This window comes from Rhipicephalus microplus, chromosome X (assembly GCF_043290135.1).
Source record: "Rhipicephalus microplus isolate Deutch F79 chromosome X, USDA_Rmic, whole genome shotgun sequence".
Classification (NCBI taxonomy): domain Eukaryota; kingdom Metazoa; phylum Arthropoda; class Arachnida; order Ixodida; family Ixodidae; genus Rhipicephalus; species Rhipicephalus microplus.
Window position 1 is genome coordinate 310,701,327 of NC_134710.1, and position 144,179 is coordinate 310,845,505.

Genomic DNA, 144,179 nt, shown 5'->3' on the forward strand with positions numbered 1-144,179 from the left:
GTTATACATTCGGTGGCTATATTAGTGATCAGAAAGCTCTCAGTAAAGCGAAAGTAAACAAAGCAACAAACCATCTATTGCGCTTCCTGTAATCACTCACGTAGTTCGTTAGTCACCCCGGCGAAAGTAGGCTCTCAAACGACACACACGCAAACACTACCGTAAATATAAACTGCAATTAATAGACACATACAAGACAAAATAAACTAAGCAGGTAGACACGTTCAGCAGCAGACGAAATGCCATCAGCTGTTCGTTCAGCTGCCTGGGTTTGACTGTTGCCAGACTTGAAGGAGGGTTTCGCTAACTCTATCAGCACAAGGCTTAGGGAAACAACACTACCACTCTAAATGCACGTATTTTGCTGTAATGTCAATTTATAAAAAAAGAATAACTAGAAAAGGCGTTCTCTTAATGTACATAGATAGGCAATTCTTAACCACAATTGCGAATACTCTCGTTATCAGGCGCTTTTCTCGGCGCATGCAGTTCACTCAAGTGAAGGGAGCATTTCCAAGGCCTCCCTCGGCGAAGGAAGTGTGGAGGAGCGTTCATGAAACGCAGCGGCCCCTTGAGTGGAGGAGCACGCTCCACCTTGACTTCGTCAAGTCGAGGGGAGCCCTTGAGTGAAGGAGCGTTTGTGAATACGGGCCTTAGAGCGTCGAGGCTTGTTTTCAAGGTTCGCGGGTAGGCTCGATCGCACGCCGGTTGACTTGTCCTCACCTCTTAAAGGCGACCTTGATCTCGAATGCTTGCGCCTATAGGTCGGGGCGTCGCCGGCAGTTTGCATCTCGATGGAGGTGCACTGGTCCGTGCTCAAGTGGTCAGCATCCGGCAGGACGGCAGGATCATCATCATCACCATCTTCCTTCCATGGATGCATGAAAAGGACCGTGAAGGCGCACTCGGCCGCGAAAGGCGGCAACACCAACGAGATGATTCTCAAGAGCTTGGGAAGCAGCGGCAAAACGGCAACGCCGACAACAAGCTGCTACTCCGGAGATCAGGGGGCGGAAGGCGGCGGCTCAACGACAAAGACACATTGTACGTAATGTACACACACGACGTCACTCATTTACATGCGCAAGTGGGCAGTGGCACGGGTAATCTGCGGTATGAACGATCCCTAGTGCTTCGCCCACTCGTCATGATTCATTTCGTGGAGATGCGTAGATATTTTTAGTGTCAAGAGAAGAGAAAGCGATTTTAGCTGACTTTGAGAAATTGTCATCAATTACCAGCCGCGTGCTGTGGGTGTTCTCTAGAGCCTGACTACCATGGGCAGCGTTTCCTGACCTTGATGAATAAGTTTTGCAGGGCTCCTTTGAAAAACTAACTTTGTTACATGGCTTGTATTACATTGTTCTCGATGACTTAATTAGCTTTTTAGTGTTTTCATTTTCTGTCCGTTTTTCTGGCCGCAACTTACGATGGGCACCTCCTCAAGGTTGGGGGGGGGGAGATCCGTCGGGGATGGAAGTGGCGGGAAACTAATCTCGTCAAAATGAGAGAATGCAGGCTCGTCATTCTCGGGACTGGGCGCCTGTGTTGCACTTCTTGTTCCTCGCTTGCAGGTTGCGACAAATCCCAGGAGTCGCGGGTGGATTCCGGAGAGCCGGATTCATGGCCGCTCGACTCGTCCAGGTCGCCATCCGAACTAGTATTGCTCGTGTCGTCCCCCGCTTCGGAGCCTGCGTTCAAGGGAGCGGGGGTCGCTGATACGGTGCGGGCGTCTTCCGTCCCTCGGGGTTCTTCGAACTGCCGGTGGTCAGGGACATTCGTTGTCGTGTGGGGCCGAGTCCTGGGTCTTAAGACCTGAAGCCCTGATGTCCGTTCAGTCCCGGTAGGCGGGCGAGAGGTGCTGGGGTGGTTGTTACCAGCAACTGGCCGCGTCTCGGGTGGAAGGCCGCGCGCTGCCGCGAGGTACGAGCGTTTGCGGAAACACTCGCGTGTGCCGTGCCGCCCGCCGCGTCTCTTACACTCCTCAACACACCCTTCGGTGTCATGCCCAAATACACCACATCTCTTGCAATAAGCGGCTGCGCACGCCGTGGCCATGTGCCCCGGTTCGTGCCACCTTGCGCACACTCTCCGCATACCGCGGTATTCACACATGACACGGTGCCCCGCGATGGTTGTGAAGTTTGGGACTGGCCTACTCATTTCCATGTGCACTACTCTAACCCCATTAAGCTTGTTCTGTCAGTTAGGAACTGATGCAAAGGAAACACTTCTTATCTTGCCGTACTGTGAAAGAGTGTTAATCAAGACCTCGTCTGGTATATATGCCGGGAAGCGGTATACGTTAACAAACGTAACTGGGGGTCCTACCGCTTCTACTGTAACGTGCTCCCGGTTAACCTTGAAGCCCTCTGCGGCCATAAGCTTTGTGGCCTGACTCGCGTTTTGGGTACACACCAGGAACTTCGCGCCCCCCATGTGTTGCAAGACCAAAACACTATCAGGTCCGGCTGTCTCTTCAACTGCATCCATAAGGTCGTCAATAGACACGTCCCCATCGGGGGCGGTGAACAGAAAACAATTCTGCCTCACCGGGAGGGTGCTTGGGCTTGCCATGTCTGAAGGGGGCGTGTCCGCTGGTCTCGCGGGCGCTCAGCCGGCGGAACTAGGGAGGGCGACTTGTTGGTGTGGTAGTGTGCAGATTTCTCTGCACTCTCGTGCACAGGGTGGCTCAGAGACCGCTCAGCGTCAGGTGGCACCAGGGCAGAAGGCTTCCGTGGCAGCAGACGGCGTCCGGGGACCTTGCGATGTCTGGCATGCGGGTGGAAGGAGGGCTCCGGGCGGGAGGCCCGAGTCCAGGGGGTGGCAGCCGCTCGCGGTAGGGCGCGACGACTCTGCCACAGATTGCTTCCTTTTCCTTGAAGAAGACCGGTGGGGCAACGTCAGCGTGATGTGGCCCCGGGTCCGGCTGTGCGACTCGCGCGGCGAAACTGCTTGCATGGACTTTGATTTTAGCGGCACCCGTTCGTCCCTCGTAGTCGTAGTAGTAGTCGCAGTGTGCAACCAGTCTTACATTTTGACCTCCAAGGTGGTGCCGGTGAGGGATTGCTTCTGTGCGTTGTTAAACAATAAAAAATTCGCAGCGCGCGCGTTAACTGAAAGCCGAATTCCCCTGTCTCTTATTCCCTCTTAGCAGCCATTGGCATGTACATTGAGCCCTATCTAACAAGAAAGGATTGCTACGTTATACTCGCTGGCCATAACCTCCTTGGTTTTAGAAAGGGTTAGCGAGCGTTGGGGCGCAGTGCCATGAATACAGTGAACTAGTATATACCATGAACTTGAGGTGGTTAAAGGTGGGAAGTAAACACGAAGTGCAAGCCGTAAGAAAGTGTGCGTGTGCCACCTCTCGTTTAGTCTTTGGAATGTCCGCTGGATGGCGGTGCATATGCGGAATATATGATGAAAAGATGCGAGATGGTGGTACTACAGAACACCTATACACTACCATTGGTGGTACTTGGAGTGTTGAATAGATGGACGAACGGACACACAGACAGATGCATGGACGGACTCACGGATGGCTGCACTGACGGATGGATGCATGGACGGATGCAGGGGCGGATGCATGGACGAAAGCAGGGACGGACCCACAGATGGACTTGCGGACGCACGAACACACGTACGCACGGACGGTCACACAGACGGACGTATGGATGGATGGAAGCAAGAACGAATGGACGGACGGATGCTTCGCCCCACTCTCCATCATTCACTCCATGGATATGCTGCCATTTTTTTCGGCCATGGCACAGAGAGCGAAAAATGACCATTTCAAGGGAGCGCCCTCTCCGAAATCAAAGAGGTGCCATCGCCCCCCCGAAAACAATTAAACAATTTCTGGCTGTGCCCCTGCCGAAAGCTGACCCCCGTATTCTAGAACGTCCCTTCACTCAACGCTCGACCTTCACTTGAGAAAGCCGATGGGAGCGCTGTCTCTGGTCACGACAAGTCACTGCATATCAGCGATAATCTGCTGCGATTCTTCAGTAGCGCAGCGCTATTTTCAGTCGAGTGGCGGCGCAGTGCTCAACTCTGTCAAGTGAAGGGGGAAAGTCGAGTCGAGGAGCGTTTGTGAATTCGAGGGTGAGTAATGATAGTTTCATCATAGCGGTACTCGAGCGGTTATATGATTTAATGTATGGGCCCTACCAGGAGCTTTTTCTCATGAGTCAGTAAAGACGTGACCCGCCACGATGATGACGCTGATGACGACGAGGAAGAAGCCCGTTCCAGACCACACATTTTATTTATATAACGTGCCCCACCGCGGTGGTCTAGTGGCTAAGGTACTCGGTTGCTGACCCGCAGGTCGCGGGGTCAAATCCCGGCTGCGGCGGCTGCATTTCTGATGGAGGCGGAAGTGTTGTATGCCCGTGTGCTCAGATTTGGGTGCACGTTAAAGAACCCCAGGTGGCCGAAATTTCCGGAGCCCTCCACTACGGCGTCTCTCATAATCATATGGAGGTTTTGGGACGTTAAACCTCACATATCAATCAAATCATCAGTGGCTAAGGTACTCGGCTGCTGACCCGCAGATCGCGGGATCAAATCCTGACTGTGGTGGCTGCATTTCCAATGGAGGCGGAAATGTTGCAGGCCCGTGTGCTCAGATTTGGGTGCATGTTAAAGGACCCCAGGTGGTCGAAATTTTCGGAACCCTCCACTACGGCGTCTCTCATAATCATATCGTGGTTTAGGGACGTTGAATCCCACAAATCAAATTATTCATATAACGTAATCTTTAATTTATCTAGTTACCTTAACTATACCAATCAATTAGTTCATATGTTTAACTTTACTTAAAGTAGCATTGCAATAAAGTACACCAAAGTTATCACAAAAATTTACTTATGTATGGATGGTCTTCTTCGCATATCCTTCCCACCTCTTTGTTCCCTATGTCTTCCTTTTTTATTTATATATTTTTAGTTTCACAAGTTATATTGCCGCACGCCTCAAGGCTGATACCCTGTGGTGGGTTGAGCCATTCTTCCGAGGATCATCATCATCACCATCTTCCTTCCATGGATGCATGAAAAGGACCGTGAAGGCGCACTCGGCCGCGAAAGGCGGCAACACCAACGAGATGATTCTCAAGAGCTTGGGAAGCAGCGGCAAAACGGCAACGCCGACAACAAGCTGCTACTCCGGAGATCAGGGGGCGGAAGGCGGCGGCTCAACGACAAAGACACATTGTACGTAATGTACACACACGACGTCACTCATTTACATGCGCAAGTGGGCAGTGGCACGGGTAATCTGCGGTATGAACGATCCGTGCTTCGCCCACTCGTCATGATTCATTTCGTGGAGATGCGTAGATATTTTTAGTGTCAAGAGAAGAGAAAGCGATTTTAGCTGACTTTGAGAAATTGTCATCAATTACCAGCCGCGTGCTGTGGGTGTTCTCTGGAGCCTGACTACCATGGGCAGCGTTTCCTGACCTTGATGAAAAAGTTTTGCAGGGCTCCTTTGAAAAACTAACTTCGTTACATGGCTTGTATTACATTGTTCTCGATGACTTAATTAGCTTTTTAGTGTTTTCATTTTCTGTCCGTTTTTCATTTGCAGCCTTGCGGTGCCCCTCGCGCACGCTCGTGCTCAGCTGGCACAAAGATACGTTGACGAACTCCATGGAGTTGCATACATAGTCGAATGATCGGATTCCTGCCTGCGTGCATACTAGCCCCACCTGCTTCCACGTCATCAGCATATCTTATGACCGGTGGAATTGGAGGCCACTCTAAGTGATCATTCACCTTCCTACGCGGGCTCATTCCAGTTTTGCGGCTGATTCATTATGGCGTCTTGTGGCCCTTCGATATGCATCGTGTTGGACAAAAAACGCAGTACACTGCACAAAAAAGAGTTATGTTGCGTGAACTTATAAAGAGCCAACTGGAGGGGAGCCAGACAGCATCGCACTTTTTTCGTAAGTTTAGCAGCACGTCGAACAAGTGGTGTCGCAGTTCTTCGGGGTTTGGCCATGGATGAGGAACCATCCAGCTGCGTTGGTCAAGGCGGAGCGCCGCGGACTCAATGGAACGCACAATCTGCAGCTGAAACGACAACGTAAGCATGCGTCAACTTATCCTGATTCGTTAACTTATTCCTATTCTCTCGTTCAGGTAAACGCTGAATGAGAGAACGCGGAAGTGAACATATCGCGAATGCGCAAATGAAATTCGCACAGAGGGGACGCCGTCACAACGTTACGAGACGCGTTCAAGCTACGTGTCGATGGGCAATTAACAACCTGAACCGTCAGCGAAGTTTTGTTCTTCAACGGCTGCCTTCTGGGCTGCCTACCGTTCAAACGATTCTGCTTGGCAACATAGCAAAAATATTAAAAAGAAACGTTTCAAAAGTGGAATATTTCACCTGAGCTGCCGTCCACGTTTCGCGCCTAACCATTGTTCGTGGAAATACCACGAAAGAACTTCGCATATTCTATTTGCATGCACGAGAAAGGGCTATCGCGGAGTGCTCTTCTTTTTTTCCAGCACTTGACTAGGCGTGTAGTCGCGCTAACGGGGAATCCAGCTGGCTGCCGCGCTTGCCGGTGGTGAAAGCGAAAGCCGGTCACGAAGCGACAGCTGTGCGGATCTGACGTCAAGAGAGATCCGCTGATCTGGTCGTTGGCCACAATGAGCACGTTTTTTTTTTTTTTTTTCGCTTCCCTCGCTCGCTGGGCTTCTGCTGCTGTCCGTTCGTTTCTCGCGTGCGTCCCCATTCAATGGTTCACCTCCGAAAATTTAGTTGATTGCGTGACAGTGAATTCGCTGAGCTTAGCGACATCGACAGCTGGCTTCGAAATGGCAACGAGCGTCCGTAGAAGTAAGACTGAACGGTGAGCGGTGTGCTTCTGCGACGTAGATTCCTGTCTTTTTCGGTGTGCTAATGTGTGCTGCCTGTTTCATTATCAGCATTCAGCCCCTAGCTTCACGACGCAGCATCGCCTATGAAAGGATTGGGCTTCCAAGTGATGATGAGACCGTGTAAGTTGCCGCCCCGCGTACATTGAATACGCCTTTTGACATTTGTATAAATTTCGGCGTAGTCATGTTTGTTTCGTGGTGTGGTGGATTGGGGTCGGAATATGTCGCTTTATGATCACAAGTATCACTCGAAAGAGTGAAATTTGCCCATGCAGCCACGATCACTGTTTTACATTTCGAGGCTTATTCGACAGCCACGCAATTGAAGGTGCTTTACTGAAGGCTAACGCTCCTCGAGCAGCCGTATGGAAACGCTCATTACCTTTGGCTTCTTTTTTATTTATTTTAGACTTCTCTTTAGCTTTTCAAAACGGCAGTCTTACTCAAATACTGTCTCTGCTACATTCCATATGTTCTAATTAGTAGCAGTCCTCTTGCATAAAATGTGAGGCCGTCACGTGGCAGATTACCACTCAAGTCCCCACTACTTACGAAGGGTTTGGTGACGTAACAGTCGGGTCAGTAACCGATATCGTTTGTCTTGACCCCTTGCAAATAATAGCATTTCAATCACCGAGTAGTTTACTTGTCCACTGCTTGACTTTCGTATTGTAAGCTCACCTTGCCATACTTATTTTTTCGTTTGCTAGGAATGTCGGATAGTATGGTATCTCCATCATTTTGATTCTATGGCATATGGTTATTCGCTTTACGGGGTACTGGTAGTGTGTTATCGGTTTGTATTCGCTATTTGTATCAACAAGGCACTCGTGGCAGATTGCTTCGCCATATGGTTTAGGTTGTTGAAACTCACCTGAATGAAGAGCTATTTCTTGCAATCGTATTTTATGTCAGTGTGTATGAGCAGTAAAACTAATGAAAATATGGGACAGGTGGTCTTAATACGACCTGTAACGTAGGACATTGACAACTGCAGTATTGTTATATTGTGGCCTGTTATCCAGTTTCAGTTGTGGATGCTGATTACCTGTACTTATAAGAAACTCGGAGGTCATGGCTTGTAAGCAGTGACAGGTTGTTGCACTACCATTCAACTTGAGTCGTTGTTTTATTGCTGCCGTATTCATTTTCACTCCATTTTTTGTTCTGGCACTAGGTACATTTATAATTGGTTAAGTCAACAGTTTCTGTCAACTTTGCTGTTCGGCATTTTTAACAGTGGACCATACTGGGAAACTTTTCTGAATTGTGGAGTGCATTCAAATGTAATGCGATTTCAAACATGCATTAAACACACTGCAGTCATTGAAAGGATGGTGAAAGAGTTTATTGAAATTTTGTCAGCATTTAGGCTTCAGCATCATAAAATAATTCACATTATAAATTAAAGGATGCACCTTTTATTACAACAGCCATGAGCAATTATATGTTACCCTCTTTCTAAGTGCTACCTTTCTGCATAACGGTCTGCTTATTACTGTAAGGTAGTGGATACAACTCGCAGTTAGCCACGGCAACTCTATTATGTTGTTCGGAGAACGTAGAAAAATTTGAACCCCACATGGTTAAATTTTATTCAGAGGCCTCTACTACTGTATATTGCAAGGCCCAGTGTTGACACATAGAAACCCATCAGTATATTTTGCACCTGTTTTAAGTATAATGAGATTGCCTTAGTAATCTTAGATAACCACACAGGAGGCAATTAGCACCAGCTGCTCAGAAAGTGAATCAGGTATATGTGGCAAAGGCACTAAAAAAAATATGTGATTATTCCTAACAGAGGAGTTCTTTGCCACAAATGATGTACAGCAACCAAGAGAGAAAGCTAGCTTTATAAAGGGATGTTCTATGGTGGTTTACAGGCATGTGATCAGTCAGGTAATTGAGAAGTCTGCCACGTACAACTAACCCCTTTATGTGGCTTTCATAGACAATGAAAAAAAGGGGGAGGGATTAGAATGAGTAGATACCTGCACCCTTCGAAGCATTGCTTTGCCAAGACTTAGTTTATCATATTTGAATACCTTAGCCAATGCCTCACAGCTATATTGCTTCTCCACAAGGGTGGCAAAAGACTTTCTATTGAGAAAGGGGTCAGTAAAGGAGATGTAAAAAGTTGGTAGTTCATGGTAGCATCACTTGCAGCCTTAGCGATTAGATTGCTTGTTGAAATGTTGGTATCAGCGACAACCCGTTTTCACAAATTTTTTAACTTTCTATTCTTGTTTAGAATAAGTATTCACATAACTAGCTTTGAAAGAATGGGAACAAAGATTAACGGAGAAAATGTTTCGATGACCTCTGATTAACACATGACATTGTGCCGTTCAGCAATAATGTTGACTAACTGTAACTTATCATTGAAGACTTCAACTGAGAAAATGTCAGAATGGAGTTGAAAATAATTTGCAAAATATAAAGAAGATGCTTGATATCTTGTAGTGAGAATTAAACTTCACCGTAGCCAGGCAGACCTTAGAATCTGTGTAATATTAGGGATATCTGGGTAATTTACTAACAGGGAAGCCTATTAATAAAACAAAATTCACCAAATATTAAGGATGATCTGGGGCACATGCAATGACTGACAACATACCACTGTCTCTGAAAGAGAAAAAGTGTACAGTTATTTCATCCTGGCAGTACTAACATACAGGGTAGAAATTTGGGAACTTACAAAGTAACTACACATGAAACACATGGTCAGTATGTGATAAAATAAAAACTGTGAAGTGTTCATCAGTCAGAGAACAAAGGTGATCAGCTGATATGAGTTGACATTCCCGATGACTATTGCCGTCTGGAACTCCTCACCAATAAGTGCTTTGCAATTCAAAGATATTGAAAAACAACTTGAAGCTTTTTTTGTATAGTTTAGTTATGAATATGGCATGTTGGCAGTGCCCGAGTGAATTATTTGTAGACTTTTACTGTGTATGTTCATTATTTATCTTCCATAACACTGTTGGCTAAGAGCTCTATAAGTTGTCTGATTATGTCCTGTGTCAGTATTCGACTTTCTATTTTTTGTTGCTGTTGCCCCTCCTGCTAGGACCTAAGTATAGGCTTGCGGAATCTTTAAGTAATTAAATAAATAAATAAATAAACATTGGAACAAAAGAAGACTTAGTTTACTCTCGTTGTGCATAGCACAGATAACTGATGGTTGGTAAGAGTCATTGAATGGCTAGTAAGAGATGGTAAATGCAGCAAAGGATGGAAGAGGGTTTGGCGGTGTGATTCCGTTAATAAATTTGTATACATTGCATGGAATCAGCTTGAGCAGTACAGGGCGAATCGGTGATCACTGTGAAAAGCCTTTGTTCTGCAGCGGGTGTAAAATGTGCTGTGTCGATAACGAGCATTGTTATGCATTAATGACTATATCTATTGATAGCTATCTATATATATCGATTAAAAATAACGATGATTGTCGATTCGCCAAACTTTGCCTCTTTGCCTGCAAAGTTCTTTCCCCTTTCCTGCCTTTTGTCAGGCGGCCCCGCTATGTCTGCTTCATGCAGCTCGGCCCTCCATCTGAAAAGGTTACCGACCCCTGGTGTAGATAATAAACTAAAGGAATAAAATGAAAAGCAGGGGATATTGAAGATTTGAGAAAATTTTGCTAAGACTTAGGTCTGTGTACCAAAGAAAACTTCGCACATCTACTGCAAACATATACTAACAAAGAAATTAAGGTTTGGATATTGAAAGAGAAGTAGCCTGGTGCTGCTGCTATGTGAAATAATGTGCGAGCAGAATATTTAAAATTTACAAGCCAGTGTGAACCTGTTCATGTTAGGTGCTGTTAAGTCTCTATGATACATTTTGCCCCGCCACGGTGGTCTAGTGGCTAAGGTACTCGGCTGCTGACCCGCAGGTCGCGGGATCAAGTCCCGGCTGTGGCGGCTGCATTTCCGATGGAGGCGGAAATGTTGTAGGCCCGTGTACTCAGATTTGGGTGCACATTAAAGAACCCCAGGTGGTCAAAATTTCCGGAGCCCTCCACTACGGCGTCTCTCATAATCATATGGTGGTTTTGGGACGTTAAACCCCACAAATCAATCAATCAATCTATGATACATTTTACGAGTCTTGGTTTTTTTCATGACCTGTTGTAGTAGCTTAGCAGGTAAGGTATTGTGCTGATAAACTTGACGGCATGGCCTTGATGTTAAGCCAGAGTAACCACATTTTCGGGAGGGCGAAATGCAAAAAAACACCTGTGTGCATAAATTTATGCACACATTGAGGAATCCCCTGAAGCATGCCTCATAATTATTTGTTTTGGCATGTAAAACCTCATAATTATATGAGTTGTATAATGCTAGAATGTTCTTTCTGCAAGTTGAATGCTTACACCACTCAAGGTCTGCATGGTAGGCCCTATAATTTCATCTCTCATTGCCAAAGTTTTGAGGTCAGAGAGAGAGTTGCTTTACTGAAATGTTTAGCGGGGATATTGATTTTGAAGTGGCTGATTGTCTACTTACTAAATTGTGTGTGTGTAAATAAATAAACTAACTAATAAATGGAGGAAAGGGGGAGTCTGGCTGCCTCTAGGAGGTATAATGGTATTGTCTATAAGCCTCTTGCATTATCTTAGCTTGGATATTTCATGAAGCAAAAAGACATGAATGTTTTACCTTAAAACGCGGCACTTTCAGTCCCACCCAAGCCATACGTCCACTTTTAGATGCAGGCTCTTCAGCTGGTGATACCAACAAATAATCCAATTTCATCCGGTGTGTCGTGACAAAAGGAGGTGGATCTACACCAGTTGTTGGCTGAATGACATGGAACCTTATTGACTTTGTTATTCTCTCTTTGATCAGAGTGTACTGCATGGACTGCTCAAGTGGGGCAGCTTTCAGCCCTTGGTCTGAGCGTACAGGGCCTACTGCGACTTCCTCATGGGATGAGGTACGTAAAGCTTTGCATCTAGAAATTTCTTGCTATTATAGTTTTTGTTTTTTATTTGGAACATATCATGTGTGATTTAACCCCTTGACCCAGGTGAGGCAAGCGCACTTACAAGTTCGTGTCTGTGTGGGGTGGTATAATAAACTGAAAAAACAAAACAAAAAAACTTGCTGCTAAGATTATTTATATAATATAAAGTAGCTTGTTATGTATCAACAGCAAGTTTTCACTGCATGACTGAATGCTTTCTGATATCTCTTAATGCATTAAAAAAATTGGCAACTACATAGGTGAAGTTGTGAAGGCTGGTAAGTACCGTAAAATTCAAGTTATTCAGTTATGTTACTTTTAGTTATTAGGAACATTTTAGTGGTGTTAGGGATATTAAATGTAGCTTTGATATATGCTTTGGTGCATATAATCAACAATTTTGATTTATAACGGTGTAGCAGTGATGTCTCTTTGGGGTGTTTTTGTTATGTAAACACAGCCATCAGATAAAGCAACAATGTGACATTTTGTATAACAAAACAACCTTGTCAATAATTGGGCTATTCTGCTGTCAGCTGTCTTAGACATGCCTTGTGTAGGCATATAGTCTTTTTGAAAAATGGGATAGAGGCAACTATGCAGTTTCTTTTGAATGCCTAGTGGCCTAGAATGAGTAAAGCTTCTTTATCAATGCTTGAATGGAGAATGAGAGTCCTGGCTCCGTAATGAACGAGAGCCTGTCTGTCCTAGTGTCGGAAGTTGATGCCAGGTTGTAGGCATAAATACCGTAGCATACTGGTGTTTTAATATATTGGGGAAAAGAACAGAACTTTCTTTCTTGGAATAAACTGGAATGAGCACTAAATAAAATTAGTGTTTTCGTCATTGTACAACAAGCCTTATGTGTTTATCACAGCTTAATGTAATTATTAATTGTGTGAATAAAAATGGAAACAAAACAATTTGATTAACAGTGCAACAATTCTATCCTTTTGCTGCCACTGTGGGTTGCCAAAATTGTGTAGTCTGAAAGCTGTTTGTAAAGAACTGTCATGTTTGAGGGGACTCAGAGCTGTTTGTGATGATGCAGTTATGTCGAAAAAGTATTAAAGAAAAGCTTAGAATTCTGTATGTGATATGATGCATAATAGATCATGTACTTTCTTAGAGCCCGTGCTTTCTTAGCAAGTGTTTACTTTGTAAGCAGGACATTCTAGATGCCTTCCAAGTTGTGCAAACTTTTATAGCTTGGTTCAGGTCTTGAGATTTCTGCTTTAAATTCTATATTTTGTGGTCTAGACATTTTATAGTAATCTTCTTTTTGGAGCTGTCCACAAAATTTCTCTGGATTGTTTTTCATTACAAATGTGTGTTATTAGCAGATAACATTTATTTTTCCTAAATTAGGTTTAGCTAATCAAAGCATTGTATATCTCTAGTTTTGTTATTGCTCTGTCAGAAGTGATGCTCTAATGACGGAAATGTAGTTTCAAAATTTCAGTGTGGTTGGTTCAGTATATGGTGTTGGGTACTGTTGCCTAAATGTATTCAGACTTTTATTTTTTTACCAGAAATATTAGGTGGAGTTAACAGTGATGTGCAATCCTAGGAATCTGTTCCAAAAGATGTTTGCACTTCTCCAGAACTCGGTTTTTGATGTTCTGACACTGCTGCAAAACTACTCTATTTTATCGCTTCAATGCTGCTGCAAAACAGCATTATTTCTTGTTTCTTGAGTATTTATTTGGGTATCTTTAGATGAGTGCTCTATCGTTATTTTGGCACACTTCTGGGCTGTTGTCACTTTCACCAAACCATCGCATGTTAAAGCTCTTATGCAACGAAATTTCTTAATACCACAGTATACGTGAGTGCTGCCATCACTTCAATAACAACGTGGTCCTGGTTCTGTGCATGTTGCGAGCACTGTAGAACAGTAACTGATGCAAGTGTCAGCTGCTTTTGAGCGTATTTTTTTTAGAAGAGTTGTATTAGCAAACATTTCATTGAGTGTGTGTATTATTAAGTGGGCATTCAGACTTGGCACTTTAAGCTATTATTATAGGGGCACTAAAGTGCAGCAGTGAACCACTTTAGACTGATAAGTTATTTTTTTGGCATACCGTTATTAATAATTATCAGACCACATATTTATTATTAAAAGAGAAAATGAAGGTGAAAGATTTTCATAATTTTGAGCTGAACTCTCTTCACGTGGATGTCAATAATACATCATAAACTTCAAAGTGGTGTTTTAGTGTAAGCCACGTTGGCTTAAAAAACTTTTCTAAAACTCTATCAGAAGACAATGTACCCCAAATTTACAAATTATTAACTGTGGGGGCTTTAGCAGTAGCCCTTAATATTCTGACATCACAGCGAGTTCATGCAGGAACTACTTCATGATGGTGTCATCGTCTACATTTTCTTTTTGTATGTTTTCTTGCTTACCAAGTGTGTGGTTGTGGCAAAGTCTCTGCTATCTGCTTAAAGCACATTTCGGCTGCTAAACAAGCCTACATGTCCGCTAGATGTAGTGAGAAGTAAAGACAAGCATCACTTGTGTACTGGCCATGAGCTCAATGTAGTGGCTGTTAACACATCCCACATGGTATTTATGGGAAATTGTTGCTTCTGATAATGTTGTTGCGCTATCTGTAAATGCTCACTGTGCGCACTTTAAATGTTTGTTGCTATGAAAACTCTTGGCTTTTTTTTTAGTGGTGAAGTAATACTCAGTGCACTTTTTATTCATTTGCATCTAGGACTTCTATACTAGCGCTGCAGCCCAAGTTCAACAAACCCTTGAAGCCATTGATGGTTACTTGTATGAAGAAAGTGATAATGAGCCCAGAAGTTCCGTCTTGAATGGTGAACTCAAGCTTGAGTGTGAACGATGGAAGCAACAGTTTCCGCACTTACGGTGAACACTTTTGCTCTATCTCTGCCAGTACTTTTGTTGGAAGTTTCATACTAGACTCTATATGTTCAGTGCTTGCTGCGGCAAACACAGTGTACACTAGCGCTTCACTAGTGCTTTAGTTGCACCATGTCACTGAAAAGTTCCCAGGGACGCTGGCTGTTGGATGTGAACAACATAAATAGTCTCGAGGCGATTGCATCACTACATTGAACATTTGACACCTGTGGAATGGGAATCAGTAAGTTCCTGTTTGTTAGATGAGTGTTACTTTGCTATAGCTATATTATTAGGTTCCCACTGGTTAAACTAATGATAGCTGCAAGTCTAAAAAAACTTAGATGTATTGTAGCACTTTTAAGGCATTATAAACTAGAACACCTAATTTTATAACTGTTGTGTAGAATGCCATTAATGAGTGACAGGTTTGATGTCATTGTGCTTGTAATGTCGATTGTTGTTCTCAGAGTTGCTTTTATTTTTTGCAAATGCTTATCGTTGTTACATAAAATTCAGTTTGATTCAGTCCAATGAAATCTCACTAAAAAGACCTCATTTTAGTGATTTTTCTTGGGCTTTATATTTTCACAGCAGTGCTCTGAAAAACTGTTTGAATGTTATATAGTATAGCCAGTGGGTTATCACAATGCTATACTTTCTTTAGGTATACTAAACTACCTTTTTTCAACAGTGTGACAGGCAGGAGGCTTGCCTCTCCAACAGCAGCTGTTACAAAGAGTATCATATTGAATGGTGGCTCTACCTCAACAGAAAGGTACTGTAGACCTGTCTTGATGTATTTTTGGAACAATGTGCTACTTGCATAAAAATACTAAACCAGCAAAAACGTGGAAAAACTGACATGTGACAGCATTTAGTGAGCCATGGAAGTGTTAAATATGAGCTTCATAAATTTTGTCAACCCAGTTGCCCTGTGCATTGTGGAATAAGACATGGTGGCATTTCAGTGTAATATCTGCACAATGCTATATGTAACTGCTAATCTTGTAGTTACATTTGGCTTGTTATTGTAATCAGTTCATTTGAAGACTTGAGTAAAAAAGATAACCCTTTTCTCTCAGTATCGCAGCAGCGGAGCACTTGATATATATATTTGTTTGGTGGTTATGGCACATTACTGTTCCAAATGAACTAGGTCATGTGTCCTGTTTATTTCATTCAGCAAGTGCAACTCTGAGACAAGCTGGTCGGCAGAGGACGAGATGCTAAAGAAAAAAGTTATTGATCATCTCTGTGCCATTTTTTGGCCTGAGGTACTGTATGTGTCAGCCTGTGTTATACACTGATGATTTGCACCATTATGCTTGGTTTGACCTTGCTGCCTTTTGGTTTCATCCACCTCGGCTATGCTGTATGGCATTTTTTGCACCGCTTTGCTAGTGCTTGCTCTAAAGAGGTACATTGTCACAAGGTGTTGTGCAAGATACACAAGTTCACAGTTATAATTGATGCTGTGACTGCACAATTTTTTATGCTTTCTGTGCACTCGCATTCGTGTGTAGTCATACTTGTGAGCATTCACATTCTTACTTCTGGCTAAGTGTACCTATAAGCCCATCTTGAATTCTTACTAACTTTTATTCACACTGACTGGAACACACTTGTGCTCATACTTGCATGTGCTCTCACTCATTTGTGTCAGTGGCAGATACAGGAGGTTAGGGCTGGGGGGGGGGGGGGGATGCAAATTTCTTCCTCGTCACTTTGCTTTCTTAGTGAGCAGTAGGGGAAAAGGGATCAGGCGGCAGGGGTGCTTTATACCCCCCTCTTATACTTGTTGGTTTGCATACCTTAGGCAGCCACTATTTGCGACCAAGTTTTTTACATAAGAACAAGTTTTGCGTAATTTGTCTAAACTATAATTGTGTCGAGTATATAAGCTGTCGGTGTGGTACAGTGCTTAAGGCGCTCAGCTGCTGATTAGAAAGCTGTAAGTTTGATCCTGGCAGTGGCAGTCCCATTTTCTATAGAGATGACAACGCTGGAGGTCTGTGTACAATGAATATTGTTCTAATGAAATTAACCTTGGGTAAATAAACATCTAGTTTGGATCAGAACAAGGTCGTCTTTTATGCGTGCATGACACTTTTTCAATGAATAATTACGCTTCCACACAAACCTCTTCGATGCCCTACTCCCTCAGAAAAATTGGCAAGCGAGGATGTTTCCATGTTTCACTGAAAGGTGACCACCATCTAAATTGTCATTAAATGTTATTGTTGTTCATGTTGTCGGCTTCCTGGGACCTAAAACAATGATTTTCTTGTTTCAGTATTGCAAAGGATAATTTATTTTTATAATTATTTTATTTATGGAATACTTCGGACAAAAGTCCAATGAGGGTGAGCAGTATACACACTAAATAACAAAGAAAACAAGGTTGCAAAGTGTTTTTTACAGAATTTTCAGGGTTGTAAGACAAAAGGTTACAACTTAAAAAAAGAAGAGAGCAGTTGAAGAACTTGGCCATAAATACGATTCTAAGGAAGTCATAAAAGAACAACAGTATTTGCACAAATGGTCATGGACGTTGGGGAAATACTTTTGTTAGTTCATTGCAATCTGCTGTTGTTTCTGGAAGTTATACTTGCATTAGCAGAGCTATAGCATTGTCTTGCTCAATGAGAAGTTCGAAAGCACATCATTCTTGTGTTGTATGTTTTTCGGCTCATGTGAGTGGCACAAGTTTAAAAATCTCGTGCGTCAGAGAAGCTACTAATTCTCTGACACTGCAACAGTCTAAACGTGGTATTGGTCACTTTTTATACATATGATTTTCTCCGGCTTGCATATCTTTCTGTAAACTAGTAAAAAACTTCTTCCCAAAATGTTGCCTTTTTGCCACAGTGTCATCTGTGAGAACTACTGTACTTCATTATCCACATCATTTGTTCTGTTGACGAAAGTAAAAACTAAAGGTGTAAGTGCTTGTGGCAGCTTTTAATTGTACTGTAGTTTAGGTACAGTCTCAAAGCTTTTGGGTGTATAATAAACAAAGCCATGTGGTTCAAATTTATAGAGCCCTCCACTATGGCATCTCCAATTATCACATCGTGGTTTCGGGACATTCAACCCAATCGATTATTAACATTAAAAGTTTACACTTGAGGAAAAAAAAGCTTGTACACATTGTGCTACATATGCATGGCATTTAAGATTGTTTATTATGCATTAGTACATTGTAAATTCAGTTAACTGTTTAATTTGTTACAATGTACTACCTTTTCAAACAGTTTAAATTTACTTGTTGGGCATGTGACAACATCTCAATGGTAAGACTGTTTGATTAGTGAAAATTTTTGCACAGGCATGCAGAAATTGCACACATCTGCATGAAAATTTACAAGCACTCTTTCTTACTTGCTATGATTTTGTTTCTATGCACCATGTATAGAATGGCGCACTTCTTCAAGCTGGACTGTTTTTATTGTAGACAGTGTTGTTTGTGGCAAACTTGTTTCTTTTTGTGCACAAGAACTTCTTTCCGTAAAAATAAATATTTATTATTGTCACATTTAAAACCTTTATCGAGGCAACTTCAGACTAATAGAGCTTGTGCTTTTCCTAGGTTCACCTTTGGTTAGAGATGTCATACCAGCATCCGGCCCATGAACACCTAAGTAAGACTCCTTTTTTACTTTGTAATTACCTTTACTTTTCTAGCTTCTATTTTTAAAGCACTACTAATTTATGTAAAGGTGTTTTATGAGGTTGATAACATAAATGTTGTGGGGTGTCGATGTGGAGAAGTGTGTCATGCTTTTGGAGTAAACGGACGCAGTTGACACGGTCGGAATGAAAACAACACACATTTGTTTATTCACTTTTAGAATGATGATATCGCCAGCTGAATTATTGTACACCAATTGTGATCAACATGCTAAACAGCCTTACACAAAATTATGCAACACTCAACAACATGACAAACACAAGGACACACACAAGGTGGCTTCGTCAATGCTTGACTTACCACGAAGGCCCACTGCAGGCCACCCGCGGTGCCATCCACCGAGGACCGCCGCAAGGGCCAACTGTTCGCGCCAACGGCCACCCGCCAAAGAGCACCACTTATCTCTTATGCGCCGCCACCCAGGCTTGCCACCAGGCATCACCGCCGGCGCTACGCACTAACCATGATGATGATGGTGGTGATAAATCTCGCAAGCACAACGCCACCTACCGCTCAATTGTTTTGACCCCTAAATGTGGCTTCTGCGCGAGACACGTGCGCTACAGGCACGAAAAACTTTACACGGAGTGTCAGCACCCCCACAATGTTTATTGTACACTCCATAGGCGAAGAGTACGGGAGAGGGGGGGGGGGGCAGGGGGCTTGGGCTCTTTCCTGGTTGCATCATGATGGGCAGGGCCTTTTCTGGTGCGGTCCCAAGATATTTTTTTAAAGCTTCATTTAGGCCCTCATTCACTGGGAACGGACTGTAGGTTGTCCTGTCTTTAATCTATTTCACAGTGGTCTGTTTACGCCCATTCTTTTTTCCTTTCATGCCTTTAAAATTCAAATTATGGGAAGAGTAGGCAGCTTGGCACCATGGCCACATAAGAAATAAAGTCACAGGATGACGAAAATTGCAGCGTTTGCACGGCTTTTGTGCAAAATAAGTATGAGAAGTACACCTACGCATTAAGAAAATGTGTACAAGTTTTTTATGCAACAACATTTGTTTAGCTTAATGCTTTTGATAAGTCTCTCTCTATGTATGTATATGTGACTATTTTAGTATCAATACAGTGAATTATACGACATATTCACTGTATTTATGCCTACGAACAACCATAGCATTTGCCCGATTGTGCTGTCTCGATAGGGCCATAACTATGGTGGTGGCTTTGCAATGAACACGTTTTGCTATTGACCACAAAAGCGATAACCGCTGTGACTGCTTATCACTGCCGTGAACCGGTGTGAGGGTGGCGTATCGTTTGTAGGCGGGACTTTGAAAAGCACCATAATCGCGGTGCGTGTGGGTGCGCCAGTGGGTTTGTGACGTGGTATTTTTTGTATTTTGTGGTCATTTGTAGTTAGCAGAAAAGCACTAATAATTAACAGATATAAAGCTCAAAACTGTCTAATCGGACATTTTGCGAACCGGTCTACAACTTTCTCGTTGAAAATTTTATCCGTCTTCTTTCCTTCAAAAGTTAAACAGATCTAATTAAACAGTATTTTAGAACACAAAAATTAGTCTAATTCCAGGCAACGGTCAGCAACATGCATTTAGTCGCGTCGTAATTGCATGTGTATATATATAAGATTATGTAAACTTTTCACCTATGATACATGCTTGCTTGTAAGCTTAATGTTAAAATCTGCCTTTAAATGTGCTCTGAAAAGTTTTTAAACCTGGTAATCACAACAGATAGAACTGGCTCGGCCAAACTAGTTTTCAGCCTCCCCCTCCCCACTTCCATTAGATGCAGTATTATTTTATTACATGCAGCACCGGCAAGTGATCTGGTTGATTAGAAATGTCTCACCTATGTCGCTGACCATTTTCCCACTAAATGTGAAGAAAACATGTTTTTGTAATCATTGAAACAGTTTATCATTTGTGCTGTTTAAGAAAAGCAGTAACCAAAAAGAGAATGCACTATCACAATTTACTACCAGACTTCGGGACCTCCACTAGACAGCGAGTGCCATCTGTCTGTGTTACAATGCGCTCAATATAGACATGAGATGCATGACGACGTTTATCTTGAGGTTTCTTTTCTCGGACACCACGCATTTCCCTAACTGTGTCATGGGCAGTAATTCAAGTGATTGATGTCATAGCTGTGATACTATGCAAGGAAGCTGATGAGGGAATTTACTTCAGCTATGGCATTTTAGTTACTTGAAGAATGTACTAGAATTGGTGCAGTGAGTGTTAGGCTTGTACTACTATCCAATCAATGCCAGGATCCATGTGTCTGTTGCCACAATTTTTTCCTGACGACACCACCATATTTCCCACGTTTATGCGTAACGGTGATTGTTCTCAGGTGCTTTTGTGTACTTGGCATTTGCTGATTATTGGCATACTTAAGAATAAAATATGAATGGCTGGTATCATTGCTGCGTCTTGTGAAGCAAATCTCAGTGATGTGGTTTTTCTATGAGGCCTCCAGGATCCGCATTGTAAATGCGTCAGCTTGCTGCCGGAGTTGTTTGCAAAATCTATGCAGAGCGATGCATAGCTCAATACATTGAGTGCACTACGGTTGAGAAGGAAAGTAACGTAGATTGCTCGTAGCTCCATCGATACCAGGTGCATTGCTTAATTTACAGTGCAAATTATTTGATGATGCTTTAGCCTAAACACCGAAAAATAAAATTCAGAGTCTTAAGGGGCCTGAATTCACCCTGCGGGCTTGGTGAAAAAACACATTCTATGAACAGCAAACATTGCTATCAACAGATGAGTAAAATTTGGTAGTCTTGTACAACAGCACATATACAAGCAGAGTACGAAGTTGCTGCTTTCTGAAGTGCCTTGTCATCATACAGAGGCCCCGTTCTCACTCACTTCGGCAAGCAGGTGGCCAGTGATATTTGAAAGAGCAGTTGGCTGCTTTTGGTTGATAGCCGACATTAGTCTGAAGTGATGTTTGGATCAGATGCACATCTTGCCACTGGTTTTTGCCACAGGCCAGCACCGAACTTTATAGTGAGCTTAAGTTACAGAAGGCAAGAAAGCGATTGCATATTATGATGTGCACTAAAGATTGTAACAGGTGCTTACATAGTTTCTTTTTCCTCATGTCATCCCTACATGTGTAGCTTCCAGCACACTCTTCGGCATGAGACAAGACAGGAAGTGGTTAAAGCATGTGACAAATACCTACCTGTAACTCTACTCTCTTTTGAAGAATTTGAGAAGCTTTTGCAGCAACCGATTCGGGATGCACTAAACTTCGATACTGAGATCCTTTAAGCTTTTTTTAAGGAAATGATTCAGGACCCCTTAAAAGACTTGTTTAGAGAATTTGCTTTTCTCAAAAAAGACTAATCTCTTGCCCAGATGTTGAATTAGTCTGTTTTTGTACATGTGTCTGCTTAGGTGTGTGTGTGAGCACACCGTATGTGCATTCTCGTCTCATGCATGTTTATTTTTTGCAGCATCTTGTATAATCGCTAAATGTGCTTCAGCTCATTAGTAGATCGTGACTGCCTCTCATATCGTGTTGAACTGCAGTAGGGTGCAAAGGCCTTATTCTCCACTACTTTTTTATATATTACAAATGCAAGAGACCGAGTTGCACAGGATGGGAGGTGAAATTTTTACAAGGGAGTATGTTGATTTATGAACGAAAAAATTGAACAGGACCCGTGATCAATGCTGCAGATAACTGTCCAGTGTGAAATTGAAGCTTTTGTATCCATTGGTGTAATACTTTCCGTGAAACTAGAAGCTGTTCTTCATTTTTCCACACCGTGCCCTTATACTTTATTTCTGGAAATGTATTGTAGCAAGAAAGGGAGAAAAAAAATGAAAGGCAAGTAATATATTGTAAAGGTCATGTGGGCCCTTGCTTTTATGGGTTAAGGGGTACTGACATCATTTTTAGAAGGCGAGTTTAGTCTGCATTACTCTGGGCAAGTGTGAAGCTCAGCAAATGTTAACGTAAAGAGATGTTGTATGGGAAGTGCACGAAGGGATAGCATTGATTTGCTTGCGGCTTGCCAGTATTTGCGAAGTGAAGTGTTGCTAACTTTTTTTGTTCAGAATTTCGCTTGAAGTTATTGCAACAGTTGGGCCACATCTAATATGACTGTTTCATTCATTGTCTTTTTGCTGGCATTCGATGACTCAGGTCCAAGGCACTTACACTGGGACTTTGACAAGGAGGTACACGATTGCCAGCGGAGCTTGGAAGGAGTGTTGACAGTGACGCCAAAGCTCCTAAGGGATCGCTTCTCCGAAAGAGCCTGGTGAGTGTGTTGTTTTCATTTTCATTGTGTTGCTAATATTGCTGATGCACATATCTTGGATTAATAGTATCCTGGATAAATCTTTTGTGCTGAGTAATGCCTTCCTTTGTGAACAGAAATTCTGGTCTGAGAAATGGGCCATTATAGTTCACACATTTGTCGCTTGCACAACATCGCAAACAATTTTTCTGACATTTAGGGCTCTCACCCAGGCCCTTACTTTTGGTGGCAAACTGATTTTTTTGCTTTGCAAATGTTGCACAGCCACAGTGAAAGAGCGTAGTCGACTTTGCAACAAATCAACATTGGTCGCTCACTCCTAACAAACCAGTACAAGTCTTAGTTGCCAAGAATCATAGTTTGGAAGCTTTCGTGTGGTAATCTCGTCCTTAGATTGTCTGTATTAGACGACTATATGTGTACTATGATTCCACTGAATTAATTGATGCCTCTGTACATGTAAATGAGTTGAGTTTGGAGGTGGTGAGGCAGACAATAGCTTTGTGTATTACACAACTAAGAGAGTGCTTACTGTATGAAACTGCATGGCATTCAGGCAGAACCATGTTGACCTAGCGAAATTTTGTCTAAACTAATGTTGTTGTGATGTAAGGCTGCAGGGGCAGCAGCATATGCATTTCGCGATAATACATATTGCACATAAAGTTGCTGTCTGCTTGATGGTATTGTGCTGCTAAATTTGTATTCTGGTATATATGCTTATCTGTGTGTGTGTTTGTATGCATTTGCATGTGAGCTGTAAGTGTGGATAGTTGTCTAATAAACCTGACAACTCTATTAGCCCAAGATGTTACTACAATATTCCCAAGCCAAAGCATCATACGTATATCTTTGATGTACAAAAATTGAATATAATAGTGTGCCTATTGCAGCGTCTATATAAGCTGAAGTGAGCTTCCTTATGGGAACAGTTCGTCGAACTGATTATAAATAAATTTATTATATATTATGAAGTTCTAACCAAAATAATTTTATATTGTTAATCTATGCTGAACGAATACTCTTATCAAAGCTACTTGGTTCCTTCTGAAATCGCTAATGCACTGCACGAAACAATCACTGTTAGGAGGAACTGTGCCCTGTCCTATCGTGGCTACTTTTTCTGCAAGTAACTGCGAATGTTTTATGCAGTACATTAGCAATTCCACTATCAAAACTAGCAATTAATACATTTGAATCACTGCTCCCATCAATAGTTCCTTATTCCTCATCATTTTCGATTTTAGACTGGTTTGCCCTGAAAGTGAGGAGCCCCTTATCGCAAATACTCCATTCATGGCTGGTATATTTGAGTGTCTGGTTTATCACTATTATTTTATTATTATAAGAAGTGCTTGGTTGTTGACCTCAGCTGTGGCATAGAGGCAATATTGAGCTGCGAGCATGTCATGAAATGGCCCTGTATTTGTTTCTATGCCCTCTTGGTTCAGCAGTGGCAAATAGTAACTACTACTTTGCTACACTCTTCAGGCTGTGATCTGTCACCAGATGTGGCATTTTTTTTCCATAGAGAGCCAAATGCAGTAACTGAAACTGGGTTAAGTATCACGGGAGCTTAAAGTGCACCTTAGTAGCTTCAATTTCTAATGTAGTCGGGATAAAAATGGTGCAATTCCCGATTGTGATGTGCACTCCAAAACGTAGTTTGTAATAAAAATTAAGCAAAATAGGTACTTTAATTTTAATCAAACTGAGCGACATTCATTAAACTAGCCCTGTGTCAAAAAATCGTGACTGAAATGACCAACGTGGTCCGATCCATTCTGTTTTATTTGTGTCCTATTTGCTTTGCTATTGTGTGTACATTCCGCAATTACTTAGTTTTTCTAAGGTGAGTTGGTACTTACCGAAGGACATAATGCTCTAGAATAAAACGAATATACAGAGTAAGAGGCCGACTTTGCCACTTCTTTGTGCCTTCTAGTCTTCATTTACAATTTTAGCACTACAGTATCGTGTCCTCCTTTCACTCCAACACGGAAAAGTTGAAATAAAAGACATGAAATAAAGATATTGGGCACTGATCTATTCCTTTGCGAAGAACAAGTGATCAAAATTAGCATGGCATTAAGCGAGCTCATAAAAAGGGGACGAGCAGTGGCCTTCAAAAGATGTCAAGAACAAGGAAACATGGCTGACAGTACTGTTTCCCAATAAGGACCACTCGCTTTTTAAGTTTAGTAACCGTCATTACACCCGTGCGACAAGGCACGGCGCCTATGCAAGCACAAGAACGATGTTAATTTTATCGCAAAATGTTGCTATACTCTACATTGAAAATGTTTTAGATTTATTTTATGGGCGAATTCAAGCCTAAATGAAATGTTCCAATCTATGAGCCAAATACAAGCTTTACTCCTGAATACTGCTGATATTGAGCTATGTAAATTTTAGCCACAATATAGATTTGAAGTATTTGAAGGTGGGGAACATACTGGCGAAAATTGAGCAGGCCTGACCATATGGTCAGTGCAGAAATGTGTGTTTTTCTCAGTTCCAGTTAATCTATTTCGCTCATTTATAAAAGAAATGCCACATATATATTCACATGCATATCACTTACTGTATCTACGCTGGTAATTTTATTTATTCTTTCAAAAGGGTCCAGTGAATGGCATTACCGAATGTGTGTGCGTGTGGAGGGGGTGACATCATCAAGGTATAGAGAAATAGTAAAAACATATGTACATCTTGTGGGGGATGACCATAAAAGGGATGCTGTGTTCGAGAAATAATGGAGGATATAACTATGTCTGGATGCTGGTGGCCGGGACGGAGCTGGATTTCGATAGATGCAGCTGCCCTGGACTCATGGCTGTAGCTGGGTCTCTGAAGATGTGGCCATCTCCCAGAATGCTAATGTAAAAATGTGTATTAACTGTTTAATGCCTGAATTATAAAACTGCCAAACTAAATAAAAATTTTTATTTTCCAGATTTATATGACAACCACTAATTGATTCAGCAGTTGAATTATCTAAATGTAACATTAATGCATTATGTCACAGATTCTCCCTATGCTACAGAAGCGAGGACGTTGCAACAACAACAAAAAAAGTCCTTCAGAACTGTGTATATGTCATGTGCCACCTCTTTGGTGCGTGCACACCAAATAAACAAAAAAATTGCAGATAGAACTTCGTCACTCAGGCAAGAAAGAACGAAGACGTGAGAGCTGTAGCATGCTGTGACAGGTTCGTGTGGGCACAGGTGCTCAAACGACAAGAGATGCGACGTAAACAACGGCAGCATGTTTATCCGACATAGACACACATATATAAGAAGGGTTTACAATAACATAAATGATCTTAAAATCTTTTGCAGCGCTATCGTCCTGACAGTTCCTCAGTACGTGGTTCCCGCAATTCAGACACCGCGCAGCTATTTAGCACCACACTGCATGTGAGCCACTCTCACGTACGTCACTGTCGATGAGATGGTCGGACGTGTTGTTGTTTCACCTTAAGGTCGTGGTGCTGTTATCACGACAATCGCTAGGACGGCCGCTTCGCTGTAGCGTCACTGACCAGACGCGTGCTTGCAACCACGCCTGGAACACCGGTAGGCCAGTACCGCAGCTACGCCTCAGCTGGCCTGGCTTGGTTGCCCCTGGAGTCAACAACTCGTTCGCGGGTCTCGATGGGGATGCTCTTTTCGTTGTCGCCCAGCGTCGCTCGTCGTCCAGGTTCGCCTTAGGTCCACTCGTGAAAGGTTCAGCGCGGCAACGGACCGGTAGCCGTGGCAACCCTCAATCTCTTCTACTGTCCGACTGCCTCAACACCCCTGGCTTCTCGAGCGTTCTCGTCGTCTCCTTCTTCTTCCTCTTCCCGCTCCCTCATGAGCAATGCTGCCACTCATCACACATATTTTCATCCTCTTTTCATGTCTGAATCCTCGTTGTACTAAAGAAATGTACTCCACTCGTCACACTCCCCTTGCTTTCAGAACGTTGTCCGTGGATACGATTCCCGTAGACGCGACACAGCGGCACACAAAGAATATTTACATACATGACCACCGCGCACATGCACAGCACTTCCCGTATGTCTGGCACAGCACAATTAGGGTCCGTGGGCTCACGGTCCAGCGCACCATGGCAGCTCGCCTGGAGGCACGCACACCCTGCCGGCTCTGACGCGAGAACACATGCACACACGCAGAATGCACAACACTCGATGCATGCGGTGGCTTTCTCCTGGTCTTCCCTGAGTTGTGACAAGCACCAGCTTATCAACATCAGTAGAAGTCTGTTTCGTCGCTTGAACACTTTGGCCCGGTAACATTGTCGGCGACCATGCGAACGTGATGGTTGAAGTGCCGGAGACCGATACGTTAGTATGCTGGGTTTGTCCAAGTCATGGAAGCGATGCGACGGGGACTCCTGCCTGTAGCAAACACAGCTGACCACGTTATGTGGACCCCTGTTGTAGTGCTGCCACCTTCGCCGATGCGGCGGTACCTTCAGCGACGTGTACGGAGGTGCTGTCGCCTCATCTCCTCTTGGTGTCGAGGTCCAGCCAGATAGCGGCGATTCCTGTCGCGCTTCAAGCCATGGCGTGGGTGATAGCCGTCGAGTTTCACATGGGGAGGACTTTCGGTTCCTTTTCGCACACTTCGTCCGCTTATCACCATTTACCGCAGCTGTACTCCTCTCCCTCGATTCGGGTTCATATGCAGTGATCGGTTCATTACGGGTACCTTGTGTTGTCTACCACGACGTGTTGCAGACATCGTGGGTGTCACTCACTCAACCTCGGTTTCAGCGCTCGCGTGAGACGCATGTCACGTCGGCTCCGTCGGAAATCGACGAATGTTGTGGACTTTTGGCAAATATCCACCAGAAACCGGGTTCAGCATTTCGGCGAAGCCATCAGGAACCTCTGGATACCTATTTAATCCAGGTAGGCCCATTTTCCGCCAATCTACGACTGGTTCAACACCACGCGACACCCGAGGCCGGCTAAGCCAAATGCCGACGAGGCTTACGCCCGGGCTCCCCAGCCATGGCAGCGTCCACGAAGACAGGCTACGACCCCAGCACGATGCAGTGGGTTGACATCGAGGTGGCAGAAACACGGGAAGACCCCATACCAGGTGAAGACGAATATCTTCAGATCATGGTTCGCCAAATGCAAGAGAAGCTCGCTAAAATGAAGCCCCGAGGCTCGACGGCCGCCGCCCAGCCACAGGCTCGCAAAACAGGATCAACACCCGCAGCTTGTGTTGAGTCCCCGCGACAGCTGGCGATGTGGAAGCCAACACACACGCCTCGAATCCGGTCGGACGAGTTGGTTATTGTGCTTAAACCAAAAATAACCATGGATCTGCACGCTGCGTTCGGCCCAGGCGGGATTGGCACAGCTGTGCAACGCTTCACCGGCAGCACCACGAACGCTGGTATCTCCGTGTGGCCGGTGTGGGACCAAAACATCGTTGTTGTAGGTGTGAAAACGGAAAACCTGGCCTAGAAGCTCATCGGGGACATCATGCTGACGATCGGGGACCGCCAGGTACCATTTCAAGGACATTTGAAATCAGCCGGAGAAACCTGCAAGGGTGTCGTCACCGTCGCAGACAATGAAACTTCGGAATCCCTTTGACGCAAGCTCGAGTGGATCGATGGCGAAATTTGTATGTGCAAAAACTCTGAACATCCAACGTTGCAGTGGTGACCTTCAAAAAACGCTGCGTTCCAAGATTCATTCACTACTGCTCTGAAAACGTGCCAGTGCGCTACTACAAGAAAACTGTTCCAGCATGTTACCGGTGTGGAACGGTGGGCCACAGACCGGATGCGTGCCCCAATCCGGACAATCAGCGGCGCATTCACTGTGGTGCGAAGGTGTAACTCACTCCGGAGGGCCCAGCGAAGCACGACTGTCAACCCGAGTGCCTTATATGCGGTGAAAACCATTTCACCGGCTCAGCGCAGTGCGTCGGAAAATTCCGGAAGGCATGGAAGCCCGCTCTAACACAGCGGCAACATGGACTAAAAAACAAGCAAGAAGAGCCCTCAGCCTCTCTCAGGACTGACGAAAAAGCGAAGCCCATGCATAACAAGCCCAAGCCGATCAAAGCCCCAGCCGGACGGAAGTCGAGGCCGCCTACCTTCGGCGCCGAGGATTTCCCGTCACTGGCAAACCCGCCCAAACAGGTGAGCAATTGGGTAGGGGTCTCCTCTCAGTCTCTCACCACCACCACTGCCTCCCTCTCCAATTCTGAAATTTTAAAACAATTGGAAGCCATGAAAAAACGCATTGAAACTCTGGAACGCGAAAATCGAGCGCTGAAGGCGTCGCAGGCTGCTACTCCTCCACCACCGTCGGAACCGGTGGCTATGCACACCTCCGACTGCTCGGACGATGAGCAGGACACTCAGTCAGACGTATCGGGTAACACTAGTGTGTCTAAAACTGTAGTAGGTGCTTCGAACGACATAGAAGGTCGACTAAGCAAACTAGAGGCTAAGCTTGAGGAGCAGAGCAAAATGATCCTTGAACAAACCAAGCTTACAGTACAAGACATTATTCCGCAGCAGCTGAACCTATCAGTTCAAGCCGCTATGCAAGACCTCAAGCAAAGCATTTTGCCAATTCTCACAGCCAGTGTACTACAAACCGTTCAAAATTGGCTCACACCCCAATTGGACCAACTCAAAACTAGCATTAAGACAACAAAACAACCCCGACGCAAAATTGTTCATCGTAACCTGGCAAATTCTGAATCCGAGAACAACATAGCCCAGTCGTTAACCAACCAAACTGAGTCCCCCACGCCTCTCCAGGCTCCCACGCTGGATGCAGTGACGAAAATGACACCTCCTCAATAATAAATTCATGATGGCAGGCAATTTTAAACATAATAATAAAAGCTCCAAACAACAGCAACTCGATATTTTCCAGTGGAACTGCAGGGGGTTTAAAGATAGGAAAAACAGGGCCACTCTTAACCTTTTCCTGCAGAATCAACATTTTACCCCTGAAGTTTTGGCGCTACAAGAAACCGGCTTACGGGTGAAATTGCCTGGTTAGAACTCATTTCAGGGAAGTGCGTCCACCTGTGTTCTCGTACACAAGGAGTATACCGCTTGTCAGATAGACCTTGATCTGTCAGAGGCGCATGAATACACAATGGTCAAAGTCCTTCCCAATAAAAGACGAGATCCTAGCTTGTACATTCTAATTGTATACAGTTCTCCGAAATCTAGGCAGTGTGTCTTCAACGAAATGTTTTATAAAGCGATTAAGGAAGCAGATAAGAACCCACTAGTGATTTTGGGCGACTTTAACGCCCCCAGCTATCATTGGGGTTACACCCGCGAAGTCCCCAAAGGACGGAAATTGGCAGAACTCATATCCACTCTTCGTCTATCGCTTCTCACAGATCCAATGAAACCCACTAGAATCGGGAATTCTGTAACCTGAGATACTTGCCCGGATCTATCACTGACTAAGAACATTTCCTACGCAACATGGGAAAACTTAAAAGAAACGCTCGGCAGTGATCACGGTCTCCTCAGAATCACACTCTCCGGCAACGTAGGCCGTAGAAAATGGAGCCAAGCTAAGCTGACAGATTGGACAGCCTTCCGCTCACAGGTGATCCCCTCTGTTCCAGGGGCGGGAGGATATACGGGATGGGCAAAACAGCTCCTTGCAGCCAATTCCAAGTGTCTTAAAACTATAAAGACAACGGAAGACACCCCCGCCGTCGATAAGTACCTGCTCCACCTTTGGGACGCCCGCAGAAGCTTAACTAAACGTTGGCGGAAAAACAAATTCAACCGCAAGCTTAAACTTAGAATAGCCAAGTTGAGTAAGCAAGCGGATGAATATGCTGCACAACTGAACGAATCCAACTGGATAGAACGGTGCAATGTTGTAGCTAAAGAAATGAATACAAAGAAAGCATGGCGCCTTTTTCGAACTCTCGTGGACCCCGCCCAAACCCGAGGAGAAGCGCAAAAGCAGCTCCGTCGAGCCCTGCACAGTTTTCAGAGAACCAACTCCCAGCTGGCTGATGATTTGTGTGCTAGATACCTATGTCGCACCACGGATCCCAACAGGAACGCATATGAATACACAGGTAGAGAAATCAGTCAGCTCAATGCCCCTTTTGAAATGTGCGATCTGAAAGCAGCACTGAAAAAAATGCGCAGGGGCACTGCCCCGGGCCAAGACCTGATCACGGTAAAACTGTTAGCAAATCTGTCAGACGATTCTTATCGGCATCTATTGCAATACATTAACGCTATCTGGGATGGCCAACCACTGCCAACTGAATGGAAAACAGCAGTTGTCACATTCATCCCCAAACCAGGCAAGCAAATCAGCACGGACAACCTCAGACCTATATCATTAACTTCATGTGCCGGCAGATTGATGGAAACAATGGTTAGAGACCGTCTCGCCACGTACCTCGAGAGCAAGGGGCATTTCGCAGATTCCATGTTTGGCTTTAGGCCCCACCTGTCTGCGCAAGATATCCTCTTGCAACTAAAACGAGACATTATCCAACCCATTCCCTCGACGCACAACGACAGAGCAATCCTTGCACTCGACGATAAAGGCGCATTCGACAACGTTAAACATGAAAGCATCCTGAAGAACTTGAGTAGTGTCCATTGCGGTAAGAAAGTATTTGCCTACATCAGAGACTTCCTCTCTGAAAGACTGGCGTTCATTCGCATAGATAACAAGGAACATGGACCATTCAAAATGGGGACGCGGGGAACTTTGCAAGGAGCTGTCCTGTCTCCGCTGCTATTCAACATTGCCATGATGAAGCTCCCGCAAGCATTGGCAGTAGTGGAAGGAATATATCATGCAATATACGCCGATGATATAACAATCTGGACGAATCAGGGCAGTTTAGGAGAAATTGAAGACCGCCTGCAGCAGGCCGCCTCCATTGTGGAGGACTATGCGGCCCAGTGTGGGTTGCAGTGCGCTCCAACCAAATCTGAATTTTTGCATATCAGAGAAAACATTAAAGATAGGACGACCCTGAACTTGATGGTATCAGGATCAACAATACGAGAGGTTTCAGAACTACGAATCCTTGGCCTTCTGATTCACAACAGAACAAAAAACAGCACCACGCTAGACAAGCTACGGAAAATTGGAGAACAGGTAGGGCACATGATCCGCCGAGTGTCAAACAAGCGTGGGGGGGCTACGAGGAAGGGACGCGATTCGGCTCGCCAATGCTTTTGTAACTAGCAGGATTCTGTATTCAATACCGTACTTACGAATGACTAAACACGAAGAGAACAGAGTCGATGCTATTCTTAGGAAAGTAATTAAGCGCGCACTTGATTTACCCATCAGCACTTCAAATCAGAAACTCTCTGCATTGGGAGTCTTTAACTCTATACAAGAGCTCCAAGAAGCCCACCTCACAAATCAATATACTAGCTTACGCAGACGCCCCCCGGGCGGCGCCTACTGGACCGCCTCTTGATCCGGCACGATTGCGAAATCGCAAACGCGGAGCGTATTACTGAACTTTGGAGAACAAAACTCTGGGTGTCCCCGCTTCCCCGCAATATGACCAGGGAGGCGCACCAGGGTAGAAGGCAAGCGCGCGCTGATGCACTTGAACAACGGCTTGGCTCCCGTAATGGGGTCTATTACGTCGATGTGGCCGGGCCGTCACCTAGGGGATACTACACGGCGGCGGTAATACATCAAGGAACGCAGGTGGACGGCCTCACTTTCAAAGCCACAAGCTCAAGTAAGGCGGAGGAGGTGGCCATTGCACTGGCAGTATCCCGTCCAAACTCAAAACAAATAGTTACAGACTCTCGAAGAGCCTGCGAGAGCTATCTTGCAGGAGAAATCTCTCCATTGGCTAATAAACTTTTAAAATTCAGCATCAGGAACCGCGATCCTACCCCAAAACGTCTTATATGGACTCCGGGACATCAGGGTCTACAGGGTAATGAGGCTGCACATGCAGCGGCCCGCGTGCTTACTTCCCGGGAAACTCCCCGTTCCCCTGATAGACCTGAACATCTCACACCTTTAACACGGTTTCGAGAAATCAAAGAATACTACATTGAGCAACGCCGCTTGTATCCCGCACCAGCGAAGGGACTCTCGAAAACGAAGGAGCGCATCCTGCGGCGCCTACAGACAAATACGCTGCTCTGTCCAGCCATACTAAAATATTATGACCCTAAAATAAGTGGGCAGTGCCAGTACTGTGGGGAAGTGGCCAACACTTACCATATGGTCTGGGCCTGCTAAATGAACCCAAAATTAACCCCCTTTCCCAACCCCACCAAAGAGGACTGGGAGACGACCCTACTCAATAGCTCCACACTAGAGGAACAGCGAACTCTAGTGCAGCGGGCTCGGGTGGCGGCCTCGACTAATGACGTCCCGGACTAGGGATGTCAACCAGCCCGGTGGGGATAAGGGCTATCTGGCACAGCCAGCATCAATAAAGGTTTTTTCCTCCTCCTCACTCAACCTCACTGCAGCTGCTTGGACATTCAGCCCTCCTTTGAGCCGCTATCAAAGTGTCGAGCAGCGCTGCACCGGGGAGGTTCCCAACGACCACATTGTAAAGGGAATCTCTCATGCACAAAGCACGAACCTCTCCTCTAAAAAAGGGTGTGTCCAGGGAAATCACAGCTTCCGGGAGGTAGCACACCATGCGATCCAGCAATAATAGCAGTATATAGGTGCCAGTTAATCTTTCTTCTGGCACTATTGCCTGTCCGTGTCGCAGCCAGTATCACGCAGCACGATAACCGGCCGCTTGTCTAAAAATCCTTCCTCCACTGGCATATTCTGGATTCCTTGCGGTGGAACGCCCCTGCTGACTGCGGTATTGACGGACGGTGGGAATCCTCTCTCCATCCTTGAGAACTAGGAATCGTTAATTTCCTGGAGATTCTTCCGGTGTATGGTTTACTGCAACCATGCATGACACTCCGCTATCGTCCTCTCCTCGGGTGGTGAACTTCTCCCTGTTGGGACGCAGCTTCTCGCCTGTTCGACTTTGGTCTCCATAATCACCTTTAGTGCACGTCCAATACTCGGCTGCCCTATGCCCCTTCTTCTCGCATAAGAAACAGCGATTTTGTCCCCGATTTTGCAAAGGTGTCTTCGTTTTCATAAATAAAAAAATCTTTATTCGTCGCAAAAAAATATACACGCATTGGGGTTAGTTTATCGGTTCTTAGACCGGATCTTTGAATCATTTCCTTCTGAGGCCGCTCCTTGCCAAAGTTCAACACAGCCTGAGCTTCGGCAAAGTTGTCAGCTGCTCGGGAGAGTTCCTGGATAGTTCGGCAGTTTCTTTCTTTCATGAAAACTCTTAATGAGGAGGAACAGCTCTTGAGAAATTGTTCAGCAATCATCAGCTCCCTAAGGCCATTGTAGCTTTTCTCTGTCTCTGCGAGCTCCAGCCAATGATTGAAGTACCCCAAGAGCCTCGAAGCGTACTGCTTGGTGGTTTCCCTATCTTCGGGTCTCGCATTACGGAATTTAACTCGGTACGCATCCGCCGTGTACAGAAACCGTTGCTGGAGTGCATGCTTTAATGTGTCGTAATCCAAGGCAGCAGTCGGGTCCATGCGTCCAATGACAGTCAATGCTTCCCTCGTCATGCATAGACTTAGCGAAAGCGCCCACTTTTCTCGGGGCCATTCCTGGCAAATGGCTGCACGTTCAAAGTATTGCATATATGCATCTAGGTCATCCCTTTCATCATTGACTGGCGGTATAAGCTTGTGGGGACTGCACACGTTTGACGCCCCGGATGCATTCGCTGTCGTACGTTAAGTGCAGCCTGCGGACCAACGGCACTTTTTGCAGTCGAAGCCTCAGTTCGACAACCTTCATTTCTTGTTCTAGTAGCTTTTGTTGCTGCTCTGCTTTCTCACGAGCTGCCTTATGTTCCTGTTAGATCAACTGCTGCTTCCATGCTATTTCCTTCTTCAGAGCATTTCGCTCTTTGGCAAGCTCATCGCGTAATCGTATATGCTCCTGCTCTACCCATGTCCTCAATTCTGCATCCTTCAGCCCTAGCTCTTTTCCAGTGTTGAGAACGTTGTCGTTATCCATGTCTCATCCTGTGTTTGAGCGCTGGCTATCGATGTAATTAGCCAATCCTGGCAAGGCTCACCAAATGTGACAGGTTCGTGTGGGCCCAGGTGCTCAAACGACAAGAGATGCGACGTAAACAACGGCAGCACGTTTATCCAACATAGACACACATATAAAAGAAGGGTTTACAATAACATAAATGATCTTGAAATCCTTTGCAGTGCTATCGTCCCTGAAGTTCCTCAGTTACAGTACGCGGTTCCCGTGACCTTGACACCACGCAGCTATTTAGCACCACACTGCATGTGAGTCACTCACACTTTGCTGTCGATGAGATGGTCCGTCCGTGTCGTCGTGTCACTTTGAAGTCATGGTGCTGCTATCACGACAATCGCTGGGACGGCTGCTTCGCTGTAGCGTCGCTGGCCAGATGCGTGCTTGCAACCATGCCCTGAACACCAGTAGGCTAGCCCCACAGCTAGGCCTCAGCTTGCCTGGCTTGGTTGCCCCTGGAGTCACTAACTCGTTCGCGGGTCTCAATGGTGATGCTCTTTCCGTCGTCGCCCAGCGTCGCTCGTCGTCGAGGTTCACTTTGGGTCCACTCGTGAGAGGTTCGGCGCCGCAACGGACCGGTAGCCGTCGCAACCCTCGATCTCTTCTGCTGTCTAGCTGCCTCGAACCGCCTGGCTTCTCGAGCGTTCTCGTTGTCTCCTTCTTCTTCCTCTTCCCGCTCCCTCATGAGCAGCGCTGCCACGCATAACACACATTTTCGTCCTCTTTTTACGTCTAAATCCTCGTACTAAAAAATGTACTCCACTCGTCACACACGCGCTCCCTATCGTCAGCTATAAAACAATTGGTTCTTAGACGAGATGGCACTAAATTTTTCATGCTGAAAGCTATGTTTCTCATAAGTGTTGACAGCTGGCATGAAGGTGGCATGCATTTTGTGACTTGCTTGCTCGAAGTTTGTCGGTATGTTGTGACACTTGGCAGTGAAGAGTAAAAAAAAATACTGAACAAAGCTATTGACGCTCAGATTTAGAGGTCAAATGAAAGCTTGGGTGCTGAAATTGGTTGACACAGCCTTGTTAGCAGGCAGGAACTAGCAGCATATAATGATTTTAAAGTGTTTTTCACAAACTATGGCTTGTAGAGTTCATGCCATGGACTAGAAGAAACGGTGTTCACTAGCTGCTATCGGAATCCCGGATACCAGTTTATGCCTGTTTCTTGCACCATTGTATAGCCACATACCAATGGCAGCATGGGACATTAGTGATGTCGCACTGCTCCTGCTGCTGCCGGCAAATGAGTGCCGGCTGCTCACCTCTGTTGCCTCTGCTGGCACACATACCAGAGCTCTTGCCGGTATTCACCTGCTGCACCCTCAGTCCTCCAAAAATACAGCCATCTATTAAAAAAAAAGAAATTAACGCTGTATTTTGGAATGGTTATGTTTCCCGAGTCAAATTTTGATGCTTCCTTCATTCTTTCCTTTTTTGTTCAGTGTACCAAATTATGCAGCACACATAATTCAAGCACTGCCCATTCTAGTTTACTGTTTGCTATAATTACTATTGGGGATTAAATCTCAGTGAGAGCCAACAGACAGTCAAGCCAAGGAAAGTGTAACAGTGCTCGTGCGTGTATTTTTTTTTTTGTGGGGCGTGTTCTGTGTTTGCGCTGGTAATTTTAATTCAGAGACGAGGAAAGTATAAGGGACATTATTTGTACTAATTGTGTAAAAACGTTGAAAAAATAGAAGTAAACGATTAGCTGAATTTGTTCCAGCAGGTGCCAAACTTCATGGAATAATGTGTCTGATGCTTTACCAATTCAGCTGTGGCGGTGATTGTCCTCCCGTTCACTTTATTTAGCTCAGTTGGTAGAACATCAGATGCGTTATTCGAAGGTTGCAGGTTTGGTCCCTGCTGATTGCAAGTTGATTTTTTGTCCCCTAAATTTCTGCACATTGATAGCTACTATAAATAACTAGGCTTGTGAAAATAGTAAATTTAAGTTCAAAGCGAATTCAGAGAGAGTGGTGATTTGGTCGAATAATTATGAATTGACTTTGAGTGGTATAAATCACTTATTACAAAGAAAAATTGCCATATTTGTCATGACTTTACTAATCTACACAATATATACTAGATTTTTTAATTGAAATGGGCAATGGGCAGATGTTAAAAGGTTCAAATGAATGTGGAAGCAACATTTCATAGTAGCAGGATTTGACTTTTGGTAGAATGAAAGTGATAATGTAAAATTGTCACATTGTGGCTATACATTAAGTTTTAAAATTTACTTAGAGCATATAAGTCATAATAAGCTTTCAAATTTTAAAAAATTATAAATTTATTTGAGGGTTTTATGTTCATTTAACCTTGAGGGTTCGTGGAACTGTGGATTTTTTTGGATATGTGTTTTCACTGCAGAGAAATACTCTGCTGCAGTGCAACCACTTTTATAGGGGGTTAGCTGCGTTCTAATACACATACATCTATTCGTTCATTTTGAATACTTTGAAATTTCCAATAAGTTATTATTTAAATTGAAATGCTGTAATATTATTTCAAATATTCTAAATTGACGAATATTCATAGCAGCCTATAAATAACGTTCCTATCCAGTCTTGGTCTGTTGGCACTCATTAAAGTTGTGTCTTACAAAAGAAGAGCAAGCCCTTTAATTCTCTTTCATTTGTGGTTTACAGATTTAAATTGTGCAATTATTCTGTTTCAGCTCTTCCACGACTTTTTCCTCAAGATCCAGCACTGCACAATCCATCCACAAGCAGGGCTCTAGGCAGCAGTGGTTGTGTGAGAAGCAGCAGTGGCAGCATCAGCTACCAGTGGCTTCCAGATGCACCCCAAGGCTACGGCCCTTACTGCCGCCATTAAGTTCTGGCAGTAATGGCAGTAGCTCCAGCAAAGTACCTGTGAGTGATTTGATAGCTTTAAAGCTTATATGTGCCTGCAAAGTGTTATGTATATGGAGAGCTTTAGATAGGTGTTCCTCTTTTGTGTTTTTCTGCTCAGCTTAGCATTGTTAGGCTGTGTGTACTGCAAATGTGCCCTATTCTGAGAGAAGGGCACAATTTGCAAGGGCTGTCACTGCACTTAACAGGACCAAAGATGAAAGGATGCAAAATGTGTAAGTTTAGGTGTAAAAGCAACTATGCTTAATGCGTAGAGTCATATTTGAGCTTTCTTAGTCAATTGTACTCCTGCAGAGAAAAAAAAAAGTCATGGTTTTGCCAAAAGGGCGAACCAATGAATGCGATAGCAACTTATTCGAATGTTTTACGAAGCGAGGTTAGAATTTTTTAGAGCAATATTAATTGTAGTAAACATGCGCTTGCTAAGTAAACAAGTTTCCTGTGGCGCAGCCATAGCAGCAAATTACAATGTTATACGAAGTGAGGCTGGCACTGAACTCATGTAGATCCAATCTAACATAACTTTACAAAACGCTGGTGTAAGAGAACATGGCTGCTTCAGATACACTTTTGGCATTGTTTTTTTTTTTTGTGTGTGTGTTGAGAGCACAGCCTGTAGAAAATTCTGCCAGCTATTAGGGCAATATCCGCACGCTGATCGTGTGTTGAGAGCACAGCCTGTAGAAAATTCTGCCAGCTATTAGGGCAATATCCGCACGCTGATCGTTGCCATGATAGCACGGCAACCATATGTGCTCCTCCCCCCCTCCGCCTTGTCGCTCAGAAGAAAAGCGCACGCACAGATGACCCCAGCCAAAAAGGCGATGTTCGTTCTTCCGAAGAAAGAGGAGGCTAGCACATCTTTCCCCGTGTGTGTGTGTGTGTGTGTGTGTGTGTGTGTGTGTGTGTGTGTGTGTGTGTGTGTGTGTGTGTGTGTGTGTGTGTGTGTGTGTGTGTGTGTGTGTGTGTGTGTGTGTGTATGTATGTATATATATATATACACATACACACACACACACACACACACATATTATGTGAATGACAGCAGCGGCAATGGCAAAAACCAGCCAGCAATAAAAAGAAAGTTGCTTGTAGTATTAGAGGAGAATTGATAAGTAAGAGGAGGTTTAAAAGTGAAGGACAGCTGGTAATGCTGCTTTGGGGTTAGTGAAGTTGTGGATTTTGAAGCATCAATGCAGGCTTAATTAGTTTGTAAATGGTAAAAAAAATTGCATTTTATTCTAAATAGCCCGTCGAAACTTGGTTGTCTTGAAGATCATTGGGGTGCCACGTTGGTCAAATACTTTCAAGTTCATGATATCATGCTTTGTATTCGCTAAAACATGCAAACTATGCAACATTCGAATTCGTGTTGTCTTGCAATAGTCGATCTGCCATTTTGAAATAAACAGACTCAAGTTGTGAAAGAAATGCCTAGAAAATGTGGAGGGATTAGAGACAGATTATTACAGCATTGGCCTTAATCGAAGTGCTTTAATGCATGACAGGCCTTGTATGTCTAGAGCTCACTTTAATTATAATGAAAAAAATATGCACAATGGCTGTTAAGCGGAGCAATATGCTTATTGCGTTGCTTCAGTGGCTGTACGGCATTTCGCTGCTTCATAAGACAGGGTTTGAATTCTAGGAATGGGTGTTGCATATTGCACGAGCAAAACAAAAAAAATGCTTGAGTAAATAGGGGATAAAAACGAACCAAGCATATTGCAAAATAAGTTATCATAGCTACATGGCAACAGACAACTGGAATTGACTTATTTTTAAGGAGAGAGCCTCGCAGGCAGTTTAATATATGCGCATTGTGTACTTTAGGATGTAATCGTGGCTCTCCAGTGAGTCTATCGAGGCAGTTGGTATTCCATGATGGGACTCCTCAGTGCAGAAACAGTAGATGAGAAAGGGAAAGGTCATAGACAAGTTTTTCCTCTGTTTTTTTGATTGTTTTCATTTGGTGTTTTATCACTGAGAATGCATAAGTTCGCACAGATTGAATTGATTCTATATGCAGTTCCAAGGTTGATTCAACTGCCATAGTAACTCGTGTATTGGAACACTACTAAATGCTGTATATGTTTGTTAACTTGACTCTGGGTACTGCTATATTTATTGGTTTGATGGGAGTTTTTGACCCGTCACGGTGGTCTAGTGGTTAAGGCACTCGGTTACTGACCCGCAAGTCGCGGAATCGAATTTCGGCCACTGCGGCCGCATCTTCGATGGAGGCGAAAATGCTTGAGGGCTGTGTGCTTAGACTTAGGTGCCCGTTAAAGAACCCCAGGTGGTCGAAATTTCCGGAGCCCTCCACTACAGCGTCTCTCGTGATACCCAACAGTTATTATGATCTAAATTTATTTTTACAAATGAAAGATGTCGAGATAAACCTTAGCTATATTTGTGTACAAGATCAATTGTGAATCTTGTTGTCAGTTACCTTAATACTTTTAGTATATTATTTTGCAAATAGTAAATTTAATTGGAGCTGTTAAATGATATTGAGTTACTATAGTCAAATCTCTATGTGAACGCTGTACAATAAACCTTAGATTTAAGCAAGCTGTTTTCATTTCTCGGTCTTGGCTGCATTGCGAGCGTCTTTTTCGTGATTCAGCAAAACAGCGTGCTGATGAAAATATTGATTTGAATGGGGCCTCAATCACCCCTTGTGCTTGCTAAAAAAATGCTTGAAGGACGCTAGTGTTTCGCCTTCAGGAGTAGAACATGATAGTGTAATCGGGCTTTGTGCGTGTCACCTTCTCAATTGTTAGCCTGCCTTAGGTTCTTGGTGCATGCCGCACCTGTTTTGTAAGAAAACAAACGACTGTACATGTAATGTTGGCTGTTTCAAAGTATCCTAGAATGCCTACTGCAAGTACAGTTGTTAAGTGCCCACTACACAATAATAATTTTTTTTATAAATCGACCAAGGGCCCACTATGTGTCAGTGAGGCCACACACGAACCTATGCAACTGCTCATTTTGATGTGTTTTTGCTGCTGCTTCTGATTATAAAACCGCTACTGCTGATGATAAAATATGCTTGAATGCGTTGTAATGGGTGGGTTTTTAAAACACCCTTTTGTTGCACAATTCATGTTTTGACGCTGGGTGTGATTCTATGCTTCTGCTATGCAATATTAAATGCTCTGAGGAGGCTTTTTCTATAACATGAAATTGTTAAAGTATTTTTTTTTTTTTCGAAGCAGTTTCAAGAAATAGTGTGGCTCTGTCGTAGAACACCTAATTGCCATGTAGATGGCCTTGATTAGATTTTCACTTAGACCTGAAGATTTTTATTATTTCTTTTATTTGCATCGTTATCTATTCTTCAGTCACAGACAAAATGATAACTTTTTGCTCACAATTAACGACGCCGTCTCTGACACTGACATTGGAATTTTTGTGAACCAGGCTCTTTAGTGTTGTTGTGTTAAGACATACAGAGGAAAACTGACACTTCAGTGAGCAGCTCAGCCAAATCTTGTGATCTAGCATGACAAGAAGCACTTACAAATGGAACGCAATATGGCCATTTTTTCCATCTTACTTTCTTCGTACAAGGTCCAGTCATCACTTTCTGCAGTGGGTGGAGTGCCAATTGCATGTCACATTACAGCAGCTTGCTGCTACAGTCGAACCCCGCTACGACGAACGCCGCTTCAACGAAAATCCGCTACAACGAGAAATTCACGGTTTCCCGTCAGCAGTCTGTAGGAGTCAATGCATAAATATTGTCGCCACAACGAACACTTTTTCTTCTGCGGTCCCGCTTTGAAGAAATTTCACAATGCAACTCCAGGCTCAGATATTTATTGCTATACAGGAAACCCAATCTTTTACACTTTGATGTATTTTGAGAACCTGAAAATACGTCAACGAAGTCTGAAACACACGTTGGCACCACACGAAACCGCCGCTGTTCTGCAATCATGGGTGCCATCATTGCTCGATAGCGATTGCAATGAGACTGCCCTGCTCATGGAGAATTGCCCTGCTTTTGCCACTGGCTTGTTTTCGAGTCACAGACGATCCGAAACTGAAGCTCAGTTGCTCAGTTTATGGTTTCCTTCATGCAGCTGCTGTGTGCAACTGCGGAGCGATGCCTTTTTCTATTCCATTGCTTATCATTTTATTTGCGCTTGGCCAGTGTGGTACCTAACCAGAGCAGCTGTTCATCCACATTATCAACCAAATCAGCCAGCCACGAGATTTGGATGATAAGAATGGCATAGAATAAGGCGAAAGTCACCGCTCCACGATACCACGCCTTCTAGGCACTGTCGGGTACACTTTGACGGCGAATGACTGCTGGTGTTAACGTGTTAATGCTACTGTTTGGTACACTTCCGAATGCGGTTGTAGGCGTTATTTCCGCGGTTCTCACCATGGCCTTGCTATTCATGACTGTGAATTGCGTTGTGACGCTGCTGGAAACGAATAGAAAGCACCGGCCACTTTTTTAATTTTAAGAACAAACATTCCTTTGGTTAGCTACTTCAGATGAGCTATGTTTTTTTTCGATTTCACTACAACGAAATATTTTCCGCGCCCCGTGAGTTTCGTTGTAGTGGGGTTCGACTGTATTGGCCAGTAGCCTGTAGACAAACAGAGCGCTGTTTGAATCATGCTTGTTGCCACAGGGCGTCTTCACATGCTGGTGCACGCTCCATTTTTTATTCTGTATTCCTTACTCATCAGATACACAGTAGCACCCAAAGGCGTTGAGCATAGCGTTGACAACACTAGTTCATACCAGAATCGCACTGGTAAAGAGCGATTGCATTTCGGGACGCACACTGGCGTAGCTTCTTGCCCATGTGTCATCCCTTTTTATGTAGCTTCCAGTGCAATCAACAGGACGAAAGAGGAGACAAAGCACCCGAAGTGTGTGACAAATCCCTGTAACTCCACTTTTTCTTGACGGATTCGAAAAATTGTTGCACGGATTGATTCGAAAAGCAATGAACTCCTATAGTCGAGGTCATTTAATTATTACTTGGAAGAGTGGTTCAATATCTATTTGACAAAACCCTCATGCAGTGCATAAACACGCGTGTTTCCTTCATTACAAATAAGATTGGTAAGCTTCAGTAACCTTTGAAATGGAAACTTTGCTAGTGGATGGTAAAAGGCACTGCCGAGCTAACAAAATAGAACACGCTGCTATCATTGTTGTGGTAAAGTTAAAGGGGTTGATGGAGGCGGAAATGCTGTAAGCCCATGTACTCAGACTTGGGTACAGGTTAAAGCCCCAGTCGGTCGAAATTTCCAGAGCCCTCCACTACGGCGTCTTTCATTATCATATGGTGGTTTTGGGACGTTAAACCCCTCATATCAATCAAAGTTGAAGGGGTAGTGACACCTTTTTTCTGAGGTGTGTTTACATCACCTTACAAATATCCTGTATACAGAGGCTGCTCTGAGCAAACACGAGGCTCAGCAAATGCTGGCAAGATATTTTATTTTGGTACTAAACTCAATTTTCCTGTGGCATACTACCAACATTGACATTAGCTTGATGTCAGGGTACAGTATGAATTCTGGTGACTTCATGCAGCAGTATGGCTAGTTGTGATGATGTAAGGCACCAAACCTTCAAAAATGGCTGCTTGTGCATTACCAACTTATTCAAAATGGCCACTTGTGTATCACCAATGGAGCCACAGTGCAGAGTGGCCATGGGAACGTCACAATATCTTGTGCGAGCACGTGGCGAGAATCTCGTACTGTTTTGTTACGCCGGGGTACAGTAGGAACTGAAACTAGCTTTGAAAAACACACCATACTTGCTTTTTCAGGGTACACTCACACTTAGCAGTAACTTTCTATGCTCTTGAAGGCATAGCCTTTCATTTGAGAAAATAAAACAACCAAAAATTTTCGTGTCAGTAACGTTTTAACTCTTCTCCTAAACTTGCCCTGTGGCTTGCTGTACCGCAAATAGCCTGAGTTTTCTTTCATAGACTGGCCGACTAACTATAAAGACATCAATGTAATTTCCATTTGGCTAAGCACTGAAAGTGGTGGCAAAAAACACTGTTGGGCAATCATAATGCTACGCACCACTGTTCTACATATTTTCTTTGTGTGAAAGTCAACTGTGCCACTGAACCCTATGTGGCTAACCTCGCACAGCAGCTTTTGGTCATACCAGTCTGCCAACTATTGATTAATTCGGGCGTGATTCCTACACGAAAAAGCATTGTAAATGCATGGAGGCATCATGTCTACCACCAACATAAGTGCGAATGTGCTATGTATAGTTGATAATCCTGTCTTTATGAGCATCTCCAACTATTTTACCACCTGTGCCTGTGGTGCAGCGTCGTTGTATTGTGTACTACGCACTTCTAAACTGTGCGTGTGTGTTTTTCTTCTGCTGTGATCTATTATGAGGAGTCGTTATGGCAAGAACATTGTCGAACAATGGCAGCTCAGAGCTTCGAGCAATATCAATATCTGAAAAACACAGACTAACGTGTATTTTTTTTTGTTGAAACTTTCCTCTCATTTCTTCTTTAGATGTCCTCTTTGTCCAGCCGATCTGACAGGACAAGCAGTGGGTCTTCAACATCCAAACTGCCCCCCATCAATCCTGCCTGTAAGTGTACCACTCATTGTGCCATACGTATCACAATGATGAAGAATGTAGCATACCCATCAAAGATGTCTGTACATATCAGCAGGACAAGTAAGAGCAGCTGTGTTTAATCTAGAGGGTTCATCCATTATAAGCTCTAGCTAAAGTTACTGAAGGGAAATCGTGTCCATCCACCATGTGACTAAGAAGCAGTGCATGAATTTTTCTATTTAGATTGCCTTTGTTGAGGCAGCAATTGTCGTCTGCTATTTGTGGGTCTCTTGGTAATGATGCTCGAGAAGAATTGAGTGATCAAAACGCAGTCAAGTCTTGGTGTAGTATATGACATTGACACCTACTTAATTCCATGCCATGGCTACCTAAACAAATATCCACACAAATGATTGTGTATATTTCTAGATCTAATTGGTATTTGGCAGGTAATTGTCATTTGGCAGTTAACCTACGCCCACCATGTGTAGCTAGCCCCGCCGCGGTGGTCTAGTGGCTAAGGTACTCGGCTGCTGACCCGCAGGGCGCGGGTTCAAATCCCGGCTGCGGCAGCTGCATTTCTGATGGAGGCGGAAATGTTGTAGGCCCGTGTACTCAGATTTGGGTGCACGTTAAAGAACCCCAGGTGGTCAAAATTTCCGGAGCCCTCCACTACGGCGTCTCTCATAATCATATAGTGGTTTTGGGACGTTAAACCCCACATATCAATCAATCAATCATCATGTGTAGCTATTGAATTTACATGATTTACTTGGGATGTCTTCGAGACATCATGATGCCAGATTATAGAGGGTCAGTTAGGTCATTACACTAAGCAAAGTTTAGGTAAATATAGGCTAAAAATGAGGCGATCAACGTTTCTTGTGCAAGCTTTACAAAAAAGAAACGACAGCAGCGAAAGACTTGCAAAACAGATCAACGCTAAGTGTGTTTAGTACGTCCGTCTTTCATCGCTGTCTTTAGTTTTTTTTTTGTAACATTTGTGCAAGAAACATTGAATCATGTTTAACCAACTAGCCCATTGTCAAGTTTTTCTTTAAAGCGAAATGCCGGAAGATTCCAAAAGCTGGAAGGATAAATATTCTACCATTTAAATTGGAAAGAACACAGCGCAATAGAAGACAGTGACAAGGAAGGGTGATGCCCATATTTCTGCTTACTTGCAACACTTTATTCATATGACGGAAAGTATGGACTTATATACATATGCTTATACATGAGTCCTGTACCAGAATGATTTTTTTATCAATTCAGAAGCATTGTGCAGGAAAAATTGTGCTAAATAGAAGTTTTCTTTCTGACAAATGCACATAGATTTCTTGGTGCTTTTAAGCTACAAGTGGGTGGTTGCAAACACTTTCCTTTCTTGACCCTTCCACCACTTTGTGAGATTCCACAGAAGTTATTGCAATGCCACATACTTAGAAGTGTGGCAGCTTGGGCTAGTTGGTATGACATGATGATAGTTTTAGCGCGAGAACAAAACTCCTTCTTGTCTCTGTGTCGTCGTTTTGTTCTCGCGCTATAACTATCGTCATGCCACATACATATTTCATCTGATATACAGTCAATCCCAGATTATATCGAATTCAAAGGGGATTGCTAAACATTTCAATGTGTGATAAATCAAAATACAAAATATGCATATCTAAGGCATAAATATAGCATTTCAGGCCCCAAAACAATTGTAGGAAATCGTAATAAGCGCTGTTATGATTCGCTCATGGTATAATAAATAACAAGGTATGAACTTCTGCAAGTTACCGCTCTCTATTTCGCATGAAAATAGTTTGTAAACTTATCGTGCTTCTTGCTCGCCGTCAAGTTACATCCTCAATACCATTGAAGCTTTCCAATAAGTGAATTGAGCTCCTTCAGTCACAACAGCATTGACTGACACAGAATGCCGACGCAAGCTTGAAAGGTTGGTTAGCGGTGACTGAATGTTTACATTTCCATCACACCAGCAACGGCAGCCATGATCTTGACGTCGACGCAGTCAAAAACAAGCTATGTTGTCATCTGCACCAATGAAGTCGTCGCTGTTCGAGATAGTGTTCAAAAACGCTAATAAGTCGCAGAAATTGCTAAAGCATCGAACACCGTTTTCAACGGTCATGACAAACCCAAAGTCGTCATCTGGCACCAAAGCCCGCAAAAAAACTGTTAACGATGGGGCTTTACTTGACTTCGCTCCAAGCACCAGTCATAATTTTTCTCGCTTCTAGCGCGCAATGTTCAGTTCAACTCCCGAATAAGGATTCATCAGGAATGAGACGAGAAATATAGAAGTCCACAACGCTGCCCACAAGCAAGTTCCCACTGTCCGCGTCAGGTCAACATGTTGACAATATCGATGTCACTTGTAGCTTTGTAGTGCAGTCGCTGGGTTAAGCTGCATTGGAATGAAAAGCTAGAAAAAGCGTAGCCTCCCATATGTGCGTCCTAAAACCAAGAACACCCAAAATATGCCACGAGGTTGCACTTCTCGAAGGCCATTTTTTTCAGGCCCACCTGCCATTGTAAGCAAACAAACAAGGAAGGGAATCCGAAAATAGCAACGAGATCGCCGAGTCTCATCGCATTCTCATTTTAGTGTCCTCGTAAGTCGGTCTTCTTGAAAAAAACACTATTCCCGTGCTTTAAAAACTGCAGATGGCGCAACAAACGTACTGATGCACTTGCAAGTGCCGCGCAATGAACCAGATCAACGCAATCGAAGAACACCGCCTTTTCGTCCCCTGTTTGTGAAAAAAGATCGGAACTTGTTAGAATGCGGCCGAAAAGTTTTCCATATTTGCTAAGAAAAATGCATTTTCAAAGCTTTGGCACACAGCAGTGTTCAATATAGTAGATGTTCTGCTGTCCGGGAGTTTGATATTCGTGTGCACCAGTCTCATACTTTTGCATGAGAAATGGAGAAAAAATGGTAAATGAGAAAAGTGGCTTTGAGTGACATACTACTGAGTGCAGTGTTGCTTGTACTGAGCACAGCAGTTAGCTAAAATGATTCTTCACTTTTTTGTGATCGTGGCACATGTTAGTGACATATTTATGTATAGTAGACTCCTGGTAAACTAAACCTGAAAGGCCCAGGAAAGTCTGTTTCGTTTCACAGGAGTTCCATTTACTAAGACACTAACAAGATTACAGAATTCAAGCACAAAACCAATCCTATTAGAGACAGTTGTTCCATTTAAGCAGCAGTTTCGTTTAAGAGGGTTGTTTACTGAGAGTCTACTGTAAGTGCACCCTTCTCCCCATGCTATGAATAAAATGTTGCAAGTCAAAGCTGTGTGCGCATTTCCCTTCCTTGTCCCAGTCTTCTATTGGGTTCCTTACATTGTTTCACTAACATGCCAAAGTGTTTACACAAAGTTGCCAATTGTTATTTTCATGCTGTATCATATTGGAGGTGTGTGTGTGTACAGTAGTAACAAATTTTTCTCGGGTAATTTCAATTGGAAGCTCAGTTTCACATTACTATGAATTGATATAGGGTGAGCGTTAGTCTATATCCAGTCTTTTTGCCATTGCTGTTACTTCGGAGTAGCTGTACGAGGTTCTGGGGACGATCAGAGTAATATCTTCTCCTTGGCTATTTCAGCTCTTCAGTCTATGTATGTAAAAGGACATCGAATCAATGTGTCTGAGCGACCATTGTCCCGAAGTGTGAATAGCTGTTGTCGCAGGCCCAGGGCAGAGAAATGATCTCTACAGGGTCATTTTGGTGAGTCTCCTTGAATCGCATATTTTGGTGCGAACGTTTTTCAGTTTTTGTGTGCCACTGCCACCATGTGATTATGAGGCGTGCTGTAGCATTGGACTCTACAAATTTTGACCACCTGGGGTTCTCCAATGTGGGCATATATCTAAATACATGTGTGTTTACACATTGTGCTCCCATTGGAATATTGTCACAAGTGAGAGAAATCAAAGGTCATGACCTTGCCTTTAGCAACACAACACTGTAGTCGATAAGAAATTGGAATGGGTGTGCTGATCTAGCAATTGCTGCAAACGGCAGGTGTCAAGGGAAAGTTTACTCAAGGCTGCTCATTTAATAAAATTGTGTATTCAGGCATGCGCAGACTTCAGCATTGAGGCATAGCTTACCAAAGATCTCGGTGACAACTATTGAAATCCCGATTCAAGTGTATACCTGTCTGTTTGAACAGTGCCTTAATTTGGCAGATGTTCAAGCTGAATGCGTTTGCTTAATCTCTCCTTTTTTTTTTTACACTTGCCATGCTGATGCAAAATTTTAGCCATAGTGTTTTTTTCTGGTTATTATAAAATGAACTGCTGTCATTACAGTGAGCATGGTTTTTCCAGTCTGTCCAGTGCAAGAAAACTAACGATTTCACGTTTTTAAATCAAGTAAACCTGCTCAAAGTGCACAACACGTCCACTGTGGCTTTGTAGTATTGGCTAACGTTAAGGCCACTGTTGTTGATCAAGTTATGAGAAAGTCCACAGACATGTATGCGAGTGAGCTCAATATGACGATTTCGGAAAGTTCTATACCCAAAAAGATCCCAGAAATGTAGGACTTATATCCCATCTGGAAAAGGTGGTCTAAATTGTATTGCATTCTTTGTTATAGTAAGGGTATTAGATGAAAAAGAGTTTTCATACTACGAGTGCCCATGTGTTGTGTGAAAGTTTGCCTGTTGCCGCTGCTGCACTTTGGGTACATCACTAATTTGTCATAATTTTTTGCATTCCTTTCTGAATTCGAGGGTTCTTTACTTATTGCAGAGGCATAGAATTCCACTCTGGGATTCTTCTAGTTAGTGAACTCTGAAATTAGTGTAAAGGGCTCATTCAATTGTGGTAGCAAGGACACAAAGTCATCAAGAGCTAATAAATGCAGCTGATGCCAACCATGTTGGTCGTTTGCAATCATACAAGCACAGCCTGCAATGGCCGTTTACTAGATTGAAAGCCATGCTGCTCTTAGAACACATTTTGAGCCTGTCATTGTTAGGGAGTATTTAGTTTTGCTCATCATCATCATCAGCCTGACTACGTCCACTGCAGGACAAAGGCCTCTCCCATTTTCCGCCAGTTAACGCGGTCCTGTGCTTGCTGCTGCCAGTTTATACCCGCAAACTTCTTAATCTCACCTGCCCACCTAACCTTCTGTCTCCCCCTAACCCGCTTGCCTTCTCTGGGGATCCAGTTAGTTACCCTTAATGACCAGCGGTTAGCTTGTCTACGCGCTACATGCCCGGCCCATGTCCATTTCCTCTTCTTGATTTCAACTATATTTTTAATCCCTGTTTGTTCCCTAATCCACTCTGCCCTCTTCTTGTCTCTTAAGGCTACAGCTACCATTTTTCTTTCCATTGCTCGCTGCGTCGTCCTCAATTTAAGCTGAACCCTCTTTGTAAGTCTCCAGGTTTCTGCTCCGTAGCTAAGTGCCGGCAAGATACAGCTGTTATATACCTTCCTCTTGAGGGATAGTGGCAATCTACCAGTCATTATTTGAGAGTGCTTGCCAAATGTGCTCCACCTAATTCTTATTCTTCTAGTTACTTCAATCTCGTGGTTCGGCTCCGCGGTTATTACCTGCCCTAAGTATGCATAGTCTTTTACAACTTGAAGTGCACTATTACCTATCTCGAAGCGCTGCTCCCTTCCGAGGTTGTTGTACATTACTTTCGTTTTCTGCAGATTAATTTTAAGACTCACCTTTCTCCTCTCCTTGTCTAACTCCGTAATCATGAGTAGCAATTCGTCCCCTGAGTTACTTAGCAATGCAATGTCATCGGCAAAGCGCAGGTTACTAAGGTACTCTCCATTAACTCTTATCCCTAACTTTTCCCATTCTAGGCCTCTGATAATTTCCTGTAAGCACGCGGTAAATAGCATTGGGGCTTTTGCAAATAGCTTTTGCTCAATTAAAGCTTGATATTTGTATGGCTGAGCCAAGAGTCAGTTATATAAGAGGTTGCAAAGTGTGGCAAACTACATGTTGGTTTCTCAACCCGAAAGTATGCATAGTATGGCATTTAGGATAAATTTTGAACAGTTATTTAATAATAATACATTTTTATTCAATATTTCTAAATATTAGAAGCATACACAAAATATGGCAAATAAGTGCATTATGGCTCAATGAAAGCATTCTTTAATGGTGTACTGCAAGCATTGCTGCAGTCGTCTCGATATAAAGGCTCCTCACTCGTTGCAACCAAACAAGGATGGTAATGTTAGCATTACAGTAGTGCATAGGAAATTGGAACGTAGTGGTTAACATACCTATTTATTATCTTACAGTTGCCTGCTTTTCTTACGCATTACTGTAGAGCCGCAACCACGTTTGTGTAGAGCGTGCGGACAGCCGGTTTTAGCTTTGCGGAGTGAAACCTTGAGGCAGTTTTGGGCTCTGAAGTGGTGCATCAGAAGCATGCGTGGTCTAGTTGTCAGACTGAAAACCTCAAAGCCCGATACTGCCCCAAGGTTTCGCCACGCAGAGTAAAAACCGGCTGCTCGCGTGCTCTACACAGACGTGGTCGCGGCTGTACTTCAAAGTATGCCAGCAGCTTTTGAAATGTGCATTTACTAAAAAAGCTCATTTTCTATATTTGGCATCTTGGAGCACTACTACGCATATATTAATGAGAACTAACCCACAATGATGCCAAGGAAAGTATAGGGATGTTATTAAAAGTAATTGTAATTTATATAGGAAGAAAGAAAAGCGGACAAAAATATAACTTGCCACCGACAGGATCCGAACCTGTGACCTTCAAATTACGCGTCCAATGCCCTATCACTGAGTTAACATCATGGTCATTCCTCCGTCCACTTTTGTTCCTCCGTCCACATCATCGATGCTGCTTCCGTCATTTATTTTAAGTGGGAGACAAACAAAAATTTAACGCTGGCAGGGCAACAGCGATCGAAAGCGAGCTTGCATTATGTATACAAGCGCCACAGCAAAATTCGAAGAGTCGGTGCCGCGACGTCATGCATGGCTACCACCAGGCGGCGCCACTCCAGCTTCTCGGGGCTAACATTTTGATAAGGGTATTGGTCTTAAGGGGTCAACAACTGACCAGGCAAATTCTCTTGTTGAAATGTCTTTATACATTACATTAAAAAGTTAAAATAAGCTTTTTTCTCACAGGCGAAGACATGTACTTTAAGGTTATATTATCATGAATAAATGAAACAGGGATTTTAAACTAGACACAAACACGCACAAGGTTCGAATGTATCTCTTTCTTTGTAGCAGACAAGAGTAGTGTTCTTTATGCCATCTTTCTATAAATTGCTGGGAAATGTTTGGTTTTCACCAATTCATTTTGTTTGTACTGCTAGTTAAACTAGTGTGGGTATTGGCTGTATTGAACGAAAGTTTTGTGTTCTCATGAGATCTCCCTGATCTGCACCTTTTCATTTAAAGTTGACTTGTTTACAGTTGCATCATTTATGATAGTGTACCATGTATGTTTCCTGACCTTCTTTCTCATGCTATTTGATGTTCATATTTCACTTGTATTCTTCAAGATGGGTTTTCAAGTAATTGCTTTGAATAATGTTAAAAAAGTCTAGAGTGGTTCATTTCTTCGGTAGACTCCCATTTATACAAACTCGGAGTGGCTATGGAAGTCTTTTCACGTAATCAGAGGTTTGTCTCAGCAGCAGCCTGCTGCTAAGTGCTGAATCTTTTGTTTCAAGGGCAACCTAAAGTCTGCAATATATAAGCTTACTCAACATTGAACCCAAAATGAAAAAAAAAAAGAAATATCGGAACTTTCTGGATTTTCTTGTTACAAGTATTGTTTTGTCCAGCTTGTGTTCAATTAACTTTTTCTTGATTGCATTGTGCAAACATTTGCACTTTTACGAGAAGTAGACATCTCACCTAAATTACCCAAAAACTTCACATTGCCTTCACATGCAAAAAGCCCTCCCCCCCCCCCCCTCCCCCCATAAAAGAAACAATGGTTCGGTGTATTTGAGACTCTTGTTCATATGTCTGTGCAAATGTCACTGAAGGGTTCAGAAGTTTTACAGTTTCTGTGAGTGGGTGTTATTTTTCTTGTTGGATAAGCATGAAATGAACTCAATATTCGCTTCTTGTTGATGTCCGAAAATTTGTCTTAACTGGGCACACCTTAAAAGGAGTGGTTCATAACGTGAACCTTTTTTTGTGTAGTCATGAGTGGCCCTATACTTACCAAGCATTTTTTTTCCCTTTTCTTTCTTGCAGAGTGGTGTACTTTAGTATTGTGCCAAATCTGTACAAATCTTAAATGGAAGCGGTGTACACTGCAAAACAACTATCTCAAAAAGAAAAAAAAAAGACATCTTTAGCTCACTTTGTTTTGTGAAGGTGAGCTGATTGTACACAGTTTTTTTTTTTTTTTTTTTCAGAGTGTCATTGTGCATGTTCATTCTGCTGAAATTGCAGGAAGGAGCATGTTAGTGCTGCAAAGCCTTCGTGGTCCTGGCTGTTCTTTCCTTCTCCTTAGTGTCTTTGGAATCTCCTCCCATACGCAGGGTGGCAAACCGGCTGCCTATAGACTGGTTAACCTCCCTGCCGTTCTTTTCTTTCTATTTTCCTCTTCTTGCTAGTCATGTTTGAAGCTTTGCTCTCTATGGAAGTGTGAAGATTTTGTAATTCTTCTAAGAGTAGCAGCATGGTTAATTGTACTTGCAATAATGAATGATTCTATTTAGATTGTGTACACTACACTCTTGTCTTGCTCCTTTTTTTGCTGTTGGTGGTGTACGGCTCGTTAATACATGGCTTTTGCATGAAATCTAAATAAATTATGGTTCTGATGGTCTCATCTTACTTGTAACTGTACTGCATGTAATTTTTTTTATTACTGCAATTCATTTAGTTTATTCCTGTGTGAGTACTTATTTCAATGATCACTGCTTCTGTTTGGACCCAATGAAATGCAATTGCAGGTGATGGAATTAAAATCACTGAAAATGCATAGTCTTCTTTTTTTTATGAAGTACCTTGACATTATCTTACAGTGTTGCTTTTGTTGACGATGCTAATGTTGTTTCATTTGTAATCTTACTCACTTCGATACAAAGTGCCAGAGAGAGAGAAATGATACAAAGTGCCAGAAAGAGAGAAATGTCTCCCCCATTGGCATTTGTGACAAATATGATTACTGTTTTTCACTGAGTTGATTAATAGGCTGGGAGGTAGAGTTGAGTTGGCCATTACAGCACATTACATTTAATCACGTGTTTTTATGGGATTTATTGTTGATACCTCAATAAGTGTGCTACATTTAAAATAATCACTGACAACCAGAGTTCCCCAAGCAAACCCGTTGCCTTGTAGTGATGATATTAGTCTACATCACTCAGTTCTGTATGTTTTGCTATTAAAGCCTGTCAAAGCATGGCGTTACTTTGTTGCTTTCAAATATCCTGTATTGTTATCGTCTCGCCTCGACAGCTCAGTAACAATTTTGCGAAAGTAAACTATTTGAGATTTTTTTTTCCCACCTGATCCGGCAGCATCTGATAATTTGGGAATAAATAGTTCGCCTTCCGTCTCACGGTATTGGAGAAGGTAAGCAGGCAGAAATATTTTGTGCGCCGTGCGAAAGTCTGTCTTTATAGGACTGATTTTCAAGTATAAGAGAACGACCGTATTGAAACTAAGCAATAATAAAAACAAAGTTAATGCCGCAAAAAAAAAAAAAAAGCGCGGGGAGGCGCAAAGAACTCGCGCGCGCTCTTGGCGCGCCCGGCGGCGCCATGCGCCCCCTGACGTCATTGCGACGTAGTCGAGAATCGGTGCGTGCGCAGTCACCACGCTCGCAAGCATGGCGGACCGTCGAGAGGCATTGTGTGATTCCCCTGCTTACAAGCGTCCTAGGCTGGAAAACGACAGCAATTTGCTCGGATTGAGTATACCAAACGACGTAGTAATGCCCCCGAAAGAGTTTAAGCGGCAGAGGTTTCCGCCGGACGCACCAAACGGTAAGATTGACCCTTCAAAACCAGCGCTTCCTTGTCCCGATAGGCTTCGAGGGCTGCGCTCAAGCGCACCAGTGCCTTGCCCGCTTGGCATACGCTCATTGGACGAGCTGGGAGCGCTAGGCCTAACCGAATGCTGCCCTCCTGGCCGGAGAGGAATGGCCGATCGCGGTCGTGCTAAGACTGCCTGCTTGCGGCCGCCGCCGGGCGCTTGAGCTCGGTAGTGTGAATTAACCCTTAGTTGGGTCGAATTTTTTCGTCTTACCTCAATTTTTTTCGCTCTTGGCGTGATAGAAGCCACAATTTTTGGTGTACTGTCACGTTGGTTTGTTTACATCGTTCGCCGCCGTGGTTTCATCAGCTGATGACAGTAAATTGGTCAGACCCGTGGTGTTTTACTTACAAGTCGATTCGCTTTACCGCATTAAATTTTTTTTCTCGCCTTAATTTTTCTTCTTTTTTGTTTTTAGTTTCTCGGCGCCCGGAAAGTGGCGCTCTATTTTTTTTCTGCGGTTGATTCCAGAGGCATAACGGTACTTGCGCGTAATCGTGCTAGCGCGCGCGCAAGTGTCGCACGGGGGGGCGGGGGTAGACAATCGCTGTTGCATTTATTAATAATTTTTTAAACGTCTTGCGCTTGCAGAGGTAACATCGTCAAGCGATGCAAATTCAGACATGTGCAACGGGGATTCCGGTTTTCACGAACTAACCTCCTCAACCGGCAGCGATCTCACCAACACTGATGGAGTGTGCTCGGATAATGACAACCTTGTGACAGGTGAGCGGCGGCATGCGCAAATTGCGCCTTCGTGCTCGCCCTAAAGGAGTGCTGGACCACTTGTAATCATTTGTTGCCCGCGTAAATGTTTTGCCTTGGTGTTTGATAAGAACTTTGAATTTTGCACTAGCCTCAACGTCTCCGTCGTCGGGCTGCGGTGTATTTTCTGTGCTCAACCGGCCGCACTTGTGCTCTTTGGCGCTTCGGAAAACTGTTGTTTCGCTCGGATTGATAATTGTAATTATCTGTCCGCGGATAATGATTTGTCGACTCACATATTTGTAGACCGGCACGTATCGCATATACGTTTCCTTAATACATTTAGCAGGCAAATTCACGTCGTTTGAAATGGACTTTCCAGTTTGTTTTTCCGGTACGTATGCATACATAGTTTACTCCTGAAACCGCTAGTTTCAGTATATTGTTTATTTCGTGCCAGCACACATGTGCAATGCTTTCGTCCGAATATTCTTTGTCATTACACAAATTCAAAAAATAAAAATCGCTACTGTTGTGTTTGTTGGAACGATTCTTCGATACAGTAATGTATTTAATATTAGATATAATTTGTGGAACGCTTATATTTGATTCCTTTTTTATGCAATGCAAAGTAAATTTCTTTTTGTCATAGCCCCTGTTGTCTTGGTAAAGGTATTTGGGGTTTTCGGGGCATCTTAAAACTCGTGAAGTTTTAAGCGACCACCTAAGCATGCTGTGTTTGCATATGTGAACACGTCTGCCTTTTCAGTTGTTGTGAATGATTAAAAAAGTCCATCTAGTTGAAATTTTCATGTGCGAGCATTTTCTTCGGCATGTTAATTTTATCATATGAATTTCATTAAATTAAGTGCAGGTTCTTACTTTCTTTAAACTTGAAATCATCACCTGCTTTTTTGGGTTTTTGTTCACTTCGTATTGAAGCCCAGATTGTTGCTGGGTGCACAGTAATGGTAACATTGTTATTAGCTTGGCCGCTTCAAGTGTGTTTCAGAATCCTTTGATGTAATTGTCTCTGCAATTTAGCCAAGTGTTGTCCACAAAATTTGTCTTCTCATCTGACCTCGGTGAATGAAAGCAAACTTTGTGTGGCCTGTGTATTTCACGTCATAAAAAAGTTAAGCTATGCTGAAGCAGCTAGTACTGGAACATCTATCTCGGTAATTTGCTCAACATGCAGAAGTGTAAGCTCTGTGACCAGCAGCTGTATAATGTGAGGTCAGAAAATAATTCTTGTTTGCAGCTGCTCATGAAGATGCAGCTGCAGGTGTGCAGTTTGTTGGTCTGTTGGTTGCCATGAAGTGGAAGAGCTGTAGTGTAATTAAACGTTACTCTGGCCTGTTGTGTGCCGCAGCAAAGCTGATTGCTGTGATGGCACTGCGCAGCTGCGTTGGTAGCACTGTGGGGGTTCCGAGAAACTGGTATTTGTCTATGAAAATATTCACGGTTTTTTACTGTTGAAGTACAATTGTGGCTAAAATTTTCTGGCCATAGTGAAATGCTTTGTGTAACTAGATCTGGTTGTGCTTTGAAAAAACTTTTTAGTGGGCATACCTTGAGCATTGCCTGAAACATTGAAATGTAACATTGTCTCCTGTCAAAAACCTTGACAATCTCAGCTTGCCAAGAACAATCCACCTTATAATATTTTTTTATGCTGCCATCTGCTGTTTTAATAGGGGCCAGGACAACTGGTATTGCCCGAGCGAAGGCCTCTGAGATCGAGTCAATCCATGGCTTTTCTGCTAGGGGAAGGGCAGATTGTCACTTTTGGGCTTGCAAATGCAGCTCTTGGGTATTTTGCCAAATTATGAATTATTTGTGGCCTGCCGAGTATGTCGAATACTGTCCCTTTTTTTGCAACATACGTGATATTAGATATATCATTCCTTCCTTCTCCTGAGTGAGCATATTCTGTGTTAGGTGACAGGAGTTACTCCATGAGTTGGAGCCCCTGCATATGACACATTGTATACAGGGACTCAACTTGCGAGCCCAAGTATCGATTTAGGGAGATTGTTGCATAGTTTTAATCAATGTGGTATCTGCAAAGGCAATACACTCTTCCTACCCATCGAGTAATAATAATCGAAATTACTTGGCCCTTATGCTCTTTAAGTGAAGATGACAATGATTCAAGTCGAAAGCTTCATGTTGTGACCATTATCATATCCTAGTTGTGCGGAGATGCTTCATCGTTTAGTTGTAATTCGAAACAGTACTCTCTGATACCCAAACTTGCATTCCTTTATTAAAGTCCAAGGAGAGAAGTTCAGGTCCCTTACTGTGGTATATAAACGTTTATTGCTGTACAAAATTTGTAGGCCCCCCTTTTTTTTTATGAATGCAATGACCCAAGGAAGTGGTGGATGATGCTCGACCTGATTGCTTTATTCACACGATTGAAGCCGTTCGTTTATGTTGGGAGAGAGAGAACAAAAGAAAAGAAACATTACAGTATTTCTTTTATGCAAAGGAGCTGTTAAGTGAAGCTAAATCACTGAAAATTGTCTCTACTGATGGCGAGTGGGAGGAGCCGTTGTGTGAAGAGCCTACATAAGTTTGATGCCAGGACTGGCGAATTACAGCAAGACTGCACAAACTCTTGAAGCAGGGAAACGATTGTTTTCTTTAGAAGTGTTGACAAGATGAAAAGAAACACTACCAACAAGTTGCGCAAATTCTGATAAAATCATTGGCATTGTAGGGTATGTGGGCTTTAAAGGAGTATACTCATTAATAGAGGCCGGATTTTTGGGCACTAAAAAAGTGTGTTTTAGGTGCCAAAGACGGGCAGGTAAAACACTGTTTTAGGCCTTCAAAATCATAATTATAGCACAATAAATTCGATAGTCTTCCTTGGGGACCTTCGACTAAAAAAATTTTGGTCTGTCTGTCTGTACATTTGTCTGTTTGTCCACTCTTAACTGCACCGGGTACTTGAAAAGGTCGACCACATCCGCAGCGCCCACCAGTGTTGCTCAAGGTTTAGCGTTCATACTTAGGCAATTCTCAATTGATAAGCAATTATTGCACAAGTCTGGGGCACCGTAACGACACATATGTATTCTGCATGTGCATATTGCCGCATTCAACCTGCACAGAAGAAAAGGCATACATAAGTAATTTTCAGGACCGTAGCGCTTATCACGCTGCGCTTACCATGCAACGCTTGCATGAAAAGGTGAGTGTTTCCAACACTTTGCTAAGACGCGGTGGCACCTACCCGTCGCCTTGCGTTCTACACCTTATCACCTCCGAGACGGGCACGCACACCCGTTTCAGAGTTGTGTGCTTCGTGTGACGTGACTTGATGCGCTCATTCACCTCCGCTGCACGTTCGAGGCACTCTAACGCAGCGCCTCCAAAATACCATTCTCGGATTTCTTGCGCAGAACATCAAATAAATTGTTCGCTCTCTCCATGCGCAAGACTATCGTCTTTCAGCGACATTTGCAGATTACATGCAGATATGGGGCCATATTTCTGCAAAAATTGAAATAACCCAAAACAACAACGTCGCGGACTTGTATCTACGGCACACACCCTCCCCGGTGGTCTAGTGGCTAAGGTACTTGGCTGCTGACCCGCAGGTCGCGGGATCGAATCCCGGCTGAGGCGGCTGCATTTCCGATGGAGGCGGAAATGTTGTAGGCCCGTGTGCTCAGATTTGGGTGCACGTTAAGGAGCCCCAGATGGTCGAAATTTCTGAAGCCCTCCACTACGGCGTCTCTCATAATGGTATAGTGGTTTTAGGTCGTTAAACCCCACATATCAATAATGTATCTACAGGAAGAAGCAAAAAAAAAAATGATACTGTTCAAGATAGCAGGAAGGTATTAATGATTGAACATACGCATGCATTTCCTGTACAATTTGCAGTATGTGGTCTTTTGTTTTATTGTCTAGCACTGTGCGTCAAGTGTCCACCATTCAATTGAAACTCTCCTGGGTCTATTTTGTTTCGTTGTGGCTGGGAAGGCCAGTGCAGGAGCAAATAACCAGGCCACCGATACCCCAGAAGAGAGAGATGATAGGTCTAATTGCGTTCGACCAATTTCTCCCCTATTGGTGAACTCCTTTAAGGACCCCTTACTAGGTTGGGGCATTTCGAGCTAACAAGCGTAATGGTGCACTGGGCACTCCAGATTATTCCTGTTAAGATTTGCAAAGTTCATGTCGTGGAAAAACGCTCAATTTTTAAGAATGCCACTTGCCTTTCTCGCGGGTGTGCGCCCCAAGATCTAGGGAGCGACATACAGCAAGGAATGGTCCTGTCTTTATGTCGCTCCTTTATGTTGACATTGGTGGGCTGACATTGCATACCATAAGCTCTTCATCAGAACTTTGTTAAATGCTAGCTATATGTAGAAAAACAGACGAAAAATGTCCCGCTTCCTGATTATATCCTGCATTTTAAGCCGTACCTCATTAAGAGCGTTGCATGTGACAGTTACTATACTTGGCATGTACAATTTATGTATTCTGTTGTGTAGCATGAATGAGGAGTACTTTGGTTTGGGCTAGTTGCTTCATATCATTTGGAAAGGGAAGTGCAAAGACAAAGGGAAAAGAAAGACAGCGCTCTTTATCTCTATGTCTTTCTTTTCCCTGTGTCTTTGCACTGCCCTTTAAAAATCAGTATATTGAGTGAAAGCTGCGAAAAATAATAAAAAATGCAAGCGGAATGTCAGCTTCTTATTATTTTTGGTTTAGGGGGGGGGGGGGTAGCTTTGAGTTGCTATTCACTAATCGGCCCTCGTTTTGCGTTCGCCTCGGTGGGCCATTCGCTATAGGGTGCTCCTCTACTGATCCTAATGCCGTGCGTTCGATTGTGGCCTTGGCGGTCACATCTAAATTGAGGTGAAAAAGTAGATGCCTGTGTACTGCGCGTTGTCAGTGCACGTTAAAGATGGTCAAAATTTGCAGCGGCCTCCACTACAGCATCCCTCACATTCATATCGTGCTTTTTTTTACGTGAGACCGCACTACCACTGCTACTACTACGATATACACTTTGTGCAATACCTATAGGGGCGCCTTGAAAGGCGTGCGCAGCGCCACTTGTGGTGTGGTGGGCGCGCAACATTGAGAATCGTAGCAGACAGAAGCGCCTAATTGCTTTGATAGCTGTGGCAGCACAAACGTCCGTGGCTGGCGGGTTAGTGCGTGCTTCGAGCAAAATTTAAAGATATTGCAATCTTCCGCGATGCCACCATGAATAAATGATAATTCTCATGAAATTGGCCACGTTTTTTGTGTTAGTGAGCGCTTTGCTGCCCGTCGCCAGGAATGACGGCTAAACAGGTGTGTGTAATCCATGAGGCTTGCTGCATAACTATCGCAGCAAGCTGTTCTTCTTTTGAACTTAGATTATTATCGGTGCTTGCCCCCTACCCTCGTACTTGCAAAATACTCAAGAGCGTTTAAAAAAATCGATGACTCCACGGCCACTCGCTGTGGAAACTGGCGTGCTCGTTGGTTGTGGCGTCATGCCTCGGCAATTTTCAGCCACCGAGTCTCGCGAAGTGCTTTGCTTGAAATTGTCGTGGCATCATCGTCGCTCATCATGATCATAGTCTTTACCACACCGCTCGCGCAGCTCATGCTAAGAGCTTGAGGCGCGGGCGAGAAAGAGAACGCGAGGAGGTTTAGTCCAGAGACGACGGCACTGTCACTTCGGCCACCGTCACGTGTCTCTCATTCACTATAACCTCTTGCGTTGTTAGGTAGCTTTCCGAAACAAACACAGACATTCACATCCGTCCCTACAGCATTTGCAAAGCATCGTTTCTTACCATGTTCTGCTATACTCTACGCCCTGCATCATTTCTTCCTAGCGTGCAGATTGTTTAGCAGTCAAAGAAAAGGGCTTTTGAATGAACCAAATTTGAAATATGGGATTCAATTCATTACTTCCGGCGGTTATTTTTTTATTTTTTTTTTTTTTTGAGTTACAGCACTTGGTTTTGACACAGGAGCATTTGGGATGCCATATGCGATTTGCTACGTGAGACGAAATGAATTGAATTGTAAGGTTGACATTATGTAAGGGAAACTTATTCTTCAACTATATTACACTTTTTTCGTGAATTAAGCAAATTAGTTATTTAGAAAATGATCTATTGCTAAAGATTTTGAGATTTATAAACAAAATCATTTATATAACAAGGCACCGCCCATTTCATGGCTGATTCCCCATGGTGCCTTGCGCCAGTTTAATAAGGACCAACCAACCAACTGACGTACTAGCTTGATCTTATCGAGTGCGCATACGCTGCTGGGTGGCTACTTGTGTTTACGGTAAAATGCTACGTAACTCAGTTTGCCCCTAATTGATGCACCCATAAACTCGGGAGAGCACTTATTGACCTCGCATTGCATTTCTCAAAACTGCGAACGGTACATGGCAATGTAGTAATTATTAAGGTCCAATATAACGTCCCATCAGCGTTGATCTGAAATAAAATTTCTTGCACGCATTTCTTTTCTCACCAGCTCTATGGCAGCAAGAACACCACGCAAGATCATCGCACCTGCAGAGTGTCTCAGACCAATTCAAGCACGCATCAGCAGAATGCGAAACGACAGAGAAAATGAGAACTAAACACTTTTTACGTCCCACAGCCGTGATACACTTATTTTGCTGCCTAATAAAGCAGGGACAAGTCGAGAAACTCTCAAACTTCCTTCCCGCAGGGCACGGCGTGTACCTGTTGGTACAATCGACTACGCAGCAGTTCATGATTAAGATAAACTAACTGCTAGCGAACGTTAGCGGAATGTTTCGTTCTGCTCGGTCTCTCAACGTTTGTCTTCTCTGACGGTCGCGCGGTGGCACACCAGTCTTGTGCACGGAGTCTATACTACTACTACCACTACTACTACCCCATTTCGCTTGCGTTCGTCTTCTCATCGTTCCTGCATTGTGCCTTCGCCAATCCTGGCAACGCTTAGCTTGTGTTTGGTGCGTCATCTCTGAATGCATTCTCAGTGGAGTGACGTGGTGTATCGCAGTCACAATACATGATCCTTGCCAGCTTCTCCTAAAGTACACACACTGGCGGATCTATCCCACAGAAGCGGGTAATACACAACAGAGAAAGCTGAAACGACACAACATTGATGGCGTACGTATACAAATAGGCTGGGGCATGTCATGCGCGCGTGACCGTGCTTGCGTATGTTCTCGTTGTGTATGCGTCATGTGATTTTTCAGCCCTGATACCGAAGACATCGGGGAAGGATTGAGGCTCTCGATGGCTACATGGGACGAGAGGCAAGGGATTCAACTTCGCATCATGCTTTGGTGGCTCGTAGCGAACCAATTTGAAAAATTACCGTGGTAGAATGCTTTTCATTAGGCACGCAAGAAGATCTAGTGTCTAACTACAACTTATTATGTCACCTAGAGAGAAACGCTGAAAAAGTAAATTACAGACAAAACAAAAGCTGCGTGCATATCACACTTTTCACCCGAAGACGCTGCTGCAGATGGTTTACAATGTCAAAGAAAACGCGCCTTCATTGGCACAACACGCTGTGTTCTCTTTATAAGCCATTTCATTCTGTCGGGAAAATAACAAAAAAATGAATTAATAGAAATATTATATTTGATACGACATTATAAAATCTTAATTACCATTGCACAAAGAGGACTGTCTAGGTACATTCATTTTCAAATGCGAGTTTTACCATGAAAATGCTTGACATAGGAGCTTTAACCGCAGTTAATTCAATGCAATGATGGTAATTCCTATCCTATTTCATTTTTCAGATTGTTACAGCTATCATTTTTGAGTAATGGCTTAGGACAAACCTTGAAGCCCTGTTCTATGTATTTTTTCATGTTTGTCACTTAAAGGCATATGACTAGGGATCTCGTACAGAACAAGCATATTCAAGGATATGGAGAATGTATGCTAAATACACCGTTGATCGTAAACATGCCGGCACCTGTCTCAGGCTTCGCCGTATAAAGTATAACGATTTGGCGAACTTCGCTACCACTGAATCAACAAGAGCATTACATGAGTGGCCCTTCATGGTTTTTCATTCGTTCTCCAGCTACCCGCGACTGCCCAGAAAAACCTGCTCTTCTTTTCCCACCGCAACACTAAGTTTTCAGGGTGGTTCTTTGGTTCCTTCAGGGCGCTGGACAGCTGCCTGTAGAAGGTGGTCACCGTGTCCTTGGCCATAGACATCACTTTTATTTTCTTACCCCATCTTTAATTCTTCCTCCTCCTACCCCTGCAGATGCTGAGACGTGCTTTCACTTAGGGCTGCAGAAATGGCATCTTTTTCACTCCTTATGCTCCTCCTCCAATCGCTCGCAGCATGTCAGCTTTGTCTTCATTGAACTTTATAGTGTTTGTAAATATCAATGTTGCCTTTTTTACACGAATAACGGCTTCACACCATGCTTGAAAACAAAATTTGGGCTTGACTAGCGCTCATATGTGGGCTCATTAGGAAAATAGACGTTTATAGGCACTTATAGGCATTTAGGCACGAACACCCAATATAGGCATTTATAGGCACTATAATAACACCATAAGAGCCCTTCTTAACCTCTAATTCATGTTCATAAATCAAAGTGACCCAATAGGAACACAAGGAACAAATTTGCATATGCCTATAATCCAGTCTTTACTCATTAGACTTACATGTATGCGCTTGTTTTTGAAAGATTGTGCTGCTAGATGTTACCAGGCCCGTTGAGCTTTGCTAATTTCCATAAGAAAAACTGATTTGGTCTTGCATTTATTGACATTTCCTGCGTTGCTACCTATTTTTGACTTCGTCTGTGTTATTTGCTTCTCTTATATCTCCATTTCCTCTATATTCACTCTGTTCAAAGGATGGGGCCTCTCTAGGTGGCAATCGACAGTCGGCTTTCTCCCTATTTTCTGTGTCTTTGTGTATTTGTGTATACACATGAAATAATAATAATACTTATTGATTGGGGCTTGATATTTGTGGGTCAGTAGTCACATCTGAGGCATGTAATTTTAAGACCTAGGTACCTTTTCATAACATTAAATGTGCTTTTTTGATAGCAGTTCGATGCTGCTGATTTGCCACTTGCATATCGTAATAACTAACTGCTGTGTGTCAAAACTGGCCACAGGCAGCAGTCATGCTTCTTGACTTATAATAAAAAGTTTTGAGCCTTTTCTTGTGTCTCATATTTTTGGGGGGCTTCGGCTGGAAAGCATATGTCCACTGCTATGCTTGAAGGCTAGTCTCATGCACTTTACTTTTATGTTGCTTGCTTTTGTTTCACAATAAGCCAAGATAGCATTACGATTTGCTTTAATTCTTATTTTTGCATGCTTTCATTGTTTTAAGTTCTATTCTCGCAATACTGTAGCTTGATTAGCCTGGCTATCAGTGACAGGAATTGTGCTAACTGGGTTAATGAATAAACTAGTGCAATAAACAGGAACTAGCAAAAAAAGCACTGTGTGTTCTTCACTAGTCCTTGTTTGTTGTGCTGCTCTCACATTTATTATTGTGTCCTACTAACATGCCCAAGTTTCCACTCCTCCTGAATGACTTGTTCCGTAGTATTAGCCCTGGTCACTGAAATTGGAGTGGCTGGCTAAGCATTAAAGAAATGAGCTATCAGTGGTTGCAATGTCTGGCATATCTCTTATCTTAAAAGACGTGTGATCATTGGGGCCATTTTGTTTGGCACTTTTAATGGTTATGCTCATGCAGTGAAACCATGCTTTTCACTGCAGGTGCATTAATTCTAGTTGTGTTCTTCTCCTTGCTCTTATAAAATTTTAAGAATTGCAAAAATCCGTGCTAAGCATTAGCATGCATATACTCTGTGCACAAACACTTTAGTGCACGTAATGCTGTGGTTTTCTCAGATTCTCTTTCGTTAAGTCACTGCTTTTAGTGCTCCATAAGGTAGTGATTAAGCTGTCAAGGAATATGATAACTGTTAGATTAGTGTTTGCCCAGTATTAGTGTTAGGTGTCGTAACCACATCGCACGAAATTAGAAAAAAACCTAGCGCCAATGGCACAGTTAGGCTCGAACCCGTTCCCGCTAGGTGCCAGCCCAGTATTCTACCACTGAACTATGCCAGTGCTTGGGACTAGTTGGTAAACTTGCCTTAGGCATGCTCGATGTCGGGAAAGCAATCACGTTAGTACGACTTGCAAAGTGTTTCAAAACAGCGAAAGAACAACCAGTCATCGCACAATGCGAATAGGGTAACGAGTGGGCCGTCCAATGCTCCAACCCATTACAAAGCTTGTTTTTGTTCAGCTGTTAACTGTGGCACATACCCACTTCAGGCATAATTTCTCATCGGCATCAGCCACTGCATGAACAATTGGCACAAATTTCTTCATAATAGTTTAACGATACCACGCTTCTCAGAAGAATGATGAAAAATAGCTTAGGGAATGCCGGCCTACTACCCTAAAGTTTCTATTATTAATGCCGTAGTGGGCATCAAGCAAGTGTGCTTGCTGCAGTTACTCAATGAGTGTTTAGAAAAAGGCTCTGAAAGGCCGCTCTTCTAGCTTTGGCTGTGACTGTGCTGCGCCTTCCCCGCAGGCCTAGCATTTTTTTGATGCCAAAGTAGCCAAACTTGCTCGCAAAGTGCTTCAAATAAACGTGTCGTTAGAAAAGTTTAGTTTGTTCGCACACACCTTGCTTTAGCGTAGTGGGTTTCTGCAGCCGTAAATATGAGAACCAGTTAAGGTTGGGCCACCTGGCGGCATAAAGAAGTACCAGACACACACATAGTTGCTGTTTCAGAAATCTGATGTTTTCTACTTTTTTCCTGGCGTAAATTTTCAGCAGTGACATGAATATGATTGTATTTCCCTTTAATACATTTTTTTTCCACAGTCACTTTTTCCACAGTCACTTCAAAAACAAAGAAGCTAGCCTATAATTGCGGTTGTATGAATCGTCACAAGATGTCAATACTATCATCTGGTAACTCGATACTCTGGAAACATCTCATGCGTATACCAGAATACTGTACCCGCTAATATTCTATATTAGAGAATTTTAGTGATTGTTGAAGATATCCAGATGGTTGCTTGCATTTGTGAAAAAGCAGACGATGCAGCACTCTGAGCATCCTAGATTTGTGGACCCATGTTTTCAAGCTTCCTACACAGTGACGCCAGTGTCAAAGTATGCACCCTGAAACTAGAACTGAAAGTTGTTTACATAAATAAGGCGATATAAATTTATTTGACGAGAATGCAGGAACTTTAGAGTGTGTATGTGCTTCTTGGAGCAATAAGAAATGTTTGCAACAGCACAGCCGCTCGATGAAAAACACACAGTGCTGCCTGCCGCATCGAGCGAATGCGCTGTGCCACGCCTAGTGCTCCAGGCGGCCGCTGGTGTGCCGCCCTGTAGAGAAAGCGAGAGCGCCAAAATGATTGCGCCGGATCGCGGCATGAGAGTGCACTTTCTGTGCGCTTGATGGCCTTTAAAGTGGTACAATAAACTTGCTGCAGTGTTAATTATGTTCATAGGCATTCCTACTGAAGCTGCGCCGGTGATGCTTCAAGCTAAGTACAGCCAGAGTAAATTTTATCTGATGTGGTTGCTCGAGGGAGTTCTGCTTTCTCGCGCCTTTTTTTTTCTCTCTTTTGTTGCCATTGCGCTGTTCACCCTCAAATATGTTTTCTCGTGCTACAAGTTTTTTTTTTTTTCTGCAATAGGATAATCACTCATTGACAAGCGCGTTGCATTTTCCACATAATCGTGTATCTCACATCATAAAAACAAAGAAGAAAAAAGCATCGTGAGCACCAGGTAGTCATAATTGGTTTATTGCATGTCTGTGAAAAACAGGATCGCTATGTTAGAATTACAAGCGCAGCACTTTTTTGGCCAGAGGCTTTTGCGCCAGGTGTACGAGGCACTCAACTGAAATGGTTAGATTTCCTGCCTAGTTGGTAAAAAGAGCTCTGATGAAGACTTTGCAGACTTCCATGGCGTGGTGTTTCATTTCGCAAGTCAGCTCCTGGCATAGCTACTGGTGTGGCAAAAGTGCAGATAATAGCAGGTTGCAAATCTTGCCACGTCTGCTATCTTTACCACGTCAATAAATATGCATATTAGCTTGGAAATGCCGATAGTTTCTATCTTCTGGTGTCCTTGTTATTTTTGTAAAACTGTGAACGCCTTTCAGCCCCATTCAATTTCTCTTGAAACGCCTGTAGTGCCTCATTTATACGAGTGATTTTCGCTTTGAAGTGGTGCGTTGTTTTTTTTTAGCTTTGTCAGATCATCAATGTCGAGAGTAGTCTGACATGACGCATCGGCAAATGATGCAATTTCCATACACGTTTCAGCCCCTGGTTCGGAGTTGACAAGTATGGTGTCACTTACCGAGTGGTTTTGGCTTATAGCAAGCCTGTCTTGTGAAGAAACATTGCCCGAGCACTTGGCACACGGCTGCAAATTGTCTTTCATTTTAAAGCGCAGCCACTGCTTCCTAGTTGCGGGAGTTCTCCTCGTGCTCATGTAACTTGGATAAGCGGGGAACACGGTAGGCACAGCAGTAGGCAAAAGCACCCTCAACTTGGTGGTCTTCTTGTAGTCTTCCTCCGTAAAATGCAAAGCGTACACCAGAAACCTGTCATTTGGCTGGCTTATTGTTCCCTTCCAGCCGGGTCCCTCTCGGGAAATGTTCCGCAGCCATGCTCCCCTGCATTCGGCGTCGCTGAGAAACTCGTGGTAGCGTACTTGGGGGTCTTCTGCTGCGTTTGTCGAACACAGCAACACACAACAGTTGCGTGGCATTTCACCTGACGCATGAAATATAGCACATGCACGAACTGTTTTGAGCGACACTCAGGGCACGCAATACACGCGAGAAAAACAACGGCTGACCCTGCCTACTACCACGGCCGCTCAATGAAAAACACGCGCACCTTCCCGTTGGCACGTTGCGTGGAGCTTCCCCTACCACTAGCTACACTCTCGCCCATTGCCTGCATCGTGACGTGGCAGGCCACACCGTGTTTTTCATCGGGTGGCCGTGGCAGCAGAGAATGTGCAAGCCATGAATTAGATGGCACCACCCCTTTAATGACTGTGAACTTGGGCTGGTGAGCTGAGGCCATAAATCAGTGAAAGCTCATTAAATTGACCCCTATCAATTCAGGAAATCAGAAAAACTCAAGACGTGTTCTGTGGTCCCTACAGGCATAGGCATTGTTTTAATGACAACAAAATCATTAATTTGCTTATATTTGGCCTCACACCGGTTATTTTGAATGATATTTTAAGTGTGCTACTTAAAGGAGTAAAAATGGGGTTCGCGAACTACTGAAACAGACATGGGTCGTTAGAAAAGTGTGGTCCCCACCCACAGTCTTGTCGCAATTGCATTGTTGGCAACAAAGACGCCAGTGAACTTGAACTGCATGAGTGCTATCTATGATTGCAGCGCTATCGAGTGCAGTTAAATCTGTGACAACAGTCATTTCATTTTCGTTACGTTCTTTCCGAACTGCGTAGTCTCCATTCATGATGTGCATTAGCAAGGCAGGTTTATTTAGCAGCAGATGCGGTGATCAGCAGTTTTCTTTCGACTCAGGACATGGGCCTTGCACATGCCTTCAAAACTACATGGATGCTACAATTTCGTTCTTAGCGGATCCAGTGCTAAGTAGCTTCAAACTTGGGGCAATATGCGTGCAAGGTCACAAAATTTAAACATGGTGGAAGCTATTGAAAATGAAAAGCTTCAGCCCCAGCCCACATGCTAGCATAAAACTCTTTTGCTACATTGTGATGAATGAATGATCAGTTGCCGGCTATATTTATGGCAAAATATTTGATTGGTTTGTGGGCCTGGTGGTGTTGGCAGTGACGGTACGTAATAAGGGATGGGTTCAGAGCACATTTTGGGGGTTTTCTACAAACCCAGCTACAGGTTTTCTACAATGCAGCTGCAGCATCATAGCTGTTTTATGCTTAGTAATGGCAAATTCTGTTTTGTTATTTGCTTTCCATTATGGCAAACGTAAGTTGGTGCTAGTATACTGAACCAAACACAGGGGTGGGGGGGGGGTGACAGGGTGGCTTTCAATGAGCGGTGCAATTTTAGTTAATTTTCAGCAGTGTCTGCAGGCTAAGTAAGCTGAATAGTAATTATAGAGAGAGAAAAAAGTAGTGTGTGTGTGAGTCTAAAAGCAATTTTGCTTAGCCAGTGTTTATATATAACGCCAGCAACAAAAGTTCATGGAGTATGCGATCTAAAAAAATTTGAATATTTTTGCAGCAATACTCTAATGAAATTGCAACTGAAACAATGTAGTTATGAGGTGTGTACTGCTGCCTGGCTCCTCTCGTGTTTTTCTGGGTTTACTGTATCGCATATAGACACGCCCTACCCAAGCGAGTACATATTAGCACGCTGCACCCATGCGAGTTAACATGGGTGCAGGTCTGATATATGTGAGATGCAGTCCGAAAATCATTCAGCTCCAGAGAAATTGGATTTTTTCCCCCATCACTGAAGAGAGAAGAATAAATGTTTTTGTTATTGGTCCAGTGACTTGCATGTCCCAATCTATGGCCAGCCCAAGCCATGTTTTTATGTAGATTTTCTTATGGTGGTCTTGCAGCGGGTGTGGCACGCGAAGTGGACAGTTCAGGCCATCTCTTCCTTGGAGCTCTAGGCACTATTGATGTGGCATCGAAGGATGACAACATCTGTGATGATGATGCAGACGAAGTGGCTTCTACCGTCAGTGAACTGTCCGGCCTTTCTGACCTCTCAGATCTAGCTGGAGCTGAGTGGAAGCCAACTAGTGGAGGTAGGCTGGCCTCTCAATCTCAAGTGAAATCTTGTACTTGTTCTATAAACAAAACAGATGTGGCTGACATAAGTAGACGAGGTTCGTGCTTATGTTACCTGTTCTTTAACTCAGCATAGTTACCTCTTTAGGGGTTTAAAAAAGCCAAACAAACAAAAAAAGATGCTATATGAGACTATGGGACAGTTTGTCTTCGTATTTTTTTAGCACCTAAAGCAGTTTTAATGTGAAAGGATGCAAGCATGGCCAACAAGAAGTGTCTTCAGCCTGCCATGAGCCTCGACCAATGTTGTGTGGCCAAAAGATTTGTTGGTTTTTAAGATGGATGCAAGATGTCCCCATGATCAGTATACATTGCAAAGTGGATTTGTTGCAACTCTATACTCATGCTCTCGCAATAATTGTTAATAATAGTGGTGGGTTTCGAAGCATCAGTGGATAAGTGCTAAGTTAGGCTAAGAAACGACAGAAATCATCAAAAACATTAGTAACTTGCTTTTAGTCTGTTAAAAACTTAAGTATTCTAAATGTTGAATTTTGTTGTAACATGTACACGAGGCAATTCAGAGACAATGCAGAGGCCATGGAATCACTGCAGTTAGAATACAAAATTGGGAAGGCATCTTACTACAGTTAACATGTATTCACTTCAAACAGTGCCACAGTTTCAGTAAAACTATTATTGAAGCCATCGTCTTGAAGTTGCAGTCCCTGAAATGTTTAATGAAACACAATCTTAGATTTCTTTCCCAAGATCTTCATAGTTAAAGGTAGGAGGTACACTTCTTTGAATTTATCAAGAAAACATTGATCTGTAGACAAGGCTGGAAACAAATATTATTGCGCTGCATGCAGCAAAGAGTTTACAATGTCTTATCAAAAACAGCGAAAATTTCCTTGCTTTCTCCTTTGTAATGTCGCGGCTAGTTATGGAGCAAATGTCTCCTACAAAAGATTAACTTCTTGGTCATGAGTACACTCATTACGGCTAATTTCTTGTTGAATGAATGAAAAGTTTACATGTCTACAATGTTAAAAAAAATTTTTTTATTCAGTGTCAATTGACAGTCGTTCATTAAAAAGAGTTCCAGCACAAAAATTTTATACTTTATTTTTGTGCCATAGTATGCTAATGACCCACTTATCATGGTTTGAGACCTCACTTGCTTGAGCACATGACATTTAAATATGTTATAATAATGTCATGTTGTTTTGGTTCAGAGTGCACTGAGACAGACAGTAGCCAACTAGGTTTGTTAGTAAGTTTTGATTATGTGCCTATTACGGTGAAGAAGACATACGGAAGATGGACAGAGGTTAACAGGATATGGAAATTTGTTGTAATAACCTTTGTCTGTCTGTCAGTCTTCTTTGCTATAATTATTTCAATTGGTGCATATTCAAAACTTCGGCATGGGCCTGCTTGCCCTAGTCGTTGCCTTACTGACATTGGTTGGTTGGTAAACATAGCTGGACATATGAGCGCACAAAACAGCGACACGCTTGCCATGTGCACAATCGGCGCACAAACATTGCTTTGATAAATGCAAGAGAGAGTGCTAACAAAGAGCATGGCAACCAGCAGAAGCTCGCGATGTAATTAGTGGTTCAATGTTTACACTCTTACCAAGTTGACGTTCATGTCATAAGGTACTCCATTCTGTGTGCAGTTTCAAAGCACACTTTTTAAAACAATGACATGCTTGCCGTGTGCACAATAAGTACATAATATAGTCAAGCGTTTGACGAAAGTTTGTCTGGTCAAACATTGAATGAGATGAAACACTGCCACAGATCATCAGGCTTAGTCTGTGACCGTGTTTCATTTGACTGGTTACATAAACATTGCTTTGCTAAATGCAAGAGAGAGTGCTAATGTGGAGCATGGCAACCAACACAGTCTCATGATGTAGTTAGTGGTTGGTTGTTAACCCTCGTACCTAGTTGCCATCAATGTCACAACGTACTCTATTCTGTGTGAACTTGCTAGGCACTCCCTTAAAACTAATTTTAACTATGTTCTAAGATGTACAAGCATGTACACAGACAAACAAACAAATAGCTAAGTATGGTGGAACTGCTGGCAGCTTGAATCCAAATTTTTACTTTGTGCATACTTCGGGACTTTCAACTCCTTAACAATGCTGCCCCCAATGGTGTATTTTCTGCAACATGGTCTCTTCAATACTGTCGCATATAAATGACAGATGTACAGTGTTTGGGGATTGAAACGGAACAATTTAGGGCTATTCAATGTACATACTTTCGTTTCCATTGTCTTCAGTTTTGGGTCATATTAGCGTAATTTCGACTTAAACGCGTAGATCACTGCCAATACTTCCTTTAACTTTTTCGTTACCTTGCGAAAATGGTTACATTTCATATGTCTCAGGAAAAATAGTTTTTGGAAGTTTGAAAATTACTCCAGCATGCATTGCAGCATACCAAATTTTGTGCAATGAAATGCTCTTTCCAAGAAATATATGTTGTAGACCAACAAAATTCTTTTGGAAGGAATAAAAATGTGAAAAGTGTGTAATTTTTTATTGCCAGCTGAGAGTAGTGCAATAAAAACACTACATGCAAAAATATTCAAAACAAACAAAAATAAGTATATACATTTTGAAGGTAAATGACCCTGGAATAGTATAAAAAATAATAAATGTTGTACAGAATGCTTCTATTCTCATAGACAAGAAAAATCGGAGCTGTGGTGCTGCTTCATTGCTCGTGTGATGCGGTAAAGCATTGCTTGGTTTTTCATGAGACACAAGTGAACTCATACACTTTCCTTAGTGAATTTGTAATTTTTTGTTTTTTTTTGTGCGATAACAGCTCGCATTTGTTGCAGTATAGATGGATGCTTGTGGTGTTAATGATCCCTTGATAAATCAGATGTCCGGTGAACTTCGCTACTTCATGTGTCATCACCTCTTTCTTTGTAATTTTTTGTATGTTTTTTTTTTTTTTTTGTGCGATAACAGCTCGCATGTGTTACAGTATAGATGGGTGCTTGTGGTGTTAATGATCCCTTGATAAATCGGATGTCCGGTGAACTTCGCTACTTCATGTGTCATCACCTCTTTCCATGAGCCACCTCACTCGGCATAGGCTGGCGTTTCAATAGGGAGTTTTAGTGCTGGGTACGCATTCTCTTGGGGCCTTGCGGGCTTGGGAACGCGCGGCGTTGCGTGCCCAACCCATACCCAACCGGAATGCTTTTTAGTTGGTGCCACGATGGCACGCACGTAAACGCAAGCCGCACAAAGTTCACACGTGCTCGCAGAGCCATAGCGTCTTGTCGCATAAGTATTATTTAAGTCTTTTTATGATTTAAAATGTTAAATTAAACATACATAGATATCAGGACACTTTTTTTATTGTGTACAGTAATCTGGTATACGCAAAAAAGTGAAATACAAAGTTATTGTAACGTCAGTGTCGACATCTTGTGACACTTCGTACAACCGCAGTCATGAACATGTTAGCTTAGGCGTAATATTTTTGAGGTGAAAATGAATAAAAAAGTTACTCATTTGTAGTATTGTCGCTGCGCAGTTTTTGCCCCAGATGTACAATGCACAATGTTTCTGCAATAACAAAGTTGTGGTTGTCTGTTTCACTATGGCCGCGCTAGATGGCGCCACCTATTCAGCTGGTCGGGGGCTGGCATGTGCTTTTTAGTTTCTATGTTTCAGACCATTCTAGCTTCGGAAATCTGGCTGAAATCGTGCAATCGCTATAAGTGCTCGCACTTTGGCTTATTTTAACTCGACGGCTAGAGTATCCGCAGTGCGGATACCGTGAGTTCTTGCGAAGGTGGACCGCGCGGACGCATGGCCCCATCGCCTCAGCGACCTTGCGACGCATCTGTTTGGGGTTTCGCGCATGCGCAATATCGCCGCCCCAACGTCCTGCGTACGCAAGCCGCTTGGGCACCCAGCACTAAAACTCGCTAATATGTGCATCCAAACATATTTCTTTGCGTATTTGCCCATCCCATAATAAAAACTAACATTACCATGCACAGTTCTAAATCCTTTCTCGCAGTTTCGTAGTGAGCCAAAATGTGCTCCATTGGCTTTCTTGTCGTGAGAAGCTCTTAGCCGGCACCAGCGCATTGCGCGTCAGCGACGTGTTGACATTGCTCGTAACCAGAGTAGCTATAGGACTATGCTCAAAGGTCAGCAGCTACGCACTTGCAGCGAGTAGACAACGTGAGGCCATAAACAAAACAAGCCGCTGCAGATGTCTCAGGCTGACACAAATTATTATCGCCCTAAATATTCAAGCTGAGGTGCTGTCATCCTCGAACTCTGTAAGCTTGTCCTCACTGAATTCAGGTGTGGTTGCAAAACATTTTCGAGCTGCACGTCTTTTGCGGCACAGGTGCGCACTCATGTGCACGTTACGACACTGCCATAGGAGCGACTAGTGACACGAGATTCGGCCTTGTGTCTGATATAACAATACGAGCTAAACCAAAGCTGCTGGGAACTGGTTGAAAAAGCCTACTCCACACTTTATACATGCGGTGGGCCTTCGGAAACATATTTTTGTAGAATAAATTTTTTCCAAATCCTAGCATTTAGCTCTTTAATGAAGGGCTAGCATAAATTTCTGGCAATTATTACTGCTCAACACTGTCAGATTGTGAAGCTCATACCTTAATTTGATATTTGATTTCCAGAAGCTCCTTTGATAACAAAACTTTGATCGTACAGCAGTATAAGCGCGAAAGGCGCGCACTTCTGCACTTCTGTCAAGTTGGCTGGCCAAGTGCATTTTGGCAACAATACATGCACATTGGTACGCACAAAAGTCCATCAAAAATCGCTTTGTTGCCAAAACAGACTAATTCAAATTGATTCTGAAAGCTGAGTGGCTGGACTAACTACTAAAAAGTATTGGGTGGACGAGAAAGCAATTCCAGATGCCTAAATCGACGATCTAAAGCATCTATCACCGGTGATCTATATGAACTAGCATGGTAACGAAAGAGGTAAAGACCAGATTCATTGCGACATGATGTAGTTATCTCGAGAAATTGCGCATAGTACTCATTTTGCAAAAAAAAAAAAAAAAGAACGAAAAAATGTGATGTCGCGTTTCAATTCGTGAGTACTCTAAACTTTCCAGCGCACGCGAGCTCTTTTCTATGCACCTGCCTCAGTTGACGTTGTCATAGGCAGGTGACTGAAAGTGCTTTGAAATGTGCAGTTTGGGCATTTAGCTATTATCCTTTGGTCAATCTGTTACAGGAAAAGGCTGGTCTGCACTAGGTGCTCTTGTAGCACGGCCTGACTTGAGAGCATTTGCTTATGATCCAGCACAAGAGTTATGCATCTCGCTAGATTTCACGGGCACCATGAAGTGTCGCCATGAGCCAATACTGCACACGCCTGAACTGTAAATTGGGGTCAATATGTTTAAAAAAAAGTAAATGTGGAAGGCCATGGTAAGAGGTACTGTATCTTTTGCATGGAGCTTTACGTTATTGCCCCCTCCCCTGTAAGTGCTCGCGTGGTATGATAGCCATGTGTAACTGCACTATTTGACAGATTTGAGAAACATTCACAGCAGATAGACTAGTATTCGTGAGGCAGTACAAAGACGTTGCAGGGTCATCCTGAGTGATCGTATTTATTAAGACCCTGTTTCCAAATTTTTTGGGGGCTTGTACATATATAGATGCTGACACCCAAGTTTGATGGTGAGAAGTTTTTTGGATGTGTTGGTATCATCTATGAATGTTGTGGTAAGCACAGATTGTTGATGGAAAATGATGGTTTTATTTTGTTTGATTTACATTTTCATGCTTCTTGAGCACTCGGTCTTCTGATTTGGGATGCATGCATGTGCTGCGACTATATGAGAACAGAATTTTGCGGAGTTGCTTGGCTTATGTTTGTGTACATTAAAATAAAGCAATCTATTCATGCTTATGGCTGTACAGAAAACTCTCGTGGTATGGATGCAGGACCTATGGGCTGGGTACAGCGTCAGATGAGTGTGGGCGCGGACCCACGAGCTCTTTTGGAACGCCTGCTGCCAGATGGAGCAGTGATTCCCCCCAGTCTTGATCGGCTGACCCTGTGGAAAGTTCTGATCAGTATGCTAAGTGAGGAGGAGCCTCCTCGACGCACCAAGCTGGAACATGTGAATACCCTGGATGACGTGGTTCACCTTCTGCGCAACTGCCAGCGAGTGCTTGTGCTCACTGGAGCTGGCGTGAGTAGTCTGACAGAGGTTTTGATGTATCATCATAAGCATTGAGCTGACATGTCTTGGTGAATTATATTCTGGCCGTTGTGATTATCACAACATAATCACAATTAGTAGTCAGCAGCACGTCCTTAGCTGAAAGCTTCTCATTTTGCTTGTTATTACCATTGTACATACTGCCATAGCTCTAGCTGAATCTCACCCCCTTCTTGTTTTTGTGTGTGCAAACAGGTTTCAGTCTCCTGTGGGATCCCTGACTTCCGTTCGCGAAATGGAATTTATGCACGCTTGAACAAAGATTTCCCAGCACTTCCAGATCCACAGGCTATGTTTGACATTCACTATTTTCGTAAGGACCCAAGACCTTTCTTCAAGTTTGCCAAGGTAAGCCTCGTAGCCTGTTACGTGCGTGCGATTACTGCCCTGCAACATCAGCGAATCGACGCTTGTAAATTTGCGGGTGCAGACCACGACAACCTGCAGCCGCCATAATGCCCCAGCGTCATGATGATAACAATTTTAGCAGCGCCATCTCTAGGTCCGATAAGTTAGTTCACAATGCCACCGCTGCCCTCATTTTCGTTGCACTGCCATAAGTACAGTTTCTCTTCTCTAACTGTTAGTATATCAATGTATGTTTTAGTTGGAGAACCATCCATTCTTTTAGTGGATATAAAATATAAAGACTCATTTAATATATATAAGCTGATAAACAACCATCATAGTCTGCCATAAGAAAGTGACAGAATCTCAATAAAAAGAGTGTAAGGCAGGGAGGCAGAATCTCTCCAATGAAAACCTTTAAAAACCTTTAAAGAGGTTTTCAGGGCCCTAGATAAAAAAGAGTTTGGGGTATAAGCTAATGCTGAGTACCTTTGCTACGATTCGCTGATGACATTGCATTGATGAGTAACTGAGGGGATGAATTACAACTCATGATTACTGGACAGTAAAAGCATGAGAGTAGGACTGAAAATTAATACGTGTAAACCTAAAGTAATGTGCAACAGTCTTGACAGAAAACACCGCTTTGTGATAGGTGGCGAGACACTGGAAGTTGTAAAGTATCCTTTTGACAGGCAGTAACTGCAATGCAAAACCATGAGAGTGAAATAACTAGAAGAATAAGGATGGGGTGGAACACATTCAGCAAGCATTCTCAAATAATGAATGGTAGTCTTACACTATCCCTCAAAGGGAAGGTATGTAACATTTGCATCTTGCCAATACTTACCTATGAAGCAGAAGCCCATAGGTAAGTATTGGAAGCTTGTGAGGTCCTCAACTTAAATTGAGGACGATGTAGCAAGTGATGGAACGGAAAATGATGGGTGTAACCTTAAGAGCCAGGAAAAGTGGGTCAGGGAACAAACAGATGTCAAAGATATTATATTTGAAATCAAAAAGAAATGGACAGGGGCCGGGCACGTTAAGGGTAACTGACTATATTCCTAAGGAAAGAAACACGCGAGGGGGAGACAGAAGGTTAGGTGGGCAGATGAGATTAAAAAGTTTGCACGTATAACGTGGCTATGAAAATCACAAAACCAGGTTGATCAGCGGACAATTGGAGGGGCCTTTGCCCTGCACCAGATGCATTCAGGCTGATGATCATGACAATTGAAGAAACAAGTACTCACAGAACTCATTACAGTGAATGAAACAGCAGCGCTGACAACATAGCATAAGTTGACTAGAGACATTACTGGCTCTCACAATCTCCGATAGTACAGTAGACTCACTAAAAGGAACCTGAAAAGACCAGGAAAATATGTTCCATTTAATATCAGTTCTATTTACTAAGAGATGGACAAGGGTGGAAAATACAAGAACGAAACCAATTTTGTTGGAAGCACTTGTTTTATTTAAGTAGCACTTCCGCGTAATTTACTGAGAGTCTACTGGATTTCTTAACTAGTAGATTGACTACGTCAGGATGCCCCCAGTGCTCTTCGAAATCTAAACTGCCTTTGTTATAAACATATGAGCATATAATTAAACATTCATCTTGCACTGAGAAAACTTAGTTTTGTTTTGTTTGTTCGTTTGTTTATTAATACTGTCAACCCCAAGGGGGGGGGGGTGTTCACAGAAGTGAAAAATGCATACAATTTTACAAGATAGCGTACAATTTTATGCTGATATTTGAGCAAAACATTAAAATGAAATCAAATAGGTATGAAATAGGTTACAAAATAGACGTACAGCAAATAGAAGCATTTACAGTTGATGATGTACAAAAAATTAAAACACAGGCATGTACACTTACATTTTGCTCATTGAAAACAAAAATTAACAAAGAGAGAGACAAAATACATCGACATTGTGCCTACAAGAATAAAAAGTAATGGAAATAAGTGCTGTGACACATTTGTTTCAGAGAAAATAATTTATTCTAGAACTGCAGAAAGAGCTGTCATAGAGGAAGACATGAAAACTGGGTTTGGTAATTCGTTCCATTCTTTGATTACCCTCTCAAATAAACTATTTTAATGTGTCATTTTGGGTGGCCGGTGGCTGTATGTACAAACTGTGTCAGTGTTTAGAGCACGGATCGAGAAATTGCAAAGGAATTTATTGAGTCCGTTTTATTAACCTGATAACGAATAATGAGGGATAGAAATTGTAAACGGTCATACAGTCGAACTCCGCTACAATGAACGCCGCTTCAATGAAATTTCCGCTACAACGAAAAATTCACGATTCCCCGGCAGTAGTCCATAGAAGTCAATGCATAAATATTGTCGCCACAACGAACACTTTTTCTTCGATTGTCCCTCTTTAACGAAATTTTAGGATGTGATTCCAGGCTCAGATACTTATTGCTGTGCAGTGAACCCAATCTTTAACATTTCTATGCATTTTCATAGCCTGAAAATGCGTCAACGAAGTCTAAAACACGCATTGGCACCACCAAAAACTGCCGCTGTTCAGCAAGCATGGGCGCCGCCATTGCTCAGCTAGCCACGAGTGATGTATGATAAGATCGGCATAGAATAATGCAAAAGTCGCCGCTCCACGATACCGTGCCTCCATATCGGCGTCGTCGAATACTTTTTGGCGGCGGACAGCTTCTGGTGTTAACGTGTTAATGCAACTGTTTGGTTCGTTCACGAAAGCGGTGTTAGGCGTTGTTTCAGCGTGCTTTTTACCATGGCCTCGCTTGCATGGGGAAAATCACGTCACGTTGCTGGGAAAGAATAGGAAGCAGCAAACATTTTTTGATTTTTGAGGATAAACGTTCTTTTGTTTTGTTAGCTCAGATCAGCTATTTTTTTTTCGATTTCACTACAACAAAATTTTTTTGCGCCCCGTCAGTTTCGTTGTAGCGGAGTTTGACTGTACTTAGTTATAAGGTGGGAAGGTTTGCATGGTTGCAAAGTTCGGAAGCTGTTATTAACGATTCAGTAGCAAGAAACAGAGGCTCGTAAATTTTGTGTTGCCACTTCTTCAACAGCTCTGATTTTTTTGCTAGTAGTGTTTCTAATAACAATTTTTGATTGTTGAACATTAAAGCAATTGTACTGGATGATGTATTAGTACAGTTACATTGATAATTTGCTTCTGTCATACTTTCTTGCTATATATACTGTCATTAGATGAACCACTGTGTGTATTGAAATCCGTTATCCAGGCATTAAGGGGAGATGCTACTCGAAAAAGGTTTTTTTTTATTTCATAACCCAGCTCCTTGAAATTTTAGGTGTTAGTAAAGCTTGCAGTGCTGATTTCATAACTGCAATTATTTGTTTGATAGCTATAGTAGTTCCGGAGTTACTACAACTTTGATATCAAAATATAGTGTTTTTTGTGCACATAATAAAGCTTACTAAAAATTTTCACACAGAATTGCAAAATGGCTCATTCTGCTGCACTTGAGCAGTACAATACAGAAAAGTACCTCAAACAGAAAATTTATTTGCTACATTAAAAAAAAAAAATTAAAAGTACTAAATGCATATTTTACATCTCTCTATCAGTGTATCAAGTTGTGTAACAAAAAATCTGTGATGTATAATGCAACCTAAAGTAGATACTTGTATTCTAGAGTGGCTGATTAAGCTCTGTGCAAAATTTCATCAAGATAGGACTATTTTATGCCTAAAAAAGATTGTGCACAAGATGAGAGAATTACCTCAAAATGGAAATCGAGAAAAATGCATTTGAAAGTTGTAAATATGTTTACTCATGATTACACAGTGCGATTTGCACAAAACTTGGTGATATCATAGAAGGGACACAGCTAGAGCACCTAAAATTGTCCTGCTCCATATGTGGATCCTTCTCGCCGCTTGAGAAGGGAGTCATCAAGGCGCGCTTTCTTTGCCACGTTCCGCCGATGGGCCCTTGCCTCGGCTGTTTCACACGCAGACATTCTTTCGATTCTCCTCTGGTCGCGGGATCGGCCCAGGGTGATCAGTTGATCTGGTGGGACTACACCAAGCTCCTCTAGCACGTGTTCAAAGCTTGAATGTCCTTTATTGAACCACAACACGGCCATAGCAGCTGCAGTTTCCACTGTTGTCCGGGAGGCAAACTTAGTCTTCGGACACAACAACCAGATTTTGCTGTTCAAAGATTCTGCAGCGTTTTGGGTCTTCCCTTGGATACAACGCACCAGCAACTTTTCATCTGTGAGCCGCTTGTAAATGGGAAGCACAGCCAATCCTTGAGCCTTGGTCAAGATTGGTGTGTGGTCGGGTGGGGCCTCCCCAAGCGCTTCAGCTCGCCTATGCTTGCACCAGGAAGTCGCTCCTTCTGGACAGTATCGGTGGCTGCCTGCTGTGTTGCTCGATGATGAATGGAAATATGAGGCCCAGATGGCACGATGCATTTTCAGAATATCACCTCTGTTGTTTGTGATTGCAATACGGTAATAGTTCTGCAGCTTCTGAATTGTGCCATCTGTCAGCTTTTCCCCTCGTGGAAGTCTTGTTGGCAGTTTCCGAAGTGCAGTGCCTAGACGCTTGGCCACATGGTTTGTGCACTCCTCCTTGTCCACAACAGCTTCACCATATACCTTGGCCTCAGCAACAGCGGTATAAGCTTTGCTGTCCCCATCACTGAGGAACTTGGTGAAGCGCAATGGTGTTGTGTATGAGGATGTCCTGCCCCATATGCGCAAAGCTGCCTCAGTCTCCATGGCATGAGAGGAGCACTCTGTATTTTTTTCGCAGACAGGTGTGTGGAATGCTTGCCATATTTCTTCCTCATCACCCAAGTCCTGGTGCCGGCTACAGGCAAGGCAGTAATTCGATAGCACTTCAAAATCTAGGCACAAACCAGTGTCCACAGACACAGCAGTGCCGATGCCATTGTGGCTCTTGTGCCCTCTTTTTTGCCATGTGCCATCATACATGACAGCAACATCAGCCCCATCCACTTTCTCTTTAGTTATCATCCGCGCTTTCGCCAGGTTTTCTTGCACAGCTTTGGTAGCTGCAGCATGAACTTTTTTGCCGATTGCAATAAAAGTCTTATGATGCATAGGTATTGGCAGTCCAAGAATAGCGCAAAAACGCGACAGCTGTTCATGCCCAATGCCTATTGCACGCGCAGCCACAACTACCTTCACATTGACAGCGAAGCTGTCGCGCGAGCTGCCGCTTCGGTAGCTCCAGTCATCACCGGCATCGGTGGGCTGTCTTTCCGGCAGAACACGCCGCGAACTATGCGCGGCAGAAACCACTGACTCAGGACACTCACTGTTATCACAGTGCAGCTCGAGGAACGAAGAGAGGCCCTTACGTTTACTTGCGGTGTCGCGAACGACGAGTCCAGCGGTGTGGCATGTTGGACAAACAGCACGGCTTACCATCGATGTCAGTGCGCCGATGTCACAAAATACTCCGCTCACAGAGCCACAAACACTCTTCGTTCTTTCGCTTTCGAACTGTTCAATCTTTTTTTCTGATGCGCTGATGAACTTGATCGCGGCGTCGATTTCGTCAAAGTTCCCGCAAGCCGCCGTATCCCCGCTGCCTTGATTAGGCCTAGTGGCCCGCGGCTCGCATTCTTCTACCGCTGCTTTGCGCTTCGGTTTACGTCGACGCCCTTGGTACTTGTTCTTGCTTGCAAACTTTCGTGCTCGGAAGTCTCGCTTCTTCGAGTTATCCATGGTGAACTCGGAAAAACATAGAAACGCACGGCAAGTGCCGATCGTCGCAAGCGCTCAGCGAGCGAGGCCGATCAGATGTAGCCAATGGCGGCCTCGGTAGCGTACCATGTGACCGGTAGAGATGCGCGAAGCGGCTGCAGCTTGGCTGCAAACCGACTTGGAAACGACTGTTTTGTGAAATTCCTCACTAAAATACGAAACTAGGGGGACGCCTGTACACTAGAAGGAGCCTTGATCTACACCACCGAACAAACCCCGATGGCGGACGTCATCGTGTTGCCGAGTGGCGGATTTTCAAAAATAGCCGTCGGATGCGTGAATTCGCGACTTCGGCAGCTACCTTCACTAGCGCAGATCGACTTTTTACCACTTTCTCGTTTGAATTCAGCTATGACCTTTGGGGAAATGATAGTTGAATGATCAAAAGTGATTTTAGCAGCAATATCTCAAAAGTGGAAATTTTCGCAAAAAACGCGATTTTTCGACCCGCATCTCCCCTTAACTGAACTAGTAAAAGTTATTTTGTGAGTCAGTGAAAATAAGCATTGAGGAGATTCTGTGGCTGCATTTAATGCTTTTACAAGTAACCTTTCACTTTTGTTTTTCAAGTTGCCATTTGACTGATATTTTTACAGGAGATCTATCCAGGTCAATTCACACCATCTGCTAGCCACAGGTTCATAAAGCTACTGGAGGACAACAACAAACTCCTGAGAAACTATACACAGAACATTGACACGCTTGAACAAACCTGCGGCATTCACAATGTCATCACATGCCATGGTAAGTTGGTCAGATGAATTTGCACTCTTGCTATGCCTATCTGTTTGTCACTTTTTGGTGTGTCTGACACCACACAGTGTTGCGAGAAATCTATTGACATGAAAATTTTTAGCTTTTTTTTGTGTCCAATGAAAGGCTAAGCTACCAAGACCATAATCATGACCAGTACGATAACTTGAGCCTTTAAAAACGATTTGTTTCGCAACTTTTAAACCTTTAGTCCTTAGGTAATACACCTGATGCTCTGCCAAAGCAATGGGCATGTTATCCGAAGGTTGCAGGTTTTGTCCCTGCTGGTGGCAAGTCATATTTTTGCCCACTTCACTTTCCTTGCATTTGTATGATAATTAGTGGAATCTCGTTGATCCATTAAAAAAAAAAAATGTGCAAAAATGAAGGTAGGATTCGAATTCAGCAAAAAAAAAATTAGGCTGACAAGTTTATATAGAGATGTAAGAGCAAAAAACATTTATTTCTCAAAAAACATCGTAATTATCTGCCCCTGCCTCTCACCTTTCGACAAGAGAAGCTCCTTCTGCACACATTGCAGATCCTTGTCCGCATTTTCATTGTTCTTTTTTTGCAAAAGAAGCTTTGTATTCCAGTCTAGCAAGGGCTTTGGTGAAGTTGCCGGTCGGCGCTTGCTTTCGTTCTCGCCACTGTGGTCTGATGCCTCGTCTCCCATCGTCTTCGCTGCCGTCGGGACATTGTCGTCTTTCGAGAGGAACTCGTCATTGATGTCATCGTGGATGTCAGACGCGCATGTCACAGGGTCATCTTCGCTGTGCTGTGTCCTCGGATGCAAGCTTCCGCCGAAAACCGGTCTTCCTGAAACAGCTGCCCCTTAAGCACGCTGCCGTCATAGTCAACTCCAGAGGCCCGTGCTTGCTTAAACCAGTTCAATAGCGCTTCCTCCAGCTCCCCATGGCGGGCTCCACAGGCTTGCTTTTTGCGCCGCTAAATACCAAGGCGTTCGTCTCGGTCTCTTTTCGCTTCAACACCATGGTATATTCCCAGTAGACGCTGGCAGTCCAAGTTCGTTCGTTATGTCGATTCACTTCTGATTAATCGACAAGGGCTTGTGCTTCTTTGACGGCATGCTAGACGCTGCTGTCTCAAATCGCGAATCATGTACACTAAACAAGTGCAGCCTTGCACAGGGTCCGGCCAGAGAAAATCTGGCGCGGCCTGCATACCGCATTTACTCGTTTAATCCTTGCACTCACATAATTCTTGCACCCCCCACATCGCTCAACAAAAATAGGATTTTTTTTTCCTTGAGTAATTAACATACCTCTGAAGATTGCCGCAATAATGTCATCTGCTCGTTCCAGCCATTGGTGATGATAGTACGTGCCATCTGGTGCCATCTCTTAAGCATTAAGCGTACTACTAATGCACGGAGATTCAATCCAAGCCAAGCCAAAGTGGCAAGTGTGCGTTGCGGCGTGTTTTGTTTGTTGTGTCGGTAATCTTGTCACGTTATGGGGCGATACTGAAGCTACACGGCTGCTTTCGAATTGAAAGTGATTGATCATGCACTGAACAACGGCAACAGGGCCGCCAGTAGGTCCTTCGGAGTCTACAAGTTTTTTGTTCGCTACTGGTGACGGCAGCTGAAAGCCACTAAGACGCGTTAAGCCTGCCATGGGCATGAGACTGGGATGGATGGTAAACTTTATTTCGTCTGAAGGAAACTGCGGATGATTCTGTTAAATAGCCATCAGCCCAATACTGACATCCTACTCTTATCGTTTGAGGGCTTCTGTTGAGTGACGAATGCTACCGCTACGCTATGCTCGCAACGCCCACAAGCTTTGTGTATGGTATTCTAATTCTCAACTATTTGCTTGCTTTTTTGTCTCAAATAAATCTTGCCTTGTGTTGAACCTCTGCTTTTATTGTTGAGGTAAATTTAATTAGTACTTCTCAAAGATTGCTGTTTGTTGCTGGTGTGAAAATCCCTATTTGCGGCCACTTTGTTTTCTTGTTTGCTCGGTACGTTTTCGTAGAAAGTTTTCCCCGTGTAATTCTCGCACCCCCCCCAACATTGCATCGGTTTTCTGCCAAAAAAAGGGCAAGGATTACGCACGTTACGGTATCCCTAAACCTTCTGGCGTCGGTGTCAAAGGGGAGAGTGGTCTTCATTGGCTGGGATATCAGTCACGTTGTTCTCGGCTTCATAAACCACACGCGCCCTTAGCTGTGTTGTGAGTGATGTCTTCCATCTTGTCGCTGTTGTGGCCCAGAGCACGTGCACTGTGGAGAACATCCACATAGGTAGGCCATGGATGACATTCGCGCAGCACTGATTGTGAGAGAGCTCGCATTCGCCAGGCCAGTGGTGCAGTCCGGGCACGAAAACAGGCCTAGGCGGCCAAGTGCCGGCAGCAACTGCGTACTGATAATTTGGCAGCCCCACCCGCCACGCTAAATTGCGTTAATCTCTGTGCTACAGAAAATAAAGCATTTTTTGAAAAACGTTGACTTTGACGGCTCAGAAGGGTCTCTGTGTGAGAGAGGGCTGACAATTGAATGCAGCAAAGAAACCGCCGTCGCCGCATGGCGGCAGTCTGCGCACTCATAAGCACACAAGAGTGGTTTTTTCGCACACCTGAGTGAGAATGTTTGCTCGCAGATCGTATCATACAAACACAGTTTGCCGCAATGCTGAATGTTGCTGCCAAATAATCGTTTTTTCCGGGAACGTATTGAACAGAACGTAATAAAACATGGCTCTATGGTGGCAGTTTCATTTTTTTTTTTTCATTTCGAGTGTAGGAGCCAGGCAATCATATTAAGCGGGAACGTGTCAATGAGGATCTACTGTATTGCAATACAGTTAAAACAGTACAGATAATGACCCCTATACCTTTCTTCGGTTTTTTATGTGTTGGTTTTTGTTAGGCTTCTTGAAGTATTTGAATGTCTTGAATATTCTAACAGATTTTACAGCATCCGAATACACTTCGAAGCCAATTTAAACTGTTGAAAAGTTTGAAGTATTTCAAAATAAGCAAATGCGTGTATGTTAGTCCTCATATGACTTTTTGTAAAGATGGCTTCACTGCAGTGAAGGGTTGCTAAACTGTTCAGGAGGGAACTGCATTGCTGTGAAGCCCCACTTCCAAGGTTATATGAACATATTACCCTGACATCAATTCTTCCTTTTTGTAATTTTGAAAGCTTGTTACACCAGCTTCAAGGGGAGTTTTATAAAACGAGGCAGTTCAGTTATTTCTGGTAACTTGATGCATAGTTAGAGTAACCTGTTGGGCTGATGAGTCTTTTTTTAATTTTGTTTCTAGGTTCTTTTGCAACGGCGTCATGCACAAGATGTCACCACAAAGTTGACTGCAACATGATCAAAGAGGAGATATTTAACCAGGTACTTTTTTGGACAAATGTACATTCATTCTATAATAGCCTTAACACTAAGGGTCCAACATAATATGTTCCTGCTTGAGGTACTGCAGGTGTGCTGAAATTAGGTTTTTTCCATTGACAGGTGAGCTCCTCAGCTTCATGAGACAACGTTTCTTAAGCATGGTCTATTGCACAGAGTTTCTTGTTGTCAACATCTGCTTTGTCATTTTGGCATTTAAGACAGAGATATAATAATGATTAACAATAAATGTTTACTTTGAATTTGTATGTGTATCAGTTTTCATTTCTTTTTAAATTTCAATGTGAATACCTTGTGGATTACTGTGAGCAAAACAATGCATAGGCTTGACATCACGGGGGAGCGAAGTACTGATTACTGCTAACTAGGAAAGCAGGCTAGCTGGCATTTCAGAGCATTTGCTATAGTGTAACCTAATCAATCTTTGTAGTGTAACCTACAGATTACAATACAGGCATGTTTGTGTTATCGATGACAAGGTGGCCACATGAGAGGTTGGCTTCATTGGCATGAATGTCACTCTATGAAATGCTAAACACTTGCGGTGTAGACCACTTTTAATTTAGGCACTTATAGTGCAGGACCACTTACAATGTGGTCTTTTTCGACTCCCATTTACACTCCCATGGAACCCGATGTGTACGCATACTGCTTATTGTGAAGTTCCCCAAGATGAAAGACCGGTTATAATGCAGTTGCTGAAAAATCTGTGACGAATGTGGTAGTGGGTGTGCGTAACAAGCAATGAAATCATTAAGGAGCAGGTGGGTGCAGAGTGAACAAACGATGGGCAGAGTGAGGACAAGGAAAAATGCAAGGCCTGCGCGGAAGGCGCAGCACAGTCGCAGCGAAAGCATGAAGAGCGGTCTTTTCCAAACAGTCTTTGGGTAAATGCTAGAAGCATGCTTGCTGGGTACCTGCTACGCCATAAATATTCATAATTTCTGCATAGTAGGCCGGCATTCACTATGCCAGTGGTTCTCAAATGGGGGTAAATCAAGAGCAGTGTTTGAATCCTTGGGGTGCCGCCACATGCCGCCGGCACCCTTCATAATCTGCTAAACTTAAACAGTGAGCCATACTCGCATGAAAGAAACGCAGTAGAAGAGGGCGATTGCATTTTTTCAGGGGCGTTGATGGTCGTTATGCGCAGTAGCATAACCGCTTTTCCCTGTGGCATCCCCTCATGTGTAGCTTTCCTCAGAACTAGGGGAGAGAGAAAGTGTTTACAGCGCATGACAGATACTTGCAGCTCCTTCGTTCATGACAGATTTGTGAATTTCTTGGGTCAAGTGATTTGGGAGGTAATAAACTTCGATACTGAGGTCATTAGAGGATTACTTGGAAAAATGGTTCAGCACCCCTTAAAGAACGTTCTCTGATCAGAAGTATGGATAAAACAAAACTAGGATATAACATATTGTCTTGCTAGATGGTTACGTTTGGTTGTTACAAGCATAAAGTGCAGTGATTTTCGGCAAAAAATTTGAGATTGCTGAAAACAAATTTAAAAAAAAATTTTTGTTCGTGCTGAAGTGTACAGTATAACCCTGCTGATAAGTTTTGGAAGCGACTACAAGAAATAAAAGTAACAGCTAGGAAAAGTGAGAGGCAAATAATTGGAGAAACAGAAAAATATTTAGTGGAACAGGGTTTTATTCCACTGATTATGTTTGAAAAAATATGTACGACATTGCCTGGTGTGTTCGCTCATGCACAAATGGCATGGAAAGTTTTTTGAGCACCTGCAGTTTCATATCCTTCTAATAAAGTTATAAATCTAGTGCCAGCACAGCGAGCTCCTGGAAAGTGATCGCTGACCTCGCCAAAAGCGATACAAATCACTTTTGGCAATACTTATTACCGCTCACGTCTTTGAGCGATAATGCAGAATTGTTGGCTTAGTGTTGGACCACCGTGGCTCATCATAGACAGTCCACTGCCTTGCGAAAGTGAATGTACTCCTGACAGCAATCCTTGAAGAAAATGACCCCTGCTCCTACAGCTCCTTATCTTTTTTGCTGGTGCATGCATTTGTGCAGTCAGCCGCTATTTGGCTGATGGAGATAGGACAACATAGATGAAAATGGTGTCGTATCTACAGAAATGTAACCAACATTTGCGATTCTTTTGGCACTAGCAGTTGTAGACGTGAAAGAATTGAGTACACGCAACAAGACTAGCGCAACAAATCTGACTGTGAGCTCCACGAACTCTTTTGATGAATAACAATAATGAGTCGCAGCAGCTGGACCAAATGGCAATCTTGAAGGTCTTATTTATGCGAGTGCCAAAAAGAAGCCTCAAACCAATTATGTCATACAGTCTATGTTCGGAATACGATTATTGAAGGCTGTACTTTGGTATATGGCAACCAAAAGTGCAGTAAACAAGTTTCTTGTATTACTCATGCAGCTGATCTTATGGTCAAGCTATGTTAATCGTTAACATGGCCACTGTCTTCTGAGGTCGCTCGTCGTGGCTCGGGGCACACTTCGTGGTGTAACGTAATACAGGAATGGTCCGACGTTGCGAATTTGCTGCGAGGTTCTCCAATACATTCGATACTGTGGTAGCTATGCTGGGACCGGTAAAAAATTATGTAACAGTTGAAAAAAGACAGCATTACGCAGAAGCTAACTTTTCAACATTTCAAAATGTATGCCCAAGCTGCATCCCTCAATATTCAACATTGCGTAGCTGCCTGTTGGTCGTGTTTTGAACACGTACAGCCTTTCAAAAATGTTTTGGTTACAATGCTGTACCACTTATATAGTGCAGATATTTGTTACTGTGGCAGCTTACAATATAAATGGTCTATACCGTATCACATAACAGTGGAACCTCAGTGATGCGATCACGGCTCGTGCGCATTTCAAAGTAATTCGAATATTGCTGTGGTCTGGCATACGCCCATTAGCCTCCGATGTATTGGAGTACAATTGTTGCTAACCATTTTCCGCCCTGCTACGTTGGGTGCAAACTTGTACTACCGTGCAGGTTCGAACAGGTGTTGCTTACGCTATTGCAGAAGACACGTCAATAACACACGTCTGGAATTACCGTATCCAAGTTCCGACCTTTGCGCAATGCTGCTAGTTTGTCAGGATCCTCTAAGATTGTGCGCATGAATCAGCACGTGAACGTGTGCTGCTGTGTTCAAGGCAGTGATGTAGTGTGTTCACATCTGCCTAGAATCTCCTCGCAATCGGATGCCCTATGAAATCTTGGAAGTACTTTGCGCAGAACAAACGAGGACGAATTTCTTCGTGTCTGTTTGTTCCGTACAAAGTACTTCCATGAATTAGTTTCAACTATGCCGGCTAGCAGTTTTGCCCTATTAAAGGCGGACGAGGACTGAAAGGGGTAGGGGAGAATCTTAGAGAAAGAGCTAGGCCTCGGAGCGTCAACATGCACGATTTTCGGAGACACGCTTACCTGCCAGCTCTCCGATTTGCATGGGATACACAAAATTCCAGCAAACCTCCCGATGGTGCGGGCATGGCTGTAAAGCTCCCTAAAAACGTTCCCTGCCCCACTGCGTTAAGAAAATAACAACAAAGGACAGTGGTTCTAAAATTTTCTGGCGATCATCTATCGTGTTCAAAGTGCTCCTTATGTCATTTTTGCCGCAGTACATTCGCAGCGCGTCTGGTTTTGCGCACCTGGGGTATATTTACGAGTGCAAGTGTGATCGTTGACGTCTAGGAACTTTACTGCCAATCATTCAAAGCTGTTTGTCATGTTGGTGTGACTCTAAGAAACAATAAGTAAAAATATATGCCGACTTTCTTCTGTTGCATACTGATTTTTCGTGTTTTATGTTGATACGAATTTTTGATGACACGAATATTTTTTCTTGCATTGCAAGAGTTGTATCTTCGAGCTTTCATTGTAGTAGTAGTCACTATTTACCTTTAGCAAGCTTATTACTGTAAAAAAGTTCAAGCATGATAATTTAAAAGAAGCATCAGTCTGGGAGCTGCTTTGAGTTTCAAGAGACTTATTTTAAGGTTGGATTGTTTTATTTCTTGTAAAAAGTAGGTGCATTGAAATTGTGATCTCAACATAGCTGCTGCAATCTTTGCCACAGCTGCCTCATTTTAGTGGGGGCGGAATGCAGAAATGTTTGTGGACTTGGGCATAAGTACATGTTAAAAACTCCAGTTCATCAAGATTAACCTAGAGTCCCTATCTATTATGTGTTTCACAAGTGGGTTGTGGTTTGGTATTTAAAGCACTACTAATAACGCAATTATTTTGAGAAAATCGGTTGCTATTGAATAAAATGAATCCATTGTCCAAGTTATTATTTTTTTAAATGAAGTTTGCTGAAAATCAAGTCAATTTCATGAAAATGTAGATTTACAATTTTTATAACTTGATTATAAGGGTTGGCTCATGATTTTTGTGAACTAAATTTATTCGTGGTCTACCTTAAGTTTGAGGCTCATTTGGAAATTTCAAAATTATTTGCATGTCTTAACAATCATCTGACTTTCAAGTCGCATTTGGGGTCTTTTTACAGAGAATTCCATTGTGTCCGAAGTGTAGCCTGGAAGAAGTAGAAGCAAGTGGGGAAATGGCAGTCATGAAGCCTGACATAGTGTTCTTTGGAGAGGGTCTCTCCCAGGAGTTCCACCAAGCCATGAGCCATGACAAAACACAATGTGACCTGCTCATTGTCATGGGCTCCTCACTCAAAGTACGCCCTGTGGCCCTTATACCCAGTAAGTGCTCTGTCTGTAATGACCCTGTAATCATGTTCACTTGTTGCCCCCATTCTCTGGAGTGATCCGTGTGCCTGCTGAATACCTGGCCTGATCATGTTATGTATCTGTTTCTGAAGGTTCATAATTTATGTGAAGTGTCTAGCCAAAGTATGACGATGCGGCTACTCAATGTATATCTGCAACTGTTACAGTGGAGGCTGTATCTAGGACTGTGGCTGCATTGGGAGCCCCATTACAATTTTACTTTGTTAAAAAGAAATATAGCAATATATATCTGCAAATTTGTAATACAGTCAAAACCCGCTATAATGAAATCGCCGGGGAAACCGAAAAATTTTGTTTTCGCAAGAATTTCGTTTCCGCAAGTATGAGACATAAAAACAGTGATACGGCCAGCAGAACGAAAATTTATTGCCAGAAGTCAGTCAACTTACTTTGCCGACCCTTGCCAAGCAACAACTTCAAAGCTCTCCCTTCGCACTGGAAAAAGTGGTTCATTGCTACGTCGTCATCATGTGCGCCGAAGAAGGATTGAAGGGTGTCCAGCGCATCCAAAACAATCCGCGGGTTGTTTTAGGATGCGCTAGCATGTTCCTGCCCGCTGTCTCGCTGCCAGCATAGTTAGGGCTAAAGCCGACTCCGATGACGCGCCGCGCTCGTAGTAATCTGACCGTGTCGCCGCTTACAGCTTCATTTCTTGCGACGAAACACGTCGCCACGAGTGGGCTAGCGCATCGTTCAATCCTGCCCGCAGTCTTGCTGTTGGCGAAGTGAGGGCTAAAGGCGAGTCCGATGACGCGCCGCGCTCGTAGTAACCTGATCGTGCATCCGCCTACTGCTCCTAACTAAAGCGTAATTATATCTTAAGGTGTCATCGAGCCGTGAACACGTCACGAAGTAGAAATTTTCGAGAGCCATGTTCTCGCGACGCACAAGCAGCAGACGACGATCTCCCAGAGCGAGCAATCGGGCCAATGGCGAGGCGAGCTGAGACAACATGACGGCCACAGCTAATCAAGGGCCTCGAAACGACCTTCAAACATTTGTTTTTTGTGCGCTTGTTTTTAAAGGGAGGAGCCAGCTGAGACGGGAAAGCCGGGAAACGCGGAGAAATGCTCTTCCCAATAAGCCCAAGAAGCCGGCTCCCGACCCCGCCATCGCGAAGCTATAATTTTTTGAATATCGCTGTTTTCTCGCGATTTTCAGAAAAAGTTTCACTACCTAGGTGGGTGAAATGAATTTTCCAAAGCACTTTTGTGCAGTTTTCAGTGTAGATGTTTTGGAATCGGATAGAAAAAGGGTTCCAGAAACTGAAAACTTGATCTTCAAAAAACTCTATTTTTTTTTTTGTCATTTTTCGCTATACCTAAGCCGCATCCCCCCTTAAGGGGGGACGTGGCAAGTAAAACTAATTTTTTTATTAATGTACTGTTTGTGATGAAATTTGGTGTGTGTATGTGGATGATTGTGAGGATTCCAAATATGAAAACCGTTTTCAAATATCTCTTGTACTTTTTGAGTTACAAGCATAATTATACTAATTAATGCTCTTCACACTTAAAGAGATAATTATTGCTAAATGAAATTATTTTTTCATATTATTATGTTCCCAAAGCATCAATTTGTGCAAAGAAGCTATTAGTTGATTTTTCTAGTTCTTGTAACCATAAATAAAATTTCCAAAACATGGATGTTGTTTTGCGCACACATCGCAGTAATTATAAAATGTGTTCTAAAAATTTTAAATGATGAGTAAGAAGAGAGATAAAGCTTTATTGCACTGCTAAAGGCCTCCTGAGCCTAGTGCAAAAAACGGAACGACTCTATCAGTCTTTGTTAGAAAATGACAGATGTTCTAGCGAAGGCACATAGGCGAAAATCAAGAGTTGAGAAAACTGACTTTGAAAGTTCACTCTTGTTTGGAAGTTCACAACATGCCTAAAACACTCAGAATCCTCCTGGGCAGTAATCCTGAGATGCTGTGGCCTTGGCCTCTGTAGAGCGCAACCCAGTTTTGCGCTTCTTTGTCGTGGAACAATGCGCCTTTTGAGCCCTCTTTACCCTTTTGGCATCCTTTTCGGCTGCTCGCCGCAAAGAGCAGTCTCCTGGATTGAAGCCCAGTTGAGCAGTGATCTCTTGCAGCGCACTCTTGCAGCCACCATTGAAACGGCAGACTGCATCTGCACTTTCCACACTTCGAAGGGAGGCGAACTGGCTCTTGGACTGGAGTGACCAAATGAGGCTGTTCATACTCTCCACAGCGTTCTGGGTTTTTCCCTGCGCACACCTTTCAAGGAGCTCTTTGTTCGAGAGGCGCTTGTAGATTGGCAGCAGTGCCACTCGCACGTGAGGGGGCAGTTTATGTTTGTGAGGCGGCAGCGGCTCTCCCTTGGCCAATGCCTGATTGTGCGGGCACCAGGAGTCAGTCCCACTTGGGCACAGGTCGTGGTGTGGATCCTGGTCTGTGGATGTTACATGGTAATAAGTGGCCATGATGGCCCTCTCCATGCCAGGAACATCGTTGGGGTGGCTCTTAATGGCCCAGCCATAATAATTCGTCAACTTCTTTATAAGGCCCTGCGTCAGCCGGCCTTTGCCACCCATGCTCAGTCCTCGGCCTTTGGATTTGTGCTCATCAAGAAGGTTGCGCAAGGAAGTGCCCATTCTTTTTTTCACATGGTTCACACACTCCTGTTTCTTAATCAACATGTAGCCATACACCTTGTCTTGCGTGAGGGCAAGGTACGTACGGCTGTCACCGTCGCAGAGCACATTGATATATCGAAGCTTGTACTTGGTAAACGATCTTTCAAACATGATCCTCGCTGCTTCTACTTCCATTTGGCCTGCATTAGCATCGGTGTTCTTTTGGCACTGTGGCTTGTGTTTCTCAAGCCACTCCTCATAGTTGTCGTCACCAGGCTTGGGGCCAACAGCACAGCCTTGGCAGTAGTTGGACAGGACACAGTGGTCCAAGACCAAGCCTGTGTACAGCTCGATTACACAGCCCACGCCAATATGACTTCTGTGCCCCCTCGTCATCCACGTGCCGTCGTAAATGACGTCAATGTTGCCTGGCACTCCTCCTAGGTCCTTGTAAATGTCATGCACCTTCTGTGCACTTTCTGCTTCAATGCGGGTGGCAGCTGATGTGGTGGCAGGGTGGCTGTACTTCCTTTGCAGTCTCTGGTAGGACTTGTGGTGCAGTGCTCGATGCGAAATGTCCATCGCAGAAAAAATGTCATTTATGGCAGATTGTTTTCTGCCAACTGACTGCACAGCCCTCAAAGCACGCACGTTTACCTCAAAGGGGTTCGTTTTTTGTTGCCCGGAGCACCTCGGGGACGACCACGCACTGTTCACTATGCCACAATTGTCACAAAAAAGTTCCATCCTCGCCGCGAGTCCAAGGCAGTGCGTAGTCTCGAGGCGTATCGACCCTTCGTCGCACTTGTTGCACTTTACTGACGAAAGCAGACCGTTCAGCATCTTCTTATTTACAATGAAGAATGTGGACTCCTTACCGCCGTCATTTTCGTCGCAGCCTTCGTTCAGAAGCTCGAGCTTCCGCTTTGAAGCGGACTTCGATGCTACGGCATCCAAAACATCCCGCCTTGTCTGCGCCCGCTGCGCGATTTCTTCACTGCTCGGAATCTGGGCCGAAACTCGCGATAGAATGTTCGACGCGCGCACGCCCGGAGTTGCAACGGCTGCCGACGCGGTGCCACCGCAATCGGGTTCGCGAGAGCGTCCATCACGGTCGACGGCATCCGGCGGTCTGACATACGACGATGTGGCACCTTCCACACTCTCGGCCTCACAACAATCAGCGAAGGGTCTGAGTAGAGGCTCCGTGACGCTTGAAGAGCATGCTCCGTCCGGAACTGCGACTGGGACGGCAGCCGCAGTCGTCTGCCCTTTGTTCCAAGCTTTCCGACGCTTGCCGTACTTGTGGACGCTCCGGAACTTTTTTTGCGACAACATAGCACCGCAGTATGAGCAAGCACTCAGAAGAGACCACCGATGTAAACAAAGCTTGGTAAAAAAAGCACGCGAACTATCACAAAAACAGCAAACTGGCAAAAAACGAAGCGCACGCCAGATGATTCTCGACACGGCGGCCGCAGATGCGCTCGCGCTTCCAAGGTTGCCAAGGTGCGCGGCGCAGCTTTGACCAGTAAGAGGTCGCGCCTGCTACCACGTGACCCGCGCAGCCAATTGCCGTTCTTCGTTTTCGTTTTTTTACTTGCTCCTCGCGCTTTTATTTTCACTCGGCGAAATACGAGACCGCGACCATCGGGAAGCCGGCTTTCTCCTCTTTCCAAAGCTACCAAAATGGCGGCCCACGGTCAACAACTTGGCGCGTTTGTGCGGCGTGAACAACACCGTTTCAGGGGCTTTTTTTTCGCACTTTTCGGCGACTAGCCTCGGCAAAAACACTATTTGCGGGATTTGTAGCGCACGTTTCGCTGTAATATTTTAGAACAAGGAAGTTGAAGGTCTGAAGATTACGAAAAAAAATAAATCAGAAAATCGCATATTTTGACCAAAATCGGCACTTTACTTGCCGCGCCCCCCCTTAAGTAAACAAAAAATGGCGGTACCCACGCTAGCGCGGCAAAAGCAGACGTTTACAAATTTTGAGTGCGCGTAACACGTATACGAGCATATTTTCAAAGTTAACATTGGAGGGAGGGTAAAATAAGGCCCGGACCATGGTAGAAAATTCGTTGATGCGGGATAGCTGTCTAAAAACATTTCGTTGCTGCGAGATACGTAATACATGGGCTTCTATGAACGTCTGTCGGGGATCCGGAAATATTTCGTTGCCGCGGGGATTTCGTACTCGAGGGGTTTCGTTATTGCGGGTTTTGACTGTAGTGTCTTTCTTGACCTAATTTACGCTATGTATTAGCTTCTGAGAGTTTGAGAAAGGATGCTTCTAGGTTTTCCAGACTCTGTTACTACGTCTGTTTTCTGTAGGTTCCATTCCCCCGGAAGTACCCCAGATACTGATCAACCGTGAATCACTGAAGCATGTCACTTTTGATGTCGAGCTCTTGGGTGACTGTGATGTCATCATCAAGGAATTGTGCAACAGGTGGGTTGCCTGTTGATTGACATGAGCTGGTATTATTTATGTGTGGTTAACAATTAATGATGACTGTCAATTTTCCTCACCTTGAAGGCTTGGCTGGGATGTTGCTCTTAGTGATGGGCCTGTGGCACCGTTGACAGAAGTTACATCACTGCCTCCACAAGTATCCAACAGGCCATCATCGGAAATGAAAGCGCCTGCTGAGTCGAGTGGGACCACAGCATCAGATGAGAATGGAAACACCCCGACTAGCAGCACATCAGTTGGTAAGCAGACGCTAGTGACTTGCATCTGAATCTCTTGCACCTTCTGCTTCTTCTCTTTGAATGCAATCATCCCTTGGTACTCATTATATCGTGTCAAGTGCCATGGGTGGCTTGCAAGTATTGGGGGTTCTTTTTTGTGGCGATTCTTGCTCATGCTTTTAAGTGGCCGGTAAAAGGGCGCGGGCTCTTTTTTTTTTTTTTTTTTTTTTTTTGCACTCACCAAATGGGCTCACCAATGCATATGGTAGACTGTGACAATCGCATTTTCTGAATACTATAACAGCACCACGCACCGCACAGATCCTCCAATTAAAATAAAAAAATTCTCTAACCTGACCAAGCTTCCTTATACGCGCAGTGATGCAAGCTTGCCCATGGGCAACTTGACATACCACTGAGCTCGTCGATTGATCCTCTTCCCTATGAAACGGTGCCTCTGCCTAGTGGTGATGCAGTTTCGACCGCGCAGTCCGCATTTTCATTTCCTTGTGCTGCCCTCTGCCGTTTTATAGAGCCCAGGACTACCGGGAGAAGTGATATTGCCTGAACAGAAGCCTCCGAGAAAAATGGGCATCTGGCTACTTTACCTCTTCGGGGAGGGCGCTCCTTGTACTGTGCTTCTGCATCGCGCTTTTACCGAGCGCTTCTGTGACACGTGCTCATGTGGGGGAAGCCCTGCTCAGTCGTTAGCTGCGGTGCACCAATGACGTATCGCTGACGATGAGCTTTGCATTCTGCCCCCAATGGCGGAGAAGGGTGGTGTGGCTACCCAAAAACTTGAAACCAGCTGAAATTATTGTCTTAAAGCCCTGTAACTTTCTTATTATAGCAGGAATTTGCAAAATTCCTGTGGCGCCATGTTCACATAGCAAAAGTGCGCATATTCCTCTTCATTACAATTTTTGTACCTCGAGGTTGTAAGGGCGAGAAGTAGAGACGATGGCACTCTAGAAGCACACCATAGCTGAACTGTCCGAGTACACCATTTTAAGTATGCAACAAAAATGCATTTGACACGTTGTGCGTTCTTTAAAAAGCTGTCTGAGTACACCATTTTAGCATGCAACGAAAATGCATTTGACACATTGTGTGTTCTTTAAAAAAATATGCAGCAGCAATTATACAAGAAACTTCAAGATCACTTTCAATGCTTATGTTTTAAGTAGCCAGAGCCAAGCCTAGCCACTGTGTAGCCAGTATGCTTGAAAACGCCACACTCTGGTAACTGGGTTTTACAGTGTGCTCACTCTTGTGATATGTGAGAAATCACCAGCGGCCAGTGCAACATGGACATCATAGTCAAGCATTTGATTTAGTTATGAAACACACCAGACATTGTGCAAGGAGACATTATTGCCTTTTACGATCATTTCAAAATATGGCACCAGGATCGATTTGGCATCTTCGGAAGCTGCTTGAAGTTCATGTTGCTATGTAACACTTAATTTGATCTACGCATGCAGAATGAAACTCGCATGCACATGTCACAAATGCAGCTTTTGTGACTTATCAAATATCAAGTCCATGTTGATTGTTGAAATAGCGGTAAAAAAAAACTTCGTAGTGCTACTTTTGTGCCAAAGAAGTGCTCATTTTGAAATAAAATCTTGTTTTAGTGGTCTGCATTGTGTTGTTGCACTTCAAATCACGCACCTGAAAGTGTCTTTCTGATGTTATCGTTGTCATGCTCAATGTTGCCTGCCTTTACTGCGGGGCCACCGACACTTGTAGCAGCAGAGCGAAAGTAGTGGAAGCCACAGCAGCAACAAAGGCCATTTAACAATACTATTCTGCTTGCTTGGTTCAACTGGGCCCCACTAAATGGCATCAACTAACCAGGCGAAAACGGAACATTTGAACCGCTTGCTCCATTCCCCATAGTAACGCTAGGTGGTTCTTTTTTTCTATAAGTCAAACAGAAATGGACAAGCAGTATTTTAATATTCATCTTGATGCACGGAAGGGTCTTTTTTTATTGTAGCTAGTTCAATTACTAGTGATTAATTGTAGTCAGACTCTCTCACGTCATCAGGGTAATATCAAATGTCCCACTCGTGGCGCACGTCATGTAATACATTTAGCCCAATTTCTTGGTAAGTAGGTTGCTGTCCTTGATGATATTGCCTTTTTAGATGTCATACACTGAGAGTTCTCTGTGTGACATAAATTGTCATTTGCCTTTAGTGTCACTTTAAATCAACTAGTATGGTTTCTTCTTTTTTGGTCCTTGTTTTTTTCGTCCACTATTTTCTTCCAAAATGAATAAGCATCAACTAGCCCAACTTGCCATTTTGTTACATAGTTCGGTAAATTTGCTTTTGAACTGGTGCCAATAAAGTATCTGTAGCGAAGCCTCCGAACACTGAAATGGGTCGAACTCTTGAGTACCTCCTAGTGGGGCTACCCAACAAGGACGCCGCTCGCGCTTGAGAGTCCGTGCTTGGTCGTGACTGTCGCCATTTTGTATGCTCCCTGGTTGCCGGCTAATAAACGCCTTAACAAATTGGTGGAGAGTGCTGCGATCTCCTTTGATGCCCTTGGAGCTACGATCACGTACCCTGCCATCTACCATGTCTCACGACGCCTCTCAGCAAACGCCTCCTCCAATGCCACCCCCATGTCCCGGTGTCCCCAGGATCCGCGATCCACCCATCTTCACTGGCGCCGATGGCACTGACGTGGAGGACTGGCTCGCCATTTACGAGCGCGTGAGCGTCCCCAACAAATGGGACGAGGACGGCAAGCTGACCAACTTAATGTTTTATCTTGCGGGTGTCGCCAGTTTGTGGTACAACAACCACGCGTCCGATTTTGCTACCTGGTCCGATTTCAAGACTGCAATCATCAACGTCTTCGGCCGCCCTGCTGTTCGCAAGCTGCAAGCCGAGCAACGCTTGCGTGAACGTGCTCAGGAGGCTGGTGAGTCATTCACCAGCTATATTGAAGATGTTCTGGACCTATGCAACAAATCCAATCACACCATGTCCGAGTCTGACAAGATCCGAAACATCATTAAAGGCATTGACGATGATGCCTTCACGATGCTGCTCGCCAAAAACCCCGGCACAGAGGCTGAGGTCATCACACTGTGCCAGAGCTACGAGGAGCTCCGCCGGCAGCGTTCGATGACCCGACGCTCTCCACCACGAGCTGCAACGCTTGCTGGCTTGGAGGCCAGTTGTGACCAAGTGGCGTTGATGGCAGACCTGAAGTCCTTCATCCGTGAGGAAATCGCGCGTCAGTTCTCGCTCCTGCCCTTTTCCCACCAACCTGCTGTTCAACAATCAGCTACTACCCTTCTCCCTCCCATCCGCCGAGCGATTGAACGGGAAATAGCGGAGGTAATGCCTGCTTACCACCCCCCACAGCCTCCGGCTTCTGCGTCCCTGAGTTACGCGCAAGTGGTCGCCAGGCCGCCCCAAGTCGTTCTAGCACCCGCCCCTCTGACCTACGCTGAAGCTGCTGCTTGACCTTCGTCCTTTGCAGCGGGTATGCCCGCTACGTATGTTGACGTAACCCCTCAGCCTCAGCTTCAGTCCACCATGCAGCCACCGTTCCATCCATCGGCCCTTACGACATGGGTGAGACCTACCCCGGTGAACAGATGGCGCACACCCGACAACCGGCCCATTTGCTTTGCCTGTGGTTACGCCGGTCACGTAGCCCGTTATTGCTATCGCGTACAGCCGGCTCCGATTTCTTCACCTGTTGCTGGCCAACTCAGTCCTCCTTATCACGAAGAACCGCCGTCTATGCCACCTCGGTCTCGCCCAGGTCCATCTTGAAAATCGCCGTCTCCACGATGTCGTTCCCTGTCCCCCATGCGGCCAAGTGCGGCTTCTCATGAGCGGGAAAACTAGTCGTCGCAGTCCCCGAGGCAAGGACTGCGATGCTATTGCAATGTGAAAGCCCTCAGAGCAGCCCCTCAAATGTCATTGACGTGCTTGTGGACGGTGTTTGTGCATCGGCTCTTATTGACACTGGAGCTGCCGTATCAGTTATGGGCGAAAAACTCTGCCGCTTACTTCGAAAAGTGACGACGCCACTTTCTGGGTTGTCCCTCCGGACCGCAAGTTTGCATCGTATTCATCCTACAGCAGGGTGCACAGCTTGCGTTGTCATTCAGGACGTTCTGTATGTTGCCCAGTTCATCATCATTCCGGCATGCTCTCATGACGTCATCCTGGGATGGGGCTTTCTCTCCCGCCATGACGCCGTCATCCATTGTGCCGCCGCCGAAATTGAACTCTCACCCTTCTCGCATTTGACTTCAGAAGACAGTTCCTCGACACTGAGCAAGATTCTAACGAAAGACGATACAACAGTGCCTCCGAACTCGACGACGGCTGTGTCTGCCTACTGCCCCGGTCTCTCCGATACAATTGCACTCGTTTCGCCATCCGACCGTGCTTGTAGCAGGAAAGGGTTGCTAGTACCTTTCGCGACCGTGCAGGTCAACCAGGGCAATGCTGCTATTTTTGTAACCAACCCGTCCCCGCACACTGTTACCTATATTCGAGGCGGAATGTCTCGGCAGAGTGGAACCAGTCGACGACGCACAAGTCCTGGGCGTACCCGATGACACGCGCTGTCCCAGGTCGCGTACCATCAATGCTGTTTCCACTTCTGATCCGTCATCTGCTGATCTCTTTGGCCCCTCCATCGCTGACAACCTTGCGGTGGTACAGTGTTCCGAGCTTCTGGACCTGTTGCAAGAATATCGTTCTTCTTTCAATGTCGGGCGAAGTTTTCTTGGTCGCACGTCCGTTGTTACGCATCGCATCGACACTGGTGCCCATCCACCTTTACGGCGTCCATATCTCGTGTCGCCTGCGGAACATCGGGTAATTAATGATCAGGTTGACGATATGCTCCAACGCGACGTTATTCGGCCCTCAGACAGTCCATGGGCGTCTCCTGTTGTTCTTGTTGCGAAGAAAGACGGTTCTGTGGGGTTCTGTGTGGACTACAGACGGCTCAATAATATCACTTGCAAGGATGTTTATCCACTGCCACGCATCAATGACGTGATTGACAGCCTTCATGGAGCCGATTTTTTTTTCTTCTCTCGATCTGCGCTCGGGGTACTGGCAAGTACCCGTGGCTGACGACGCTCGACCAAAGACCGTCTTCGTCACGCCATATAGCTTCTACGAGTTCAACGTCATGCCGTTTGGTCTATGTAATGCACCTGCGACCTTTGAGCGCATGATGGACACCGTTCTGCGCAACTTGAAATGATACACGTGCTTGTGTTACCTCGACGATGTCATTGTCTTCGCTCCGGATTTCTCCACGCATCTCCAACGTCTGAAAGAAGTTCTGGCGCGTGCGAGCAATGCCGGCTTATAACTAAATCTTAAAAAGTGCCGCTTTGCAGCACGGCAACTCACCATCCTGGGGTACGTCGTGTCGAAAGACGGCATTCTTCCAGATCTTGCCAAGCTTCGGGCCGTGGCCGAATTCCCCAAACCTGCATCTGTCAAAGAACTGCGTAGTTTCGTGGGCCTGTGCTCATACTTCCGACGCTTCATACGAAACTTCGCCACGATAATATCACCGCTGACGAAGCTCCTTGGAAGTAACGGGCCCCTCAATTCGTGGTCATCTGAGTGCGACGACGCGTTCGCGAAGCTCCGCCATTTGTTGACGTCGCCTCCCATTCTACGCCACTACGACCCTACAGCCCCAACGGAGGTGCACACAGACGCCAACGGTGTAGGCCTCTGTGCTGTCCTGGCGCAGCGCAAACCCGGATTCCCTGAATATGTCGTAGCATATGCAAGTCGTACGCTCACGAGAGCCGAGACAAACTACACCGTCACGGAGAAAGAGTGCCTGGCGATCGTCTGGGCCCTTACAAAGTTTCGACCTTATTTGTATGGTCGCCCATTCGATGTCGTCACCGACCATCATGCACTATCCTGGCTTTCATCATTCAAGGATCCCTCATGCCGTCTCGCCCGTTGGGCTCTTCGCTTAGAAGACTACGACATCCGTGTGCTGTACCGCAACGGACGCCAGCATGCTGATGCCGATGCCCTCTCACGCTCCCCTCTACCTCAAGACGACGTGCCCTGCTCAGTAACCTCAATTGCTGTATCTGCCATCGATGTTGACATCCTCGCTACCGAACAGCGAAAGGATAATTGGATCGCCCCGCTGATCGACTTGCTCTCTGCTCCGTCCGCAACACCATTCACGCGTGCCTTGCGTCGTTGAGCTCACCATTTCGCCATCCGTGACGGCCTCTTACACCGACGCAATTACGACTCCGATGGCCGGCAGTGGTTACTCGTCATACCCCGCAGTCTGCGGTCGGAGATATGTGAATCTTTCCATTCTGATCCGCAATGTGCGCACTGTGGGGCATCCAAAACTTACCACCGCATTCGACAACGCTACTTCTGGCGCGGGATGTACCGCTACGTGCAGCAGTTCGTTCGCTCTTGACTCACTTGCCAACGCCGCAAACCGTCGGCACACATGTCGCACGCCGGTCTGCAACCGTTACCTTGCCCTGACCGTACCTTTGGCCGCGTAGGTATCGATTTGTATGGACCACTTCCTCTGACATCGGCTGGTAACCGCTGGGCCATCGTTGCCGTAGACCATTTAACGCGATACGTTGAAACCGCCGCTCTCCCTGCGGCTACTGCGCGTGATGTTGCGTCCTTCCTGCTGCATCGATTCATACTGCGCCACGGACCACTCCAAGAGCTTCTCAGCGATAGAGGCCGTGTCTTCTTGTCAGAAGTCGTCGAAGCCATTCTGACGGAGTGCCATTCTGTCCACCGCTAAACTACTGCTTACCACCCGCAGACGAATGGCCTCACCGAACGCTTTAACCGCACCCTCGGCGACATGCTCTCGATGTACGTCGCTGCCAACCACACGAATGGGGATAATATACTGCCTTTCATCATCTACGCCTACAGTACTGCCCCTCAGAGCACGACTGGTTTTTCACCTTTCTTCTTGCTGTACGAAAGGCACACGTCACACACCATGGACACGGTACTCCCATACACGCTGGATCCATCTGAGTGTACACCTATTTCCGAGACAGCCAGGCTTGCTGAAGAGTGCCGCGAGCTTGCCAAGACTTTTACGACGCAAGAGCAAAAGCGGCAGAAGAGTATTCGTGATGGCTCCACCACTTCTTCTGATGGCTCCCTCTTCGACCCCGGGGTAATTGTAGCGAAGCCTCCGAACTCTGAAATGGGTCGAACTCTTGAGTACCTCCTAGTGGGGCTACCCAACAAGGACGCCGCTCGCGCTGAGAGTCCGTGCTTGGCCGTGACTGTCGCCATTTTGTATGCTCGCTGGTTGCCGGCTAATAAACGCCTTAACAAATCAAATATTTTTATATTTCTTAATAGCTGCGGCTAAATGTAAATTATTAGCACGAAGTTTGAGTGGTGGCACCTTGTGTGAAAAAAGAACCCTCACCTGTAGGACCAGTGGTGGTTGTATGAAGCTTTGGAATTTTTACTCAACTAACACACATTGGTGATCCCAATTCAGTGCTGGCACAAAGTTTCTAATGATCATGTGCATGTGCGTGGATGCTGCATGTCTTACAATCATGTTGGGTTCTCATGTTGTTGCTCAGCAGAAGAAATCGTGCCAGATTCCACCAGTGCCGATATGGTTCCCACAGTGGAAAGCCAGGTTGACATCTTGGATTGCTCCTCCGAGTTTCCTTGGAAGCCAAGAACTAGAGAGAGCGTTGCCTCCAGACTACCAGGTGGGTCCTTGACTTATTGAATTAATGTGGAATGTTGTAATGCTGTTGTAAGGATTTTTTGAAACATTATTACTTTACTTCAGTAGATAATTTTATTGTGAAGGCTTCCCACTAATTTCGTAGCTCTTAATGACCTTTTAGTTCGCTATTTAATGTGCCACGGGGAGGCACTTTTAATGTTTTTTTGCTCGTCACATTAACCAGGAAAATCTAAGTGTAATAAAAGATTTTTCTTCTTTATTTTTTTAACTTTAAAGACGTGAAGCTTCTGATTTTTTAAAACCTTTTTGCAACCGAAAAAGAAAAACGCCAAAAAAACTTGCCATAATCAGTGAAAAAGTTGTTTGCTCAATTTCCTGAGCTTTTTTTTTTTATGAATAAAACGATACTATTCTTTCAATTCAGTGGCGTTTCTTTATTCTAATCACATTGAAAAATAACTGCAAGGTGGCTTCACCGCATGGGAATGAAATGAAAGACCGCTTTAAAATTGAATGAAAGTCGGGGCGGCATAAACACAATTATGGTGAATATAGAGTGCATTTCTTTCGTGCGGGACCAATTTTTGTTGATACGACTAGATAGACCAGTGGTCTGGAAAGGGTTAATACGGGTGGATACCAGTTTTTCAGCCTTAAGTTTGCCTTTCCAGTTTTTGCTCTATCATCATCAAGATTCGCTGACGAGAAAGCATGGTCTTGCGGTAGCATTAATAGGCTGCTATTTGTTCCAACCTGCATCACTTTAGCCACATCAACTGTGAAATGCACTTGTGTGAGCAATTGACATATTTGCAAAAAGGTGCATCTTGCATGATGTTGGAATTGCAAAAGCACTACTTAGCTGACTTCATAAGAACAGCTATTTTAACTGACTGGACCATCCGGAATTGTCCGGCTACAGGGCGGAATTTCGGCATCGCCAACAATAGCGTTCGCAAGGGGAGGTCAGCGAAAGGGGGCAAATTTTTTATACAGCAGCTTGTGAACTTGCTTGTGAAGCAAGTTTCTAGGTGCTAGAAAAGTCTTCTTAGAGATTGAACAGAACCTCATTGCTTTATGCAGTGCTGACAGCCTGCACACCTGGCTGTGCATGTCAGGAAGATTGTAGCAGCCCAATGTCATCAATATCTCAGAGACTTCTGGAAAGCAATGAAGAACAGCTTGTGGCTCTAAACAAGTTTGCATAAGGTCGAGTTGCCGTGAGAAGGTGCTAGTCACTAATGTTTTCTTGTGCGGCAGAGGTCAAAAGCTTTCACTCTACATAGTGTTGAAGTAGGAGAAGCTGCCGAAAATTGAGATCTTAAAAAATGTTGTGCATTGTCAGGACAACGTGTAGAGGATCGGAGTACTGGTGCCTGATAGGCTAAACTGTGTTTACTGTTGGTGGCTTGGTATACTATTAGTTGTATCACTACTTGTGTTGGACGCTTTTTTCTGTCACCTGGCAAATTCCATTATAAAAATACTGTCCAAATCTGGCATAGAGCTTACTGTCAATCGTGGAAGGTTGACATCCCGGTTGCAACAGCTTTTGATGCCTTTTAGCGACTGAATTAAGTGCTGTTACTCGGTGGATGAGCTTGGGAGACCTAGAAATGACGGCTATGGAATGGCTATAATGAGCCTCTGTTTAGGTGATATGGTGTAAAATATTGCCATAAATGCACTTGTGTGAATTTTCTGTGTCAAGCAATTGTGTAATCTTGCTGGAAGGCGTAGATGCACTTCTGTGAGTGGTCAGCAGCTTGAACTTGTTCTTGCATTTTAAAGGGACACAAAGAGAAGCAATGACTTAGTTCACATTGGCAAACTGCACTATGAGAACTCTAATGTCATATTTACCTATCATAAGTTCATTATTACTGGAGAAAATCAAGTTTAAAATCACTTTAAATTTCACTCCGAAGTCTCCGTGTGTGACATCAAAAATTTCAACATGCATTTTTCCTGTTTTCGCAGTGTGGGCTTCATGAAATTTTTTGAAACTTCATTCACTAGATCTGTGGCACCCACTGATGGCAATATACTGTATAAACCATTTTTATCAATTAGAAGCCACGTAGAAACCAGTAGGAGCCTTCAAAATTTATGACGTCACTGTGTTTTGGTGTGGTAATCAAAAGGAGCAGTCTCCACCCACATTTTCTTTTTGAACATTTTCTCGCTCATCAAGTGTTGTGTTGCGGTAAAAGTGTTGTATCCGGTATTGTGAAAATATACTTGACTAATACGCGAAAAAATTTTTTGCTCAGCTCAGCACTGATGATAAACTCAGGAGCAGCATGTCTTGCTGCAAAATGAACTCTCAGAGAAACATTAGGACTAGGGAGACTCTCGGAGAAAGTTGTGAACTAGGGAGTAGGTATTGTCAGGGGTGAGACAGCTGCGCATAATGCGCGTTTGTGATGCGTTTTCATTTACTTGGCTGAGCTGCTTCAAAAGCGTAAAATTAGTGAAAATTGTCCCAAAATGCTCCAAAACAGCCTCAATTGCAAGAATTTTAATGCCAACCTTGGCTTCAGTGGGGAAAAAAAGGCAGAGTTGACCACATGATATTCCAAGCAGCATCAGGAACACTAATGAATAAGACACACCCGAGCTTGTTTTTTGTTTTTTTTTTTTTTTTTACTCGCACCTTTCTAGTGCCATCATAATTTCCTCGGAATCTGTTGTAAATATTTGTGACCTCGCAAAAATGTGCTGCCGTGAATCAAGCATGTGGGTTCTACTAGCTTGGCTGTGTGTTCTGGCACCACTTTTGCTTAGTCAAAACCACCGTGTAGGCATGCGTAGCAGGGTTGACTTTCAAGTTCTTTGTTGTGCGTAGAATGTTCCTCTGGTCATTGCGGTTTTTATGTTGACGCTGTTGCGTGCACTCACCTACGTGTGTGGGTTTGCCATGAGCGAGTGCCTTGTCGCGTAAACGTGAAGTCATCCCACTGCATGCAACACCTCTTCTGGATGCTCTGGCCGGTGGGTTCTTAAACTGGGCTCCGTGAGTGACAGAATGCGTGCAACCCGCTCCCGGTTTACCCTCGCTAACAATGAGTTTATTTAGACACACAAGTTGTTATTGCATTTTGCATTTAAAGAAGCCATCGCACTTTAAATACACACATCGATGTCTGCAGCTATTTAGAGGCCCACTTGGTTGGTTATTTGCGAATCCCAACGGAGGCAGAACTCATGTTCAAAGCAGTATAAGATAATAATGGGCGCCTCGGCGCTTTATTCGCAACTCATGACGCAGCGGTGATCACGCTGCGTATTTTTCGAAAATGGTGATTCGCCACTGCTTCATTTTGTAATCAAAACTTACAACGACCGCTTTAAAAGGCGCTGCCGTGTGCCGGGTCTGGGCTACACGAGCTTTTGGGCTTCGCTTTACCGTCGGCAGCCGTTCCGCAGTCTGAGTGGCATACATTTATTTTTTTTTTTTTTCGTTTTGCAACAAAACCGGCCTCTGCATTATCAGTGGCTTGTTCACCTGCGCAGCGCACTGTGAGCGCATTACGGGAGTCGCAGAGCAGTGCGGGCGGCTATCGCGAGTCTATGAATATCGAGACTTCTACACCAACGGTGATGACCTACAATATTAAAGAAAATAGAGCAGGCCAATGTGGGCAGTATTAATAACACGTGGTTGTGTGTGTGTCGAGAGGTGTTAATGAGTACCATTTGTTTATCGCTTGGTGTCGCACGCATGTGTTTTACAAGATAGTCGGTGCGGCGAGGTTTCTTGGCTCCCGCACCGTACTCTTGAGAGTGTACCCGCACGAGGTGGCCGCGAACGGCACAATTTGTTTTTGCAAGCTCCTAGGATGACATGTAAATGCCGCTAACTGCTCCAAAGTAAGGTTCGTGTGCTCCAAAATTGAAATTTTGCTGCTCCGAAAACTGCTCCCAATTCAGTCTCGGTCATCTCACCCCTGTGCTGTGCAAGTATTGAATTTAGAAACGAATCGAATAATATTAGAATCGTTTTCGAACAGTAAGGCAACAATTTTCAAAGCAGGCTTAGACTGGTAGGGTGACAATTTCAAAACATCCTAACAATTCCAAAACCTTTTATTTGAAACATTCACGTTCTTTAACAAAGGCACATTAGGATTGTATTTAACGTATTGAAAAATGCTACAATAACTTAAACTGAGCAGCAACGAAAGCTCTTGCAATATTTTATTACTGCAGACATAAATGTGGCAGCAACAACAGTAGTAAAAGCAGTATGTTGTCATCGGCTTTTAAATAAAACTGATGCCTAAATAATATACAATGTTTATGGGTTAATCATCAGAAAGTGCTGCACTTATTTAAAGTGAGCAGTAATGAGAGCTTTTATAATATGTTTTAACTGCAGATTGAAAAAATATGGCAGCGACAACAGTAATGAAGGCGGTATGTAGTTATCAGCTTTTAAATAAAACTAATACTTATATATTAAGCAATTTTCATGAGTTAACATCTAGAGTTTCATAGTGAAGATAGTTGATTTATGTTGCCTATCGTTGATTGCCGATACTTCTGCTTCAGCGACACTGGATGACTCACCTTTATCTTATGGTCAAAGGGCATCGATGGTGCCTTAAGTATATGGGCTACAGGCATATGGGTTATTCAATCACGAAAATAAGAAAAGTTACCCCTTGCTGTTCCCACATCTCATTCCTTGGTGCATTTTTGTTGTTGCTGATCATTTGATAACTATCAAAAATATTTGGAATTTCAAATTTGTGCTATTTGATTTTAGTGCTGTTTGATTCATTATGCAAAATTTTAGAATTGCACACCCCTACTAGAGAGATGCATTTATCTAAACCCAATGACTGCAAAAGTATTGTGTATTGATAGTTTTCCCTTTTTTTTTTCTCCAGCTGCCAAGTGGCACATATTTCTTTGTAGCTAAGTAATAATAGTAAGCAGAACTTTGTATGTTTCTTGGTGATGTTTTCCGTACGTGTATTTCTTGCTTGTACGAGTCTGAAAAATATGCATGGCACTTTTACAGAGGGTCACTTCCTCTTTACGCCACCATCCACCTACATCTTCTCCGGGGCAGAAGTCTATGTGGACTCTGAAGATTCTGACAGTCCTGGGGCCTCCTTTACTGGTGAGGAAGAGGAAGAAGCTGAGTCTGATTCTGAGTCATCACGCTCATCCTTCAGCTCAGATGAGGATGGCAGCCCTGCACACACATCTGGCCTGGAGAGTCCATCACAGGGAAACACCATGGACTGTGACCAAACTGAGCAAAGTTCTGCCGCAGCAAGCACTACACCGCTTGTTAGCAACCTAAATGAGTCTATTGTCATCAAGGCACGTGTTTCTGAAGAAGAAGGCTCCAGTGATGTCGAATGCAACACTCTTCGTTGCTCCTGAGGTCCTGGACTCCTCTGCCCGTCAAGAACCACGGCTCCTTGTCTTGCTTATTTATTGGTAGCGCATCCCCCACAGTCTTATGCAGTCAGCCTCTCCTGCAGCCAGTAGACTTGCGTATAAGCAGGTCTGTTGGTCTTGCACTCCATTGGTTGTTATAAATGGTTTTTGGCTTTGTGTTCTCCTGCATTGCCTTGGGCAAGATCCTTTGGGGCAAGTGTTAACATGGAGGTGCTGTCGCACATTTCCTCTGAGTGGCTGTGGGCTGGCTGCATGTTCTATCATCCCGATGGTTTCTTGCTTTTATGAGTCATTCACAGTCTAGGGCAGCATTCTCATGCTAATGTTATTACATACTGTTTTCCTTATGAACTGTATTGCATCTTCTCTGAGATACTGTGCTCAGTCAGTGCATGTCACTTAGGCAATTCTGTTGAACCTGGCTGCAATGCATGTTGTCCAAGTGCAGCTCCAGAACATTTGTGGTGTTTCTACTACTATTCTCAATGAAGAAGTTCTGTGTCATGTTGTGACTGTTGTGTACTGCTTGCCCTCGTGGGATGGAAATGTTGGCATACAGCCCCCCAGCCAGTACACATGATAGAGACACTTTGCCAAGACTCTATGAGGTCCCTTGCCACAGTATGCGTGTACATATGCTAACCCTTTATGCTTTTTGGAAGCATTTTTTATACTCATGTTTTTGTTACTTTGTTGAAATGTTTATATACTGTCCTCATATTTTACTTTCAGAATTTTCTATGTATCTTTATTTTCATAGGTAATGATTTAAGACACGCGGTGCAGAGGATTCAGTTGGGATGGTGTAGTTGTTGGTTTTGTACACAAAATGTAAATATGCAGTTCTGTTGTCTTAAGCCATGTGTGTTTATGCTGCCTCTGCACATTTTGCAACACAATTATTGCATACAATTTATCCATTTGCACGGTACCACTAAGTCTTATACACCTTTGTGCTGTTTCCGTTGATTAATCACTCTTCGCCCTTTCTTATATATTCTTATTGTGTGAATACTTGTGTGCATGGTAAATTATGGAATTCAACATTGTAAGGTACATTTGCTTGTATGCAGTCAATCATGTTGAAAGGCAGACTTGTTTACTGTCTCATGATTTTATGAGAAACCAGAGAAAAGAAAAAAAATGTAATTTTCTCTTTACGATGCATATTGTTAACAGCTGTGAACGGTGTGTTGCAAGAAGTTTGGCTTCACTCAGAAGTGTGGTAGCCTATGGGGGCCCCTAAGCTCGGGTCAACCTTGCTCAGGTTTGGGTGTAAGTTTCCTAGAAAGCACATGCTGTGGGCCTATCCTCATAACATTTTATTTCTCCTTGTTCTTTCAGAACTTGTGTTACTTTTGTCTTAGGCAATATCCTTCATAGAGCTGTCCAGCTTATAGGTTTTCTTTTTTTTAAGGCTGTTATCACAATTGCTGCTGTGTATGCATCCACACCCTTGCCTCTGCATTGCTGAGTTGTTTGCTGTTATTGTGATGCTTTGGTAGTGCAGCAGCAATGACTCAATGCCTAGAGACTTGTATCATCCACTACAAATTGGTGGCTTGTCATTAGTATCGAGAATGAACACTGGCGTCGCTGCAGCTTTGGCGAAGTAACGTAATAGTGAGGACTCGCCTGCTTCGCTGCCGACGCATGCACACAGCTGCTTCCATCCGAGCCCGGCGCATACCCACTCTTCCGCAATACGGTGGTGATTTCTCATCTCAATTGTGCTGTGTAGATCTCGCAAGGTACAAAGTGAAAGTATTTATTATCATCAAAAGTTAACTAAGCAGCAGAAAGTATGGTTAATATAGCTTAGGATGGGGAACTCCCATCTGAACAGATGATCCACTTTGAAAAATAGTGTGTAGAACTGCGAGACATCAGTTTTTTTCACCGTGCACGTAATCCACAAAATTGGTGCTAAGAAAATATCCGTGCGAAATGGGTCTAACTTCATTACAACTTGGGGTAGACTACTTGATTGAACATGTGTTGCAAAGTATTACAAATAAAATTAGGACGTTTTAAGTTTACTAACAGCATTGCGATTTACCGTGCAAGTTATGTCTGCCTCTGTAAATAATGTAGGTCATTTGACAGAATTCCATTTCTACTGCAGGAGACTATATAAATATGTCTGTCGCACACAACCAGTTTTAACATTAAGGAAATTTAAGTAATATGCTGCAACGTGCACAATGGTTTCTGGTATTCTGAGACCTAGGTATACTTTGATCTTATTGGCAGATTTGTCTTTAGCAGTCATCAGGGATTATGTAGTCGCATACCCTGATTTACGCAAATAGCTGACTCGATCTACCGCCATACAGCAATTTGAAGACAAAGGGCGTAACATCATTTTCTAGTGGCTTCCAGGCCACTTTGGCATGCCTCCCACCTGGCGGTGCCACTCCAACTTCTCGGGGCTAATAGTGTCACATTGTGACAATATTTGAATGGTTTGCGCTCTTGCATTCATGACAAGGTGAAAATCTATACAGAATTAATGGCGATACAATTTTCTGTGCCGTCAAACACAAGCACTTTGAAAAAACGCACAGCAGCTTTTGGAGTTACGTTGCACATATGAGTTTGATTCACTCTGTATCTTTTTGTTGCCACATTTATGTCCATGTTATGTTTTATGTCCAGTCGTGGGCATTGTCTTGCTTTCTCTTGTGTTAGAGCATTCTACAAAGTATAGGGCTGAGTGCAATTGTACATGTGTGTGTACCCTGCCATTTCTTATTTGTCAAAGATGTTCCTTTGTATCTGTTGTTTTAGTTGTCATCGGTGAGCGAAATTGTCACTGTTAGAAGTGTATTCTTCAAGCTACTGCTCTTGCAGGACTAGCAGCAATGTTTTCCTCTACTTGCCCATTTTGTCTTAGTGAGTCTGAACATTTCTGGAATGGCAGAGTCTACCAAAGCTTCTGGAACGATGATGATTGTGTAGGTGGCCGATTTTTGGAACTGGCAAAATCCTTACTGTTTTGATCTAATAAACTGTTTGTCCTCAGTTATTGGGTGTAAGGAACCATTATTACTTTTTTTCATTGCCGATCAGTTGATTCTTGTAATATATGCTGAAATATTTGTAAATAGCTTAATATTCTTGTGTTGTGACGTATTTTTTAATGGTTTCTGTATATACCCCTGCACCTTATTTATTAAGTGTCTAGGAAAGGGTGTACCCTTCTTATTCAACACTTGTGGACTAAAATTAACACTGGAAAATGAAATGAATGAGGTAGCATTAGGCCTTGTCTACTGTCTATTACATTGTTGTGTGCTTGGTGGTTTTATGTAAAAAAAATACAATACCGTTATCTTTCTATGTGTCTGACTCTTTAGATTTCAGCGTAATGTTCCGGTGTCCTTTTGGCTTGGAACATTTGCCACATCGTTCATTGCACGTCTAGCACTACTTTTGAGTGAAATATTATGCACAAATCAACAAACTAACCCAAAACATTAGTATGTACAGGGCTGGTCAAAAATTTAAAGGCAGCTATCCCCTGTAACCTTATGGCAGCATGGCCTAGGAACTTTTGACCTCTCTGCACTTTACTGTTACAAAGTGATCGGGTCTTCCAAAATACTTTGTTTTTGAGTTTATAGGTTGTCTTGTTATGAGGATACTGCACCACACATCCTTGGCACAGCAAAGCATTTTGAGAAATATAACCACTATATGGTGCAAAGTGTTTATTTGGCCAGCAAATGTCGAGGTTATTCAAATTTTTATTCACTGTGTTGGGATTACTTTGGCAAGAAAAATATAAACGTAAGGTTGTGAAACGAAAAATGAAGTTGACAAAATAATATGTTTGAAGTCTCTGCAGTCTGATTGTAAATTTCAGAAATGCGATCCATTTCGTTCTAATGAAATACTTGTTAGTGTCTCAAAAGCTGTCGTTCTTAGTCAAAGTACATTAGCTTATTTGGGAAGGAACGTATTATGCTTTGCTTTAGGTACTTAACAGGACAGCTCTTCAAACACTTCGCTGATGGTGGTTGTTGCTCGTTATTTCTATTCATTTCTTTATTTCAATACACTGCAGGCCAACTTGGCACTAGCAGGAGGGGCAGTACACACAAAAGAACAAAATACGAAGATGGCTTAATACATGCAATGATACACTTTTGAACATGGGTGCATAAAATTGATACTGCTCATACATAGAGCAAGTAAAACAACATCAGCACTTAGGAAACAACTATTCTAACAAAAAATGAGCTCTTCCATAGCTTGGATGAAGTGTGGTGACGTAATGACTGATCTGGCAGTCTGTCCCCGTGCTCTATATTTTCGATAAAGAAGCTGTTCTGAAATGACTTAGCAAAAATCGGTTTAGGTACATGAGGTGTAGTGTGTCTTGCTCTAACAAGACGAAGGTATGACAAGTCACCTACATTCAAGCCACGAGCTAATATGTTATGTAGAAACTTTATGCGATAAAATTTTCTTGAGGTCAGAAAAGAAAATATTTTGTTTTTGATCATGAAGGCACAAAGAGAATCTGTTTGCTTATATTTATTAAGAGTGAATGTAACAGCCTTGCGTTGAATCACTTAGAGTCTATTAGTGTCTTTTGACGTATGTGTGGTCTAATTATATTTCTATAATTGTTGGGAGTTGCTGCTGAGCTTGCCGACCAGCTAGCGGGTCGCCATCTAAGCACATGAGGTTCCGCTTGATGGCACAAATATCTGTGTGCTGTTTTATCGTGTCATACAAGACTTTTTATGCCTACGAAACCACCGGTGTATGGCAGCCGTAAAGCCTGTAGTGACATATTTTGCATACGTAGAGCACATAAAACTGCAGTTTTCATATTACAGCCAAAGCTGTTATGAGATCATTACTCGGGTCACGCGCAGTTTTCCGCCGCCGCCAGTGTCCGTAACCACATCGTGCGAAATGAGAAAAAAAACCTAGCACAAATGACACAGTGGAGCTCGAACCCGGGTCCGCTTGGTGCGAGCACACCATTCTACCACTGAGCTACGCCAGTGCTTGTGGCTTGTTGGCAAACTTGCCTTAGGCAGGCCTAATGTCGGGAAAGCAATTGCAATATGACTTTAAAGCATTTTAAAGGAGCAAAGGAACGACCAGTCGTTGCACAATGCGAATAGCGTAACGAATGGGTCATTCAGTGCTCCAACCCATTACAAAAGCTCACGCTTGTTCACCTATTAACTGTGGCGCACCACACTTCAGGCATAGTTCTTCATCGTCGCCAGCCACTGCATGAACAATTGGCACAAAATGCCTCGCAAGTGTTTATACCATGCTTCTCAGAAGAATGAGAAAAATAGCATAGCAAATGCAAGCCTAATACCAAAAAAAATCATTATTAATGCCCTGGTGGGTATCTAGCAAGTGAGTTTGCAGTAGTTAGCCAATGAGTGTTTCGAAAAGGCTCTGAAAGGCCGCTCTTCTAGCTTTTGCTGTGACTGTGCTGCGCCTTCCGCGAAGGCCTGGCGTTTTTCTTATCTGCTAGCACAACGCGTTTGTTATATATATTCTAAACAATGTGCAATAAATTTTTTTAAACGAGAGAACACTTGCTCCTCCAAAATGCCCCAGACGTTTTGTATTATCGTTTGGTAGTGACTATAAAGAAAACAGTTACATTTTTAGATACAAAACTATATATTATTGGGCTTACTTATGCCCAGAAAACTAAGTAACTGAAAGTACAAGCAAAGCATGCTGTGCTCAGATAGAAACAGCAGATGTTATCAGCCTTCCGTAAGGCATATCATCAGCCTTCCGGCAGATACGCCTTGTTTTATGCATCAGTGATCACACCTTTCTGCGAAACCGCCCCTAGACACGTAAACTCCCAAGCTGCAGTCAACATCTTATGCATGTCCTCAAAAGGTACAAACGTCCTCGTCCCCTTAGCAGCATCCTGATAATCCTCTCTGGACATTGCTTGCGTGATTATCTTCAAAATGTTCTCATGCAGATGGGTTTGAAACAGCAACTAGCTTGGCTGTTCATCAAGGGAAATTGATTTGTGAAATGAATGCAATTTGACTGCAGATTTATTATAAAAAAACATGGCCGAGGCACATGTTTTGCCTTATTTCGAACGAATACGCATGTTAATCGTCGACGTGACAATGGTACGCAATTCGTAGGGTTAATATATGGTGGTCTGTGAGGTGCTTATACTATGTGGGGTGGGCAGCCACAAATATGTTTGTTAGTCAGCATTAATGAGCGTAATCTGGTGTGGACTCCTGAAGAGTTGTGGCTTGCCTCTGCTGACACCAGAAGTGGCTCTTCTTGAACAGAATCGGCAACTCCCTTCCATGTTGAGAATTAAAGTCGCATGGCTAGATTGGCAGTTATTGCTATTTCATAACAATTTCGTGCCCCTTGTATTCCATCACCTTTCAACTTATCTCCCTGTCCGGGTGGTAATGACAGTTTAAGAAGTGCGTGCCTTTGTGTTTGGCCTCTTTTTTTACATCAACTTCACCATACACTGTAGCCTCAGCAACTGCTGTAGCTTAAGTTAGAGTGGCTGGGGTGGAAAAAAACGATCTTTCACTCATTTCTAATTTGAATTCAAAATAAATGTTTAATGATCAAACATAATTAACCAAGCCGAATGTTACAGTGATAATTTTTTGCGAAATGACATTTCTCGAGTAGCATTTCCCCTTAGTGATATAGCATAGGTTTTAACAGCAGTGCATGTAATGATTACAAAAAGTAAAGGAATGAAATCTGATCAAAAATCAACTCCCTGCTATAAGGGCCAAAGCAAGATTCATAGCATAATGCGTTCAGTACTTTGTCAATCAATCTATATATGAGCCATAACATATATCTAGGTCAAAAGAGCAAGTTAGAAGAAGATGCAATTCGAAAAAAAAAATTGCTTTAATCTGTAGGCTCTTAGCTAAAGCCACAACCCTCGCGCGAAACTCTCCGCTTGTTATAGCAGGTGACTTCAATGTCCCACACCCGTCATGGGGTTACCCCCAGGCAACGGCAAAAGGCACCAACCTCACGCAAGCAATAGACGACCTATCCCTCACACTCATAACAGATCACTGATTCCCTACGAGACTTGGCACATCGGTACAACGTGACACTACGCCGGGACTTGGTATTTATCTGTAAGGTCACAGGCCACACCTGGACCAATACGCAAGTGAACTTGGGCAGCGATCACTTCATCATACGTACCGAACTACTCGACGCATCATCCCCACCACGTACATTCACACTAACGGACTGGGATGCCTTCCTCACCCTCCGCAAAAACAGCACAAAGGAATACAACACATTCACTGAACTACTCGCCTCAATTCAGGAAGACATAGCGAAAACAACGAAAACCCTACAAACAGAACTAGAGGTCTCGAGAATGGAGCCACACCTCGTACATTTGCTCCAGGCAAAAGCGTAAATACTCGCGCGCTAGAAAACAACGACTAAACGGACGCTTACGAAAACGCGTTTCATGCAGTACTAAACCAAGACGTCGCAAAATATTGCACGGAGCTCATATGACCCCAGTGGCATGAACTCTGCCCGACAGTCGACGGCCGCATGAGAACTGGGGGTAAATCCATGGAACCTCCTAAAATACATGTTTGACGACCGCCAAACAAAAGACAACCAAAGTCATGCCATAGACCGTCTCCTACGTACTCGCACAAAAAGACGGGAGGAACGGAATCATCTTTTCTTGAAGAAATTGCCAAACGACACCTCCCCCTAAAGACTGCACAACCCATCGACTACCCACAAATAGAATGCGAAACAATACCCGAACTCGACAACCCCTTCACGGAGCTCTGAAGTTCGGGAAAAATTACACAACCTGAATAGTCGATCGGCCCCCGGTCCTGACAAGGTAACCAACCGCCTGTTGCGGAATTTAGACAACCAAGCGATCACACGACTCACAAAAGACATTAAACACATGTGGGAAACCGGGCAAGTACCTGAACAATGGCGCACGGCCATGGTAATCCTTCTCTCAAAGCCCGGTAAACCACTAAACTTCGACAATCTACGCCCTATCTCCCTAACCTTAAAGCAGCTGAACACGCCATCCTAAATTGTGCATCGCGTTACATAGAGGATCACGGACTCTTTCCATTCAACATGTTCGGGTTCCGTCCGCACTTATCAACAAAAGACGTCATGCTATTACGAAAGAAACAGACCTTCGACTCAAAATGGGAGATGTTTGTGGCATCCTCACCCTATAGACTTCACTAAAGCATTCGACAGCGTCTCCCACGGCTTTATACTGGAATCCATTGCCATCCTCAGCCTCGGTAAAAGATTCCAGGCATACATTCGTTCTTTCCTACAAGACCGAAAGGCCAAGATTCGAATATCGCAACTTGCATCCGACGCTGATACATTAGTTTCCAACGGGACACAACAAGGGGCAGTCATTTCTCTACTCCTTTTTAACATAGTAATGAAGGGACTGTCTGCCAAACTCCGCGACACCCCTAGCATAAACCATGCTATATACGCAAATGACATCACCATCTGGTGCCCGGGAGACTTGGCGGAGTTAGAGAAAGCCCTTCAAACCACTCTCGATACCACAGAAGCATACCTCAAAAATACTGGACTGCGACTGTCACCCACGAAATCAGAGTTGCTGCTCTACCGGCCATCTCTCCAAGGCGTTCAATTTAACGCCCTTACATGAACTACCCATGGCGCTACACGCCAAAGACGGGCAACGAATACCCCGCGTGGACTCCATACACATTCTCGGCCTCCTAATCGAGGCCACTGGCTGTCATGCACGATTACCCAGACAACGCTCCGACAACCTGAGGTTGTCCTGAGGATGACCTACACCGTACGAAAGTATGACCTGAGGAAGCCCTCAAATGAACCTCAAGTGGTCCTAAACCAGTCCGTTTGTCCGGCCTCAGATCGTCCTCAGGGCATCCAGAAAAGAGCACATTATGATGAGTCTAGTACTTTTTGAGGACGAAGCATACAAGACCTAGGCACTCATCAGACCTTACGAAAAGTTGCTCTAATTCTTCTTTTGGAGCGCTGAAATGACAACTGATCAATCAAAAGTGCCTGAACATGCACACTCTTTAAAGCACTGCCTGTGAGGTTTCAGTAACAATTTCTTCAAGTATAGCAATAAAAACAGCAATGCACAGAAAACATGTTTATTTTCAGGAATGAAACTTGGCAGTTTTCACTAGATGAGACTTCTTGCCCTGTGCCTTCAGAGGTCTTCATCCGATGGGCTTGACAACGCGACACTTTGAAGACATTCTGTAGTAATAGAAAGCAGCATATCTTGAAGCACAAGTGAATTTAGAGTATCAATAAGAATATTAAGACAATAACAGCATGCCAGATTTGAAAGCATAAAATGAAAATTATATTACCATAATGTGCAGGTACGAACTAGCCATTATATAATGGTGAAAATGATTTATATAGTTCATGCTTGCATACACATCAAAATTCGAGTAAGGCAAGAAAATTATTTAAACTATAACAGCAAAAGTATCATATGTTATGATAGCTTCAACAGCACAGATAATAAAACTCACCCTCATGGTGAGTGCGAGAAGTTCTTAAGCGCTGCTTCTGGAGCTTTTCCCCAGCATGCCGAAGCCACACTTTAATCACACACTCGATGTCATTTTTTTTTGTTTCCGGAAAATTTCGCCTCACGGCCTCTGAAAAAGTACAAAGTTCATAAAACAGGAATTACACAATTCAGGAATTGCAGTTTCTCCAATGGTAATCCCTGTTGTGATAGCAGCATTTATGTCACAAACAAATGGTCGCAAAAAATCATTCGCGTTGTTGGGCTTGCTGCTTCCGAAAAAAACACCCACTATAAATGGTGCTTTGTCCTCCAAATTACTTATGCGTCCCAGTATGCACCAAAATTGGCCCCGTGAACTTTTTGAAACCGGCAGACCGTCAATGTTGAAGCTAAGCTTCAAAATTCTTGGTAGTTCTGCACAATCTTGCAGCACTCGCTGTAGGCCTGCACTGAGGCCGAAATGATGGTATTTCCCGCCGGCCAGCTGCAACACTTCCAGGCACTTCTTGGGCGTCTGTAACAATGCCCTTGCAGTTGAAGGGAGCGCGCTGAAGCATTCGTGGGACTGTAGTACTCTCAAGAGCGATGTAACTGAAGTGTGCGATGCGCGAGATTGTAAGGCCCACGCTTGCAGTCTCTCACGAAAGGCCAGCAAGCTGTCCACACTGCCGCGTTCACAAACTTGCTCTTCGTTACTCCCAGTCGGTGCCAATTCGAAAGAATCCCTCTGCCTCACCTGCGAGGTCGCCGAAGTCGAAGCCGCAGCGCTGCTGTCATGGAAGGCACGCCGTTCGAAGTCTGTGTGATCGTGAGGCACAGAAACACTGCAGCCGCTGGGGTAGCACGCGTCGCCAGAAATCAAAACGTGTCCTTGGGGCACATCCGTTTCTGGAACGATCGAGGAGTGTGCCGAAGGCCGTTCTCTGTCATGAACACAAAGGCGACGATGGCCGTCTTCGAGGTCGACCGCACAAGCCTCGGAGGGCAAGTCGCTCTCTCTTTCGGCGTTGCGGGAATCTCGGTCAACGTACCGCGTGTCATTTATGACATCGGCCTCACTGTCAATAAGCTGAAAACTAGCATTGACGCGCCGATTAATTTCACGCCGAAATTTGCGATCCGCGCTCTCAGCCATCTTGAACAGCACAGAGCACAGTAGAATGGTGGCTAGACCAAAGAACACCCACCACCAGAACACGTTGTTAGGCTAGTCAGTTGGTTTGTACATACATACATGAATAAGCAGTAAAGATATACAGCGCGAGGCTGAAAATCAACTGTCCTCTCTTTTTTTATTTATTTACCTTTGCGGCTTACAACTTCAATATGAAAATTTAACAGAAGACACTCACCTGGCATGCTTACGATTCTTTGAGGGCTTCTGCGAGAAGCTTCCTCTATGGCGAGAAGTGTTGTATTGGAATGTTGACTCGACCAATGACTCGACTTGACTTACTGCAGGCCCATAATGATGATGATGATAGTTGCGTCACTTTAAAATGGGTAAACAGTGTCGTAGACATCCAGATTTAAAAGCACCTTGACTGCGCATGGTGACCGCATTAAGGTACTGCTTTTTTTTTGTTAGCACCACCACAACTTCAGTCGCCCATTCGTTTTCCCACAGCGTTCTAGTTCCAATGCTGCTCTATTCACGATAACCTAGGCCAGCCCAGTCGTCAGCATGGTCAGTTGTCGTCTGCTCGATGGGACCGTGCGGCATTGCAACACTGGACACTCGAGAATAACGTGCTCGCTATTCACAGTTTTCACGCCTGCATTCATTTTGGAGCCGACACCGTTTATACTCGCACCAAACTTGGTCTGCCGCACGTGCGTTCATTGGGGAAACGGGTCAGACCACAGTCAGTGCGATATAATTCCGTATGCACGTCGGCGGTAGATCACGACCAACGAAAACGTGCAGGCAGAAAGTTTGGCCTACGATCACTTACAAAGTAAATAAATAAATAATAAATAAAAGAACACGTCTTTCTCGTGTTGGCTTGAAGTGCTTCCTCGTGTAACTATCTCATTTTAATGATCGAGAAGTACTTTACTATTATGACTCGAAAGTAGGCATACGAAATCCCGTGGACTTATTCGTTAACAGCCAGAAAATTAACCAAACACGAATTGCGAAAGCTGCATGCACCTATACGAAACATGCATATCCTCAAAACGTCCTCGAGCAGACGATATCAGGACAATTCTTCGTCCTTAAAAAGGTCTCAAAGGGGCATTTTGGGGATAATCCTGCAAGTGTCGACTAGAGGACCAAATGAGGACGTCCTGAAACTGCCGAGGACGTTTGTACCATATGAGGACGACCTCAGGTCGTCGAGTGTTGTCTGGGTAATAACACACATCACAGCAAAAACGGAAAACATGCTGATTCAGCGAGTCTCGGGTCGCAGACGAGGCCTTAAAGATGCCAACCTTCTGCGCATATACCACGCGTTTCTGATCAGCCACATCAATTACTTCGCGTCTGCCCACAACTGGACGAAAGTGGAAAAAATAAAACTAAACACGCTCATGCGCAAAAGCATTAAACAAGTGCTTGGTTTACCTCAAAACACGAGTAGCCAGTCTTGACCAACTAGGCATGCACAACAACATCGATGAAGTGATCGAGGCCCAGACCATGGCCCAAGTGATCTGCCTCTCTTCCTCCAAGGCAGGACGCCAACTTCTAAGCGAGGCTGGGATGTTCCCACATCCCTACCGTGAACGCGCATAACCCTCCCCAGAGCTAGCTGTCCGCGCTACCTACATGGTAAACCCATTTCCGCGAAATGTTCACCCGCAACACGCCTGGCCCGCGCTCGCGCGACCCTCAACCGTACCGCTGCGAATCACAACTCTACCATCTTCGTGGATGCGGCGCAATACAATAACTCCTCCACCTTCGCACTAGCGGTAGTAGATGGTGACGGAGCCCTACGCTCAGCCGCCTCGGTTAGGCTAGTAACGAGCGCCATAGCCGAGCACGATGGTCGATCCCTCACAAACCCATGTCTTCACAGACTTTCGCGCCGCCAATCGGGCTTACGAAAGCGGCAACATCGCTCGAGAAACAGCCCACATTCTACAAACACGCAAATGCATGGGCTTGCACTATACCTCTCTTGGTTTCCTGGGGCAAAGCGGTCCCCCCACAGCAACCTCAACTAAATGGCTCATGATCGAGCGCGAGAACTGACCCGCCGCGACGATCAATCAGCCACCGAAGAGCTGGGCCCAGACGTACAGTTTAATGATCCTTTACTCACCTTTCACGAAATTACTTCCTACTACCGAAACTATAGAAGCCAATACCCTTTACCACATGCAAAGCTCGAACGCTCGCAAGAAGTAGCTTTTCGCATGCTACAAACGAGATCGTACCTATGACGGGGCCGACTCAGCCGTTACAACTCAGGCATAGATTCACAATGGCCAGACTACTCAGAAGTGTACTGTTCACTCGAACACATGCTCTGGCAATGTCCCGCGTTTCCCCGAGAGGAGCCCCAATCTCAGAAACCAACAAAAGGCAGTCCAGAGGGCCCAAGAACTGGCGGAACGCCACCACGTTCCCGCCCCAACTCGGGTGTTGCTTATACAGTGGCGGCTGCTAGTGTCCCTCGTGAGACGCTAGCAGCCATGGGACACTAGCAGACACCCTGATGGCTTAAACTCCTCAGGACCATTTAATAAAGTTTTTGACTGACTGACTGACTGACTTTAATCCGTAGCCTAGGACAATGAAATTCTCATTATATATATATATATATATATATATATATATATATATATATATATATATATATATATATATATATATATATATATATATATATATATATATATATGCTTTTATGCTGATTTCAAATATGTAATCAGATTTATAGTAAGTTGCACAGTTTTTGTTTTATGCCATGACGATCTGTAAAGTATAACTCTTTTGCCACAAATATTTTGTGGTTCTGAGCCATTAAGGACTCATATTGCTCTACATTGACTGTATAATGCAAATAACTGTGAATAAAGTGGGTATAAGACATTTTGATTGAGAAAAAACTTCAATTCAATTTTTTTTCTAATCTTCAGCCCATACTGACAGCTTACTTTAGGCTTGCAACAACTGTACAGGTGATATAGAGTTTTAAAAAATATATTTGCACCCTTCAAATGTTAAAAATGCGTGGGCACAATTTAATTAAAATTGGTTATCAAAAGTACCAAAAACATGATTTCCAAAATGAAGAAGTTGCCCTTAAGTGATCGTGAGAAAAACAGCATTTTAATGGTCTAAGTGAAAAGTCATTTATGCAGAGAATATATGTTTTTTAAGATGATTCCTTCTATCATGAGAGCCTGGTAATCGCATTTATTTCGAGCATATGGCTTTAGTGAACTCCTCATAGAAAATTCATTGGCAAGCAGCGAGGCGACTATTTAAACAGTACTCTGATAAATGAGCTTTTTGTTTAGTTTTTAGTAGCCCCCTTGTGCTTTTTAAAAGCAAACTTAATGTACTTTGAGTTTAATTACAATTTTCAGTTTTTTGTCGAGAAAGTAGAAATGCTAAACTTGGGTAATCAAATAAAAATTAAAACACGTAATTTTCAACAAAAAAAGAACTTCATTACTCGCGTCTCCCCTCCCCCCCTTTTTTTATAAAACTGATGAAATAGAAGTTGGTGTCATTGTGATGGCTACAGCTACTCTTTTTCTCTTAGTAGACAAGATATGCACAAAATGCACGTCTCCACTTAACTGCACCTATTCAGAATAAGCTTCAGAACATCAAGATACACTTAATGATGCAAAGCCCTAAACAGGAAAACACGGTGCTCTGGTATAGCAAAGAAGAAATGGTGACAGTCTGTGAGCATGTTTTTCGTAAATGCAGATGAAAAAGCAAAAAAAAAAAGAGATAAAAATGTGGTTGTTTTATATCGAAATAGTAACACCAGTAGGTTATGTTTTTTCTAAGCCATAAGTGCAGTTGCCTTCTATACAAGCAGGCCGGAATGCATGCAGTTGAGAGGCAGCAAAGTGCGTTCACAGAATGCATTCCGACAGCAACATACTCTTCTGCAAGTGGCAATCAGCTTGCATCATTTACGTTTGGTAGACAGCACTTTAATTGAAGTGTGCTTCCCGCAGGTACACCTAACTTGCTCACTTCACTACAGCGTTACACTCAATACGTAGTACAAAGGACTGCCATGTCATGACCACATGCATCATTCAATGGGACAACATCAAGACAAAACCGATTTTTCAAGCATTCACAAACAAGTTTTGCAACACCGAAAGCAATACTGCTACTATGAAAGGACACTTGGAAAGCAAGAAAATGCACAAAAATGCTGGTAGTGATGCTACCTTAAGATTGGCGCACCAAATGCCGTGACTTCATAGATTTAGACGACGTATACTGGTTCATACATAGCTCCTAAATGTGAGAATGAAGTACATTGTCCTCTGAATTCGCTGTAAAGTTATCATGCCAAGTTTCCTGAAATTTCATTGAGCGAGTGTTGACAAAATGCGAGAAATACACTAAGAATTAAATGTGTGATGCGATGCGTGAAGATTTCAGTACAAAATATAAAAAATGAAACTTTGACCTTGATTTTCCTTTCTTTTGATAAACACATGCTTGTGAAATTGATGGCGTTGATGTTCTCGTGGTACAATCAATCTAGGCCAATTAACAGCTTTACTTGAATGTCCTTTTGGCAAAAATATTCCAAATTTCTTGCCAGATTTCCCACCCCTTTTGGTGATCATTTCAAATGCAATAGCAAAAAATTGTGACAACCTAATGCATTAAAAACAGCTTACTGCTAAAACGTTTATAAGGAAAATTTCTTGGTCAAGTTGAAGTTTTCTACAGAAAGTCATCCGAGTGTTTGTCAAAAATTTTATTCAGAGAGTATCGTTTCTTGTTTCAACAAATTAGTTTACACATAAAGCAAAGACATTTGCGAAAGGCAATCGAACCTCAATGCCATTACTGCAATTTTACCGTCTTGTACGTTATGAAGAATTTCACCGAAACGTTCCATGTTAGCATACTGTAGGGTCTGGCATCGCAGGCTAGGGGGTGAGTCTTCTTTGTCGCAGGATGGTGTGCTTCCCAAAGACCCGATTCTCGGGAGACGATAATCCCGGCGTAAGGGCACCCGTTCTGATAAGAAGACAGTGGTCGGTCACTTCTTTTAACAACCCGCAAGGTGGTCCCCGTACAGCGGAGTGCCGGCGGGCGGCGTGCGGACAACCGGTGTATCGGCACCCATCCATCCGTGGGACGGCTGTCATGTTGGACAGTGTAGTCATCTCGCAGTAATGGTATGGGCCCGCAGCCGGAACGGCGCCACCATTGTACGTGCGTTCGCACAGTTCGCGGAACGTCTTGTGTAGGCCTGTCCTTTCGTCTCTCTCTCTCTCTCTCAGAATGGGAGGTCAAGTGCTGGGATAAGAGAGCGAGAGCAGAGGATGTCGGCAAGTGCATTCAGTCTGTCCAATAAATGGACTAAGTTGTTTTGGTTGGCCGTGAGGAGAATCGGGAAGGGCAACCTAGGGGTTAAAACCTGGTTCCCGTTTCCTCACGGTCGTTCTGGTCGCAGCAAAGAGTGTTCTGCACTATCGGCTCTGTCGAGGCAACATGCGACGGTTCGAACGGTGAAGAGTGTAAATTTGTACATAAGTTCCTGTACATAAAGTCATGTTGTTGGAACTTATCGAAAGGCACTGGTCTCCATCCCTGAACAAGCAGCAGCAGCCACGACAAGACAAGACGGACACCATGCAACCAACCTTCCACTCCCTTCTATAGCAACAGCCGCTACGCACCTGAGAGAGTTCTGCTCAAGGGAACAGAGGGAGTGGGTAGAAGGTTGACTTTTACTCATACCTTTTGCAGTATTGCACTATGTAATAATATGAGAGTAATAATTGCTTTACAAAAATATATATATCTTGCGTAACGCAGAAATTTTTCTATTTTACAAGGTAAATCTGTTTAAACAAAACATTTTGAAAAAATTTATTAAAAAACATTTTGTCTCGATTGAGACTCATTTTGCACAATGTGATGCTCCATTAAAAATTATTGTTAACCTTAATTAAAATCAGATAAACAGTTCTTATAATGCAAGTTTTATCATTACATGTTTTTATTTAAAGAGAGAAACTAATTTCCATTCAAGGCAATAGTTTTCCATTCAAGGCGATAGGCAATTTCGATGAGGAAGCTACCAAACGGAAAAACAGCAGTTAGTGAGGTGCGAAACGAAATGCTGTGCTTCAAATATTCTTTACAATTATGACCTTTAAATTATTCACAGTGTAGTGGAGCATACGCACTAACGCGTATGCACCTTCAAAAGAGAACAAAGAACCCCGTGCTCTGATTGTGCGAGAACTTTCTGCAAGCGAATCAGAAGCGGTCACACTTACCGATTATCTCTCAGTATGCACTGCACTATATACAGCAAAAAATTTGACATTATTGAGTATGATTAGCAGTTTATTACCAGAAAACCTGAAAAAATTTCACTTGCTATGAATACCCGGCCACTGCGGGATTTATCTAAATGAGATGGCAGACTCGTTAGCCAAAGCATCTTTAAGCGGACCAATCTTACCAATTTTACCTGATTTCGCCTACGTAACAGCACTCAGATATAGAAAGGCTTGTTTGCACAAAGAAATAGAAAACTTATCATTGGATAAAGTCAGAGACTTCGTACATCTAAGATATTGCTGGAACAAACAGTGGTGTGTATCTCGGCAGTTAGAAACTACAATCACCAGATTACGATGCATAATTCCGCATCTGAATTACTACCTACATAAAGCTGGACTAACAGCATCTCCGTTGTGTCTCTTTTGCAAGGAATCAGAATCAATAGATCATTTCTTTTTATCCTGTAAACGTTATGCTTATCAAAGGAAAAGATACCTGGTTGAACCAATTGAGAAGCTAGGTTTAAAAATAAACGTGGAACTAATTTTATTCTTCGGATGGATTACATTAGGTTATAGCCACAGGGAGGTTTTCTCTGCTGTGTGCGAGTACATAAGGGCAACAAAGAGATTACCCTGTTAGCCTATTGTTATTATTTACGGCTACGAGACTACCTGAATGCCTGACTGAACACACTTGATGATCCTGCCGCCCGGTTCTTGGCTAATCCCCCTTTGTGGGCGAGTGCCAGCAAAGCCGAAGGTTCATCATCATCATCATCATCACCTGTGCCGCCTTTGCCAGACTTGCCGTTCGCCCATTTTCCGTCGCGACCTCGTTGCGACTTCTCTGTTCGAATACACATCATCACATTTGGTGGAGGCTGCTGAGATCCCTAAGCAGACCTTCGTCACTTCGACCCCACTGCTGCCACATAAATTCACACCGATGCAAGTGGCATTGGTCTTGGTGCAGTTTTGGCACAACGGAAAGGCACCCAAGCTGAATACGTAGTCGCCTATGCAAGTCGCGCTCTCAAGAAGGCTCAATTGAATTACTCTGTGACAGAGAAGGAGTGTTTGGCCATAATTTGGGCGTTGACGAAGTTTCGCCCGTACCTTTACGGCCGTCCTTTCGACGTGGTCACAGACCACCACGCTCCATGTTGGCTGTCCACCTTGAAAGACCCGTCCGGACGCCTGGGGCGTTGGGCACTTCGATTGCAAGAATACGACATCCGTGTCGTATATCGTTCCGGTCGCAAGCATGCGGATGTCGATCCACTTCCGCGATCACCATTAACACCAGATGTGGCTTCTCTGTCACCCCTTTTTGCCACCTTGTCACCAATCGACACCACTGACATGCTTTCGGAGCAGCGTAAAGACCCATACCTTGCATTGTTACTCGACTACCTTACCGATCCGTCTGCTGTCCCTTCCACGAGAGCGCTACGCCGGCAAGCAGCCCACTTTTCCGTGCGAGACAACATTCTGTACCGCCGAAACTATATGCCTGGTGGTAGGAAGTGGCTCCTTGCTGTCCCAACTCACATGCGCTCTGACAACTGCATGAATTTCCATGCAGATCCCCAAAGTGCTCACGCAGGTGTCCTGAAAACCTACGAAAGGCTGCACCAACGATATTACTGGCGAGGAATGTATCGCTTTGTGCAGAAATACGTTCAGTCTTGCACCACTTGCCGCAGAACAAGACACCTCCGCGGCACCTTACTGGCATGTTACAGCCGCTCCCATGTCCGGCTCGCCCATTAGACCGCGTGGGTATTGACCTCTATGACCCCCTCCCATATAGTCGCTCTGGAAACCAGTGGATTATTGTCGGCGTCGATCATCTGACACGCTACGCTGAGACTGCAGCTCTACCGGCAGCGACCGCCCACGAAGTTGCACTCTTCCTTCTGCACAGCTTCATTCTCCGCCATGGCGCTCCACGCGAATTACTCAGTGATAGGGGTCGAGTGTTCCTGTCGGAGGTCATACAAGCTATTCTCGCTCAATGCAACATCATACACCGGAAAGCTACCGCATACCATCCACAGACGAATGGTCTCACTGAACGGTTCAACCGCACACTTGGTGACATGCTCAGGATGCACACCTCTTCCGACCACACTAACTGGGACGCTGTATTACCATTTGTTACATTCCCTTATAACACCGCGATGCAAGCGACTACCGGTTTTTCCCCGTTCTTTCTGTTGTGCGGCCGCGAACCATCCCACCCACTCGACACCATACTCCCGTACAGCCCTGATGCATCGGAGTGCTCCCCGCTTTCGGAAGTCGCCAGATACACAGAAGACTGCCGTCAGTTGGCTCGTTCTATGAGAAGTGAGGCTCAAGGTCTACAAAAGACCCGACATGACGACGTTCATCACATAGCGCCTACGTTTCGTACTGGCTCTCTTGTGTGGCTTTGGGTGCCCCCGCACGTTCCTGGCCTTTCTTCTAAGCTTCTGGACCGGTACCATGGTCCATATACCGTGTTATTGACGCAACCTCGCCGCTGAATTACATCATCGAGCCCCTAACACAATCGCCGGACTTGCGCCGTCGAGGACGTGAGACCGTACACGTCCACCGCCTCAAGCCCTACTACGACCCCCTCATTGTGCCTACTCCCTGAGTCGCCAGGATGGCTACTCTTCACCCAGGGGGTATTGTAGTGGAGCATACGCACTAACGCGTATGCGCCTTCAAAAGAGAACAAAGAACCCCATGCTCTGATTGCGCGAGAACCTGTGCCGCCTTTGCCAGACTTGCCGTTCGCCCATTTTTCGTCGTGACCTCGTTGCGATTTCTCTGTTCGAATACACATCATCGCAACAGATTTAATAGGAATTCTGTAAATACGCTGCTGCAATTTTTTTAAAATGGCGGTAGTCTTAACTAAAGATGACATCGCCCCACGTGGTTTTAATACTTCAACTGACAAAGTAGATAAACGGCAATAGTCGCACCTGAGATTTTCTATCACAACATATTAATCTTTCAACTAAAGACCGAGTAAGATGTTCAGAAATAAATATACAGAAAAACAATCAGTAATTAATTAGCTCCTGCATATAAAAAGCCCTTTATTGAGGTTTATTGAGGCCCGAAGGCTTATGGAGCTTGGGCTCCACAAGCCTTCGAGCAAGGGCGTGCACATGAATCACCCGTGGTGCTGGCGGGGCACTCTGGTATTTGGTGGCTGAAGTCTGGATAGCCCATGGGTGGTTGGTCGAGGCCTGCGCTGCTCCCAAATTACCGGTCGGGTGGGCGACCTCAGTGCCACAGGGATGGCCGACCCGAGCCTTGTCCCAGGTGCCACGATGCTCGCCAGTCAAGACCTGCCAATCAAAGTGAGGATCAATATTGCATGCTGGGCCTAACACAGCTCGCTTTACCTCATTGTAAGCTGAAAAAAACTGCAAAAAACGGACGAGGACACAGAAACATAGTACACATACGAGCGCTCAAGTTTGTATGTTTCTCTGTGTTCTCGTGCTTTTTGGGGTGTTTTTTTTTATCTAGAAGACAATTACGAACTCACTCGAATCAAAGTCCCGCTTACCTCAGTTTGGACAGCCAGCAGAGGCTTCATCGAACAATCGTTGAGTGGCTGGTTGGCCTGAGAAGCAGATGATTTGCCAGCTTTGGTGCTTCTTGGACGAGGAACATCGCAGCAATGTTCCTCGTCCTTACAGTCCTTTTCCAAGGCCACGCATGCTGCAGGAACGCACACCACCGGGTGGCCGTTCACACTCAGTGTCTGGCAATACCAGAGAACACATACCATACTGGTAATACCGCCACCGCTTGGTAGGATCTGTACGGACAGATCAGCAGATCGTCGTGCAAACTGTTGAAAATTGCCATTGTTGAGCATGCGGGCTAGATGGAGGTGATTGCGTTGCAGCAATGATCTAGACCGTGGGAAATGGCTGCTGTGGCCACATCCGCTAACTTAGCTGAGCCCAGCACTTTGCCCAATAAGGTCACAAACCGCAATCGCCCAATCAAAGAGAAATTCCGCGCGTCCAATGAAATGTTAGAGCAGCGCAGCGCGTGCATGTCTGCCTGCGTATGCCCAACAAACGCCTGCTCAGGACTTCCTAACTTACCAATGTGGCTTAAAAACAAACAAAGAAAACCCCTCCGCATTTACACGAAGTGAATGATGACAAAAAGGCTATGGTGGCTAGAATTACAAGGCAGCTAAGCAAGGTCCTAAGGTCCACTTGTCTACGTTGAAGTCGTCGACTAGTATAAAAGGTTTGTGCTTAATTGCCAATGCCTCCTACACTGGATACCTGTCCCATGAAAAAGACACCAGCTGCCACATCCTTTCTTTCCTTCTTTTTCGATTAGTGTATATGCTACATTTATTATCTTTAGTTAGATAAATAGATAGACAGATAGATATCATCATCTTCAGCCTGACTACGCCCACTGCAGGATAAAGGTCACTTTATAGATAGATATATTATGTAGATAAAGTGTCCTTTGTATCGGGTGGACTCTTATAAGTGTCCTAGTCATATTGTAAAAAAAGACACAAAAGGAGAGGAAAAACACATGATGAAAAAGTCAGAATTCAGTCAAAATTAGTGTCGGTGGCTAGCGCCACCTGTGGCAGACGATGCAACAACTCGACAGTTTGCACAGCCTCCGAAATGGTCATGTATAATTGCAGATCTTGAATAACTCTCGACTGACGTGCCCCTATGGGTGACAAAAAACGCCGCGATGATGGATGGATGTATCCGGCTCTGCCCTTAAGATCGGCCGGTGGTTCACGCCACCTAGCCATAAAGTTAAGTACTATCATTGTGTGTTTAAGGATTGAATTTCACTCGTGCTTTGATTGTAGTCACCAATCTGTTAGCGTCATCCTGGTTATTTATACCCGTCTAAAGTCTATTTTGCCTTCACTGTCTCTAAACCCCAATGCTTTGAGAATTTCCGCGCCATTATCTTGGACGATTGGCCGCGAGATAAAGAAGAATCGCCACCTGGTGGCAACTGGCCGAAACGACGAAGTTTGAATTGTTCCTTGCTCCTTGCTTCGTCTGCTAGCCACATCGTGGTCCTATGTGCGCGTACATTATGCACGTTCTCAAAGTGTAGTTTGTCCAGTCATGTCAGCGCGAGTGTAACTGTTTTTACGTATGCCTGAAACGACGTACGAAAGCATTTGGTCTTGCTCAGCTGCTAATGCATTGTGATAAGATCGGCGAATGCCGCTTTCCAGAGTGCTTTTCATACTCTCCATTCACTAGAATAATTTCAGAGTGCGTGCCGCTTTCTGTTTCAAGCACATCGCAAAATGCTGGTGGCATCCTCCCGAGCATAAGGATTATTGAATACTGCGTGAATGCAGCGTCTTATAGCCACTCGATTGTAAAAAAAATTACGGCATATTCACGGAGTGAATGATGATGAATGGGCGAAGCTCCGGAGGGATTCATCGGTAAACTGTGAATCTTCCGTGTAATTCGCCCAGTCGATCATCATGTAAAGACGTGAGAAACGCTGTGTGTGTATATAAACAAATCAACTTTTATTTGTTCTTAGACGATGGATGGCTTGCGATGTCCCTTCATTATGACGGCTTTATGGTCTGTGAAATGAAGGGAGAGCGGTTCCTGTATGGGTTGCAGTGGGCAATTTGCAAATACTAGGTCTATGCATGTTCTTCGGATCGTGGTAGGTTTCATATGGTCAAACGATATACGTCTGAGTGCATATCTAGAAGCCATATGTTGGATAAGCCAATTATTGTCTATGATAGCCACGTTAAAGTCTCCAAGTAGTACAAATCGTCCATTCTTGTATTTGTTCTCATAATTTCGTAACGCAGTGTCTATGAATGTCTTGATGTTCCCGGTCGACAGGTTGGGTACGGATTTTATTACAACGCTCCCCCTAGCGTACGTCGCCGCACTAAATCGAACGATTGCCTTCAACCAATGACACGCGCCATATGTGACATCATTCCTCTTTTATAGGATCTCGCGTCTTTCATCAACTACAAGTACCGCTTTCTAGTTTATAACATCTTGCATCTTTTCATCATCAGCTACAAGTACCACCATCTAGTAAACACTACAAGAACTAAACGAGAGGTGGCTACATACAGGAGACGGTACCGCCATCTAGTGAACACTGCAAGAACTAAACTAGAGGTGGCTACATACAGGGGACGGTACCGCCATCTAGTGAACACTGCAAGAACTAAACTAGAGGTGGCTACATACAGGCTACAGGGGACGCACAGCCCACGCCCTAAGGAGCTTCGCCCCTAAAAAAAAACAGGCTTGAGGTCATGCGTTTGCGCGCTGTTGGTGGGTGCACAACTACAGCACTGTAGTTTATCGATCATGCGAGGAGCTTTCGTTGTGTTTATCTGGCCGTGGTACCACTACTATATTTCTATGATAATATTACAATTATATAAACTGTGAGACTTCAGTACTTACACGTACTTAAAACAGAGTTACCGTGCGCAACCGTGTGGTTCGATTTCAGAACGCTTTAACGAGCCCAGACGTAGAAAATTAATTCAGACGGAATGCCTTATACAGGGTGTCCCACATAACTTGAGCCAAGAATTTGAAAGTGAAAGACACTTAGGAGGCGAAATGAACCAAGCACATACTACTCGCGCTAGCCTTGCTGAGGAAGGACCTGAGCGATGGGGAACTTATTACTGCAGCCACCATAAAAACGGCCTCAGCATTAGAGGCAGAAGAAGCCCCCATCACGCTGGCCCCCTCAATTCCGGCTACCAATTCCATCCAGTGATTCGAAAAAAGCGCTCATTAGTTTTACGATGGGCTCTTTTGCGCCGATCACGGCCAACATTATTAAAAATAAGAAACGAAACAATAAAATACCACTTATATTGTTGCCCGCTCACACGGGGAATCCAGGGAATGAGGCAGCCCACCGCGTAACCCAAGGTTTAATCAACCGGGACGTGGACCCCTCCACCCTGGATTTCCCACAGGAAGGGATCACCACGTATAACGAAATTACAGTGTATTACTGAGAGAACCGCAAGACATACGCGGCCCCGCATGCAGATAATGTCAAGGGAACGGGCCATGATCTGGAGGCAAATCCAAACAGATTCATTGCCCATCCCTCATCGGCTGTCTAAAATTGCCGACCAAACTGCCGACATTGCAGTGCGTGAAAGCTACCCAAAATCACATTCATTGGGAATGCGAAGGTAACCCCCCACCACGAACAATACTGCCAGCTTCCTTCATCGAGGTGTGGGAGTCGCTCCTGTCGTCAGCTGACTACTGTTTTCAGGCAGAAGTGGTTAACTGGGCCGAAACGGTCGTGGCAAGCTTTTGGCCTCCACTCTTCAAACCACCGGCAAATTAAGGTTTCCGACCTTTCTATGCCATCAATAAAGTTGTTTCTCTCTCCCTCTCGCGCGCTAGCCTGTAGGTACTCAGGCTATTTTTTATTTCACTCCATACTAATTTATTATAATTCTTATTTACCTATTTTTAATTATGGGCTGGAAACCCAAAATATTAACACTGAGATGTAGAGCACTTTCAGAAACCACCGAATAAAATGTCTCCTGTACGATACGTCTCGCGCTGTTATTTTTTCCACGTTGTAAAGAAAGCCACAAAATTGAAAAAAAGAAGCCATGTGACGTACCGCCAGCGCACTGCTATAGTGCTGCCATAGGCTTTCTTTACAACGCGGAAGAAATAACAGTGCTAGACGTATCGTAGAGGAACCAATTCAGTCGGTGGTTTCTAAAAGTGCTCCACATCTCAGTGTTCATATTTTGAATTTCCCGCCCATAAATAAAAACTGGGTAATTAAGAATCAATAATAATTAATATGGGGCGAAATAAAAAGTATCCTGAGTACCTACAGGCTAGTGCGAGTAGTACGCGTTTGGTTGAATTCACCACTGGAGTGTCTTTCATTTTCAAATTCTTGGCTAAAGTTATGTGGGACACCTGGTATATGATGTTTTAGAATTTCACTGAAAATTTTATCTTTTTTACATTGTTTTCAGCTTTTGTGTGGAATTGTAAGTGACAGACGGAAGGGAGTGGTAACTTTTTGTCCGAAAGAAAAAGAAAATATGCTTGTCCCATTAACTAGGCCTTTGTTGTAGCAGCGTAATGCACATAATCCATGTGTAGTCCAAGAGCATGTGCATACACTTGGTGAACGAAGTGTAGCGCAAAGCGCCGTCAGCCATTAAGCTTTCCCGGCTAGACTGATTTACTGTGCCACATTTCATAGTGAACAGAGAAAAAATATTACATGCAAATAAAGAGCGAACGATGGTGCTGAACGAATCGCACAGATATGCGGGCTTTCTACAACCTTTCTTTCTATCTTTTTTTTGTAGTATGCAGATCACAAAAATGTAAATATGTAGTTCAGTCACGCTACAGCAGCGCGTAGCAGGCAGAACACAAGCTGAACACGTACAAACAACAGAGCAAAGGCGTGTTTAGTGCGAAAGCGCGAAGAGAGTCATTCAGGGTGAGTATCCCTATGATAGGCATATTGTGCTTTACTCGAGGGTAATGATAACGTTGCATAAGCGTCGTGCACCGATTCAGTAAACAAGAGCGCATATAATAACTGTAAACTATAATCAAGCATTTTATCCGCCGACAATCGGCTCAGACCACACGCAATGAAGCGCCGCTGCGTGTATTTGTATACGCGCCGACGACCGCATATCCTCACTTGCGCGGGGACGGTGCTGCCACCTATACATAGTGTTCATGTGATGTCACTTTCGCCATTGTAGCCTTCTCCCGCCATGCTCGGGTACCTCCTTGGGTACCTACGGCAGTTCGCGTGCTGCAGCTTGGTTTGTTGGGGGCTCGTCATCTGTTGCTGTGCACGATGTTGAAAGGGAAGCATTGTGGTTTTTTGTTGTCGTACTTTAACGAGCTCATCGGATCAGGAAGGTCTCGTTTGTTCACTCGATACAAGACCAGAAAATCAAGATGTGTGACACGTATACCACCACCGCGTACACCGGCTGCCCCCCACGACGGACGAGGGCCCACTATCCCGCTTTCACTACTAACACTACAAATTGCATGACGCAAGAACAAGTGAAAGCCCAAAGTGTCTCGAGCCGCAATTTTAAGAGTGGATGAATGAAGCGCAGCAGCTTCCATCGAAAACGAGTCGTGTGGAGCTAGGTAAGTTTACAAGAGATATAATATTAATATATTGCTGCGGCGCACGCCACCAAAGTAGCAGCACCCCCCCCCCCCCCCCCGCCTCCAAGTATTTTAAACAGTGCTGATGTTGAGCCTCTTTGATTGAAATTTGCGGAAACAGCCGAGGAAAATATTATGCGAGGCCGATAGAGGCTTCGCGTGGTCCGTGCCGCGGTAATGTCTGTCATCCCTTTTGTTTTCACGTATGTTTTGACATCTTTTTCACCTTGTATTTTAATTTTTGTACGCTAATGTACAGTGGAGTCCCTGAAAATGATGGAGACCGTGTTAGGGAACTAATTGACCAACCTTTTCAAAATCCTGACCCCCCCCCCCCTTCCCAACTCAAACCGATCGGCTACACTTCAAAGTGAAGTAATATTGTTTCGCATTCATTTTCACAGTTTGTTTCAATGCAATACCTGAATTTACACGATCGCCATCGCGATTTTATCCGCCTCTCTGACACGCTGATTGTGCACGCAGTTGCCGCGCACAAGTTTGTATGTACAGTATCTGGGTAAGCTATCTCTGTTTGCAGGTAAGGGCTTGGCTATGGCACTTACCCGGAATGAAGTTGCACCTGAGGACGCAAACAATCACCGAGTTTCTTCAAGTAGTTTTTTTGTTAATCCGTGCCAGTCAAACACGCCGGTTCTTTTCGGAAAATTGCAATGTGCGTTCCTAGTTTCAGGTAATAACTTTCGGCGAAGAAACACCCCGAAGCTCTGCTCCCTCTTCGGGGACTACTAAATCAACTTGCCTCACTAGCAGCCCTCAAACTTGCATCGTGAGGCAAAACTAAACGGGCGCAAGCATTGCCAAGCACGAGGAGACAACACGGCAGCGGTAGGCGACGGAGTTGGTAGGTACCCGGGCATGTCGGTGGCGCATTTCGGAAGTGACGAAGGGGCGCTGCGTGACGCACGTGCACACTATGTATAGCTAGAGGTGTGCGCCGACTGGTCGGCGCGCCGCCGCCGATAGTTTTCGCCGCGCCGCCGCCGCCGACGCGAACTGATCGGCGCGCCGCCGCCGCCGCCGCCGGCGTTTTTCATCGGCGCAATCGGCGCGCCATTTATGCGCCAGTACTGACTTTTCCCAGATTTGTCTTCTTTTTCATCGTGATTTATAGCTTCGTTTCACATTTTATGTAGCCAGTAAAAACCAGGCTTCTTAGTTATCTTCATCCAGCTTCAGAGACCGAGAGTACCACTATGAACAGCGGAACAAGTTCGACGGCCGCTGCATGAACTGACATATTGGACAAATTGACAAAAAATAAATGTAACAGTTACAGTAAAGCATAGACACTGCCATCTTAGGCTTAGAAGCAACTTATCTGTTTTTTTGTGTGTGTCGTAATTAGCTATGATTATGGTGATACGATGTTGAATGTAATGGTCCAGCGTTTTGATGCGTGCGAGTTCGCCATAGCACAATTCGAATATTCATACGGATGGAAAACGGCATCATTATCAGTCCAAGATGGCAGCCTATAATTGTGCCCGAAACAGGGCGTACATAAAGAAAAAATGAAGTGGTAGCAGTGCAGCACGAATGCAGCGCGTTAGATGAAGGGAGGAGGAGGAATAAATGAGGAAGGACATGGAGGTTAGGCGTTAAATGAAGAACTACACAAAACCCCGAAGGATGAAATTGAAAGGGAGAAGTTTAATGAAGATTAAAAGCGTCGAAACATAATACATGCTCGAACCTACTCAGGGTATATCAGCACCTGTCCGCGGTGTTAAAGTTGATAATTTTCGAGGATGACCACTTATATGCAGCGTCTGAACATGCTGCAGAAAACATTCACCATCTGTTTTATTAACTTGTCTGTTTGTACCGGCTTTTTAAGACATTGGATACCCGGGATGAAGATGCCAAGGCAGTAAGATGGCAAGAGAGAGAAAGGAAGGCTGCGGGATTAACCATATCTTGGCATCCGGTTTGCTGCCTAGCACTGAGGGTTGAGAAATAGGGGCAAGAAAGGGCGTGTAGAGAGACAGAAAAGAAAACGCATGTGCACTCAGGAGTAAGATGGCAAACTTAACAGAGTATTTATTACATTCTGTACAGACAGGGCGAGAGGTCTCTTGCGAATGAGCTGGGTGGCTCACTATAAAGTGTACGTTTTGACTTAATCAGGGAATCGGCCCAGAATGCGCTGTTGAATCACAAGACACACACACCATTTCTGACGGTGCCGCTCACACTCGCTCAAGTCAAGGTCTTTGATTAGGGCGTGGCCACCACACTGCTCCTGTGACACCAAGAAACCATTGTGGTCGTCTCGTCGAACGTCTTATGGTGTCGGAATGCCACCTCACTTCCCGGCTAAGATGGACAGTACACGGCGGACAGCCCTTCGGTGACTTGTTTGATGAACAAAGAACGCGGCCTTCCCCCATCGGCCCAGACGCCGCGCGTAACAACGGCTATCCAGTGGTGAAAAGAGGCGTAATAAGCTTGTCTGAGACCACCAGTTTTAAAAAGAACAAAACAAAATTTTAAAAAACTTGCCAGTAGACAATTTACAAAAGACGGCTGGATTCATCAAAAATGCAGAGACCGACATTTGAGCGACATGTCATATATGACATAGTTCAGCGAACTGGTTTTCATCACGTAACTTGAACGGACCTACTGGCACTGGGAGAGGTTAAGAATGATTGTCGCTGACAGATGTACTTCTGTTGCGAAGGTAATGCTCAGAGTCAACCAAATAAAATTTAACATTATATTCAAATCTTGATAAAAAAACAAGTCAAGTTAGAAAGCTCCTCAGGTGGCCAAATAATAAATTACTTCACCATACTTTATGAAGAAGTAATTTGCAAATAAATAATGCAACCGCTGTTTAAATGACATTCAATGGCGTGACCGCAATCAACGGTGTGTCGTCGCTATAAAACGGGAAAGTTATATGTGGACACGATCGGGCGAATGCGGTGGAGAACGAATATGTCACGTAATAAAAGCGATGTGATGTTGCACATTTTCATATTTACAACTCCGTGCCCTTTTGCTTGCTCGTGATGTGTTCGAAGGAGCTAGCCAAGTCTCAGGTAGAAGTCAAGCAGAGTAGCCGGGGATGATAAGAGCAACGTTTATGTTCACTATTTACACACTAAAGGTAGCATCATGGAAGCTTGATGAGAGCTTCTGAGAGCTGGTTCAGAGCGTCTCGGTGCTCGAGTTTTAAGCCGTGATCTTCCTAAAATCCTCTGCAGGAGAAAACAATAGACAGTTTGCAATAATCTGCAAGGCAGCTTTTCGGTAAGGTTAGTTTTCCAACCATAAACTCTCGTTTACAGACTGCTTTTCTCGCTCATTTTGTTTTTGCCATTCACCTTTTTGAGATCTTGTGCTCGCGTGCCTTTGCTGGAATTTGGAGAGGTGACATTTTGTTGTACTCACGTGCATTCGCTGGAATTCGAAGAGGTAAAGACACAATGAGAGAAAAAAGCAGTCTGTGAACGATAGTTTTTGGCTAGAAAATAAACCTTACAGGAAAGCCGCCTTGCAGATCACTGTAAATGGACAGACTGCATGTCCATTCAGTCCAGGGCAGTCTTGTCTTGTCTTGTCTCCTAGGAGATCTTGGCTCATCAGGGCAGTCCAAATAAATTGTCGTCTTCATCTCCGTCCCCCAAATGGGGGGGGGGGGGTAGTGGTTAGAAGAAGGCGCCTAATTTCTGCAGCCCAGCAGGGAGCACAGCGCAGCGAATAAAGATAAAAAAAGAGAAGGAGAAATAGAGAAAAAGTCAAACACTGCCTTCTTTTCTACCCAGGAAATACAAAGGATGCACGTTCAGTTCGTCACACGGCGAGAGAGAAACACAACGTAGGTCATAATGCAATAATACGCACAACACAGCACAGTGCGATAACGTTGCATCGCACGTGCAGAATAGGGCCTGCAGCGCTAGGCAGGCTAGGGCGTGGGAGAGTGAAAGACTTGAAAGCACCACAGAGTGTGGGGAACATACCTGACGATGAATCCCAACCTCTCGGCTAATTATTCAGCGCGTCTCGTGGCACGTCGAACAAATCAAGCTGCCTCGATTTCCGACAGCTCTTCCTAGGCCGTCAGTCAGTCAGGCGTGTCCAAAGAGTTTTTGACGAGGGGAGCCAACAGCCCTAAAGAATTCGAAATATGACTTTCGTGTTGTCGCCTCTTTTGGCGCACCTCGAGAGCGTTGACCCGGAACAAATCAGGGAGGTGAGGTGACTTTCCGCGAACCTTACTTGCTTTCCAAACCAGTTACTGCATGCAAGCTTCCCCTGAATGGATGAATGTGTGGTTGAAAAAAAAAAGAAAAAGACACTATCTTTCCTTGCGAGACCACGGCTCAGTCCCTTGAAGGGAAAGGGGAGAGTGGAGAAAATAGTTTAGAAGTAGGTAGGAGGAGAAGGTTTGGAAGAACGTGACGGTCATGGCTGCTAGAGCAGAAAGAGAATAGAGGCCATGGGCAGGGCAGTCCGAGTCGTACAACTTGGAGATTCGCTCGCAGGATTTCAAGCTGGACGGTTGTGCCCTCGCGATCTCCGACTTCAGCGTAGCTCCCGCCGACTGGTTCGCCCTCCGCGGTCTCCTGATGCCGTGTAGCTCTCGCATTGTGGCACCCCGCCCTTGGACTGCTTCGACCGGATCCCCACTTTCCTATCTCCTTCTTTTTCCTCTCGTTGGCTGTCTTCTTCTGCTTCTACTTTCCTTCTATCCTTTTTATCCCTCCTTAACCCCACCCCTATAAGGCACTGCGCCGTGTCGCCTGAAGGCAGACAGAAATTAGGTGCCTTTTTCCTCTTCATTGTAACCACTACCACCACAACTTGGAAATGTGGAGCTGCAACCATGTACGCAGATACCTATGGTCATTCCCACGAAAAAAAAAAATCTGGATCACCTTTCTTGAGCAAGAATACAGAAAACTAGCTAAACGAGAAAGCTAAAATAAGTAAAGAAATAACCAATAATCTAACCACCAATTGTCACCACAGCTGCGCAAGGAAAGAAGCAAAAACGCAATCCGCGACCTCGGCACCAGCGCCTACACAGAGGCATTTCTTCGTAGAACACTGTGTATAAGAAAAGACACGGGAAACACAACACCAATGGCATTCGCTCGGAGGATTTCAAGCTGGACGGTTGTGCCCTCGCGATCTCCGACTTCAGCGTAGCTCCCGCCGACTGGTTCGCCCTCCGCGGTCTCCTGATGCCGTGCAGCTCTCGCATTGTGGCACCCCGCCCTTGGACTGCTTCGACCGGATCCCCACTTTCCTATCTCCTTCTTTTTTCCTCTCGTTGGCTGGCGGCTTCTTCTCCGTCTATTTTCCTTCTATTCTTTTTATCCCTCCTTCCTTCTCCCTATATCTTTTATTCCCCATATCCCATTCCTCTGCTGACCTGTTGAGGTGTCCTCGTAAGGAGAGACAGTTACGGGTCGGCACCTTCCTTTTCTTTTCTTCTGATATAACCACCTATATTTCTAGGCGCCCCCCCCCCCCTTCCTTTGCTCGCTCTCTCCTTTCTCTTTCCTCTCTTCGCTCAAGTCTATTATCCCCCATTCCCCTTCCCATGTGAACCACTGCTGAGGTGTCGCACTTAGCTGCAGACAGTTGCGGGGTTCACTTTTCTTTTCTTTTCCAACTTTAAGAACCACTTCCCCCCCACCAATGGCGCCGCAACGACGCCACGTGTCGACCAAACTTGAGCTCACGGAACAGGGAACGAAGCACAATGGCAGAACACTGCGAGACCACTCGCAACATATTTGCGTCATGCATACCAGTCCCGACGGCACGGTGTACAGCTCGTTGGGTTGTATTGTAGTCTTTCTGAATTCCTTGAAGTGCACAAAGAGCGCGAAAGGTTGGGTACAAGGAACTTGAACATAGAAAACGACTTTGCCATCAAGCCTTTTGCAGTGTGTACTGGACGAACGCAGTGACGGGTGACGAACGACAGGAATTCAGTTCTTATGCGCTTCAAAAATGACTATGAATAGAAAAGTTTTTGAATGGGAATGAAAAAATCATCAAAAACATGGGTGTTGCTATGTCGGTGCAACAGAACTGCAAGCCTGTTGGAAAAAGATGGCAGCAATATCTCATAAAGAGACTGGAGAATTAAAAGCCTCTCTGATTGCCGAGAAGTAACAGAATTCTTCAATCACGTTACAGCTTGAATAAATTGATTTCCACGAGTGATGAAGGATCACGTATGGCATGAACGGTGCGTTTCTGCCTCCTTCCTTCTTGAAATATGGCCGCGACAATTTTCATGATAACCTAAATTACGCAGCCACTTTTTAATTGGTAGCAAATGACATGACAAAACCCATGATCTGTGTCATCGCTACATTTTAACAAAACTTGAAACCCTGCCAGATGGCGCATTGCTATCGGGAAATTTCGAGCGCTAACTAATGCCTCCACGCGACATTCACAAGCACCCGTCCTGTCTCTCTCATTCTTGTTAGCGCCTTGTTTGGCGCTCACAACTTTCCAGATCGCCACATTTATTCAAAAAGAAATTGAAGTGGCATCTCAGGGCACAAGCAGTTCAACGAAATAGAGAGAGAGAGAACGGGCGCTCCATTGCTCGTGAATCATGCTGTTTTCTCGTCTTTGAAGCCACATTAATAATGAATCCGGAGCTTAGCTCTTATTCTCCGTTGATTAGGTACATAATCATAGATCAAGCTCAGTGTGGATTCCGATGTCATGTAATAAAGGTGACCTGGAGTGGCACATGTGTCACAACATGCTGCAGAACCCAATTTCATGCCTTCGTACCGTCATGCTCGTTTAATACGAACGTTTGTAAATTGGACTACAGAAACAACATGAAAAGACCAAGAAATATTTAATTCTTCCGTTCGTTAGTAATGTACTTCGTTATGCGTTTTTCTGTTCTCTGGGAGCATATCACGAGAGTTGTGTAGCATGAATGAACATAAATTGCTGTTTCTATTTCACCACAGTCGTTGAACGGTGTACTCTATAAACGCATCATCTACAATAAACTTCGTGCCAGCACAATGCATAAAATGCTCAATTACATCGCCAAAAAAAAAGAACGCGGATTTTACCGAAAGAAACTCGTAAGCCTCGTTAGATATTCAAACGTCAAATTTAGAAATAGCACTGCCATGAACGAGATTAACTCTATGGCCAAATTTCACTGCAAAAAGCGCTCGAATAACGGCACCTTGCAGGTATGCAATATACATTTCATGAGGTTTTAGAAGTGTGGTGACATTATTAGCTAAGGTTACATTGTTTTAGCGTTGAATTAGCTTTTTAGTCACGTTTACTGTGCTTTTAAAGTTAATATTTCACCTCATCGGTAATTTAGTGACGTCATTTCATTTCCACATCTTTAAATGAGAGTTATGAATAGTTGATATCCAAGCATTTCTTTAAAGATATGTGACTGGTGTTTATCAAAGGACCAACCCTAGAACGAGTGCCGGGGAGGGGAGGGGGGGGGGAGATATGAACAGTTTATAATTTGAAAAATAAAGTTTTCGGCTTTACAAGCCAGAACGTCAATACGACACCAAGGCACGCCACAGTGGGAGGTTTTAAATATTCGAAACCATAGGTAGGCAAAATAAATAGAGCCTATACATAGACTCTCTCAGTAAATAGGCTTTTATCTTAGGACTCAATATAGGGCCCAGCCTATAGCTGAAATTTCGGTCACATATAGGTCACCAAAAATATTTTTCTCTCGAAAGAATTTTCATGATAGACTGATTTCAATGGAGTAAATCAGCCCGACTTTTTTTTTTTTCGAATACACCTGAGATAGTCGACAAAACGTTTAGGACGTTTTGCGGGGAACGACCGATCAAACTTTACGTCGATACCTATCACTTTTCGTCTCCACTGTCTCTTTCTAAGTTCATGTTATTCCTTTCTTGACATTCAACTTCACAGTATTTTAACAAATCCGCATCATATTGGTTCTATAGAAGACAATAGCTTGTGGTATACGCATCTTAGTGATGTATACGCGTCTATTAGTGATGTATCCGTTACAGTAAAAAGTAACTAAATACCTCACTAGTTACTCAAATAAGAAAAAGAGGAACGTTTCACGGCTCCACGTTATATAGATACATAAAAAAGGTAACGCATTACCGTTACCGTAACCGAAAAAAACAGAACGAATGTTACCTC

General features: G+C 44.1%; 4 protein-coding genes across 9 annotated transcripts; 2 read left to right on the forward strand and 2 right to left on the reverse strand.

The window, feature by feature from the left end:
- Positions 1 to 6,680: 6,680 nt before the first annotated feature.
- On the forward strand, positions 6,681 to 53,757 carry LOC119161318 (uncharacterized). 2 transcript variants are annotated; one of them, XM_075879496.1, is made up of 12 exons: positions 6,681 to 6,874; positions 6,951 to 7,022; positions 11,762 to 11,849; positions 14,606 to 14,763; positions 15,452 to 15,535; positions 15,944 to 16,034; positions 18,350 to 18,401; positions 22,597 to 22,714; positions 37,542 to 37,737; positions 44,278 to 44,356; positions 47,955 to 48,077; positions 52,739 to 53,757. In XM_075879496.1, the coding sequence occupies exons 1-11, from the start codon at positions 6,840 to 6,842 to the stop codon at positions 48,056 to 48,058; spliced, it is 1,077 nt and encodes a 358-aa protein (XP_075735611.1). In that variant the 5' UTR covers positions 6,681 to 6,839; the 3' UTR covers positions 48,059 to 48,077; positions 52,739 to 53,757. The 2 variants fall into 2 exon arrangements, with proteins under 2 accessions (XP_075735611.1, XP_075735613.1); XM_075879498.1 differs by having other exon boundaries at positions 52,776 to 53,757.
- Positions 52,575 to 113,030, forward strand: Sirt1 (Sirtuin 1). Of its 5 annotated transcripts, none has more exons than XM_037413726.2 (12): positions 52,575 to 52,697; positions 54,960 to 55,094; positions 69,719 to 69,910; positions 75,867 to 76,141; positions 76,367 to 76,519; positions 82,889 to 83,036; positions 86,345 to 86,424; positions 90,971 to 91,172; positions 96,159 to 96,276; positions 96,364 to 96,539; positions 104,155 to 104,289; positions 109,300 to 113,030. In XM_037413726.2, exons 2-12 carry the CDS (start codon positions 54,992 to 54,994, stop codon positions 109,668 to 109,670), a joined length of 1,953 nt encoding a protein of 650 aa, XP_037269623.1. In that variant the 5' UTR covers positions 52,575 to 52,697; positions 54,960 to 54,991; the 3' UTR covers positions 109,671 to 113,030. The 5 variants fall into 5 exon arrangements, with proteins under 5 accessions (XP_037269623.1, XP_037269624.1, XP_037269621.1 ...); XM_037413727.2 differs by having other exon boundaries at positions 75,891 to 76,141; XM_037413724.2 differs by lacking the exon at positions 52,575 to 52,697 and adding an exon at positions 54,087 to 54,319 and having other exon boundaries at positions 104,158 to 104,289.
- Positions 113,031 to 118,866: 5,836 nt separating this feature from the next.
- LOC119161316 (uncharacterized) lies at positions 118,867 to 120,738 on the reverse strand. The gene is made up of 2 exons (XM_037413722.2): positions 119,276 to 120,738; positions 118,867 to 118,991 (listed from the first exon to the last, which is right to left on the reverse strand). Exon 1 carries the CDS (start codon positions 120,410 to 120,412, stop codon positions 119,396 to 119,398), a length of 1,017 nt encoding a protein of 338 aa, XP_037269619.1. The 5' UTR covers positions 120,413 to 120,738; the 3' UTR covers positions 118,867 to 118,991; positions 119,276 to 119,395.
- Positions 120,739 to 123,196: 2,458 nt separating this feature from the next.
- Positions 123,197 to 138,940, reverse strand: LOC142776226 (uncharacterized). Its single transcript, XM_075879499.1, has 3 exons — positions 136,550 to 138,940; positions 130,325 to 130,579; positions 123,197 to 130,100 (listed from the first exon to the last, which is right to left on the reverse strand). The coding sequence occupies exons 2-3, from the start codon at positions 130,547 to 130,549 to the stop codon at positions 129,846 to 129,848; spliced, it is 480 nt and encodes a 159-aa protein (XP_075735614.1). The 5' UTR covers positions 130,550 to 130,579; positions 136,550 to 138,940; the 3' UTR covers positions 123,197 to 129,845.
- Positions 138,941 to 144,179: the final 5,239 nt, after the last annotated feature.

What these genes read in the sequence shown, in the direction of transcription:
- LOC119161318 (XM_075879496.1), top strand. Translation starts at nt 6,840, where the DNA reads ATGGCAACGAGCGTCCGTAGAAGTAAGACTGAACG. An exon ending in CGTAGAAGTAAGACTGAACG is followed by an intron (nt 6,875 to 6,950) that starts GTGAGCGGTGTG and finishes TTTCATTATCAG; the next exon opens with CATTCAGCCCCTAGCTTCAC. An exon ending in TCCGGCCCATGAACACCTAA is followed by an intron (nt 18,402 to 22,596) that starts GTAAGACTCCTT and finishes TCGATGACTCAG; the next exon opens with GTCCAAGGCACTTACACTGG.
- LOC142776226 (XM_075879499.1), bottom strand. Translation starts at nt 130,549, where the DNA reads ATGGTATGTGTTCTCTGGTATTGCCAGACACTGAGTGTGAACGGCCAC. An exon ending in TGCTGGCTGTCCAAACTGAG is followed by an intron (nt 130,101 to 130,324) that starts GTAAGCGGGACT and finishes TTTGATTGGCAG; the next exon opens with GTCTTGACTGGCGAGCATCG.
- LOC119161316 (XM_037413722.2), bottom strand. Translation starts at nt 120,412, where the DNA reads ATGGCTGAGAGCGCGGATCGCAAATTTCGGCGTGAAATTAATCGGCGC.
- Sirt1 (XM_037413723.2), top strand. Translation starts at nt 54,163, where the DNA reads ATGGCGGACCGTCGAGAGGCATTGTGTGATTCCCCTGCTTACAAGCGT. An exon ending in CAATGTCATCACATGCCATG is followed by an intron (nt 83,037 to 86,344) that starts GTAAGTTGGTCA and finishes TTTTGTTTCTAG; the next exon opens with GTTCTTTTGCAACGGCGTCA. An exon ending in ATCAAGGAATTGTGCAACAG is followed by an intron (nt 96,277 to 96,363) that starts GTGGGTTGCCTG and finishes CTCACCTTGAAG; the next exon opens with GCTTGGCTGGGATGTTGCTC.